Raw genomic sequence first — 144179 nt, 5'->3', positions numbered from 1 at the left:
TGAATAACGCGTCAACTGCTTGAATTGACTGGTGTGAATGACTTAGCTCATGTAAACCTTACTATTCTTGAATTGAATGTGACGCTAATAATTTTAGCCAGTTACTACTTTTTAACAAGGATTTACTAATGTAATAGTAAATGTATCAGATTAAATTCCTACGTAAGTAAAAGTATAAAGTATCCGTAGCCGTAAAATGTGCGTTATAAGTCAAAAGTAAAAGTATTTATTGAAGAGTTTAATGTACAGGATTTTTTTAATCCTTTGACTCAAACCAGGTCTAACCACTAACTGCGGTCTAAACCAGGACTATACGGTTATCACAGAATCCTGTTCAAAAAGTCCTAATGTCAAAAAAGATAAATTACTGACATTTACAATGCACATTATCCTTTATTATTAACCCTCAGGGGTCTGAGGATTTTTGGGGCCCTGGAGAAGTTTTGACATGCCCTGACATTTGTGCTTTTTTCAGTTGTTCATAAACATATTAATGGAAAAAGTGTCATTACACTGTATTCAGCACAAACTAGGCTACAATAATATGTGAGGAACATGTATGTACATGTATGTGTTTTTGAAGGAATAACGTTTATGCGTGGTTATTGAAAAAACAAAAACTTAAGTCACTGAAATAAGGCCAAAAAAAGTATATTAAATCTGTGTTCATAAGACTTCTAGGTATTGGAGGTTGTAGACTAGAGTTTTTGCTTCAGAATGAAGTAAAAATTATCCTTCCTACTCCTTCATATAAAACAATAGAGAGATTTAAATTTTCTAAGACACTTTTGGTCAAGAAACACAGTATGCGAGGAGGCGGGAATCCTCATGTATAATGGGTGATTCTCACCTGAGAAGACAAAAGAATTGAATAATAATGACCTGAAATGACTTGCATATTAATGAGGCCTTTCAGTCAGGTAGGCTGTGAAAAAACCCTCTGTGATCATGCTAATAACAGGATTAAAGTCCACTCAGGACAAAAAAACATGATTTTTGTGATCTCATGCATGCACGTATTATTGCACATGATCTGATGAAAATTTTGTATAGGCCTATGTTAAATTACACTACCAGTCAAAAGATTGAACACATTATAATGCCATTATAATGTTTTTAAATAAGTCTCAAGTCTCTAACCAAATAATGGTTTTCTATTTTAATATACTTCAAATATAATGTATTTCTGTGATGCAAAGCGTCTGAACATTCCTACCTCTAGGGCATTTCATATAGGCTACTATATTTGTTATATTATAGAGCCTAAATGTTGATGTGCAGTTGACAAACTATACATCATTAAAAAGATCTAAGACTCAAGCTTCACATTTTGACTCTTAAAATCTTATATTGACCATAATTTCTTAATATGCTTAAAAGCATACACATTTGGAGAAATATTGATGGATTCTCATATGTTTATATCAATTTTCTATACAGAGATAATATTTATTATTCTATATTTATTGTCATTACTATGAGTGCTGGATACTGTGTTTTCATCATTCATACTTGCAGCCGGAGGGCGCTCTGCCCCTTTTGTCCACAAATGCCTCAGTAAAAGAAGAGGAATATCATGTGACAATCAAGGAACTAACAGAGGCAAGAGATCGCTAAATATGGCTATTCAAAACACTTTTGAAGACAATAAATACACGATTGAGATGATGAATGCATGTATTGCCTCTGAATTTGCGTCTGAATAGCGCTCGCTCCGTGGGCGTGGCCGCATTAGCGGATAATGAGCTGAATCACGGACTTCTGACATGGCTCTCTTTTCATACAGATTACATAAATACAGAAGGTTTGTTTTCGATTTGACTTACATGTTTTAAAACCTGACATCTTAACGTTTTTTTAGACATAAGTGCAATTTTTTTGTCATTAGTATTCACTAAGTTACAGTTCATTTTCTAAGAACTATCAGATTGGACTTCGTTCAGAGGGAGAGGAGAGATCACGCATCATGTTAGTTTTCTTTATTTTACAAAGAGCACAACATTTTGTTTTTACTCTGAGTGTACACAAATGAAAGAAGATATTCCACAGATTAAAATGGTGTATAACTCTTAATTGTATGTGCAACATTGACGGAGTATTTTGAGTCTCTTTCACACTGATAAGAAAAAACCACGGTGGTATCGCCGGCGATACCTTCAGACCTCAGAGTGTTAATAGTATGCGGTCCGATTTTTCCCGTTGCGTCTGTCGTTGCTTTGCAACCATGCAGCTTTACAGGGGGTATGGCTTATCTAAATGAGATGTAAATGAGCCCTTTTGTCACTCCCAGCAGGTGAGAACAGGCGAGAAGTGCAAAATCTTTAGGTCATTTTCTGCCCTTTGAGCTTTTTTGAGTGCCTACCTTCAAATGGCCACAACTTCTCCAAATATTATCAGATTTCCATGTGTTACACATCATTGGAAAGCTTGGAGACTATACTTTCAGAATCTGTGAATAACTCAAATGCCCCAGAACCGACTTGTGTCCCTACTTTCCGTGACTGGTCACATATGGGCTGGCCCGAGGGGCAGCACACATATGGAGTCCCTGGGATGGCTCCACCTGAGTGGGGGGAGACTCATCTGACAGGTGACAGCAGAGCTGGCTCTGCTAAGGGAAGACACGGGCTCATCGTAGGGAGTTAGGCCGTGGACAAAACACATATGGGACCGCTCACGTAGAGGGGTCACAACATATGGAACCCAGCCAATGTCAACATCAGAGATGGATGTTGGCCTGGCAACAGACACTCCGCAATGTCCGAGCCGTAGGGGGAGGAGGAAAGGACTCGACAAGGTTCGCCAGCGGGGAACACGACTGGAGTCAAAAGATGCACGTATCCGGCCCAGGGGGCTGGAATGGCATTGCAAGCCGACACTTAGAGCGGGTTCAACACGTCTACCGGCTAGTGGAAGCGAGTACACGGGAAGATACCGGCTCTACACGTAAGCTATAAAACCTAGCAAACGTGTTAGGTGTCGCCCAGCCCGCAGCTCTACAGATATCTGCTAGCGAGGCGCCTTGAGCCAACGCCCAGGAAGAGGCCACTGCTCTCGTGGGGTGAGCTCTCAACCCGAACGGGCACGGCACACCCTGGGAATCGTACGCCAGGGTAATGGCATCCACTATACAGTGGGCCATTCTCTGCTTAGAGACAGACTTCCCTTTCTGCTGGCCTCTGTAACAGATAAAGAGCTGATCTGAGGTCCTGAAGCTTCAAGTTCTATCCACGTAAACGCGCAGAGCACGAACTGGACAGAGCGAAGCTAGGGCTGGGTCTGCCTCCTCCGAAGGCAGCGCTTGCAGATTCACTACCTGATCTCTGAAGTGAGTGGTAGGAACCTTGGGCACATATCCGGGTCAGGGTCTCAGGATCACGTGAGAATCCCCAGGCCCGAATTCCAGGCACGATTCGTCAACCGTCATCAATTCGTCCCCTACCCTCTTGAGCGAAGCCAATGCAACCAGGAGGACGGTCTTCAGAGACAGTTCTTTTAACTCAACTGATTGCAAAGGCTCGAAGGGATGATGCCGAAGAGATGTAAGAACTAAAGTGAGATCCCAAGAGGGTATGGAGGAAGGGCGGGGAGGATTCAGTCTCCTCACCCCCCTCAGGAACCTGACGATCAGATCGTGCCTCCCCAGGGACTTACCATCAACTGCATCGTGATGTGCGGCAATGGCGGCAACATACACTTTAAGGGTGGAGGGAGACAGCCTTCGCTCCAACCCTTTCTGCAGGAAGGAGAGCACGGATCTGACCGAGCAAGATCAGGGGTCCTCTCGGTGAGAGGAGCACCACTCAACGAACAGGTTCCACTTCAACGCATAGAGGTTCCTAGTAGAAGGAGCTCTAGCGGAAGTGATAGTGTCTACGACCGCTTGCAGGAGATCACTTAGAACCTCCGCATCCCGTCCAGGGACCACACGTGGAGGTTCCACAGGTCGGGACGCGGGTGCCACAGGGTGCCCCCTCTCTGAGTCAGAAGATCCTTCCTCAGAGGAATGGGCCAAGGAGGGACTGTCGTGAGGAGCATAAGGTCCGAAAACCAGGTCCGGGTGGGCCAATACGGGGCCACCAACAGGACCTGCTCCTCGTCCTCCCTGACTTTGCACAGTAACTGTGCCAGATGGCTCACTGGGGGGAACGCATATTTGCGAAGGCCCCAGGGCCAGCTGTGTGCCAGAGCATCCGTGCCGAGGGTGCCCGCGGTCAGGGAATAAAACCACTGGCAATGGGCATTGTCCTGGGAGGCGAACAGATCTATCTGTGCCTCGCCGAAGGACTGCCATATCAGCTGGACCACCTGGGGATGGAGTCTCCATTCGCCCGCACGTGGAGGCTGCCATGAGAGCTCGTCGGCTGCATGGTTGAGCACACCTGGGACATGAATGGCACAAAGCGACCTCAGATGCTTCTGACTCCATAACAAGAGATGGCGGGCGAGTTGCGACAGGCAACGGGAGCGTAGACCACCCTGATGGTTGATGTACGCCACGGTTGCCATGCTGTCTGATCGGACTAGAACGTGCTTGCCTGACAACAGCTCCTTGAAGCGACCCAGCGCAAGACGAACTGCCAGCAACTCGAGGCAATTGATATGCCAATGCAGCTGTGGTCCCGTCCACAGACCCGAAGCTGCATGCCCGTTGTATGTGGCACCCCACCCCATGGCAGAGGCATCTGTGTGGACCACAGCATGCCTGGACACCTGTTCGAGGGGAACACCAGCCCGCATGAACGAGGGGTCTGACCATTGGGTGAGAGTGCGGCGGCAATTCGGTGTCACAGGAACACGGAAAGTGCCGCGCTGCCACGCCCATCTCGGGACCCGGCCATGAAGCCAGTGTTGAAGCGGCCTCATATGAAGCAAACCGAGCGGCGTAACTGCGGCTGCGGATGCCATATGCCCCAGGAGCCTCTGAAACTCTTTCAGTGGGACCGCTGTCCTGCGCTTGAGTGAACTCAGGCAGTTCAACACTGACTGGACGCGCTCCTCGATGAGGCACGCAGTCCGGGCGGCCGAGTCCAGTTCCATACCGAGATAAGAGATCCTCTGCCCGGGGGCGAGTTTGCTCTTGTCCCAGTTGACCCGAAGACCCACCCGGCTGAGGTGAGCCAACACCACGTCCCTGTGTTCGCACAACTGCTCCCGCGAGCTGGCAAGAATAAGCCAATCGTCGAGATAGTTGAGAATGCGAACGCCTTGTTCCTTGAGGGGAACAATGGCCGCCTCCGCAACCTTCGTAAAGACGCGGGGCGACAGGGCCAGCCCGAAGGGCAGGACTTTGTACTGATAAGCTCGACCCTCGAACGCAAACCGTAGAAAGGGTCTGTGACGAGCCAAAATCGAGACATGAAAGTACGCGTCCTTCAGGTCTATCGCTGCAAACCAATCCTGGGGACGGATGCATTCGAAAATGCGCTTCTGCGTAAGCATCTTGAACGGCAGCCTGTGAAGGGACCGATTCAGGACTCGCAGATCCAGGATTGGCCGTAACCCACCTCCTTTCTTCGGTACAATGAAGTAGGGGCTGTAAAACCCTGACTTCATATCGGCTGGAGGGACCGGCTCGATTTCATCCTTCGCCAGGAGGACAGCAATCTCCGCTCGGAGAACAGGAGCACTGTCCAGAGTCACCTGAGTGAAATGGACACCTCTGAACACCGGGGGACGCCGGGCGAACTGAATCGCATAGCCGAGTCTGATTGTGCGAATGAGCCAGCGGGACGGGCTGGGGAGAGCTAACCAAGCTTCCAGCAGGACCAAAGGCACCACAGACGCACCGGGAGTGGGGAAGCGAGGCAGAGTGCCGAACTCGACTCGGACGGCATAGCGGCCCGAAGTGGAGTCTGACTCTGCCGAGTGGCAGTGTGAATGGGAGACGGCACTGGTGCGGCCTCGACCAACACACTGCCACCCACTGGCGAGATGAGAGGGGGCTGCGGACGACGAAGCGGAGCCTCGGGTCCAGACAACCGCGCCCTCTTGTGACCTGGAGGAATTAGAAATGGCTCTTTCTGTGAAAAGGTGGGTACCGCTGGACTCCGGGGAGCCAGCGGCGGGACAGACAAAACAAATTTCTCCCGGCCCTCCTCCGGGAGTGGGGGGAGATGGTGGGATCCTCCCCCGAAGAGCTGAAACTTCCTCCTCCAGGCTGCCCGTCTCAGGATCGCGACTTCCTCGACCTCTTGCCACCTGGCTTGGCCTGAGCGGGCTGGGCGCTCCGTCCGCGACTGGCACCCTGCTGTTTGGCTGGTGGAGGCTGCTGCTTTGCCATCTTAGCAGGGGCGGAGGACAACGCGGGCGGGCGCCCTCGGCGACGAGCAGGCTGAGGTTGCGCCGCCGGCTGGGTGGAGGCAGCAGCTGGCCGGCGGGGCAAGACATGTTTAATGGCCTCAGCCTGCTTCTGGGCGGCGGAGAACTGTTGGGTGAAGCTCTCCACCGCGTCGCCGAAAAGGCCAGCCTGGGACACGGGGGAGTCCAGGAACCGATATTTATCGGTCTCCCTCATGTCAGCCAGGTTCAGCCATAAATGGTGCTGCTGGACCACAAGCGTGGCCATCGCTTGACCAACAGCACGCGCTGTCACCTTAGTCGCCCGGAGAGCGAGGTCGGTGGCAGAGCGCAGCTCCCCCAGCAGCTGTTGGTCAAGACCACCCTGGGGCATTTCCGATAACGCTTTTGCTTGATATACTTGCAAAAGGGCCATGGCATGCAGGGCGGAGGCGGCCTGCCCACAGGCTCTGTAAGCTTTCTCCGTGAGGTTAGAGGAGAATTTACAGGCCCGGGACAGAAGGCGTGGTTCACCGCGCCAGCCGGAGGCCGTAGGACACAATTGCATCGCTACAGACCTCTCGACTGGAGGGATCCCCGTATAGCCTTTAGCCTCTCCGCCGTCCAGGGTGGTGAAGGCGGACGAGGGACCAGGCCTAGAGCGAACACTATACAGCGTCCGCCAAGACTTAGTCACCTCATCGTGCACTTCCGTAAAGAAAGGCATCGGGGCGGGACGCTGAGGACCAGCGCGACCCGTCCTGAGGTACCAATCGTCGAGCCGAGAAGGACCGGGACACGGTGGAGGATTCCACGCGAGCCCGACCTTCTCGCCCGCCCGGGAAAGCACAGCCGTCAACTCAGGATCCGACTCAGCAAAGGCTGCAGCCCCGTGGGGCGGCAGCGCAGCCGAGTCATCCTCTCCCGAGAACTCCTGCTCACCTTCCGATGCCGTAATCGACATCTGATCCTCCGCAGATGCACCAAAGGACAGCACTGGACACTCTGACGAGGGCCCAGCACGGCACGGTGGTAACACCACAGGCTGCAGTGCTGAAGAGGCGGTCGGGGCCCGCGGAGCAGCGCTCGGCAGGGAAGCCCTTACCGTGATCCTTAAATCACCCTGCCTACACGTCGGCGAACCGTCATTCCGGCCGGAGCCAGAAAAACCGGCCGCACGGGGCATAGAGGAGGGGACCCCCGCTCCCTGAGAATCAAGGAACGAGAGTCTCGATCTTAGCACCGCGATAGTCACTCGTTTCAGCATTTCAGAATCAGTTCTTTCTTTTGGGAGACCAGAGGCCTCATTTATAAAATGTATGTATGCACAGATTTGATCTTAGAGTGTGTGTACGTTAAAATCCATGCCAACGTTCATATTTATTGTGGCGAGGGGGGCATGGTTCCTACAACATTGAACTTTGTTACAATTATGAAAACGGTCTTTGATGTGGAAAAGTGCTTAGCGCCAAAAAGTGCTTAGCGTCAGGGTCTAAGCAGACATACTCCCTTTTCCTTATGGCAGAGAGTCTGAGTATACTGAAGGTATCAAACCTGGTGCCAAACCTAGACACTTCAGAAAGTAGTAAACCACACTAAAAGGGAGGAATGACAGGAATTACACGTTTGGCTGACGCCAAGGCCAGGAGCAGGGGCTCAAAAGGCTTTTGAGACAAAGCCTTCAGAACCATGGAGAGGTCCCACTCTGGAACTGCCCTTCTAGTGACTAGAAAAGAACGGTCTATGAATAAGGGTGTGTTGCCTGAGAAAAGAAACTGAGCACTGATATATGATATGATATGATCGGCTTAATGAACAGATTCAAAAAGCCGATTCATAGGTTCCTGACGTCATCACTATGCATTTCTTTTCTAACAATTCAATGTCATGTTGTATCAATGAAACATTAAAATAAAGTCATTTGTGTCGACACATATTGAAACATTCAAATTAAAAGTTTGTGTGAACGCATATTGCTGATTACTGCCTTTCATTCACAGTTTCATTGGATCGCGGATCCTTTATGTCGGACACGACTGATCAATATTGATTAGCCTACAACTACAACACATATTTATACCAAACGCAGATATGTTGTACATGTCTAAAGTATATAAAAGAATAAACTCATTGATTTCACTTAACTTCACTTATAATCTGCATGTGTAATTTTGTATGTAAATTTATTTACATACATGATGTAAATTTATTTACATCTCTCGACAAAAGGTTTTTGCTGGTTTAATAAAATGTTATTTAATAACAGTAGTCATAATAAGCATATTTCCAGTACGTGCCTCAGTCTTGCATGGTATCGTCAACTCACTCATCAGAATCATTGGCAAACCTCGACAGCTGGTTGAACGGGCTCATTCGGTTCTTTTTGAGTCCTTAGTAATCCTCTGCAAACTTCGACAGCTGGTTGAACCGGCTCAATTGGTTCTTTTTGAGTCGGACGTGCTACTTCGGCTTATGCGTCTAGTGTCATCAACCCAGAACTAAAGTTCAATTCAGTTCAATTAGTGAGCCGGCTCGACCGGTTTCTTCCTATGAACCGGTTTCAACTGGCTCAAAAAGAACAATTCGTTCAAGAACCTAACTGAGTAGTGGCAATAATATTGTCAGGAAATGAACACGGAGAGAGGATCCAAGTGCAAGTAAAACAATATTTATTGACAGAATATGCTGTACAATAACTTCACTCCAAATGGGCAGTTGTTGCAGTGACTGAGGCGTGCTGAAGCAATGGCGTGCGGAGGCAGATGAACAGGGTGGCGCAGGGCTGCAGCGGGTATCAGAAACCAAGGATAATCCAACCCAGACGCGGGCACAAGACGACAGTTCATATAATCCAACCAGACGCGGGCACAAGGACGATAGTCCAGAAATCCAGGAAACGGGAAGTGAAACACGGAACACACGACACCGGGACAGCCTGCAACGAACTGACAAAGACACCATGTAGACACGCACATTAAATAGCAAACACTGAACAAGACACCGCTGGCAGCACATCACAATCAGACAGGTGGGTGACGCCCACACAATCACTCACTCACAGGCAATACACACCACAACCACACGAGGGCAAGTAAGTGAACCCATGAACCGTGACAGTACCCCCTCTCCTACGAGCGCCTCCTGGCGCTCCCAGGAGAGCCTACCTGTCGATTGTAATCATCAATAAGAGAGTGGTCCAGGATGTCCCTGGCAGGAACCCAACTCCTCTCCTCCGGACCGTAACCTTCCCAGTCCACCAAGTACTGGAATCCGCGTCCCCTCCGCCTAGCGTCCAAGATATGACGGACCGAATAAGTAGGTTCCCCATCTACGAGTCGTGGCGGGGGGAGGAACCGGAACCGGCGGATTAATGTTAGAATGAAAAACAGGTTTAATTTTAGACACGTGAAAAACGGGATGAATTCTGCGGTACGCTGGTGGCAATTTGAGGCGGACAGTCACTGGGCTAAGAATTTTGGTGACTGTAAACAGGCCAATAAATTTGGGTGCTAACTTGTTACTCACGGAGCGGAGCGGAATGTTCTTGGATGAAAGCCACACTTTTTGACCAACGACGTATACGGGAGGCTTCAGCCGGTGGCGGTTGGCCTGGGCCTTGGTGCGCGCTCCCACCTGAAGAAGAGTCTCTCGGGCTCTTCTCCACGTGTGACGACACCTCTGGACGAAGGCGTGAGCGGAGGGGACCGCGACTTCGGATTCCAGACTGGGAAAGGCTGGTGGCTGGTAACCTAGACTACACTGAAAAGGCGACAGGCCCGTAGCCGACACTGGTAACAAGTTGTGCACGTACTCCACCCAAGGAAGCTGCTGACTCCAGGAGGAAGGATTCTGAGCAACCCGGACATCGCAACATTCTCTCCAAATCCTGGTTGGCTCTCTCAGCTTGCCCATTCGTCTGGGGATGGAACCCAGATGACAAACTAACAGTCGCCCCCAGTAAACGACAAAACTCCTTCCAGAATTTGGAGGTAAATTGGGATCCCCTGTGAGAAACCACGTCTACCGGGAGGCCATGGATACGGAAGACGTGATTAATGACAGTAACCGCTGTCTCCTTGGCAGTGGGTAATTTGGGCAAGGGGATGAAATGTGCCGCCTTCGAGAACCGGTCCACTACGGTCAAAATCACCGTATTGCCCTGTGAAGGAGGGAGGCCTGTGACAAAATCTAGCGCTATGTGGGACCAGGGTCTCGAAGGGACAGACAGCGGTTGAAGGAGTCCATCAGGGGAACGATTGGAAGTCTTACCACGAGCGCAGACAGAGCAAGCCAAAACAAAATTGTGAACGTCGCGAGCCATGCAGGGCCACCAGAATCGTTGTTTAACCAAAAAATTGGTACGACTAACCCCTGGATGACAAGCCAGATTGGAATCGTGGGCCCATCGGATAACGTCTGAACGTAACCCCTCTGGCACAAATAACCGACTCGGTGGGCACCCGGGCGGAGGCGTTACCCCTTCTAAGGCCGCGCGGACCTTCGACTCGACCTCCCATGTGAGTGAAGAGACAATGAGTCTCTCAGGTAGAATACACTCGGGAGTGGACGGGCGCTCGGAACGATCAAAAACACGAGATAAAGCATCGGGCTTGATGTTTTTGGACCCGGGACGGTAAGATAAAGAAAACTCAAAACGACCGAAAAACAGAGCCCACCGAGCCTGCCTAGAGTTAAGTCGTTTAGCGGATCTGATATATTCAAGGTTCTTATGATCAGTCCAGACGATGAAAGGTACCCCCGAACCCTCCAACCTGTGACGCCACTCTTCCAAAGCTAATTTGACCGCCAGCAGCTCCGTGTTACCAATGCCGTAATTGTGTTCGGCAGCGGTTAAACGATGTGAAAAAAACGCGCAAGGATGCATCTTATCGTCCGCTGCGGAGCGCTGGGATAGAACTGCACCTACCCCCACCTCTGACGCATCAACCTCCACCACAAACTGACGTGAAGGATCAGGGGCGACAAGAATGGGAGCCGAAACGAAGCGGCTTTTGAGGTTGGAGAATGCAGCCTCAGCTGCATCCGACCACCTGAACGCCGTTGCGGGGGAGGTCAAGGCAGTCAGAGGAGCGGCTAGTTGGCTGAAATTGCGAATAAAACGCCGGTAAAAATTGGCGAATCCCAAAAACCTCTGCAGGGCCTTGCGGGAATCTGGAATTGGCCAATCCACCACAGCCTTAACCTTGTCAGGATCCATGCGCACCCCCTCAGACGATACAATGTACCCCAAAAATGGAACTGACTGTGCATGAAAAACGCACTTCTCCGCCTTGACAAAAAGCCCATTCTCTAACAGCCTCTGGAGCACTCGTCTGACGTGTTGCACATGTTCCTGGAGAGAAGAAGAGAATATCAGTATGTCATCCAGGTAAACATATATGAACTGATCGACCATGTCTCTCAACACGTCATTGACGAGTGCTTGGAAGACGGCGGGCGAGTTGGAAAGGCCGAAGGGCATAACCAAGTATTCAAAGTGCGCTCTAGGGGTGTTAAAAGCCGTCTTCCACTCATCCCCCTCCCTAATGCGAACCAAATGATAAGCGTTGCGCAGGTCCAATTTCGTGAATAGAGATGCGCCCTGCAGCCGTTCAAAGGCAGAAGACATCAACGGCAAAAGATAAGTATTCTTTACCGTGATGTTGTTCAGTCCTCTGTAATCAATGCACGGCCGCAGGGACCCATCCTTCTTACCCACGAAAAAAAAACCTGCCCCCGCGGGAGACGAGGAAGGGCGGATGATCCCAGCTGCCAGAGAATCAGAAATATATTTCTCCATGACCTCCCTTTCTGGATTAGAAAGTGAATATAACTTGCCTTTAGGCGGAGAAGACCCTGGAACTAAGTCTATGGCACAGTCATAGGGACGATGCGGAGGGAGAGAAGCAGCCCGGGACTTACTGAACACTTCCTTCAGGTCGTGGTACTCCTGGGGCACGTTTGACAGGTTCACCGACTCCTCCTGCAACACAGAACGAGATACAGAAGAACAAGCAGACAACAAACAAGACGCATGACAGTGCTGACTCCACTCCGCCACGGATCCCTGGCCCCACTCGATCCTGGGCTTGTGTTCCATCAGCCATGGGTGCCCCAGGACGATGGGATGATGAACAGATCTGGAGAGGTAAAATGACAGCAGTTCATTATGATTACCGGAAATTATGACGGTTATGGACTCCGTGGCGTGTGTGATGGTGGGTAATTTCTGTCCGTTGAGAGCGAAAACAGATATGGCACGATCCAGAGGACGAATAGGAATATGCAATCGTGTTGCCAGATCCCAGTCCATAAGGCTTCCCTCAGCGCCCGAGTCGACCAGAGCCTGGCAGATGTGATGTCCCGATACCCACTGCAGTCTCACCGGGAGGAGCGTCGCAGACGAGGATTTATCCAAGGCTAGACCGCCCGACAGTAACCTCGGTCCTATAGCCAAACTTCTGTCCTACTGGGCAGTCCTTAAGAAAATGTCCAGCTCCACCACAGTACAAACAAAGTCCTTTTCTCCTCCGGTGTGTCCTCTCCTCCCGGGAGAGCCGAGCTCTCCCCACCTGCATGGGCTCAGGATCGAACGGGGGACCGACCGTGTTCTCTCCGCTGATCGCCACAGCAACCAGTTCCTCGAGACGCGCTACAGGCTTCCTGTGTTCAGCGTGTTCGTGCAAACGGCCATCCACTCGCAGCGCGAGCTCAATCAGTCCGTTAAGAGTGGTGGGTAGATCCAGTGAATAAATTTCTTGTTGAACACGGTCGGCCAGCCCATGCAGGAACACATCCCACTGCGCCTCCTCGTTCCATTTACACTCCGCTGCCAGGGTGCGGAACTCAATGACGTAGTCGGAAACAGGTCGAACTCCCTGCCGCAGGTCCGCGACCTTGCGAGCAGCCTCCCGTCCCGCCACCGAACGGTCGAACACTCGCCTCATCTCCTGCGACAGGGACTGGAATGAGGAGCAGCATGGATGGTTGTTTTCCCACACCGCCGTTGCCTCTAACGCCGCTCGTCCAGTCAATAACGTCACAACCAAAGCTACTTTAGACTCCTCAGAAGAGAACGTGTTAGGTTGCAGAGAGAAATAAATAGAGCATTTAGACAAAAAAGCTCTACAAGCATCAGGTTCTCCACCATACCTCTCAGGTGCAGGAATACGAGGTTCTTGTTGCGTGCTGGCGGATGAGTGGGGAACGGACGGTGGGGCTGGCGCAGTGGGAGATGAAAGATGTAATACCTGGGTCGAGAGCTCAGCCACCTGCGCCACCAACGCTTGCACGGCACAAGCAGTGGCCATCACCTGCTCGTCCTGCTGATCCATCCGTTGAGCGCTCTCACTCCAAAACTCCTGAAGATTCGACGAACTTGCTGGATCCATTCTTGGTCAGTTCGTTCTGTCAGGAAATGAACACGGAGAGAGGATCCAAGTGCAAGTAAAACAATATTTATTGACAGAATACGCTGTACAATAACTTCACTCCAAATGGGCAGTCGTTGCAGTGACTGAGGCGTGCTGAAGCAATGGCGTGCGGAGGCAGATGAACAGGGTGGCGCAGGGCTGCAGCGGGTATCAGAAACCAGATAATCCAAAATGCGGGCCAAGGTTCATATAATCCAACCAGACGCGGGCACAAGACGAATCCAACCAGGAAACGGGAAGTGAATAGACGCAATGTGGTTAAGGCCCTCACACCCCGTCAAGTAAATTTCCCCATTCGCTTGGGACAAGAGGTCTGTTCATAATGGGAGGGACCAGAGCTGGGCATCCAGAGGGATAATCTCTGTGACCATGGTGTTTTGGGCCAAAATCAAAACGCGGCTCTTTTCTCTCAAACCCACTTTATGAACTCCCCTCATTCTCAGAAGGCCCAGAGGCAAAAGGCATAGTTTTAATAGTTTAAAAGTTTCTTCATCAGCAACCAATCAGTTACAGAAATCTTGAGACAGATCATAAAACTTTCCCTCCGAAAGCCTAAAGGGTTCACCCAAAAATGAAATTTCTGTCATTAATAACTCACCCTCATGTCGTTCCACACATGTAAGACCTTAGTTAATCTTTGGAACACAAATTGGTTCAACCTTAATGTTATGAAGCAACGAGAATACTTTTTTGTGCTTTATTCAACCATTTCTCCTCTTCCCTGTCAGTCTGTTACGCAGTTGGCGCAATGAACACATTGCAGAGCTTCCGTGTTTAAGTCAGAATGCCGGTTCAGTATTGGCTGAGGCTGAGTTCATGTAAGCACCATGACGCATGCGTGTGATGCTGACGCAGGAGCCGGCCAATAATGAGTCGGCGTTCGGACGTAAACACAAAAGCAATGCACTGTCTATATAACATAAACAGCATTGGAGACTGACAGGGGAGAAAAGAAATTGTATAAAGTCGTTATTTTTGTTTTGTTTTTGCGCACAAAAAGTATTCTTGTCGCTTCATAAAATTCAGGTTGAACCACTGCTGTCACATCGACTGTTTTAAAGGTGCCCTAGAACGTTCTTTCACAAGATGTAATATAAGTCTAAGGTGTCCCCTGAATGTGTCTGTGAAGTTTCAGCTCAAAATACCCCATAGATTTTTTTTTAATTAATTTTTATTTATTTTGCATCATTAACTACCAATTCAGCGCGCAGCCCCTTTAAATCTTGCGCTCCCTACCCCCGAGCTCTCGACTATAATACAGTGCATAAACAAAGTTCACACAGCTAATATAACCCTCAAATGGATCTTTACAAAATGTTCGTCATGCATGCTTCGGATCATGTGAGTATAGTATTTATTTGGATGTTTACATTTGATTCTGAATGAGTTTCATAGTGCTCTGTGGCTAATGGGCTAATGCTACACTGTTGGAGAGATTTATAAGGAATGAAGTTGCGTTTATGAATTATACAGAATGCAAGTGTTTAAAAATGAAAATAGCGACGGCTCTCTTGTCTCCATGAATACAGTAATAAACGATGGTAACTTTAACCACATTTAACAGTACATTAGCAACATGCTAACGAAACATTTAAAAAAACAATTTACAAACATCACTAAAAATATCATGTTATCATGGATCATATCAGTTATTATTGCTACATCTGCCATTTTTCACTGTTGTCCTTGCTTGCTTACCTAGTCTGATGATTCAGCTGTGCAGCTCCAGACGTTAATACTAGCGTCTCTAATGCCTTGAACATGGGCTGGCATATGCAAATATTGAGGGCGTACATATTAATGATCCCGACTGTTGAATAACAGTCGGTGTTATGTTGAGATTTGCCTGTTCTTCTGATGTCTTTTAAACAAATGAGATTTACATAAGAAGGAGGAAACAATAGTGTTTGAGACTCACTGTATGTCATTTCCATGTACTGAACTCGTTATTCAACTATGTCAAGGTAAATTCAATTTTCCATTCGATGGCACCTTTAACGACGTCTTTAGGATTTCATCAAAAATATCTTAATTTGTGTTTGGAAGATGAACAAAGGTCTTACAGGTGTGGAACGACATGAGGGTGAGTAATTAATGACAGAATTTTCATTTTTGGGTGAACCCTTTAAGTATGATCGCTGACCCCTAGGAGGAGAGGCATTCATCAGAGGTTAAAAAGCCCCCACATAGATCCCACTCTCTCTTCTTGCTTCTTCTGCTGCTTTTTCTGGGTGCGTGTGGGACCCCACTGGGGCCCATGGGTGCCAGCAGGCCTTGACCACAGCCTACTAAGTCTTCACTCTCCGCCTGGGAGAGAGAACTCTCCCAACAGTCAGACTGTAATTTCTTCATTCCAGCTTGGAAGACAATTGCAACTTTACCATCACTGAATAGGCAACCATCAGCTCTTCCCTGCATCCTCTGCTTGCCTTTCTGCATGGCCTCTCCAGCAGGCATAGCCTGTTAACAGAGTGCAAAAATAACACACAAAATACTTTGTACTCTTTCCCATCATTCAGTCGTTCTGACTGGCACATTTTATTTAAACAAATTATGTTTTATTAACAAAGTTTGGGAGGAGCAAGTTCAGATAATTAACCTAATTAGCACAGATGGAGAGCATTCAGTTAATCAACTCAACCAATGTCAAGAGGTATAAATAGAGGGATATGCACGTGACGTCACCGTCGACCGTTATGACTGCGGTCACACCCGCTAAAGCCGAGTTCAGACTGCACGATTTTCAAAGTAGTCGGGTCACTGTTCTTTTCACACTGCATGACTTTCTTGGCCAGCATTCAGTTGCTGCTGTGTTCATACTGCACGATGGATCGGCGATAGAAGTTTTCACACTGCATGACTTTACAATAGGAAGAATCGCCGACAACTCTGTCTGGCACGTAAACTACGTTTCACAACCAAACACACGCGAGATGTGACAAGGAAACAACGCGATATCACGCGTGCAAGACCGGAGTTATTATTATTATTATTAAAAACGGTAGCCCGCAAGAAGCTTGCAATACGAATTGCCTGTGCGCTGATTTGCAGCGAAAACAAGAAAAAGAAAAGAAGAATATGGAGGAGGAAATGGTTGGGGAGACTGTGGATTGTGTGTTCTGCAAAGAGAGTTGGAGGTAAATAAATAACTTTTCAATGTGCTGCTGTTGCGGATGGTCAAGCAAATGTTTGTGCTTTGTTTCTGTTTGATAGAATTGTAATGTTTATCTGAAACGAAGCCATGCTTGCTGATACTGTGGTCTATAACTCCTCCCGAACTCCCCGCTGCTCTGTATCTTGCTCTCTCATTGGCTGTCGGTCATCGCCGATGTAGTTTTCAGTCAGAACACTTTTCACACTGCAAGATTTTGAATCGCCGACAAGGTCCAGATATTTAGCATGCCAAATATCTCACGGGCGTCGGCGACTCGTCTGTGATTCTCTCAGATCACGTCTTTGCTCGTTCACACTGCGTGATTGTCACTCGCGTGAACGAGCACCGATTTCCCTGTGATTTCGGGCATTTGTCGGCGATTTCTCAAAACCTGTCGCCGAGTCAAAATTGGGGCTAAAATCGTGCAGTCTGAACTCGGCTTAAATGGCAACAGACTGAGCGGCAGTATTGGTTTTCAGCGTGAATGTCGCGAAAAACATACAAAACACATCCAAAATGGGAAAGAGCTTTGTGATTGACTGTACAAATAGCTTTGACACAAAACCTGAGGTATATATTTAAAAACTGCAGAAAGCTACAGAAAAAAGAAGCAAATGGATCACTGCAATTCACAGAAATAGCTGGACTCCAGGCAGAAAAACATGGATTTGCAGTTATCATTTTGTGTCAAATTGACACAAAATGTGACAAGCTCAATTAAATATTTTCCATCTTATACAGTGGGTACGGAAAGTATTCAGACCCCCTTAAATTTTTCACTCTATGTTATATTGCAGCCATTTGCTAAAATCATTTAAGTTCATTTTTTTCCTCATTAATGTACACACAGCACCCCATATTGACAGAAAAACACAGAATTGTTGACATTTTTGCAGATTTATTAAAAAAGAAAAACTGAAATATCACATGGTCCTAAGTATTCAGACCCTTTGCTCAGTATTTAGTAGAAGCACCCTTTTGATCTAATACAGCCATGAGTCTTTTTGGGAAAGATGTTTTTCACACTTGGATTTGGGGATCCTCTGCCATTCCTCCTTGCAGATCCTCTCCAGTTCTGTCAGGTTGGATGGTAAACGTTGGTGGACAGCCATTTTTAGGTCTCTCCAGAGATGCTCAGTTGGGTTTAAGTCAGGGCTCTGGCTGGGCCATTCAAGAACAGTCACGGAGTTGTTGTGAAGCCACACCTTCGTTATTTTAGCTGTGTGCTTAGAGTCATTGTCTTGTTGGAAGGTAAACCTTCGGCCCAGTCTGAGGTCCTGAGCACTCTGGAGAAGGTTTTCGTCCAGGATATCCCTGTACTTGGCCGCATTCATCTTTCCCTCAATTGCAACAAGTCGTCCTGTCCCTGCAGCTGAAAAACACCCCCACAGCATGATGCTGCCACCATCATGCTTCACTGTTGGGACTGTATTGGACAGGTGATGAGCAGGGCCTGGTTTTCTCCACACATACTGCTTAGAATTAAGGCCAAAAAGTTCATCAGACCAGAGAATCTCATCAGACCAGAGAATCTTATTTCTCACCATGTTGGAGTCCTTCAGGTGTTTTTTAGCAAACTCCATGCGGGCTTTCATGTGTCTTGCACTGAGGATAGGCTTCCGTCGGGCCACTCTGCCATAAAGCCCCGACTGGTGGAAGGCTGCAGTGATGGTTGACTTTCTACAACTTTCTCCCATCTCCCAACCACATCTCTGGAGCTCAGCCACAGTGATCTTTGGGTTCTTCTTTACCTCCTCTCACCAAGGCTCTTCTCCCCCGATAGCTCAGTTTGGCCGGACGGCCAGCTCTAGGAAGGGTTCTGGTCATCCCAAACGTCTTCCATTTAAGGATTATGGAGGCCACTCTGCTCTTAGGAACCTTAAGTGCAGCAGAAATTTTTTTGTAACCTTGGCCAGATCTGTGCCTTGCCACAATTCTGTCTCTGAGCTCTTCAGGCAGTTCCTTTGACCTCATGATTCTCATTTGCTCTGACATGCACTGTGAGCTGTAAGGTTTTATATAGACAGGCGTGTGGCTTTCCTAATCAAGTCCAATCAGTATAATCAAACACAGCTGGACTCAAATGAAGGTGTAGAACCATCTCAAGGATGATCAGAAGAAATGGACAGTTAAATATGTGAGTGTCACAGCAAAGGGTCTGAATACTTAGGACCATGTGATATTTCAGTTTTTCTTTTTTAATAAATCTGCAAAAATGTCAACAATTCTGTGTTTTTCTGTCAATATGGGGTGCTGTGTGTACATTAATGAGGAAAAAAAACGTAAATGATTTTAGCAAATGGCTGCAATATAACAAAGAGTGAAAAATTTAAGGAGGTCTGAATACTTTCCGTACCCACTGTATTCTGCATAATTGGGTGTTTTTCAATAAACAACACTGACAAAAACTATACTATAAAACTATATATGTTTTAGGGCTGGACAATATGACGATATAACATTGATATAAGTGATTACGTGGATTTAAACCTACCTATATTGTAGTTATATAAAATATTCACAGGCAGATTTGCTTTATGTATTTCCCCGCCGTCAAAATCAGGCACATATAAATGTCAGGAAACACGACTCCTGGCTGCATGTCAATATCCATGGATTAGGTTTATTTGACAAGTTGTAAGAAACACTTTCGAGCCCAACCTTTAGTGTAATTCGTTAGTTTTACTCGCGTTTTCGCAGTTTCCCCTATTAAATCCAGTCATGCAGCAGGTTCTTTTGCCACTCAGTCCGACTGAGGGAGCATGCTTTCGGCGGGAAAGTGACATTGATGCATACCCTCTATTCAGCAGACTTGCCTCTGTTCATCTGAGAGTTTATCAGCATACCTCCTCCACCCCATCTCCTCACTTCTAGTTCCATCTACTTTTACCACACCGGGGGGAGTACTCTGGGTTCGGGCCGAGCTCGGAGTCCTCCCCCTGGACAGCACGCCAAATACGCATTACCTTACTCTATCTAATTATATGTATATGTGAAGTCATGAAATGATGTTTTATTAACAAAATTCGGGAGGAGCAGGTGCAGATAATTAGACTAATAAGCACAAGCGGAAGGCATTCAACTAATCAACCAACAACAAGTGGTATACACTCAACTAAAGGATTATTAGGAACACCTGTTCAATTTCTCATTAATGCAATTATCTAATCAACCAATCACATGGCAGTTGCTTCAATGCATTTAGGGGTGTGGTCCTGGTCAAGACAATCTCCTGAACTCCAAACTGAATGTCAGAATGGGAAAGAAAGGTGATTTAAGCAATTTTGAGTGTGGCATGGTTGTTGGTGCCAGACGGGCCGGTCTGAGTATTTCACAATCTGCTCAGTTACTGGGATTTTCACGCACAACCATTTCTAGGGTTTACAAAGAATGGTGTGAAAAGGGAAAAACATCCAGTATGCGGCAGTCCTGTGGGCGAAAATGCCTTGTTGATGCTAGAGGTCAGAGGAGAATGGGCCGACTGATTCAAGCTGACAGAAGAGCAACTTTGACTGAAATAACCACTGGTTACAACCGAGGTATGCAGCAAAGCATTTGTGAAGCCACAACACGCACAACCTTGAGGCGGATGGGCTACAACAGCAGAAGACCCCACCGGGTACCACTCATCTCCACTACAAATAGGAAAAAGAGGCTACAATTTGCACAAGCTCACCAAAATTGGACAGTTGAAGACTGGAAAAATGTTGCCTGGTCTGATGAGTCTCGATTTCTGTTGAGACATTCAGATGGTAGAGTCAGAATTTGGCGTAAAACAGAATGAGAACATGGATCCATCATGCCTTGTTACCACTGTGCAGGCTGGTGGTGGTGGTGTAATGGTGTGGGGGATGTTTTCTTGGCACACTTTAGGCCCCTTAGTGCCAATTGGGCATCGTTTAAATGCCACGGCCTACCTGAGCATTGTTTCTGACCATGTCCATCCCTTTGTGACCACCATGTACCCATCCTCTGATGGCTACTTCCAGCAGGATAATGCACCATGTCACAAAGCTCGCATCATTTCAAATTGGTTTCTTGAACATGACAATGAGTTCACTGTACTAAAATGGCCCCCACAGTCACCAGATCTCAACCCAATAGAGCATTTTGGGATGTGGTGGAACGGGAGCTTCGTGCCCTGGATGTGCATCCCACAAATCTCCATCAACTGCAAGATGCTATCCTATCAATATGGGCCAGCATTTCTAAAGAATGCTTTCAGCACCTTGTTGAATCAATGCCACGTAGAATTAAAAAAGGGGGAAAGGGGGTCAAACACAGTATTAGTATGGTGTTCCTAATAATCCTTTAGGTGAGTGTACATACTGCAGACTTACCTCTGTTCGTTGACAGTTTATCAGCATGCCTCCACCACCCCATCTCCTCACTTCTAGTTCTATCTCTCATTACCACACCGGGGGGAGTACTCTGGGATTGGGCCAAAATTCAGAGCGCGGAGCCCTCTCCCCGGACAGTACGCCAAATACGCATAACTTTACACTATTTAATTATATAGATATGTGAACTTGTGAAATGGGGTGATGTAGAGGGGCGATTTGCTGTGCTGACAGTTTGCTGCAAGGATTGGGTCTGGAAATAACGGGTTAGATGGCTGTGAAAGGGGATCCTGGCACTGCGCTAATTTACGGGGAAGACATTAAATGACTCATCCTCTTTCTTCTTGTCATCACAGCGCTGCTGCATCAGGGTGACTGCAGGACCAAAGAGGGCTTGACCAGCCTCCACTGGTGCTCCCGCAATGTGCTGCTTCTCGCTATCGGGGAGACCTGATAGGTTGAGCCACAGCGCATGCTCTCTGAAAGAGCCATAGAGTGCCCACTGGCTTGGCGGGCATTGCAGAAAACGAGATTGTTGACTGTGACAATCTCCTTCCAGAGTGAGGGTGGGGCAAATCCTTTCTCCAGATGTTGACCAATGTCAAGGAGAAGCTCAGCCTGGTAATCCAAGAGCAGGGAGGGAACGTTCAGACCTCAGAAGTTCACGTGGCCAGGCAGGCACTCAACAGGCTATCGCTGGAGGAAGCCGCAGATTTGAAGAGTGCCATGGCAGAATGGGCAGTAAATTCCAAATGGCTGGCAGCCGTGCGACAGAGGGAACAAGCGAGAAAAAAGGCAGACAGCCTAGTGTAAAGTGCAAGCGTGGATGGCTTGCAGGATGACACAGCTGTAAAGGCCCATTCACACCAAGAATGAAAACTATAAAGATAACAATAAAGATATAGTTCTAAAAATCATTCTAAATATAAAAGAATAGCACCGTTCACACCACAACAATAATGATATATAAATAGAGAAACAATATTGTTGGAAACACTTTCAGAATGATTTTTTGCAGCTGCTGAATGATAAAACACAGATAGCCAATCAGAATTCATTCTAATTTAAGGGCTTGCACATTTAAAATGGCAGATGACATTGCGGAGAAGTTAATTGCCACTGTCCAGAAAAAGCCACCACTGTTTGACAATTCAAACTCTCTTTTCAAGGATACTTTAAAATAAACGGATATATGGAAAACAATCGATTATAACCTCAGAATAAATGGTGAGAAGTATTAACAATAACAACATTATGCCAGGCTAGCAAACAGTGTAAAATAAAATTACCTCAGGTATCCAGCGCTAGTTTTGACAACATTGTCTAGCTTCCTTCAGTAGCGTAACCAGGAATCAAAATGTAGGTGGGCCCAAAGAAAATCAGGTGGGCCAAGCCTAAAGTGCATCTGCTTGAATACACCATCGTTTAATCAAAGCATAAGCCTGTATGTCAACATAAGCAGTGTTAAGAACTTAACGATAAGAACAATATTAGCACGCAGCCACACCACACACAACACATCTGACAGATGCAACACACCATCAGCAAATCAGCAGGACAGTAGTAGATAGTACAGTGACTGGACAGTATGTAAAAACAATGCTTGGTCATAGTCTGGCTCAGCAGCCACATAAACCACTTGAAATAAACAACAGTGACTAGGCAACCACATAGGAAAATGTAGATTGGCTTACTTTTGATGATTAGCCTAGAACAGGAGATGACGGGCTTAGAGTTGAACACTGCAATGATTTCATTTTAGTCCAACGATTCAGTCAGTTCTTTCTCAAAGGAGCGCAAGGTCAAAGAGTTCAGTCTGTGTGTCAACATTGTTGCTCTGATACCAGTTTTTATCTGATTTATGGTTGAAAACAATCGTTCAACAGTACAGCTTGTTATGTGTATTGTGACGAAGGCTGGTAGGAGATGGTTCATTCTTGGAAAAATGTTGCATGGGCATGCATCAAGGACCTCCACAAGTGATGGAAATGACCTGATATTTGATACCTTTCTTTCCAGCTGCTGAACAAACACCTCATGTTCAGAATCCTCAACAGCAATGTTAAAGTGTGCACCAGTAGGCTGTAAGTCTTTTCGCCGAAGGTGTTCGACTGAGGCAAGCAAGCACCTGCAGCTCTCATTAACCCGTACGTGTCAGCCTTAAAAAAATAGGTGTTCAGTTCCATGATCTGCTTGTCTAGTATATCATTCCACAATTGTTTGTGGTAGACTCGATCAGCGTTTCACCCAACTTAGCTGGCAACTTCCTCTTTCGGGCCCAGTGACATCCCAATTCACAATCGCATGCTTTTCACTATATCATCCGTCTGTGCCATTATTTTATCAATGTAATTTTCTTCATTCCTGAATGTAGTGTAGCTTTCCTTAAGCCCTTTGATTAGGTCGATGCAATCTGTTACTGATATACTGGCAGACTACAAACCCTTAGTGGCATCGTTGAACGTTACAAGTTGAAACAGAATTTTTTTTGTTTGCATTTGTTGCAGTAGTGACTCGGCCTCAAGTTTTGTCTGGCCTGAGCTTTCAGAAAATTCAGCAAGAGTCTCCAATACTGGACCCAAAAGTGTCAGCACTTTACTCACTACACTTGACCATGAGCTCCATCGGACATCAGAGGGTCTCTCTCGCTCCAAAATCGTTTTCCTTTGCTGCAGCTGTTGTTGGATTTCCATAAATCTAGCATGCCTATGTGACCCCTTCATGAAACTATGCAAGTTGTTAATGACATTAAAAAAATTTGATACGCTAGGGGACACCTTTGATGCTGTGCACAGGACAAGGTTAAGGCAGTGGGAGTTACAATGCACATATACTGCATTAGGATATAACCGTTACTTTGATCCCACAAAAGTATTAATTATATGTCTGTTTTAAAGGGAGGGAACTACTAACTAGACTCTGATAAATGTACAACAGGAAATCAATAACTTATGTTGTTAACTTAACAAAAAGCCTTGACAAAAACCTGTGATCAATAAACAATAAATGTTTCTCATTCATTTACATCCTTTTATCTTTCACACTTTTATACCCAATACAAAAAACGTCTAGGTTACTATTGTAACCCCTGTTCCCTGAAGGAGGGAACGGAGACGTTACGTCGATATTGACGTAATGGGGTCTTGCTTGGGAGCCCAATCACCTCCAAGGGTACAAAACGAGCCACTGGGAATTGGCCAGTGAGATTTACATGCCGGACCACACCCCCGGCATCTGGGTATAAATAGGACCGGCCTACTCACTTTCATTCATATTTTGCTGAGGAGCCGAGCCAGGGCACCTGGCCATTCAGCGGTGACTCAAGGCTATGGCAAGGGGACGTAACGTCTCCGTTCCCTCCTTCAGGGAACGGGGGTTACAATAGTAACCTAGACGCTCCCATTCAGTCAGTCATGTTCGACGTTACGTCGATACTGACATAATGGGGTCTCCAGTGGAAAGGGCCATAGCAACGGAACCACGTTACGAGTGTTAGGGAGGCAGATGCTGGCAAGCCGTGGCATGCCCAATGCAAGTGCGGCCCATACTCGTAACCCTCCAGTGCCCAGAGTAAGCCCAGGATGTCTTCCATACCAGTGGGATCGCACTTGGAACACGATCTGCTTGCTGTCGCTTCTCTATCATCATCGTGTTATACCCGCCAATAGCAAGCAAGGTGGATAAGCCAGTCTGTGATTGGTTCCCGCAAAAGTGTAATAGAAGCAGTAGAAATTAATGAACGGGTTTCCAGACTGAGTTGCCGGGCGAAATCAAATCGCCGGCAGATCAGGCTAGGTTTACCCAGTCTATGTGAGCTTAATAAACAGACTGTTATCATTCATTGGTGTGGAAGCAAATATAGTTATCATTATAGTTATCTTAATAGTTATCGTTCTTGGTGTGAATGGGCCTTAACAAAGAGCGAGAGAATCACATTCAGCTGAGGCAGATCTGAGTTATATGTCCTCCTGAAGATGAAATGTGAACGTCTGAAAAAAAAAGATGTAAGAAAATCAATCCAAAGGCAAGAGAAGCGAATGTCAACTGACGAAAGGTAGATTGTTCAGGTGCTTTATACACTCTGGTAAGGGACGGCCCTTTCCTGTCATTGAGCATGTACTCCTGTCTGTCAAGCCAGACTTGGTGAAATTGGATGCTTCTGCAGAGGTCAGATACAGATGTCCATCCCATTGATCTTGAACACAAGATGATGAAAGAGAACACCCTGGAAAGTCCATATAAATATTATATAAGAAAAAAAGAGAATATGGGTTTCATGATTTGAAAGTGTAGATTGCGAAGAAATTGTCTGTGGAATGTGCAGAGAAAATTGTATTAACTGAAAAGTGAATTTTTGAAAGTCGAGCTTTATGACCAATCATATGCATTTCTGTTGAGTGCATGAATGCAGTAGCCAAACAAAGGCACTTAGATTAGTCACCAATGATAAACAAATCCACAGAAAAAGCCTGATTTTGTTCAGAGCACTGAGTTCTACAAATTCTCTCATTATAAACAACAACGTAAATTTCTGACTCTGGTTTAGTCCAAGGCCTCAATATCTTCCAGCTTAGAAGTGCCAAGAAACCCCTCTAAAACTCGCCAATATAGACAATTGTGACCAGGTTGGGAGACCAGCAAACAATCTTTGACTGTTGAAAGCAATTAAAGGGGTGGTTGATTATGATTTCACTTTTTTAACTGTAGTTAGTGTGTAATGTTGCTGTTTGAGCATAAACAACATCTGCAAAGTTAGAATGCTCAAAGTTCAAAGCAAAGTGAGATATTTTCTTTTAAAGAATTCTCTGTTTAAGGACTGCAACAAACGGCTGGTAGGGACTACAACAAGCTTCTTCCCGGGTTGGTGGCATCACAAACCCTAAAATTTACATAAACCCTGCCCCCAAGAAGACGCAAAAAAAGGGGGTGAGGTCATGTTATTGCAATACAGTATAGACAGGTTTCTTGTATAGTATACAAACAATACTGGATGCTGTGCATTCAGGGGCAAAACCGCTAACAGGTGTTATGCCGAGTTCTGCATGCACCTAATGGGAGGTAACAGTCATTTATGCTGAGAAAAGAGGTGGATGCCAATCTCTACAGGTAGCCTACAACATCTGTTCTGCTGAATTATTTATCACCATTAATGAATCCCACAAAGAATATTATATAGTTTTTAAACAGTACTTGGAGGTACATGCAATTCTTGGCATGTAACGTTATGCAGAACTCGGCATAACACCTGTAGAAGATTGTAACATTAATCAACCATTGTAATTAATGTAGATTTTGCATTGTTTGTAAATTCTTGTTGACTCAATAATAAACTGCCATTTCAGAGTTGGATTTGTTTGTTTGTGTTTCATTTGCATATTAATATAAGACCTTAGCTAACAACAGTTGACTAGTAGCCTAAGTTATAACGTTAGTCATCAGGGGCACGTTCAAGCTCAAACCGGTGTGCAGCGTTTTGCTACGGTTTCCGTGTTGAACGACATGTTTCCTGGAAACGGTGTGCAACAGTGTGCAACAGGTTTGAGATACGTTTTCTCTTGTTTGGTGGGTGTGTCAAAAATGTTAGCCCAATCAGCATCAACATACATATAAACCATGCGGTATTAAAGAAACAGCTCGTAAATGTAATTAACATCAAAATAAATTCACAAGAGCAAGTATATTGTTTGCACATGTTTATTTACATTAATGGCAAAATAACTTAATAAGAGCACAAGTATAGAATGTGTGCTAGACACTGATTAATGTAACATAAAAATACTATGCTGGTTATCTTCAGGTTATTTTTTTGACTCTGCCTCTGTGGTTGTCCCGGTTAAGATGGCGGAACCTGCATTACGAGACTAACGAGAAAAAAATTGACAACATGTTCAACATTGACAGGGCTGTGTGTTTGTCATTTTTGGCACACAAAAAGTATTCTTGTCACTTTATAATATTAAGGTTGAACCACTGAATTCACATGAACTATTTTAAATATGTTTAAAGGGTCCGAATCATGATTCGGATCGTGTGTCAAACTGCCAAACGGCTGAAATCATGTGACTTTGGCGCTCCGAACAACAGATTCGACACGCTGATTCATTTATGCTCCGATGCTTCCTGAAGCAGTGTTTTGAAATCGGCCATCACTATAAGTCGTTATTTAGTTTTTTTTTGGGCGCACCAAAAATATTCTCGTCTTTTAATATTAATATTGAACCACTATACTCACATGAACTGATTTAAATATGTTTTAGTACATTAATGGATCTTGAGAGAGGAAATGTCATTGCTCCCTATGAAGGCCTCACGGTGCCATCGTATTTCAACTAAAATATCTTAATTTGTGTTCCGAAGATTAACAGAGGTCTTACGGTTGTGGAACGGCATGAGGGTAAGTAATAAATGACAGAATTTTCATTTTTGGGTGAACTAACCCTTTAAGTATCTTTCTGGGCATTGAAAAAGGGAGTGTTATTGCTGGATTTGCAGGCCTTACTGAGCCATCGGGATTTTATCAAAAATATCTTAATTTGTGTTCTGAAGATAAACAAAGGTCTTACGGGTGTGGAACGACATGAGGGTGAGTAATTAACAACATAATTTTCATTTTTGGGTGAACTAACCCTTTAATCGAAGCTGCTATGTGCTAACATGAGCTCCTGAAACTCCGCCCTCTTCTTGAGAGCAGCAGCTCATTTGCATTTAAAGGGACACACACAAAAACGGAGCGTTTCCACTCACCCTCAAAAAGTGACAAATTTAACACGATATAAAAAATGATCTGTAGGGTATTTTGAGCTAAAACTTCACATATACACTCTGGGGACATTAGATACTTCTTGTAAAAGTGGCATTATATGACCCCTTTAAGGCATTATTGCCTACATAAAAAGAAAACTGTGATTATGCTGATAATCATAGTACATTGTAAAGTATACTGAGTATACGTTGTGTCTGTTCAACTCTAAAAGCATGAATGCGCTACTGCTATCATACACATACACTTCCAGTTCATCTTCATCCATGATCTTCTTCCTCAACATCCCATATGACTACCTATGCAAGTAATAATTTTTAAATGAAAACATTTTATCTGACTATTTATCTTATCCTTGATTTTGAGAAAGAATTATTCCATACAGCCTATTTTCCAGTCATCATTTAGGAGTAAAAAATAGTCCAAATTTGGACTTCTCATAATATTCCAAATTATTAATAACAACAATCACACACATGATCAATTAAACATTTTTAATTAAAATTATTTGTTAAAAATAACAAAACTATGAAGCTTGTTTCCGCCACACAATATGAATGAATGAATGAATGAATGAATGAATGAATGAATGAATGAATTAGGTATTTGTGGCTTTTTATCTTACAATTCTGACTTTCTTCTCAGAACTGAAGATAAACAAATTAAAGATATACCTGTCACTTCAGAAGAAAAAAAAGTCAGAATTGTGAGATATAAAGTTAAACCTAGAAATGTGAAAATATAAAGTCATTACCTTTTATTTTTTACTCAGTGACAAAAAAGAAAAAATATTGTTGTTAAGCGACAAATGTAACTTACCCATTTTTAGTGAAGAGAACAGAAATGATTTATGCCTCTGTCTTTATCTCTGGTAAACACTCGTGCTGTTGTAATGTGTACTAGGCGGAAGGGAAAATAGTTCCTATCCTGTCAAACTATTCGTCGACATAGTACATTTTTTTTTATTTCGCCACTTGTGATATGCACCCATTTCATGATAAACAATTATTAAAATTACTAGAAATATCTAGTATCGATATCATTAAATGAGGATATATCCTCGAGTATTTACGTCAGTTTCAGTATTGCTATTTGAAGATCGATCCATCCGCCCATCCCTACTGAATTCGACACGCAGCTAACTTGCTCAAACGCGCCAGCTGCACTCTTCATGAACGTGAGCCTGTCTTAAACTTAAAAACAGTCTGCAAATTCTTTGGTAAGGATCAAACAAGACTTTGCTCTGTAAAAGCCTCGATAGTCAGCGTGGTTACTCAAAATGAAGGTTGTACTTCATTCTGACGCTGACTCGCGCCCTCAAAGTTGCTCAAACAGTGATGAGGACGGAACAAACAAGTTCTGCGACAATCAATATATCGTTGTCAAGCTCGAAGATGAAGATCCAGAAACTGAGATGGATCTAAGTATATTCGCTCCTGTCGAGTCCTCCGAGTGTGAGGAAGATGATGATGATGAACTCTCAGACTCATCCGCAGTTTCTACCTGGAGCAGAAACATCCGAGGGCGAGGTTTGGGTTTTTTGACCTAACGTTACATCTGATTATTTAAAATATTATACATCTCTGCCTGCCTGCCTGCCTTCCCCTCAAACCTAAAGACATTATAATACAAGGTTTTAAAGTAAGGAATTGCTTTATAGTAGTATATCTTCATTTTTTCCGAGCCATTTTCCAATAGTGTTCTGGTGCTTTTAGACCGCAGTAAAGATAGTTTGCGGTTCGATATTCAGATTTCTTTTGGCTATAAATACGCAGCGCGCTGTCATAGACATGCAAATAATACCGAATATCATTCTCCGTGATTTGTGAATTAAGGTGACGCTGTCCTTTGGGCCGAAATCAGTTTTTTTTTTCGTAGCGACTCTTAATTTTATAATGGATATAGCTCCAAATGTTGGACACTTAGAGGAATGAAACCGGTGTCATCTTCACCAGCTTGATCTGTGAATTTTTTCACAGCAAAGCTCTTGTCCGTAAACCCCTTGGTAAGTCCGCCAGTAAGGAATGTAAAAGAAAGGCGTTCTTCATGTTTAACATCTATTACCAATAAACACACAGACTGCTGGAATAAAAGAACATTGTTTTAGGTCGAGCTCGATTTGTGAAAACTTTCACAATAGCATTTTATCTCATGGCCATGTTTCTCTTTGCTCTGCCCCCCATTTTTTTTGTATAATATGGTGTATAATATATATAAAATTAATGACCTTATATATAAAAATATGTATGTATTTATAAGCCTTATAAATACATATATATATATATATATATATATAAACGTCACTAATATCACTATTTTGATCTGTGAAAACTTTCACAGTTCAGTACGGGTCAGCTAACAGTTCCCTGGGTCACCAACTTTAATCTGTGAAAACTTTCACAGGTCAGTTTTGGTAAGCTGACCCTTCCCTGGGTCAGTAATATCACTATTCTGATCTGTGAAAACGTTCACAGTTCGGTATGGGTCAGCTGACCCTTCCCTGGGTCACTAACTTTGCTATTCTGATCTGTGAAAACTTTCACAGTTAGGTACGGGTAAGCTGACTGTTCCCATGGTCAGTAACATCACTATTCTGATCTGTGAAAACTTTCACATTTACTAACGGGTCAGCTGACTGTTCCCATGGTCAGTAACATCACTATTCTGATCTGTGAAAACTTTCACTGTTGAGTTTTGGTCAGCTGACCCTTCCCTGGGTCACTAATATCGCTATTTTGATCTGTGAAAACTTTCACAGTTCAGTATGGATCAGCTGACCCTTCCCTGGGTCACTAACATGACTCTGGGATGGATTACCTCACCCGTACTGAACTGTGAAAGTTTTCACAGATCAGAATAGTGATGTACATGACCCAGGGAAGGGTCAGCTGACCCGTACTGAACTGTGAAAGTTTTCACAGACCAAAATAGTGATATTAGTGACGTTTTATATATATAAACACACATATATATATATATATATATATATATATATATATATATATATATATATATATATATATATATATAATATATATAAGGTCATTTTACAGCAAAGCAAAGAGAAACACGGCCACGAGATAAAATGCTATTGTGAAAGTTTTCACAAATCGAGCTCGACCTAAAACAGTGTTCTTTTATTCCAGCAGTCTGTGTGTTTATTGGTAATAGATGTTAAACATGAAGAACGCCTTTCTTTCACATTCCTTACTGGCGGACTTACCAAGGGGTTTACGGACAAGAGCTTTGCTGTGAAAAAATTCACAGATCAAGCTGGTGAAGATGACACCGGTTTCATTCCTATAAGTGTCCAACATTTGGAGCTATATCCATTATAAAATTAAGAGTCGCTTCGAAAAAAAAAAAAACTGATTTCGGCCCAAAGGACAGCGTCACCTTAATTCACAAATCACGGTGAATGATATTCGGTATTACTTGCATGTCTATGACAGCGCGCTGCGTATTTATAGCCAAAAGAAATCTGAATATCGAACCGCAAACTATCTTTACTGCGGTTGATTTTAGTACCTTTACGTTAAATGTGTTCTCCTCAAATTCACACAGGTTTAGTTCATCACATTAACTATGTCAAACAATAATGTTTAAAAAACACAAATAGTCCAGGTGATATGTGAAAATAATGTTCACTTTTTTTTATAAAAGCGTTAACCCTCTACTGCAGACATGTTGATGGCACATGAAAAAAAATATTCCACATCATTTTTTGGTTCATTTGGGAACATTTTATTGATTAAAAAAAAAAAAAAAAAATTGCCCCCACCCTCCCCCAACCCCAAAATATTTTTCCGTTGCCTCAGGGCAACGTTGTGCGACAATGGAACAGTCATAGAGAAAATTATCATCAAAATCAAAACATTTTTTAAAAAAAATTCAAGAAATCATAAAAAAGGGAAAATCACTTGAAAGACATTGATATCTTGAATTTGATACATGCATAGGTCTGTATCATGTAGTGTGCTATGCCATATAATGTACTTCATGTAATAAGATTTCACTCCGTACGAAACTCCAAAAAGCAGTTCTTCTCTGCTGTGACATACTGGTGTATGTTACAATTTTTGCACATCACTTTGGGTGTTCCTGCACACCCAGGTACCCTGCATCTTCCCTTCTTATAATACATTGTGGCCAATGAGAGGTACTGTCTAAAACCTCCTCGAAAAGAAAAACTGAATTTCTGAACATGCAAAATAAAAAAAACTTCATAAAACCTGACAAAAGGCTTCTCTACACCTTCATACACACACACACACACACACATATTTTTAATGTACAGTTCATGTCGTTTTAAATAAGATTACTAAAGCAAATAATATTGCCTTCTTCTCACACCATGTGCTCCTGTGACCATGTGTCAGAACAGGACGTCCCACCTTTAAATGGTGCTTGATATTGACTCCAACACCTTACTGAACTGTTCTTTGGTACTTTCTCGACCTTTCTAATTGGTTGTTATCATTTAAAGAAAAATTTACTAAACATAGGGCTAAAGAAAACTTTCCATTGCCTGAGGACAACGCTGTGCTGTAGAGGGTTAATTTTGGTACACTTGTCCAGTTTGGGGCCCTGAACATTTTGAGAAATGGAGCCATCGCAAAAACGCCTCGTATTTGCCATGGCAACCATTTTACTTTCTAGCATTACCAAATTATGTATTTTGTATCATATATCCTCAATCAAACATAACCCAGAAAAGGTAATGTCTACTCCTATGTTTTGATGGTCAAGGATTACAATGATACCATAAAACATCATAAACTGTTCAGGTGAATAGTTAATAGTGATGTAAGTGACGTGAGAAGGAAATAACAGTATCTGAGAACCGTTTTATGCAGTCTATGCTGAGAACCTAGGCTAGACTTTATAATATCATGTCTGTTGCATGCATGTTGTGTAGAGTTTCAAAAGCTTAATTCTTTTGTTCAGTAACCCTGACAATACAGTGACTTTAAAGAGTAGAATATTCAGTATGACCTTAGCAACATAGCTTAAAAAGATAAGAACTTTAAGCTCACTGAACTTTTTTCTGTAACATTAAATGTGGGCGTTATAAGCTAATTAATAAATGTTATTAGGTATTATTTGTTAATACACAAAAAACAATACATTTATCTCTTATTTGACATATCAATGTACTTGCCAAAGAAATGGCTGAAAATTGCAGAAATGTGTTGATTTCTGAAGGGGCCCCAAACACAAGTCTTTGGGTGTCTTTGTGTGAGGTCCTCTGAGACAGCATGCACATGATTGGGTGAAGTAACTTTTGCTAAAATAATGAGCAGCATAAAATATGATTTGCTCCCTTTAAGTTTGACTTCAAAGTTGAAAGTGGACTTAAAGGGTATATGGGCTTAATGGGTACACTTACCCTATATCAGGGATGGGCAACTCCGGTCCTGGAGGGCCAGTGTCCTGCAGAGTTTATCTCCATCCCTGATAAAAACTCACTTGCCTATAACTTTCTACTAATCCTAAAGACCTTGATTAGCTGGTTCAGGTGTGTTTGATTAGGGTTGGAGCTAAACTCTGCTGGGCAGTGGCCCTCCAGGACTGAAGTTGTCCATCCCTGCCCTATATCATTGTAATCCTTGACCATCAAAATATAGGGGTAGACATCACCTTTTCTCAGTTATTGTGTTTGATTCAGGAGATATGATACAAAAGACATGATTTGGTTATGGCAGAAAGATGGCTCCATTTCATAATTCATCAACTTGAGTTCATTAGCAATCGCTTGGCATAAATCCGCAATTTTCATTGATTGAGAATCACTTTGAAGCAGTCTGAAGCGCTGTTGCACGTTCTACAGGCTCGTACAACAGTGCTTCAGACTGCTTCAAAGTGATTCTCAATCAATGAAAATCGCGGATTGTGCGGATTGTGCGCCTTGTGACATTGCAACATGCAGCGCTCTTTGTGAAAACAGTTATGACGCACACATAACGAGCAGGTAGGAAACGCGTATTTTCCACTAGTTAATAGATCGCGGATGGTTTCATTATCTTGGGCGTATACAAAAGTATACAAGGATAAAAATAATAAAAGCATAAATGTCTCCAAATATACTTGGGCGGCTGTTAATAAACCTGGGCGGCCCTCCCAAGTAAAGTCTATGTGTGGGAAGCACTGATACATTTATTCAGTGACAGGGAAGTATTTAAAAATGTATTTTACTAATGTTTAATTAGAGCCCTGGTAGGATGGGTAGGTGTTAGTGGCTGGGGGTCCAGTCCGGTAGTTTTAAGCCTCAAGTCGGCTTGACTCTGGAGTTGTAGCTGGAGTCGAGCAGGAAGTTTGACCGGGTGTATCCCGGGAGCCAAGCCAATGGGAGCCAATGGGAGCCATTTCTGAAAATGTTCAGGGCCCCAAACTGTACAAATGTGCCAAATTTCATGCTTTTGTAAAAAAGTGAACATATCACCTGGACTAAAAGTGTCACACTTCCTATTCAATTCTATATTGTTTTATCACTTAGAACCCAACACATTTCTTTTAAATGTTTTCCTCAAACTCAAAGTATGTTTGTTTTAAATAAATGGCGTTTGGTTTCATATTTTCGGATCTAATGCAGTAACATTAAGTGTCTGTATGGACAAATTTGGGTCAGTTATATATTTTTCTTATAATTTCTGTCTCAGAAAACCAGGAGGATTCTGCAGCCCCTGATAAACAGTCTTCCAGGAGGAGTTTAAAAGGACACCATAAGAGCCGACAAACCTTTCTGGCTGAGCAGAGACAAAAACAGAGTCTTGACTGTAGTGTTGCAGACAGGGTATTGTGCCAGATACTCATATCATTACATTCTTAGGAATAGTTCACCCAAAAATTTGTCATCATTTATGGGTCATTCGGATCCTACGGAGACACTGTAATGGGAAAGAAATAGGAGATTGGAGGAAAATTATATTTCAATGCTTTTGCATTCTCTTCCAAAAGTATTGAGTTCTCCCAAGTAAATTTGTATTCACTTGCAAAAGTACTGAAATATAGTTTTTCCTCAGGGGAACACGAAATTGTTGCTAATGAACAAAATCATGGGTTCGATTCCCAGGGAATGCAAGAACTAGTGAAATGTAAATAGCTTTTGATAAAAGCATCTGACAAATGCAGAAATGTAAATTTACTCGAACTTATGCAGTTTCAAACCCATATCTGCTGTAGCTTAAATCAAATGGTGCCTTAGTACACCAGAGGTGATATCAAAATGATTGGTTTTTGCATGTAATAGTCACTGTTTTATTGTTTTGAATTGACCGTGGGTATGAATTAGATTTGAGAGAGAAAAATGTCAGTCTGTTCCCCAAATAAAGGTATTGTATGACTTCAGAAGTGGTGGAATATAGCACATAGGCTACTTATATTCTATTTTTATAATGCTTTTGTCTGTTTTTTTGTTTTGTTTTTTTTTTTGTGTGTGTGCTTGGCTGTAAAAGTCATCCTTTAACTTAGAGTATCAGATAAACAATGTTGTTCATGGCACTAATGATCATTCTCTTTTCAAAGAACATGAATGCTGGACTCCCTTCTGAGGAGCACACATTCCACCAAGCTGTGCCTCCGTCTGATTCAGCCAGAGGTCCTGTAGAGATGTCTGGACTGAACATGGCAGTCAGCCCTTTAGCTGCCATGGAGCCTCCAGTATTTCCAAATGCGCCAGTACAGGTTTATTGAGACTCATAAAAAGTGTTGATGTTGACACTAGTTAATTCAGTTTATACATGAACCCATTCAATGTATAAATTACCCAATTCACCAATACACTGTTACACAGGTAAAGGTCAGATTCCTTTTTCATTGATGTCCTAATTATTTTCTAAACTAGAGCAAATCTGTTGTCGGTGAGGATCAGCAGAATATACTGCTTGAGGTCCTGAACTACTGTAGGGTAAGAACTTCTGTTTTCAACTTTAAAACACATTCAGATGTCTGATCAGACTCAAGGTCTTGTTAAAAAAAACAGTTAAATGCATCTCATCTGTTTGTTTTTTCAGTTCCTCCATGCAGCAGTGCAGAGGCTTGAACAGAAGATTGACATACAGATGTCAAATGAGGTGCTGTATACCCTTTACCCTTAGTGATCCAGGGCTTATGTTTATGCATCAGTTATGTTTGTGCATGCATGTTAGACCAGAGTTTGAAGACCTCTGTGTTACGCCGGGTTCACACCGCAAGCGGCAGCAGAGCGGAAGCAGCGCGTTAGCAGCGCGTGACCGTGAACTGCAGCTGCAGAGACGCGCGAGTATTCACACTGGAAGCGTTTGTACAGCATCACAGCAGCGGCTCGAAGCTACATATAAAGTGAGCATTTCAGCTAGAAATTTGTTTTTATAATTGGTCATTGTTAAACTTGGCCGGGTTCACACCAGCACACATCAGCAGAGCGTTAGCAGTGCATATTTTTTTCGGCCCCCATGTTAACAGATGAGAGCATTCACACCGCACGCAGAGGCTGCGCGGCTGCACGGCAGCGCGTAGCAGGAGCAGAGCAGAAGCAGCAGTGCCGCGATCGTTTCGCGGCTGGGTCTATTTTTGCTGTGCTGCTGACGCTCAATTAAAGTGAAAGTACACCTTTGATGGACAAAATAAATATGATTTCACACAAAAAGTGCTCAAAATGTACAGAATAAGTATATCTAGTGTGTTTTAACAAGAATTGAAGTATGTCAGGAAAGAAAATTAATATTAAAAAATATTTATAGAAGATTTACTCATTTAAACTTGTTTTTAATTATTCAGTTTGGGTTAAAGTATGGTATATTATAAAAGACTAAACTAGCCAGAAAATATGATATATAAACATTATTTTAGTTATTACACAGACAGCAATCTTGCATACCCAAATGTTACGGATAAGGGTAACACCTGTTCCTGAAACGGAAGCTGGTCGCCCTTTAGGTGGCGTTCTAGGTTCTGTTGTGTCTGTGTTTGTTTTTGTGTTTTGCAGAGTCAAGCGACAGGTGTAACAGCCAGGTTGCCTATAATGAGTGGACTGATAAAAGGATCTGTCTTTCCAGAGAGCGTTGGATCTGTGCTTGGGTTCCTGATTTCATTTGGGCTTGATCTCTCTCCAGCACCAGTTTTTTGTTATTGTTATTTTTGTTTGTTAGTTTATTATGTGTTTCTTCTTTAAATAAATATATTTTTGAGTCAACTTGAGTTGAGCGTGGCCTCCCCGTTTTGTTACGCTGCCATGAGCCAGGTAGTATGTAACATGTGGGGGCTCGTCTCGGAGTAACTGAAAGAAATAATCAGTATTTTTGATCGGTCTTGATTTTGAGCAGATTTCAAAGCCGTGGGGAGAGCCGTGGTTCTTTCTTTTTCTTTTCTGGTGTTGGAGATAAGAGATCAAGTAAGTAAATTTATTATTATTGAATATTTGGTCTGGGGTAAGTTAGGCATTGTGTTGCTTGTGCTTGATTAATTGAAATGTGAATAGTAGGTTCACTTTGTAAGAGCTAAGTTAGCCCCGTGTTAGTTAAAGAGTGATTAGTGCTGTTTTTTATTTTAATTTTTTATTTTAGTTTTTTGTGTTGGATGTGTCGGACACGGGTAGACTGCTTGTGGTGGCAGTTGAGCTCCATGTGGGCACATTGAAGAGGTTAGGGTTTGAGTTTTAGTTAATTTTACGGGGGAACTTTTGAAATCAAAGTAAGCCTACTTTTTTCTAATAATAATAATAATAAAATGCTTTATCTTGTACTTTGCAACCTCTGCCATTATCCCATGAACTAAAAATAAAATGAAGAAAATAGGGTGATTTGATTGTTTTCATTAATTTCTAACTCTTTTTGTTGAAATCGAAAATATTTTATAATGGATAAGTTGGAGAGTTTTTTAGCGGCGCCTACGGAGGAAAAACTTGAAGGTCTCACAAAAGATCAATTGCGTAAAGCTAGTGTGCAATTTAATATTGAATTGGCTTTACCTAAAACTGCTAACCTACAACAAATTCGTAAAGCTGTTAAAGAAAAATTAGTGGAAAGGTTAGTCTTAACTTTAGATACGCAATCTGATGTGGACAATTTATCCCCAAAGGGTGTTTCGACTCTGCATTTAGCTGAATTGAAGAGTGATGTGGAGAATTATGTTTTAACATTTCGAGCAACAAAAAGAATTGTTAGAATTTAAAAGTAAGGAACGCGCATTAGATCGTCAATTGGAATGGGAAAGGGAAAAGTGTAGGGAGCGAGAGCATGAACGAGAATTTGAAAAGTTTAAAGCTCGACATAGGTTGGAGGAGTTGAAATTGGAGCTAGAAAGGGAACGGCTTAGATTAATTTCTGAGGGTAGAATGCCTAATGTTGATTTGGAAAGTTTAACAAATGATCAACCGGATGTAAAAAAATAATTTTCCAATATCATAAACATGGTTAAAATTTTGCCCAAATTCAATGAGAAAGATCCAGATGTATTTTTCTCACTGTTTGAAAATGTTGCTGAAGATAGAGGGTGGGATTATATAGAGCGCACCTTTCTTCTACAGGGTGTTTTAGTGGGCAAGGCACAAGAGGCTTATATTGCCTTATCAAAATCTCAATGAAAAATATATGATGTTGTAAAAGAAGCTGTACTCAAAGCGTATGAACTTGTTCCAGAAGCGTATAGACGGCGTTTTAGAGGTTGGAAGAAGGGAGACAGGCAAACTCATGTAGAAGTTGCGAGGGAGTTAACGGGTCATTTCAGTCGCTGGTGTGTCTCTGCAGGAGTGGACACTTTTGAAAGTTTGAGCGATTTAATGGTGTTAGAACAATTTAAAAACATAGTCCCTGATCGGGTAGCTACTTATATAAATGAGCATAAAGTAGCTGCTGAAGCTGCCGTTTTTGCAGACGAGTTTGTTCTAACACATCGTTCTAACTCTGTTCCAAATCATGATGGTAATCGCAGAGAGTTTCGAAGTACTGATGTATTTCGTTCTGTTAGTTTGAAAGTCGATCAAAATAAAAAAAAATAGATCAGAATTCTACGTGTAATTATTGTCTTGAAAAGAGACATTGGAAGAGGGAGTGCCCTGTATTACGAGGCAAGTATAATAAATCCATTCCGAAGCCTGTGGCTTTAGCCTCTGGACAGTTATGCTGTGACTTGAATACATGTATCTACAGAAGTTAACAAAAAGGATTTTGATCTGACGTCTGATTTTGGACCTTTTATCACAAATGGTTTTGTTTCTTTAACAAATTATTTCGTTAAAGTACCTGTGAGAGTGTTGCGTGATACAGATTAATTGGAATCCTTTATATTGGGGTCTACTTTACCCTTTTCTTCCAAGTCTAATACGGGTAGCACAGTGTTAATTCAAGGAATTGGATTACAGACATTCTCTGCGCCTTTGCACAAAATCCAGTTATATTCAGATCTTGTGCAAGGTGAGGTTGTTATTTGCCGGTGGAGGGAGTGGATATCATCTCGGGTAACAATTTGGCTGGGGGACAGGTGCAGCATGGTGTCCCTCCACCTCCTGTTGTCAGGATGATCCCTTCTCTCCAAGTTAAAGATGATGAAAGTGCTCGAGATTTTCCTAGTGTGTTTTCAGCATGTGCTGTGACAAGGGCAAAAGCTCTCACCTTGGAAAACTCTGTTGCGCACGAAAATTCTTTGTCTGTACGGGTGGATTTACCTGTTCTTCCTCCATCTATTTCTGCTAATGATTTAATTTAGGCTCAGCAGCATGATTCTACTTTAGTGCATTTATTTGCTGATGCAAAGAGTGCTGAAGAAATGCAAAGTATTGCTAATGGTTACTTTATACAGGATGGGATGTTGGTTCGTAAATGGACCTCGTGTAATGATAAAGGGGTGGGTAAATCGTTGTTTCAAATTCTAATACCCTCTAGTTTACGTGATGTGATATTACAAATGGCTCATGGTGATATTGCAGGACATTTTGGAGTGAGAAAGACGTATGATAGAGTGCTGCGTCACTTTTTCTGGCCGCATCTCAAGAAAGATATTGCAAAGTTTATTAAGACCTGTCATGTTTGTCAAGTAACAGGTAAACCAAACCATAGTATTCCACCTGCTCCTCTATGTCCCATTCCTGTGGTAAGTAACCCCTTTGAGCATATCATTATTGATTGTGTGGGGCCATTGAATCCATCTAAATCTGGCTCGAAATATTTGTTAACGGTGATGTGTCAAGCTACGCATTACCCAGCTGCGTATCCGTTGAGATCTATTCATACAAAGTCTATTGTAAAAGCTTTGACACAGTTCATTTCGATCTTTGGCATCCCAAAGATACTTCAGACTGATAGAGGGACTCATTTTTCGTCTCGCATGTTTGCAGAAGTGTTGCAACAGTTGCGCATTAAACCTCATAAAAGTACTGCACGACATCCACAGAGTCAAGGAGCCCTCGAACGTTTCCATCAGACCCTAAAACAGTTACTAAAACGTGCTTATTGTATCGAACTTAATAAGGATTGGGAGGAAGGTCTTCCTTGGCTGTTGTTGGCAGCCAGGGAGGAAACTTTAACGCAGGAAAGTTTGGGCTTTAGTCCTAATGAGTTGGTTTCCGGGCATTCGGTGAGGGGGGCCTTTATCAACGTTGTTTGATGAACCAACGAAACCCGCATCGCACTATGTTAATGGAATTCCTCGTCGACTTTTGCTGGCTTGTAAACTAGCCTGTGAAAATTTGACTAAAACTCAGAACAAAATGAAAAGCTGGTTTGATGGCAAGGCAGTAAGTAGAGAATTTAGTCCTGGTGATCAGGTGTTGGCTTTACTTTCTGTTCCGGCTTCTCCTTTTCTAGCCAAGTATAGTGGTCTTTATGTCGTTGTGCGGAAAGTATCTGATTTAAATTGTCATCTCTACTCCTAATCGTAAGAAAGCAACCCAACTGTGTCACATAAATTTGCTTAAGCCTTATTACCATCGTACTTCGGTGCCAGAAACTGTTTCTGATACCAAAGTGAAAGCTGCAGTGTTGAGTGTAACTGACAATTCATTTTTGATTTCGTCTATGGGAGCCGCCGTTGTCAAAGGGCAGAGTTGACAGCACTTTTGCGTGAATTTTTGTCACTTTTTTCAGATGTTCCATCTCGTACTGACTTAATACAGCATGATATAGATGTGGGAGATTCCCCACCTATTTGCCAGTCATTTTATCGAGTGTCTCCTGAAAAACAGTGTCTTTTGGAACAAGAAGTGAAGTATTTGTTAGATAACGGTCTGGCTGAACCGCCTTGTTCTAGTTGGTCCTCTCCTTGTTTATTGGTCAAAAAAACCTGATAACACATTACGCTTTTGTACTGATTACAGAAAACTGAATAGTCTTACTAAACCGGACTCTTTCCCTTTACCTCGTATAGAGGATTGCATAGACTGTGTCGGTTCTGCTAAATTTGTTACAAAAATCGATCTTCTTAAGGGATACTATCAAGTTCCGTTAACGTCCCATGCACGTGAGATGTCAGCATTCATTACTCCATCAGGATTATATTCTTATACAGTCATGAGTTTCGGATTACGAAACGCTCCAGCCACCTTCCAGCGCCTGGTGAATCGGGTGGTAGCAGGACTGGAGGGATGCGCGGTCTCTCGATGATGTAATTGTTTACAGTGACACTTGGAAGGAGCATTCTATGCCGGTTACGTGCTCTACTTTCACGGTTGGTGGATGCCAATCTTACAGTGAATCTGGCCAAGTGTGAATTTGCCAGAGGCACTGTAATTTTTTGGGGGAAAGTGATTGGGTCAAGTGTGCCCAGTGCGAGCTAAGGTTGAAGCCTTTGATAAATTCCCGCGGGCCCACCACAAAAAAAGAATTAATGCGTTTTTTGGGCATGGTAGGTTATTACCGCAACTTTTGCTCTAATTTTTCAACCGTGGTGGCACCACTGACTAATCTTCTGAAGGCCAAAGTAAAGTTTGAATGGTCCTTATAATTCTCAAGATACGTTTGAAAACGCCAAGTTACTGTTGAATACAGCGCCTGTTTTGACTGCACCGCGGTGGGATCGGCCGTTTCAGTTGTATGTAGATGCCAGCCAGGTAGGTGCTGGAACAGTGCTTTTGCAAAAAGATGACGCTGGAATTGACAGACCTGTAAGTTTCTATTCAAAGAAGTATAATTACCATCAAGTAAATTATTCGACTATTGAAAAAGAAAGCACTTTCGTTGATATGGGCCTTGCAGCATTTTGATGTGTATGTGGGTGGGGGCACTGCAAAAAATGCTGTTCTTACTTAGAATTTTTGTCTTGTTTTTAGTCAAAATATCTTAAAGTTCTTAAATCAAGAAGCATTTTCTTGACAAGTACAAATTATTTTCTTGTTTTCAGGAAAAATAAATCAAAATTAAGCATGTTTTTCCTTAAAACAAGCAAAATAATCTGCCAGTGGGGTAAGCAAAATAATCTTAGTCCAAACTGAAAACAAGATTATATATCTTATTCTTGGTTTGAAATAAGATTATTTTGCTTACCCCATTGGCAGATTATTTTGCTTGTTTTAAGGAAAAACTTACTTAATTTTGATTTATTTTTCCTGAAAACAAGAAAATAATTTTTACTTGTCAAGAAAATGCTTCTTGATTTAAGAACTTTAAGATATTTTGACTAGAAACAAGACAAGAACTCTAAGTAAGAACAGCATTTTTTGCAGTGGGGACAGTGCCCATTGTGGTATTTTTGGATCATAATCCCCTTACATTTTTGCACTCCTTGCGTTCTCCGAATCAGCACCTAATCCACTGGGCGTTGTTTCTGCAGCCTTATTGCCTGGATATCAGACATGTTCGCGGAGTTAATAACATTGTGGCGGATGCATTGTCTCGTTCATTTAGGGAAATGTAAGTTGTCTGTCTGCTGTTTCTCTTTTCTCTTTTCCAGATGTCCCGGTCTCGTTTGGTCAACGTGCTTGAAATGTTGAGAAGAGGGCCGTGTGGTTTGGGGAAATTGGGGGTAATATTTTAACGAGTGGTTAAAAAAAATAAAAGTTGATTGTATGGTTGGATTTATCTTTTGGATTTATTGGTTATTTTGGAGAATTAGTTTTTGGTTATTGAATATTTTGGATTTGGTTAATTTCATTTATATTTGGATAATTTATATTTGGTATTTGGAGAGAATAATTTTGGGGTTTGGATCAGAGACTTTTAGTCTCTGTCTTGAGGGGGGAGGTGTTACAGATAAGGGTAACACCTGTTCCCGAAACGGAAGCTGGTCGCCTTTAGGTAGCGTTCTAGGTTCTGTTGTGTCTATGTTTGTTTTTGTGTTTTGCAGGGTGGAGTCAAGCGACAGGTGTAACAGGTTGCCTATAATGAGTGGACTGATAAAAGGATCTGTCTTTCCAGAGAGCGTTGGATCTGTGCTTGGGTTCCTGATTTGGTTTGGGCTTGATCTCTCTCCAGCACCAGTTTTTTTGTGTTATTGTTATTTTTGTTTGTTAGTTTATTATGTGTTTCTTCTTTAAATAAATATATTTTTGAGTCATCTTGAGTTGAGCATGGCCTCCCCGTTTTGTTACGCTGCCATGAGCCAGGTAGTATGTAACACAAATCAAACCTGAGTTTGCTGCCTTTTTTCGTTGAGTTTGCTGTGTTGTAAACATGTTTATGCATCAGATGATGTAAAACACAAAGCTTACCTCATTTGTGTGCAGCAATGGATGACACAAAGCTTTTTTAAATTTATTTTTATTTATTTTACGTTTATATGTGATTGTTGTACACCTTGCATGTTAACAAACTTTCAAGACTATCAAGTTTAACAATGACCAACTTATAAAAACAAATTTATAGCTGTCTTTGTAAAGAAATGGCCCACTTTATATGTAGCTTTGAGCCGCTGCTGTGATGCTGTACAAACACTTTTCTGCAGCTGCAGCTGCTGAGGACGCTTCTCTGCAGCTGCAGTTCACGCTCACGCGACGCTCATGCGCCGCTGACGCTTGCGTTGTGAACCCGGCCTTAGAGGGTTTTACAGCTGCTATTGCATAGTATGAACCCTTATAAAAGTTTTTAATTACTTCAAAAGATATTTGTTGTAAATTTGTATTGTGAAGAAATCTTAATTTTTTTTTTTTTTTTTTTTTTGAAAATTGATAATCCTATTCTCTTTTCTTAAAGCCATCCTATGAAAGGAGCTCAGCGAGGCTGAAGAATGCTTCAAAGGTTTGTCTGTAAAACATTTATCGCTATGTATTTTTATTGATGTGTCACTCTTATGCACACAACTGTTGAGTTGATTTCATTTGGTCTCACCCAAATCAATTCTGCAAAAACAAATCTGAGTTCATCAAAAGCAGGGGTGTCCAGTCCTGCACACATGCCTGAACGTTTCTAGTGGTCTTGAACACCTTGATTAGCTGTTTCAGGTGTGTTTCATACATGAAAATCCCTCACTTTTTGGCGAAATTCGCCGTTTTGAAACCAAAATAGGTGACCTACGTGAATAGGAGGGAGGAGGGAGGGGGGAGGGGGGGGGGTATTCTTATTCAGTGAACTGCGAACAGGTGTGCGTGCCAGAAGGGAGCGCAAGTGCATGGAAATATTAATGCGAAGGGCCTTGCATCACCAGTGCAGACCACCATCAGAAGCTGAAAGCATGCCTGGCCTTGGCGATTTACCTGACTGAATTTGGTGAGTGATGGTTTTAATAATTTTAATATTTTCTGGTATATTTAAGTTAAGGTTCCCAGCAGCTCTGTTAACATAGAATTAGCTAACGTTAGCTACAGCTTGATGAATTGAGTCATTGAACACAGCAGGAGAGAACGCAACGTTAGCCAGCTAGCTAAAGCTCCAGTGGAAAATTATTAGCTAACGCTACTTTTTTTTTTTTTTTTTTTTTGTGATTATAATTTTTTATTTGAGATAAGAACAAAATACAAAACAAGGATAGCAGCAAAAATACTGATAAAATAAAAGGACATAAATACAGTAAACAATGCTTTAGGGTAATGTACAACAAACGTACAAATAAACCATGGCAGCAAACAATTTTTTTTAAGGCTTGGGCTGTTTTACTCCAATAGGTAACCGTATGTATTCTAGCCCCATTAATCCTTGCAGTGCTGCATTCTAAGCAAACAATATTATGAAAAGAAAGCAGCCAGAATCTTTTAAGGTCCATGTCAGGTGTAAACCATTGCTGTAAAATTGTTTTTTTAGCAGCAGTGAAGCCAGACATTAACAGTCTACTCTGAACTAATGTAAACTTATAAGAAGAATCATCATTTAACAACATAAGACAGGGATCAAGGTCAAACTGCAACTTTGTGATGTTTTTTAGCACCTGAACTACATGTTTCCAGAAATTGGATATGACCAAACAGTCCCAAAACATGTGCAAAAAGGTACCTTCAGAATTGTTATTACACAGACTACAATTAGGATTGGATGAGAGTTTCATCAAGTATCGCTTATATGGGGTACAATACATTTTGTGTACAGTTCTGAAATGAATAAGAATGTGCGAGGGGTTTTTGGAGGTAAGGCAGAGATTTAACCAGACTATTCCAATCAGGACTGTAACCCAACCAGGAGAGTTCTCTCTCCTATACAGCTAGTATCCCAAGAGTTTGTATGAACATTCAAGCAGTTGCTTGTAGATCAAGGACACTGTGCCCTGAAAGTTTCCGGTGTGTTTTATCCATTTTAACAATGGGTGATCATCTAAGATAGAGTTCCAAGGCACACCATACGCTTTCATTACAGACCTTAACTTCAAATACATAAAAAAGGAGGTGCCTGGCAAGGAGTAGTCTGATTGAATGTCCTGAAATGTGCGCAGTCCGTTGCCGTTGAATATATCACCCAATGTGAGTACCCCTTTTAAGGACCAGGGAGGGTAACTGAAAGGTTGACCACCAGATAATAGACGGGTATTGTTCCAGAGAGGAGACTGACGTGAAATTTTTTTTGAGTGACCTGTAATCTTTTCTGCATTAAACCAGGCTTTTAAAGTAGTAGAAATAATATTTCCGAATTTGAAATAATATTTCCGAAATAATATTTCCGAATTAGAAATAATATTTCCGAAATGGAGACTTCTTGAGTCTATACCAGTAAAAGGCAGATCTTGAAGCCTATGAGGGAGAACACAGTCAGCTTCAATACTCCTCCAAGGTACTTTGGAGTGAGTGTCCACCCAGACACGCATGACCCTAATTTGGAAGGCAAGGTGGTAAAGCATTAAGTTAGGAAGAGCAAGACTGCCGTTCGATTTTGCACGCTGCAATACTGAAAAACTGACTCTAGGACGCTTACCACCCCAGATAAATTTGGAGATTAATGAATTCATTTCTTTGATGAATTTAGGGGGAGGAAATCACGGGAGCATGGAAAAAAAAAAAGTTTACTCTAGGTAAAATATTCATTTTAACCGTACTAATTCTAGCTTGCATTGACATTTTTAAGTTATCCCACCTTTGTATATCCCGCTTAATTTTCTGACCGATTTCATAAAAATTCGTCTGAGCAGTCCTAGACAGAGAATCAACAATTTTGATACCAAGATAAGTACATGAATTAGCAAAGGTAAGACCATTCGGAAGAGAAATTGCTTTAGTAATACTATTAAGTGCCATTAAAAATGACTTAGCCCAATTTATTTTATATCCAGACATAGTGCTGAAGGTATTAAATAATTCGCAAAACCTCTGGTAGGGAAGTATTTAAATCTGAAAGATAAAGCATAATATCATCAGCATACAATGAGATGTGATGATGGGAGTTATTAATAGTTATAGGTAAAATTGTTTGACTTTGTCTAAGGGCTTGTGCGAGAGGCTCTAGTGAGAGTGCAAATAAAAGTGGTGATAAGGGACAACCTTGCCGGCAACCCCTTTGAAGTGGAAAAGGTTGCGATTGACAGGAAAATGTCATTACAGAAGCAGTAGGACATTTATATAACAGCTGTATAATATTTAAGAATTTAGGGCCGAATCTGAATCGCTCCAGAACAGCCCATAAATAGTCCCATTCAAGTCTGTCAAACGCCTTGAGAGCATCCAAAGAGAAAATGGCAGAGGTAACATTGCTAGTTCGAGCATGGTCGATAATGTGTAACAGTCGGCGCATATTATCGGACGCTAGACGGCCCTTCAAAAAGCCAGTCTGGTCATAATGGATCAGATTATCAATGTATGGTTCCAATCGTTCTATCCCTACTCAATAACGGACTGCTCCGTTTCCATATCAGCGCAGCGGTCCAGTTGAGGAGGCAGTCCCACAGGCGAAATGATGTTGTGCCCAGGCCGTGAAGACAGAAGATACTGCTCGGCCTCCAATGGCGAACGGAAGAGGTTTTGTCTCCCTGCATGAGTAACCTTGAGTGTGGCAGGGAAGAGGAGAAACGACTGTATTCCGAGAGTATCCATCTTCTTCCGCACTTCAGTGAAAGCCTTCCTTTTCTTAGTAGTGTCTACGCTGTAATCTGGGAAGAAATGAAGAATTTCGCTGCCATATTTGACCGGGTATACGGCCCTCGCCCCTTTAAGGATAGCTTGTCTATCAGTGTAGTCCAGCAGTTTGAATATAACCGTGCGGGGGCAGTTAGACAGCTTGTCTGAATAGATGCAATGTGCAAGTTCGATTCTGATCTCTCTGTTCACGATGGAGGGTATCCATTTGGGCAGATTCGCCTTTAAAAAGGCGATACAATCATCTCCCTCAGCACCTTCTCTGAGGCCGACTAACCGCACATTGGATCTCCTGCTGCGATCTTCCATGTAAGCAATCTTTCATGTAAGCAATCTTTAATGTGAGATCGTCGAGTTTGGATTTCAGATCGCTGATTTGATCCCTGTTCTTACGAACGGCAGCTTGGGTGGAATCGCATCTGGATTGAAGCAGACATACCGATTTTTCCACTTGCTCGACTTGTCTGGTTACGGCGGTAACTTTGTTGGTGTTTCAATTTTATGCTTCAAATCTGAAATCTGAGGCGTCAATACTTCATCTATGGCAGATTTTGACAGCAGCAGTAACAATTCTGTCCAAATCAATCTGTTGCTCACTCAAGGCTTGTTTCACTCCGGCCAAAATGGCGCCATCCAACTCAGCTCGGGAAATGATGGAGGACTCCTTAAATCTCTTCTTAATTGGAGAGTTTGCATCATCCCGGGTAAGAGCAAGTGTGGTCTGGGTTGACATTTTCGATGATTTCACGTAATTTAACATTTAATTGTCCATCAAGACCTGAAAATATGCGAGTGGTGTGGAGAGCGTCTTTTCAAAGCTGCACCGCCATCAACGCATCACGTGACTCCCCTAACGCTACCGTTTTTGAGGAGGTAGATTTTGAGGTGAGGGGATTGACAAGGCAGAAGGTAAAGTGGTCCACCGTTCTATCAATAAGCAGACCTGCCAACCTGTGTGCAATTTGCGTAGCGGATACGCATTTTGAAGTACGTTGGTACGATTTGTCACTCTAAACTATGCAAAAACCTGGTGACGCCTTTGTGCACGCGCAGTCCTCAAATCAAGCAACAGCAAAAGAAGAAGAGTTCGACCAATCATAGCGCTAGGCTCTTTCCCCAAGTAGCAAGTGGGAATGATTGACAGATGCGTAAAGCCAATCATTAAAAAGAGACTGAAAATCGACACCAATAAAGATTCCCGCTCGATCCCCCTTCATAATACTTAGTAAGGAGGCCATAATAATTTTTGACTCATGGCTGAAGTTAAGTTTCTCCAGCTCTCCCCAGGTTGGCAAAAAAAGTATCTCAAAATGCATCAGATTGATGCTTTAAAATATGGAATATTTAAATTTTTATTACGGGGGAGCATGCCCCCGGACCCCCCTAGAGGGGTAATATCCTTCTCACCTTTTTCACCCCTGAGCCGTTTTCATGCCTGGTGTTTAATTAGGGTTGGAGCTAAACTCTGCAGGACAGTGGCCCTCCAGGAGCAGGACAATTGGGTACCCCGATCAAGAGCTTGAAAACTATATCATAATTTAGTGATTAACAGAGAACAAATAAAGTAGTTGTGATTAGTTCTAGAACTGACTGGTGATTTCATTTGCTGACTAAGGTACGCTTACATGACAATGATGTACTAAAAATGGAAAAGTTTTTCCTTTGCATTTTTTTTTGTACAAACGACAACGTTGTCAATACGATCCCCTTTCACACGAATCTGTGAAAATGACTAAAAACACTGGATTATTCATTTCAGGCCAGTAGTTGATGTCACATTGTAAAGGAAAAACAATGCGCCTATAGACTGAACATGTAATTCGCATTCACGTATGCCATCACCTTTTTCAGAAACACCTTTTTCGGTTTTGTAGTTCACATAGAGATTATAACGGTAACTTTGAAATCCATTTTCAAAAGTTTGCATTTTCAGGCCCCTAAAATGCCGTTGTCGTGTAAATCAATGGACAAAACGGGGTGGGAAAAAAAGTTTTCAGAAAACTGTTGTGTAAATGGAACCTAAAACTAGGAGACAAAATAGATAAAAGACTTCCTTCTAGTTCATTAAAGGGTTAGTTCACCCAAAAATGAAAATTATGTCATTAATGACTCACCCTCATGTCGTTCCACACCCGTAAGACCTCCATTCATCTTCGGAATACAGTTTAAGATATTTTAGATTTAGTCCGACAGCTTTCTGTCCCTCCATTGAAAGTGTAGGTACGGTGCACTGTCCATGTCCAGAAAGGTAATAAAAACATCACCAAAGTAGTCAATGTGACATCAGTGGGTTAGTTAGAAGTTTTTGAAGCATCTAAAATACATTTTGGTCCAAAAATAACAAAAACTACGACTTTATTCAGCATTGTCTTCTCTTCTGGGTCTGTGTATATCCACAGTGACGCTGCTTCTTCTTCTACGGCGGCATCCAGCTTATAGGTGCATTACCGCCCCCTTCTGCTCCGGACTGTGATGCGATCAGGACATCCGCGACATGCACACCTACGCACCATTTTAAAAAATATAGCAATACCAAAATACAAACAATGTAGAATAGCTTGAATACAGCGTGTGTCTCCCTCAGACTGTAAACGAAGCTCGGGCACACTACATAACATGTCATCAGCGTCACTGTCCGGAGCAGAAGGGGGCGGTAATGCACCAATAAGCTGGATGCCAACCGCCGTAGAAGAAGCACTGTGGATGTACACAGACTCAAAAGAGAAGACAATGCTGAATAAAGTCATAGTTTTTGTTATTTTTGGACCAAAATGTATTTTAGATGCTTCAAAAACTAACTAACCCACTGATGTCAAATGGACTACTTTGATGATGTTTTTATTACCTTCCTGGACATGGACAGTGCACCGTACCTACACTTTCAATGGAGGGACAGAAAGCTCTCGGACTAAATCTAAAATATCTTAAACTGTGTTCCGAAGATGAACGGAGGTCTTACGGGTTTGGAACGACATGAGGGTGAGTCATTAATGACATCATTTTCATTTTTGGGTGAACTAACCCTTTAAGCATAAGACGTAAGTCAGTGCACCTTTGGAGTGCAGTACTTTGGAGTAATAATACAATAATATGCCTAAAAGGAATTTTCTTTTTTAACTATTACACACTTTTTATTTTCCTTCAGTAGGCAAAACAAAACACTTCATTTTACAGAGGTATTATATCAAGCCGCATGTGTCCGTCACAATTATGCATTGATTACTGGAACATATCCAATAAATACTAATAATAAAAAGTTAAAACCACCAGTCTCACCATCAGGTTTTTACACAATATCCTCTATAAATGGCATGTATCAGGGGTCTGTCCAGGGCTCATATTGGCAAAATTCAGCAGAGTCCATCAGACAAAGTCTGAATAACCTGCTGGGTTATTTAAAAGGACTTTATTAACCTATTGTTGGGATACTCACCAAGAATGTTTTGTCATTTATTTAAGCTGATAATGTGTCCTACATCTCTCAGAGACGGGCATCTCTACCTGTTGAAGAAAGGCAGCTGTCCTGCTCTTTGGCCCAGCGTCTTGGTCCACCAGTCCAGAGAAACCCACAGTGGATTCCTCCATGGAAGCGAGGGCTGGACAGGGCAGATTTTCAGCAAGCTGACAACAGCAGCCTTCAGTGGGGCAAACCTCCTGGTGCAGGACGAGGGAGAGGCAGGGGCAGGGGCAGAGGGCGTGGACGTCGGGGGCACGATAAGGGATCCCAGCGCCAGTCTCAAACTCCTGATCCTGCTTTGCTCATGTCAGGGCCATTTGGAGATGAGACAACAGATGATCCACAGCCATCCCAGATAATGAAGAAAGCTTCTTTGTGCAACACAAGCTCAAAGCATCAGCAGAAAAGAAAGAAAGGCATGGTTCAGGTGGATGGGGAGAAAGTTGAATCTGAGAAGATGCCCAACAATGAAGAGGCCACATTTAAAGTTCAGGAGGACAACAAAGGTAGGATATGGACTTGACTAGACGTGATGATATACGGTAATACGATATATCACGATAATGAACTTGCATGGTATTGTTATTGTGGGCACTTTAATAAAATATTTATTACGAATTATTCACATTTTTAGGATGCATTTTAAAAATACTTTTCCATCTGCATATACCTGTCATAGTTTCCTTACAAAGATTTGGTAAATAATTGATGTATAGGGAAAGGGCCTAAAATTGACCCTTGAGGGAGACCCATCTCATTATTTTGTAAATTTATTTTAATACACTGATCTCGAGATTCTAAATATGATCTAAACCAATTGATTGCCTGCTTTTAGAAACTGAACACATTTAATTTATGCAGGAAAATTTCATGATTCACTGTATCAAATGCCTTTTTGAGGTCCCTTAATAAATTCTGTTAGATAGCAGTTTGCCATTTCGTTGAATACTTAGGCCTAAAACCAAACTGTCTAGAGTGAAGTAGATAATTTTTTTTCTAGATAGTTCAGCTACCAACATATCCAGAATTTTAGAAATTACAAAGGAACATTAGAAATTGGTCATTAATAAACTTATAGACTTAATATTCTTTTTTTAACTTATTTAATCTTAAACTGATGATGAAAAATACTTCTAAAGCATTTATTAATCTTAGTTAATGTTAGTTTCCACATTTAATAATACATTACAATCAAACCTGTGCTAACATGAACTAACTTTGATTAGTTTTTAACTAACACTATCAAATAATATCTTCTGTAACAAATGTAGCTATTACTCATTGTTAATGTTAATGCATTAACTAACATTAACTAATGAGACCTTATTGTAAAGTTTTATCTATTGTTCTAATTCTTTTGCACTTTAATCAGTTTGAAACATTTGTTTATACATTTTTTTTTTTTTTTTGTATTTTTATTGTATTTAAGTGTTAAGGGGCTGTATTCACAAAACATCTTAAGGCTAAAAGTAGCTCCTAACTTGCCGATTTAGGAGAAACTCTTAAAAATAATGGGCGTGTCAGTCCTAATTTTAGGAGTCCTAAATTTTTGCTCTAAGAGTATTTCACAAAGCATTTTAGTGCTAAAACTAGCTCCTAAGCCTGTAAAACGTTAGGAGTAGTCATCAAGAGGACTCCTAAGTCACTAAGACTAAATCACAAACAATCCTAATCTACCCAAAGACACTGTACACCATTGAGGCAATAGCGATAGAGCCTTGGGTGCTGAACCTTTTCTTCATAAATGCAATATATTTTGATTTATAGATTTGAATCTACGATGAGACAAAAAAAAAAAAAAAATCTTTAACAAATAAATAATATTGTCTGATTACCTGTGGCAAAGGTTTCACACTTACAAATGAACAGATAAAAAAAAAAAATATATATATATATATATATATATATATACACAGGGGTGGAAATGGGGGGTAACGCGGGGGGGACGGCGTCCCCGGAGTGAATTTCAAGGGGGGACGGCGTTCCAGTTCAAATTTGGTTTCATTTTTTTTTATAGAAATGAAGGAATTTCTGTATTTACACTCAATAGCCTACGAAAACGAAACCGATTCAGCGCAAAAACATAGCACCATAAAATATTGCATACTTACTCAGTGCTCGAAGTGGGCCGGTACGCACCGGTACTTTAATCTGACGCTTTGTCTTGCATACCGGCACTTCTCCCATGTTGCCCGTATACTCGATCTAACCACCACACCGAAACATAGAATCAGGCTGTTAATTAATTTTATAAATCGCGTGTTCGGAGCTTTTATAAGCATGAGTGGCGCACCGCACGCGAATCACCGCAGGCGCGTTCACCAGCGCGCTCCAAAAGTGTGATAAGATTTGCGCGAGCCGTTCCTATGATAAAATAGAACGTTCTCAATAGAATTCAAATGGGTTTCATTTGAATTCTATTCAGAATGTAGTAAAACGTTATGGAGAAAGTCATCATGATCTAAAAACAGCCAGTAAAAAGACTGATGAAAAGAGGGGAAAACATGATGATGATCCTGCAAGCTTTTTAAACTTCTCATGACCACCTTTCCTAGAATTTATCACGTTCTATTGTATTTATTGTGGTACATTTTAACTAACTTGTTCAAGAATTTATAATATATAATCTATTAAGGCAATAGATTTAAAAAAGAGAGAAAAAAAGTTAACATTGCCCTAAGCATGCAATGAGGAGCCATCAATGGTCTAGCTTTAATTATATCCTTAACATTGTACATTGTAACAAATGCTATGCTTAAACAATTACAAGAACTACTTTTTCATAAGGCCAAGCAAGCTAGAATCATGGATCTTCTTGAATTATTGATTAAACATTAGTTTTCCTCATGTGTAAAATGTGTTCTGCTAATATGACAGATATGCTTATTAGGAAAAACCTGGCTGTACTCCAAAAATCAACAAGTTCGGTATAAGAACATTTTAAATAGTTTAAGCACTTTGTAAACAATTGTTACCTATAGGCTGCTACTTTATTGCAGTTGTGTTATCAACCAACTTTGCATGTGTGGACCATTTTGCAAAAATAAAGCAACAAACAAATAAATAAACCTCACGAGGGTGCAAACCCAAACTCCTCCCAACCAAGGAAGACAACCAGTCCCCCATCCCAAACGGAAGTGAACAAAATAGAGTAAATTACCCTTTGAAAGTAACTTGATACTTCAAATAAAGATTGCATCAATTACATCGTTACACCAGTAGGTGGCGACAAATGATTGTTAAAAATGTATTTGTCATTGATTCATTCATTACAAAGAATTGTTCAAAAATGTTGATTCATCTATGAAACAAGTGACATCTTTATAATTGAGTCATTGAATCATTTATTCAAACCGATTTTTATAAAATAATAATTCATTCAAAATAATTAATGTTTTTTGTAAATAGACTGCAGTAACTAACATGTCAGAATCAGTAAATTACATTTTTTTTTTTTTTTTTTTTTTTTTTTTTTTTAGTTGTCTATTCAGAATCATGGGAGAATTGTGAACACTATTTGAAAAAAAATGTGATTCTCAATTTCCAGAATCTTGTAGCTTATTGAGTAAAAATCAGCAGTTGAAATTATTTCAGCGAATATTAGAATAAAACTGCATGTTCAGGTAGCAATGTTTTTTTTATTATTTAAAAAAAACTCTATTGTCTATGGTAACATCCTCAAACCAAAAAAGTTTTATAAAATGATAAACATCACATTTCAACCCTTTTTATTGTTTAAGAAAAGGGATGATTGAATATTAAATTTAAAAAAAATTTTCTTTTTAGAATGCACATCAGCTTCCTTTTGCATTAAAACTGGATTCCCCTTTAAATGTGTAATTGTTGATTTTCAAAGTATACTAAACTGAGTGGTAGCCATCCAAAACATTCAGTTTTCTTTAACCTGAGGACAAATGTATTTAAAATGTTTGTGGCAAAGATTCTGTTGAATGAACATGTTTGTGCCACACCACACAATTCATAAATTACATAATTGTTTCACACTTACAAATGATTGAACAGATGAAAAAAAAAAATAATAATAATAATATATATATATATATATATATATATATATATATATATATATATATATATATATATATATATATATATATATATATATATATATAAGCGTATTTGGTGTGCTGTCCAAGGAGATGGAGGGCTCTGAGCTTGGAATTTAGCCCAAACCCAAAGTTCTCCCCGTATCCCCAGCCGAGAGTGAGGAGCGGGGGGACAATTAACAGAAAACTGTCGAATTAACGAGTCGGCTCTCATCTGTGTATATATTCCTCCTCTCGAGCTGAGTAGAAAGATTGTTCGAATGCGTTTCTCCCAAACTTTGTTTATAAAACGTAATTTGTCGCTTGAATTCTGCATTCTCTTGAGATGCAGACATCCAAGGGTGTGATTCTTCCGGAAAAATCCGGAAATCCGGCTTTTCCGACCTGAAAATGATGCTCTCGTAAATCATGGGTCAGGGTTGCGGCGGTTGCGATGGGTCGAGTATTGGTAAACATAATGACCGCTCACCGCTGTCAACGTTTTTTGTGCCTCTGATTCATGTCGTCATGTCACTCCGCAAGTTGTCCAATCATTTGTCACGATTGAAGTTCAAAGTGTACGCGCACTGTTATGAATTCGCACACACCCAACCGCGCCCAACCATCTACTCACGTGAACAGCTTCAGTGAACACGGATGATTCAGATAAGCAAATCCATATTGTCTTTCATTTTTATATGCAGGTCTAGTAAAATTTAACCAATCTATTGATCATTTTTGTCATGATTCCATAACATTAATGTTAAACGATTCTGGGCTAATTTAGCAAAGTAACGGCAAGGCTGCCAACTCTCACGCATTCAGCGTGAGACTCACGCAATTGACCCAATTCTCACGCTCTCACGCCACACCCCCATATTCTCACGCAGACTCGTGCAGCAGTGAGGAAAAAAATCGCGCCGCATGATCTCGCAAAGCAACGCGCAGAGAGACCAGACAGACAGTGTACAGACTACTGAGTTTTTGTGACAATTGTGAGGGAAATACACAATTTATTCCCATAAACTGTGTAGTCAGCCGTTCTCCCTCCCATCTGCACCGTGTGAATTGTGAACGCAGGCAGGTCAGTGAGTTACAGGGCGCTCCATGTCTCCGTCCAGTTTAGGCTAGTAACTAATAGGCCTATGATGTTATGTAGTTTATAGGGGTGTGACGAGCGAGACTAAATTGTGACGAGATTTCTCGTCGAGGCGAAAAGTAGTCTGTGATGTTGCCATGACAGAGTGTTAAGATGATTAGGAAAGAATATGCCACCTCTACGTTTACATTATGCTTCCACTGTCGTTTTGCTTTGTATTTAAATAAAAAAACATTTAATTCAGTTGGATAACGGTTGCCGCCGCTCCATATTTACAGAGTACGCGCGATCACGAAAGTGAAAGTAAACGCGAGCGCGCATTCAAACGAGATTTCAATACCCCGCATTTTGAAAGCTGCTCCCTGATGAATACAGATATCTCTCAATATGAAAGCTATTTTAGGTTGGGCAGTGTAGTTGTAACCATGTTTTAGCTCTGTATCAAAGAAAAAATTGGTCCTATTTGCACTTTGAATATTGAGAGAGTGCGATTATGGTTGCATTTATTGTAAATTGTTGCCATCAAAATGAATAACAGTTTTCTCTTAATCTTATTAAGCACAAACAATAAGGTTTCATTTGTTAACATTAGTTAGTGCACTGTGAACTGTCATGAACTAACAATGGATGACTATTTTTATTAACTAACATTAACATGTTAGATTAATAAATACTGTAGCAAAGATATTGCTCATTGTTAGTTGATGTTGGTAAATACATTGTTAATAAATGAGACCTTATTGTAAAGTGTTACCATTTTTATTTATACTGTTTTTATTTCTATGATCAGTTTGTGGAAAGGAGTTCAGTTAGGAGGTCAAAAGTTGTAGAAGTTCATAAATCATGTACAGTAAATCTGAAGAGACTGAAATCATACAGAAGAAAAGTCAGTCAGTTGAGTTAGTGGCAAAACCTTTTACAGTGCTTGAGTATTGTTGTCTTTTACTGCATATGATAATTCATACTCAGAAAGTAGAACTGAAATGACATTCATTACAAGATGATTAGTTAAAACATTTCAAATACACCTGCAGACTATTTTTTCTAGTCATGTATTTCACCATCTTGTCTCGTCACACCCCTAATAGTTTATATAGAATTAAGTTAGCATTAGCAGAGTTGTCTGTTTTGCAGCACTGAGCAGTTATTTTACATAACTTTATCATAAAAAAGTACAAAAGCAAGCCACGCCCCTCCATAAGCCCCTCCCCATAACAAAGCCCCGCCCCCATGGTAAGTGCACCGTATAGTTTCCTGCTTTTTTGTCCTTTGCCAATCACACCTATGAATTAACCGTATATACTAGTTTAATTAGTGACAGTTAGCCTACATTTTAAAACCTTTATGGCAACATTTTATTTTGACTTTGGCAACATTTTTATTAAAAAATATTTATTTGAATAGGGCAACATTTTGTATTTTAAAACCATTATTTTAATATGGAAACATGACACCTCATTCTACAATATTTCTATGATTAAATCGCTGACTCCTCCCCCATCAGCCAATCACTGTGTGTATACTCCATAGCAAAGAGGTCAACCCCGCCCTTACTCTTAGCTTAAGACTTCAGTCTATTCCTTAGTAAAAGTTTGTCTCAGCATCTTTGTGAATAGGTTTTAAGAGAAAACTCTTAGCTAAGAACTTTTACTGCTGTTTAGGAGAACTCTTAGTGGCAAGTTCTTTTTGTTATGAAAAAAAAAATTACCATTTTGTGATAATACATATACCGTAATAGAAGCTTTAGCAATTATCGCTGCATGAAAATTTGATACCGTCACGTGTTTAGACTTGACAGTATGATGTAATTACTTGGTGGGCAGTGTGTCATGCTAGGGTATTAAGGTCAGTAACAAATAAGATTGTCTGATATGATGAAAGGGAATGTTTTTTTAAAAATTAAATTTTATGGCCAAGTTCTTAGAAATGTCATCTTAGAAGTCATGTTGGCTTATGCTTAAAAAAAAAAAAAGAAAAGAAAAAAGATTCCATTTTCAACAAAAGTTTTGATTTACCTTTAATGATATAGCTATTCTTCACTGATAATTCACAGTTAAACGTAAGTAGTGACAACTTTTCTTCCGTATTGTGATACGTCTAATTGTAATGGATTATCGGGGGAAAAAATGAAGGACGGGGACTTGGTTCGATTCTTCAATTGTTGAGATAAGGGCGTGGCTCTCAAAAGTGGAGGTTCAAAGAACGTGTGCTTGCAGGGAGAAGTCTTCATGGAAGATTAAGGTATAACATTTTGATTAAACATCTGAATTCAAAATGATGTAATTTCTATTCTATGTCTCAATTGTATCAATTATCTATGGCATCACAAGTTAAGAGGGCTTTCACACTGGGCACGTTGCTTCTGTCTGAATGCCAGAGTGATTGTTCCCGGTGCACCCTCAGGGTTGGTCACACTGCGTTTCACACTCACTTGATTCTGTCGAATCCTGACGCATTTGCGTTCATCTTACATCACAAACGTGCATGCCGCATGATAGAACAGAGAACAAGGGTCAATATTCTGTTGTTAATTTGTTGGTATGTGCAGCAGAGTGAACGACACTTGCCTTTACTGTATGTGTCGCATGAAGGCAGCTTTCTGCTGCGTGCAAATGGACTCTTTTGAGGAGACTGATTGGGAGCCATTCATTTGCCGCTCTGATTACACTCACTTTGCATGATTACACTGCATGCTCACTCTCACTCATATTCAAGGTAAATCAACACCACTGTAGTGATAATTAATCATAACTAGTTATAAATAAAGTAAATAAGTTAATAATAAAATTAACTTAATGTAATAAAATTAATATTACAATCAATTAACCTGTTTGGCCAATGAACACTCAGTGTTGTTTATTAATTCTAAGAAATGTTTCTTTCCAGGTTATGGGACATTCACAACATTCTTATTGTACAGTACTACTCGGAGCATGTAGTCAAGATCTGATAATTTAAGAGCCAATTTATTCACAGACGGGGAGTCAGAACCAAATATGTATTGTGCACAAGTTTTATTAACTAAATCACGAATACATAACTAACAAACACAAACATACATACACGCAAGTCACACATAAATGGGTAAAATGATGAGTAAACCGGAAGTGGGAAACAGTAGGAGCTATGAAGGAACCAAAAACCAGGAAAGAATCATCAGTATTCATCATAAAAACCCCTTTGTTAATAAAGGAGATTCACAATTTTAACTAACCAGCAGCATATTAGTATATCGTACGATACTTGCATTAGGCTCTTTTTTGATAAGCGTCTGGGTATATTGTTGCCGTTGGAGTTAATGAGAATTCAGTCCGTGGTACTGAAGTTGCAATCGATGTCTTCTGTGTTGAATGAAGAAGCGATAACAAACTTGCATGGTTAGTTTGAATCTTGTAGTAAGAAAGAGTTCTTTCACTCTTCTAGATGAGCACATGGCTGGGGTTGAAGGTTTAGGATTACAGGCCTTGCAGGCCCATAGGCCTTCCCCTAAAGAGGCCTGAAGCACAAGGGGTCTCTTCAGTCCGTCCCAAAGAAGCAAGAGAGAGAGGCGGAGTTGTGCGTCTTCTCTTAATGGTCTGGGAGGAACCACACCTTTTTGGGTGGAACTGACCAATGAGCAAAGTGGAACTTCTGTAGCGGGAACTTCCTTGGTGGGGGAGTTCATGAGTCACTGGCTGAGTTGTTGAAGAATAAACTAGAATAAACTAGACTCTTGTAATATTGATTTGTTGCATGGGTAGCGACATATCATATACACAAGCACTTGAATCTTCTCGATACGAACCCATAGACACTAAACATGGCATAATTGAAATTACATTAAATGTATCATAAAACATATGAATACAATACTGAGTACAATACTGAGTACAATACAACAAACAGTAATAATGGATACCATTTTATATGGATATGCTTGTTCCTTTATAGCACTGCCAGTCTATAAATTAATGCAGGAAAGTCTGTTTTTGAGGGTTTCCTATGTGTTGGGTTCGGTCCCCTATTGCACTCCCGTGTCCACATGGTAGCTTTCACCAATTTCATGCGAACCATGCCATTTTAAACGTTTTTAACTCTGAAAGTTGAGTGATTTAACACCATTCGCTACAAACTTGCTTTCTGCTCACTGATCTCTATATTTAGATATAGATATGATATCTGTATTATAGATCAATGTGTCAAATTCACACTCCTCTTCCAACGTCATCACTAGAAAAAGGGTTTTCAAACTTTTTGGGGCCAGGGATCCCTTATAGGGTAGAAATAATATATGGGTGGAAGTAATGAACACAATATACTTGTTTAATTGCCGCAAATGGTCCCCATCTGTAAATATGCACTTCATAATAATACAGTATGCACTTCAATAATACAGCATTTTCTAGAAAACAGGTTGTACCAGAGTAGTCGCACCAGGTCAAAAATAAGTTGCTGAAAGAGAAAAACAAAGATAAATTGCATCAGTGTATCAGTCACATTTTATTATTACATCCAAAAATACTTGTAGCACAGACATGAAAAAATGTCTTAAAAATCTTTGTGTCTACTTTTTGCTTTATTTGATGTTAAATACATTATATAAGTCATTTTAGAATATGAGTCGCAGCACATTTTATTATAATCTGGAACATATGGTAGGCCTGTAGCAAATTATTTCACAGGACACCTGGCTGTCAGTCACAAACCCCCAGGGTTCCACAGCTGGTCTAGAAGTTTCCCACTTGTAAATATCACTTCGCTTCGATCATTCACATGTTCAGCATTTTTAATTACGATATTTCCAACTTGACTTGAAGGGCACATGCCATGTTGTATAAAAATATAAGAAAGAAGTCAACAAAACTCTTCTTGCATGTTACACTACACACTAACTTAAAATGTACGCCAAACTACTGCTTTGACTCATATCTTTGACTTTAATATCAAAAACAAAACAAAAAATGGAAACTATTTAAAATTTAACTTTGGTTTAATATTTTTAGTTTAAATACCAGTGGTATAAGAAATTTATTAGTGAAGTGGTCTTTTTTTTCCTCAGTTATGATCGGGAGCCCCTTGCGAAAAGTGTGGATCCCATTGTCTGTGTACAAGGAGGTGTTTAAGGAGGTGGAGCCCCAGAAGGCTGTAGAGCCTGTGCTTCATGCGCTCTTCCCCATCAGCACACTGTCATGCAGTGCGATCACAGGCAACCCCGAAAAGGGCATCCAGCAACTCGACCCAAACAAAATAGAAGCCCTTCGAGGTAAATACAGTCTCTTCAAGATTTTTTTTTTTTTCTCCATGAAATGGTCAGTAATATTTGATGCTTAACCAGAAATCATTGTTCGTCAACTTCACAAGGTCAAATTAAATATTAATCTATAGATTTATTTTTTTTTATAAATGGGCAATGTCATGTTGTGTGCAAAAAGTATTTAGTCAGTGCTCCCAAAAGATTTTAATTTGTTGAAAAATTGCACACGGCATGCCACTTACCTTTGTTAAAGGATTAGTTCACTTTCAAATGAAAATTACCCCAAACTTTATTCACCCTGAAGCCATCCTAGGTATATATGACTTTCTTCTTTTTGATGAACACAATCAGAGAAATATTAATAAATATCCTGACGTATCCAAGCTTTATATTGGCAGTAAGCGTAAAACAAGTATGAGCTGAAGAAATCTTCTCCATCCACATCCATCCATCATAAACATATTCCACATGGCTCCGGGGAGGTTAATAAAGGCCTTCTGAAGCGAAACGATGCGTTTGTGTAAAAAAAAAATAAAAAAAATCCATATTTAACAAGTTATGAAGTAAAATATCTAGCTTCCGCCGGACCATCTACCATATTCAAATTACGAAGAAAGTGTAAACTGGCATCGCGTCAGATAAGCTTTTTCATAAGTTGAATAGGGAAGGCATAGGACGTAGCCTAAGCTTTTTGAACTGTGAGAGTTTTGGAAGGCGGCCTGGCGGAAGCTAGATATTTTACTTCATAACTTGTTAGATATGGATTTTTTTTTACACAAACGCATCGATGGATGGAGACACTTTCTTCAGCTCATAATCGTTGGTATCGCTGACTGCCATTATAAAGCTCGGATGAGTCAGGATATTCATTAATATTTCTCCGATTGTGTTCATCAGAATGAAGAAAGTCATATACACCTAGGATGGCTTGATGGTGAGTAAAGCTTTAAGGTAATTTTCATTTGAAAGTTAACTAATCCTTTAAGTATATGCTTTTTCATTTGAAATTATAATTTTGACTTTTTATGCATAAACGTTTAAGGAAGAATTTGTGAATCAAGGTTTTTTTCCCAGGAAAGTTTAGTCCTAAACTTAAATGTGTGTCATTTGTGCACCATTAGCATTATTAATGGAATTTAAAAAATATTGATGGTTTTCAAACAGGGACACTTTTATTTTTATACTTTTGTGTGTATGTTTAGAGTTTCTGGCTGAGATGTACCCCCAGTTTGACGTTGGCGTGAGGGGTGTGTCATGGGCACAGTGTCTTGGAGTGATCAACAACATCACCAAAAACCTCAAGAAAAGAGCTGAAAAAATGTCACATCTGCCAAAGGAGGTGCGTTTTTCCATCATGCCAGCTAGTTCTCAGCTAGGACTTATTTTACCTAATATAATATACTCTTTTATTCAGCAGTTTAAGGGGCAAAACCCACTTTGATTAACAGTGCTACTGTGCTTTATTTCAGGTTGATGAGACAAAAAAATGATCCTTCATACTCCTGAGGGTCTGTTTTGTTTTGTTTTTAATCCAGACACACACATACTTCATTTCAATTAATCATCTGAGCTCCAGATACATTGTTCAGAACTGAAGTGCAACAGCTGTTTTTTTTCCCCTCTTTTCTATAGCTGCTATGTTTCAATGGCAACAAAAGTTCTGGGTACATAATATATTATTTCTTTTGTTCTTAATAAATCAATATATTAACATTTTTTTGGTTTGTTTGTTTATACAACTGTATACATTTTTTTTTTTTTTTTATATATATTACCAAATAAAGTTTGTTTTTTTTTTTTTTTGTTTTTTTTTTTGCAGATTTCCTGTTGAAAATTATATTATTAAAATAAAAAACACAAATGAATTTAAATACTAGTCACACATTCTAGAAAAACCACCAGTAACAGCTACTAGCATGTCTTGACACAAGTCACACTTTACAAACACCTCAATGTGATTGAGCAGTTTTTTATCGGCAGATGCTCAGCGTTAGCGTATCCCTCTCTTTATGCCCATCTTGCGTTCATATCGAAACTTGCGGATGGTGCTGTTTATAGCGCCCACGCAAACCTTCCAGTCGCTTCCATCTTCCTCCAGCTTCATCCAGGGAAAACGCTCCAAGAGGTGCTCTGAAGAAGAGAAAAGTGAAAGAAGCTGTGACTGCGGTTGTGAACCGAGAACTAGTCCTCATTCAAAACTGCATCTTTTCCACCGTTGGGTGCTTGTACCAGAGCTGATGCCCAAACTACATTGCCGCTAATCAAATATCTCACCTCGCAGTGCAGAGATCTTGTTGTGGTCGAGAGCCTGAATGCCGCGCCGCACCCCACCATAAACGTTACTGCGTACCAGCACATCCTCTGGGAAGATGAATTTAATGAGATACCGTGCAATAAGCTCAGGACGTGTTCGCAGATGTGCTGCAGATAAAGCAAACCCAGGAACCTTCACATCCCGATGAGGGGGGCCGAGATACACTGATAACACACAAATATAAGGAATAAGACCGAGTAGCTACATTTACATGAACTCTTTTTGTCTGAACATACTGTTTACATGAACGCTAAATAAAGTGATCAGATTGATGTTATATATCAACCAAATATATATTAATCAAGCAGTAAAAAAATGGCCCTTCCCGTGCCCAAAACAGGGTGTCTACGGATGAGAGTCTGAAGCAAGGACCAGTGGGATGACATTGTCCTGCAGAACATCACAGATGGTGAGTGGAAGGAGAATTATAGAATGACATGACAGTAATTTATGACACTAAATTCAGCAACAGCAGCTTGTTCAGTGCATCATACGTCAGTGTGCCATTTCTATGTTATACAGATTCGGTTTTCAATCCAATTAAGTGCTTACATGTCCTATTGTAGGGGTAATAGAAAAAGTTTAAACCACCCTTTAGAATCTGAATGAAATTGTATCTGGCCAATTCATTCTGATTGATGTGGTTACATGCAGGGCTGGAAATGGAGGGAGCATGGGGGGGACAGAGTCCGGCGGGTGAATTTCTAGAGTAGGGCATTCCAGTTCAAATTGGTTCTATATATATATATATATATATATATATATATATATATATATATATATATATATATATATATATATAATTTTTTTTTTTTTTTCACTCAATAGCCAACAATTCAATGATTCAGCTCAAAAATAGCAGAATAAAAAAAAAGCAGTATTCTATGGTTGAATGTTGACTTGTGTGATTGGTCATAATATCTGCAGGTTGCTGCCAGTCGACATGGTTCTCTATCAGTGCATGTCCTCACAGAACCGATCATCAGAGAAAACCACTTGAGGTAAATTAACTGGAATGAACCAAGATTTTGGCCAAAAATCTGAACAGAAACCATTACTTTTAATAGATGTGATAACAGAAAATTCGATATGGATAAAGCTGCGTATCTGAAATTATCCAGGTTTAATTGGATTTAATGTAATGTCTAGCCTGAAAAGACCCTGTGTTTCTGTTAATGAGACATATATTGTAAAGCTGCTTAATCGTTAAAAGATTGCGATCTGGATTCAAACACTCACGTGACAAAGATTCGCTCATGCCTATTCAACCTTTGGCAAGTATGATTACAGCAAATTATCGCAGAAGTACTGGGATAAAAGTTTATAGTTCAGATAAACACTAGCTGCGTTTACATGGACCCTAATAATCCGATTGTAATCGGACTAGTAGCACAATCTGAATGAATTTGCCAAATCAGATTAAAATTTCTTTCGGATTTTAAGAGGTGGACATGTAAACACTTGATCGGATTGAAAACCGAAACTGGAAAGTTCTGCGCACGTGCAATAGCATAGATATTGCATAATGATGTATGACGTGTGGAACAAGCTGCTGTTGTTGAAGTGTCAAATCACTGTTGTGTCATTTTGAAATTCTCTTTCTTCTCATCGTCTATGAAGTGGAGCAGGACAACGTTCCATCAGTCCTTGTTTTGGACTCTCATAAACAACGCCTTGTTTTGTGCATGGAAAGGGGCACTTTTACTGCTTGATAAATATAAGCAACATGGCTAAATTAGGACCCGAAATAGATAAATTAAATCTGCTTTTCTTTAAGAAGCAATGTAGGAGAATTAATATGCAAAAAAAGAGGGAAACTCTGTATATTCGTGTAGTTGTGCGCATGTCAAAAATTATAATCTTGACTTAAATGCGCACATCAACCCGATCAATTTATTTAGCGGTCATGTAAACACTATGTTCGGATTCATCAATCGGAATTAATTAATTAATTTGGATTTAAACAAAAGGTGTCTATACAAACGTAGCTACTGATGTCTATGGCAGCGATCAAAATTAGAGTAAATCACCTTTTTGAAAGTAACTTGATGCTTCAAATAAAGATTGATTGCATCGTTACACCAGTATGTGGTGACAAGTGACTGTTAAAAAATGTATTTGTCATTGAATCATTCATTCATGATATTCGTTTAAAAACGCTGATTCATCCAGTAATGAAACAAGTACTGAGTGAGTCATTGAATCATTCATTCAGACTGATTATTTTTTTTAAATAGTTTATTCAATTATCTATTTACAGATTGCAGCAATTAAAAATGTCAGAACCTATAGTAAATCGCATGCTTTTAGTTGTCTATACAGAATCAATGTATTTTGAGTAAAAAAAAAAAGTACAAATATTAAAATTCACACGTAAAACTGACATTATTACATTCTTCTTTGCATTTTTAACTAGATATTTTCTTGCAGAGTTTCACACAGCTCATTTTATGGTAGAACAGGGGTGTCCAACCCTGCTTCTGGAAGGCTACCATCCTGCAGAGTTTAGCTCCAACCCTGATCAAACACACCTAAAATATCTTACCAAAGTCTTCAGGATTGCTTAGAAAATTATATATTATATCATAAATTACCCTGCAGGACAGTGGGCCTCAAGGGCTAGAGTTAGACACCCCTGTTCTACCATAAAATGAGCTGTGTGAAACTCTGCAAGAAAATATCTAGTTAAAAATGCAAAGATGTAGTCAAAAAAATATAATAATACCAGTTTTACATATGAATATTTACATTTGCACAATTTTTAAACTCAAAATAAATAGATTGAGAAGAGGGACTGTATAAAGGAGGCCCAGAGGCCAGGGAGGCCTATAAGGGTCTTCCCTAAGGGCCCGGGTCCTGGAATGAGATTTCTGAATGATAATGATAACAGAATTTGGATGAAAAATTATTTCTCATGCCTCCTACAAGAGACTAGAGTATGTATCCTGTGGTACACGTTACCTGTTTAAGGGTTCAAAAAAGTGTCAGTCGAGCAAGATTCAAATTTGTGATCTCTTGACCCCAAAGCACAGCCATAATAGGAACTACATTTCATGATATTGTGATGTTTTAGTCTGTACTGACCGCTGTTAGTTTCCCAGTCAGAAGGCATGTCGTATTCTTCTGTGATGTGGCTCATCAGCACTTCCTGCTGTTTCTGCTCAGTGTCGCTGTCAGACAGTTCAACATCAATCTCTGCAGCCGCTTCACACATAACTGCTGTAGGTGCAGATTCTGATGTCACTGATGTTCGGTTCTCAGGTTTTACGCTTTCTTCAATCTTTAGCTGTGAAAGAAACATCAACTTACAAACAAAAATACTACTCCAAGAAAAATCTTGTGATGTATGCTAGACAACAAATAACATTAACTACCTTTTTTTCACCATTTCTTAATCACCTTTTAGCTTTTTTTTTTTTTTGCAGTTCATTTAATTAATCCTGTAGTGCGGCAAATTAATTTTTAAAAGTACTTCCAATTAATGAGGTAATTTAAAACCAATATTTTTAAAACTGTAATTTTACAATAAAATTACGTAAACTCCCTTATGTGCAATGTAAATGTTTGTACTCAGTTTTAGTTATTTCAGTGTTGATTATAAAATAAGTTTGATTAAAGGTGCCCTTGATTCAAAAATTGAATTTACCTTGGCATAGTTAAACAAGAGTTCAGTACATGGAAAAGACATACAGTGAGTCTTAAACTCCATTGTTTCCTCCTCCTTATATAAATCTCATTTGTTTAAAAGACCTCAGAAGAACAGGCGAATCTCAACATAACACCGACTGTTACGTAACAGTCGGGGTTTACGCCCCAATATTTGCATATGCCAGCCCATGTTCCCAACATTATTAAAGGCATTAAACAAGGGCAGCCAGTATTAACGTCTGGATGTACACAGCCGAATCAACAGACTAGGTAAGCAAGCAATAACAACAGCGAAAAATGGCATATGGAGCAATAATAACTGACATGATTCATAACATGATATTTTTAGTGATATTTGTAAATTGTCTTTCTACATGTTTCGTTAGCAGGTTGCTAATGTACTGTTAAATGTGGTTAAAGTTACCATCGTTTATTACTGTATTCACGGAGACAAGAGCCGTCGCTATTTTCATTTTTAAACACTTTAATAGATAGTCTGTATAATTCATAAACACAACTTCATTCTCTATAAATCTCTCCAACAGTGTGTAATGTTAGCCGTTAGCCACGGAGCACTATCAAACTCATTCATAACCAAATGTAAACATTCAAATAAACACTGTACTTACGCGATTAGACATGCTGCATGACGAACACTTTGTAAAGATCCATTTTAAGGGTTATATTAGCTGTTGGAACTTTTTTTTATGTTGTTTAAGGCAAGCGCGAGCTCCGTGGGCGGAGAGCACGAGCAATTAAAGGGCCAGCAGCCCTGAATCGGCTCATTTATAATGATGCCCCAAAATAGGCAGTTAAAAAAATGAATTAAAAAACAATCTATGGGGTATTTTGAGCTGAAACTTAACAGACACATTCAGGGGACACCTTAGACTTATATTACATCTTTAAAAAAAGGTTCTAGGGCACCTTTAATTAATTGATTATTAATTTATTATTTGTTTTCGGCCAAGTTCATCCAGAATTTTCAGTTTTGGCCCAGAATTTTAATTTCGGTGCAACCCTAGTTGTCATGCAGTGTAGTCTTTAATGTTACGCAGTGTCTGTTTTTGCTGATGTTAGAGAAGAGTTTCTCACCTTTCGTGTCTTGTCCATGAACCGATAGTAGCGGGCCATTGAGTTAATTACAGACAGACAAATCTTCCAGTCTTTGCCTTTCTCTCGAAGATCAAATTTTGGGTATTTCTTTACTGCCCACTCTGTGGAAATACACACCGTTGTTAAAACTAGTGAATTTCAAGCTGCTAGATATTGATATATGAAGCTAAGCAAGTGATGTATAGCCTTAATCAAAATCTCTACATTGTGGATCAAGTCTGGAGAAAAACAAAATATCACTGCCACAACAACAACATATAAATGCCTCAGGAAAGTGTTCTTAGAAAAGTCAGTTCTAGGTGTATATGACCAGGGTTGGGCAAAAATACATCAAAATGTATTTTAAAATCAAATACCTTAATTTTAAGTGTATCAGAATAAACTACAAAATACAGCAGCCACACCATGTATCAAAAATTTCTTTGCAAACCTTCCATAAACTGGCCTATTAGATCTATCCCTTCACCATTACACTGGCTCAGTTTATTAAGTAAACAATGTTTGATAGCTTTTCTCTGCCTGAGTCATGCAATAATTCTGACATATGCAAACCAGTTAGAGGCACAATATGTACAGCAGATTTTTGTATTTACAACATGACAATGTGTAGCTGCCAAGCTGGACTACTGCGTCTTCTGAAGCAGCGGCAGAAATATAGGAGGCTGGTATGAAAGGCTTTATTCCGCACTTCGTTACATTGTCATTTTCTGCTTGTTTCTGAAGCGACTTTCCGCACGTTTACTATAACGTCTGATGTTTACGTGGTGTGAGAAAGTCACAAAAACCAGGCAAAATCCAATCAGCAGTTAAAAAAATAATAATAATATATGGCATATGGTATTCATACGAATACCATTTTTATTTTAAATTTTTTATTTTTTTGCCATTCACGCTTGCTCAATCTGATTGGATTTTAATCTGATATGCACAAATATTCTGGGATTTGGACTGACAGTGTGAATGTAGCCTAATTCATATGAATTGAGCAGTTTAGTCCAAAATTTCTGAAGAGGCTCAATCACTTTATATGATGAACTGATACAGAAGCTCAACTGAACCTGCTTGACACGTGAGAACAAACCTCTTCCAGAAGCTCAAACGTGCTGCTCAACATGAGAATGAACCTCATTGCTTCTTGCGGAAGCTGAAACATGCTGCGTAACATGAGAATGAACCTCACTGGTTCTTGCAGAAGCTCAAGCTACATAACACACGAGAATGAATCTCATTGGTTCTTGTGGAAGCTCAAACATGCTGCGTAACACGAGAATGAACCTTAGTGGTTTGTGCTTGAAGCTCAAACATGCTGCGTAACATGAGAATGAACTTCATTGGGTCTCGCACATCAAACAAACACACTTGAGCTTCTGTTTTCTACAACTGATATGTGAGTTGATGAATGTTTACATGTGAATATAAGCCCAAATTCAATCTGTTCATCATAACAAGTGATCGTGTCTCTTCAGAAAATTTGGACTAAACCACACAATTCATATGGATTAATTTTACAATCTCTTTATGAACTTTTTGAAGCATCAAAGTGGCAGCTGTGTAGCTGTCAATGGAGGGACAGAAATCTCTCAGATTTCATCAAAAAGATCTTCATTTGTGTTCCAAAGATGAACGCAAGTCTTACAGGTTTGGAATGACATGAGTGTGAGTAATTAATGACAGAATTTTCATCTTTAAAGTGTGTAAAATTTAAGTCCATGATTTAAATGCAATTTTAAAAAAGACCACACAAAGACAGTGTTACCAACTTGAACTTAGTGACTTTGTCTCTAGATTTAAAGCTGCAGTAGGCAGCTCCCTGTACAGAACCTCCTGGTCTTCGACGATCTCAAGCGGGCCATCTTACAGCACATCGCCAGTGCTTCCGCTCATTGGGGCTGGGGGAGTCCAGCCGGCCATTCCTGATGGCCCAACAGCTCTGGGACTCCGACAGAAGCGACGTGGAGCAAGTCATCGATCGGGTGGTACTGGAACAGTTTACCACTCGGCTTCCGAAGAAAACGGCCGAGTGAGTCCAGTGCCACCGGCCCACGTTGCTGGATTCGGCCATCCATCTGGCAGAGGACCATATGGTGGCGTGCCCAGGGGTCGGTGAACTTTTACCATCAATCTCTCTCTCCTTCTGTTCCCCTCTCTCTCTCTAGACCTGTCCCTCTCCCCAGGTCTCATCATAGATTTCTGGATCTAGAGCCCTGCCCAGGGACTGTCTGCTGTCAGGCTGGACCCCGCTCCTGTTTCTCCCCTCTCTCCGCACCAACAATTTAACCCACTCTCTGCCACGAGAGCGGCGGGTAGGTCTGGGCCGGTCTGTTGCCGTTGCAGGGACCCGGAGCATTTCGTGGACAGGTCTCCTGTCATTGAGGTGGGGACAATATCTGGGTCCCGGACGACCCGCAGACTGCCCCTGGTCAAGCTGGCCGGTACCAAATACCTGTGAGTATCAAGGGGGGTACCTATCAGGCTTTGGTGGACTCAGGTTGTAACCAAACCTCCGTTCATCAAAGCCTGATTGCGTCCGGGGCATTGGATACAAGCTGCATGGTTAGGGTGCGGTGTGTGCACGGGGATGTGGTGGAATATCCTATGGTGCCAGTTATTATTCAATTCAGGGGTCAAAAGCATAGTGTTGAGGTGGCAGTTAACCCGCACCTCCGGCATCCGTTAATTAAAAATGCCTCTTGGGGAAAAAATGCACCGGAGAGGAACGCGAGTGTGCAGGCGGGAGAGACTGAACCGGGACCACTGGGTACTGCCTCAGGGGAACAGAGCGAAATTGAGAGACTTATTCTCTCGGAGTGCGATGATTTTCCCCTGGAGCAGTCTCAGGATGAGACGCTGAAACGTGCATTTGAACAGGTCACTACCATCGACGGTCAGCCTCTCCATCCTGGACAACCACTTACTTATCCATATTTTGCAATTATAAAAAAAAAAAAATAGGTTGTATCGAGTGACCCAAGACGCTCAGACAAAAGAAGATACAACCCAGTTGTTAGTTCCTAGGAGCCGCAGGAAAATGCTTTTTCAAGCGGCTCATTCTAATCCAATGGCTGGTCATTTAGGACAGGTGACGACACTAAATCGCCTCATGACCCGATTTTTTTGGCCGGGCATTCACGAGAATGTGCGCAGGTGGTGCGCGGCTTGTCGTGAATGTCAGTTGGTAAACCCATCGGCCACCCCAAAAGCGCCTTTGCGCCCCCTCCCATTAATGCAGGTCCCCTTCGAGAGAATTGGCATGGACCTCATCGGGCCATTAGAGCGATCAGCACGAGGACATCGTTTTGCATTAGTCATTGTGGATTATGCAACAAAATATTCCGAAGCAGTGGCTCTCCGCAACATTTCCGCTAAGAGTGTTGCTGACGCACTGTTTTCTTTAATCTCCCGAGTGGGGATTCCCAAGGAAATCCTCACTGATCAGGGCACGGCGTTTATGTCACGGACGTTACGCAAACTTTATGAATTATTGGGCATTAAATCGATTCGTACCAGCATCTTTCACCCACAAACGGACGGCTGGTCAAACGTTTTAATCGCACGCTTAAAACAATGATTCGTAAATTCGTACAGGAAGACGCCAAAAATTGGGATAAATGGTTGGAACCTCTGTTGTTCACTGCCTCCACGGGGTTTTCCCCCTTCAAGCTTCTCTATGGTCATCAGCCTAGAAGGGTGTTAGATGTCATAAGAGAGGCTTGGGAGGACGGACCGTCTCAATCAAAAAATGAAATTCAGTATGTGCTGGACCTGAGAACAAAACTCCACACTTAGGGGTGGCTTTCTGTGGAGAATTTGTTACAGGCCCAGGACAAACAGAGCCGGCTGTATAACAGAGGGACCAATTTGCGTAAATTTACACCGGGAGATAAAGTGCTTGTATTGCTCCCAACGTCAAGTTCAAAATTACTTGCAAAGTGGCAAGGACCATTTGAGGTCACACGGCAAGTTGGAGAGCTCGATTATGAGGTAATACACTTAGATAGGAGGGGAGCACGTCAAATTTACCACCTCAATCTCCTTAAAAAAATGGAATGAGGGAGAATCAGTGATGCTGGCGATGGTGATTAGCGGAGAGGATGATCTTGGGCCAGAGGCGAATATAAAAAAAGAATCTCTCGTACTGGCCCCAGGGGGAGATCATCTCTCGCCCTCCCAGCTCATTGATTTAACCAAATTACAGAGTTTGCTGATGTGTTTTCTCCCCTACCTGGTCGTACAAATCACATTCAGCACCATATCGAGACGTGGTGGTTCGCAGCCGGCCATATCGCTTACCTGAACACAAGAAAAAAGTAGTTGAGGAAGAATTAGGAGCGATGCTTGAAATGGGGGTAATAGAAGAATCCAGCAGTAACTGGGCGAGCCCGATAGTTTTGGTTCCCAAAACGGACGGCTCAGTTCGGTTCTGTGTGGATTACCGCAAGGTGAATGCTGTGTCGAAATTCGACGCGTATCCAATGCCACGAGTGGACGAATTGCTTGACCGGCTCGGTATGGCTCGCTTTTATTCGACATTGGACTTAACAAAGGGATATTGGCAGATCCCTTTGTCACCATTATCCAAAGAAAAGACAGCTTTCACGACACCGTTTGGATTACACCAATTTGTTACTCTTCCGTTCGGGCTGTTCGGGGCACCGGCCACCTTTCAGCGTCTCATGGATAAAATTTTGCGGCCCCATGGTGCATATGCTGCTGCTTATCTGGATGATATTATTATCTTCAGTAATGACTGGCAGCGGCATATGCAGCATTTGAGGGCCGTCCTGAGATCCCTGAGGGGGGCCGGGCTCACGGCCAACCCAAAGAAGTGTGCGATTGGGCGTGTGGAAGTAAGGTATCTGGGCTTCCACTTGGGACATGGACAGGTGCGTCCCCAAATTGATAAGACAGCAGCGATTGCGACCTGTCCGCGCCCTAAGACCAAAAAGGAGGTTGGACACTTCCTCGGGCTGGCGGGATATTATAGAAGGTTTGAGTCGGGCGGTGGGGGTATGTGGCAGGGAGGGCGTGGTTCAGTGAAGTCTGCAGCAGGAGAGAGAGTCGGGAGACGCTTTGTGAGTGAGTGGGTTAATTGTAAATCACGAACACCTGTTTCTAATTCCAGTAATTGGCATGGAGACAGGATAAAACACCAGGAGAAGCAGGAGTGTGAGAGAGAGAGAGGGACTGCTGACTGAGAGACACTGGGACTGAGCTGGAGAGCACTACTGGAGTGAAGCCCGTCTGTGGATGTGGACTGTTTATTGTGCTTGCACAGACTTTTGTTTGGACATCTTGTTATTGAAATAAAAACTCAGTCAGCAGTCAAAGTCGACCCTGTCCTCTTCCTTCCCTACGAACTTGAACTTATTACACTGTCATTATGTCCTGACAGTAGAATATGAGACAGATAATCTGTGAAAAAAATCAAGCTCCTCTGGCTCCTCCCAGTGGTCCTATTGCCATTTGCAGAAATACACCGCTCCCGGTAAGAAACAACCAATCAGAGCCAGGAGGAGTGTCTTAGCAATGTCAATCAAGCTCGCGTGAGCGCTGATCACACTCCTCTCATGCACAGCACCAGCGCATACAGACGTTCAAATTACTGGTGTGCCGCAGCTTTGCTTATGGCGGAAAAACAATCCAAACTGCCAATTCCTTGAGTGGCACCTGCTCATAAAATAAAGACGGGTAAGCGTAAAAAGACAGATGACGATGATAAAAAAGCCAAAAAGAAAGATTTAGATAGAGCCCGAAATAAAACGAGGGTAAATATCGGAGCGGCTTTTCCAAGGTGGAGGGAACTACGTGTCCTGAAAGGATTAAAAACCGATGCAGAGACATTTCTGCTTGACAAATAAGTATCCCTGCTTGATTTGTTTCATTTTTTAAGAACTACACAACTAAGATAATTTCAAAACAGGCCTGCCCGTCCCCTGCCTGATGCTCCGCGCATACCACGGCTTCCACTTCTCCCCGCCCGTTGACTCCTCGAAGTCGCTGTGGGTGTGAATTCCTCGTCGGAGCCCATTGACTCGGTGTCAAAACTCTAGCCGCATAACATACAGATAAAATGTCACGCACTGTGCAAAGCAACTATTGAAACCTACTAATTCACTGGCTTGTCATGTTGCTAAAATAATGTACTAGCAAACCTTATTTAGCATTACATATCGATAATATAATTACTTTATATTACTTATAGAAATAGTGCAACGTCATATAGTTACATTACATGTATTGCAAAATATGTAATGTTTTGACGACCAAGTTTGTAGTCAAAGTATGGGCAGGCCATAGTCAATGTAAATCATATTGTTGATGTTTCGTCTGTACCAGTGAATGTGCCATAACGGTTTATCCGCCTTACTAGCCTGTGCGTTCACGGCAGGCTCCCGTTGTGATGGGGGAGGAGCTGTGGAGGGAGGGCTGTAGCGCAGCATAGAGCAAGGGGGAGTGACCTGTGAGTTGTGCTTGTTCAAATTTTCAGGCTAAGTCAACGTTTTCTAAAAACTCCCTAAAGCAGCTTAGCAGGATTAGTTCACTTTCAAATAAAATGTTCCTGATAATTTACTTACCCACATGTCATCCAAGATGTTCATGTCTTTCTTTCTTCAGTCAAAAATAAATTACGGTTTTTGATTAAAAGATTTCAGGATTATTCTCCATATAGTGGACTTCAATGGCCTCCAAACGGTCAACGGTCCAAAGGTCAAAAATACAGTTTCAGTGCAGCTTCAAAGGGCTTTAAACAATACCAGACGAGGAATAAGGGTCTTATCTAGCGAAACGATCTGTCATTTTCAAAAAAAAAAAAAAAAAAAAAATGTAAATGTATATGCTTTATATAAATATCTTTGTCATTTAGGAAGTGGTTCCGCCAAAACCGCACTTTTGTATTCTTCGAAAAGCTTATGCTGTTTGTCCTACGCCTTCCCTATTTTACTTACAGAACGAGCGCAGCGCCAGTTTCGTTTTTTCTGTAAGTAGAATAGGTGTGTACAGTGTGTGAGCACAGATTAGGAGAGAAAACAGATGTAAATATCCTACGACTGGTGCATAATGTCATCTAGCAACATTTCGCAACTTTTTGAGAAGGCTTTGGATACTTTCCATTGAAAATAGTTGGCAACACTTCACAGAGAAGGCCATTCATGAAATATAGATCCAGCTCACCTCTGATGGCATTGATCTTGTTTGCGTCGAGTCTCTTTAGGCGTCTGGTTGGGTTTCCAGTAGTGCTGCTTTGAGAAAGTTCCTCTGCTGTGAAAATGTTTCGTGTGAGGTACCGCACTGCCGCACCAGGTTCGTGCCATTTTACCAGCCCTCTGTAGGATAAAGTTTGACAAGAACACCTTCCTATCAGAGCTACCCAGACAACCTACAGGAGTAGAAACAGACATAAATGGCAGCATTAAATCATTACGATGAAATTCAATTTAGTGAGGTTCAAATCCCATTAAAAATTAAAATGGGGTAAGAAAATACACTTTATTTTCACTTAAGGTGTGCCCCTATTATGCTATTTTAAAGGTTCCTAATTTTGTTTTGTCTCCCACAATAGGTTTACATGCATCCATTCCAAGGTCAAAAACACTGTTATTTTCTCATAATATACATTGCAGCATCACCTCTTTTCTCACAGTGTCTAAGGCTGTGTTCACACAGGTTTGGTTTGATTAAAACTAACTCTGGTGTGATTGCTCTGTTAGTGCAGTTCATTTGAATAAGTGTGAACGCTGCCATCCAAACCCTGGTGTGCACTAAACAAGTACACAGAGACCCCTGAAAAGATGGGTTTGAGTGTGTGTTGGAGGGATTCCTGCTGCTGTTTTGACTTCTTTACACATTTTATAAGCTCCACATGAGTTGTGAGCTCCATCATATAGCATCATATGCACTCTAGGGCTGGGACAATACTATCGATGTTTCGCGATTCGTGGATTGTTCTGATATTTTCCAAATGCATCGCAAATCGATTCTGAGTTTAGTTTTTAACAGCAGATAGTGATCTAGGCTATTTTTTAACAGCATGCTCAAATGCTAACAAAGAAGAGTGCTTATGCTTTCAGCTGAGTCTGACAATGTATTTGCACCTCAGAATGCTTTTATGACACAAGATTAATGTAAACAGCCCACTGCAAACACCCTTTTCGACTTTATGAATGATTATTTTATAGAAGGTTCAAGTGGTGTGTGTAAAAGAATTGGAAGGAAGAAGAGTATGGCTGTTTCTAAAGCACACAGTGCCATCTGCTGTTGAAAACAATCGTTTTGAGAGAGAATCGTGATACTTAGGGAAAATATCAGAATCAATCCAGAATCATTTCTCAATTCACGATGCACTGATGTATTATCCCAGCCCTAATGCACACGCATACAACAAGCACATTTAACACAGCATTGTTTTGGATGTTCAGCAAGTTCTGTCACAAAATATACATCATAAAAGAAGGGGGTTTGTTTCGATAAAGGATTCAGTCTCTCTAAACACCTTTCAAGAGCTGAATCTGCTCTGATTTGTCAGAGGGCCCAGTCTGTTGTGATTGGTCTACCACTTACAGCGTGCCTGGGAAACCAAATGGCCATTACCATATCTGATATTCAACTCCAGATCTTCCTCCGCACTTGTTACACATTGATCTGAACAGTAATGATGGTGTCAGTTTTACCATATCAACTCGAGCAAGAATTCATCCTTTGGAAGTGCAGCAAAGTAGATCTGAAAACAGCACCTTCTTGACATGTCAACAACACAAACCAAACTCTCAGATACAATTACAGTGTTTGAGGGTCAAAGGAGACATTGTTCGCTAGCAGCCAATGAAGACAGGCTGGCATTATGCACATTTCTTATGTAGGTTCAAGCAGGAAGTAAGATAGGAATTACTGACGACTCGTTTCAGGCAGTTCAGAATCGGTTATTTAGTTTAGGAGTCAATAACTCAATTTATCACGTACTTTGTTCTTTGAAATTTTGCAACCTTTTACAATCACAAACAGCTATATTACACACTACATGAAAGGTAACATCTGAAAAAGCACAATAGGGGCACATTAAATATATTTTCTGAAAGCAAGTCGTACCATGTTACAAAACAGTGCTTTCCAAGAAAATTTCTTATTTTAAGAATGTTTAGATATTTTTCTGGAACTCTTACTCGTCTTAGAAAGGTCTGTAGTTGAAGCTGGGTCGCTTCTCTCTGAGCTGATGCCAGCTGAACTCTTCACTCGCTCCAGATGTTGCTGCATTAGACTCATTTTATTCATGCTGAGAGGTTCTTGTGTTGTGTGAGGTGGTGCTGTGGCTGTGGCCCTGGCCTGGTTCTGGATAACAAGTCGTGGAGGGCTGGACACCTCTGGGCCAGGAGAGAGGGCAGGAGGTTTCCAACTTTCCACAGATGGAATGGGAGATGTAGAAGAAATATGAATGAGATGGGGCATCGACGCTTCAGAATTGATCATGGCTTCAGACTTGGCCTGGCAGCTGTCTCTGTAGCCAGATGACAAATGTGTCCTCTAATATGAGAGAGGGATAAAGTTAATTTACAGTCAAGACTGCATATGGGTGTTTCTTCAACTGCAGGCACTTTTATGTCTCCAGAGTTTTTCATTTAAACTAACAGATTTATTTATTTATTTTTGACAAAGACAAATGTGAAAATACAGAGCTGTTGATTGTTGTCTGCATGTATATTTAACTAATGTTAATTATTATTATATACTATTATATATACATTTAAGCAAAAGTGTGCTCTACAAAGTGATCTTGGGTTGATAATATCTGTGTAGGAGAACCTAACATTAAATTTCATTCAGTAACATGTATGACATGCAATAATTCATCTAAAACTAAACAAAATGTTTCTATTTTTTGTATAATTAAACAGTTTAACAGTTTATTTTTTAATCACCTCATATTAATTGGGAGTACTTTTGAAAATTCATGACACACTGAGGGATTATTTAAAGCTGCAGTCCGCAACTTTTTTTGGTTAAAAATTATCCAAAATCAACTTTTGAACAAGTACATAACGAGCCAGTGTTCAAAACTATCTAATTATCTTGTCTCGATTCACAACAGTAAGCTTGTAATAATGTTTTATAATAAGAGCGACATGCCGGATTTCCGCGGGAAATTCAAGCATGCAGCAGTTCCTCTGTGCGTCATTACGTCACGTCCGTAAACAAACGAAGGAGTCCCGTCGAGAGGCTAGTCAGTTATATCATGTGAGAAAGCTGCCGGTAGCGGCACATTTATAGCCTTTTCTCACAGCAACTGAAATAATTAAACTTATCATTTTGATGGTGGATTGTAATCCAGAAAGGTCCAAATGATAATCATCAGTGACAGCTGGAGATTCAGCCGTAGACAAAAAGCAAAAGACTTCAGACTGTGGAGTGGATACAGAAATTGAAATCTACAGGTAACGCTAATACACACTAAATACACAGTCACGCAGTGCTGATGTTGTTAACAATAACAATTTGAGAACAATATAACAGTAATAATAATTTGCACGGTTTGGTGTGATCAGAGCTAAGCGATCGTTAGATTTAATCAACATTGGCAGCACGATTTATTGTAGGCCAAAAGCTTTTTTCCTCAGTTTGTCAAAACAAAAGTGGCAGACATGTTACTTACTTGTTCAGATGATATTTTCCAGTGAAAATTCTTATATTGGTCATACTTTCAAGACGTAGAATCTGTGATTCTGAAGTTCAGTATCCACACCGGTGCGGTGACTGACAGCAAACATTAGATTCATCCGCGCTGACGAGCTGTGCCGAGGCACAACGCACGTACAGATAACTGTTCCGCATATGACTGCAATCGCATGTTTCAAACAAAGATGGCGACAAAGAGGAAAAACTGCAGACAGCAGCTTTAAATGAACTGAAATAAACAAAAACTTTAAAGGTGATTAAGAAATTGAAAAATTGAAAAATTAAAATGTAGTTAATAGCCTGTTATTAGGATTTATGAAGTGGTGTTTGCTAGGCAAAGGGTTAGTTTTATGCAAGTTAGTGCTGTTTGTGGATTTCAAGCAACATCACAACTTTAATACACATTAATAAAGTATTCAACTGATCGTGGATGATTTTATAATATTAGTTTCTCTGTTTTGAGTAAAATCAGGTGTTGCTTGTATAACATTTGTTATGAATAATCATATTTTGGTTTGCATCCATATAGAAAACGATCAAATTAGATTAACTAATATATATATATATATATATATATATATATATATATATAAAATCATTCAATTAAAAAATAAATAGGTATTACCATGTTTATTTAACATATAAAATATATATACAAAAATGTTTACTAAATATAACTAATGTCATTTGTGATATACACTGCCCAGCCAAAAAAAGTCACTGTTTGGATTTAAATAGGTAGATACATCGGAGTCTATGACTGGATCATTATTGCAGTGATTATTATGTTTTTAGCATGTTATGTGTTTGGCAACAGTTCTTCTAACCCTAATTGATGTAGTGTGTAGCTTATCATTTCTTAAACAACCATGAAGGAAGATGTATCATGGCCATATTCCAGGAAGACGAAGCCAAGACTCATCAGGCTCAAATGGTGAAAGAATGGTTGGGAGGGAGCATGAAGAATCATTTTCACACATGAATTGGCACCTCTGAGCCCCGACCTTAAATTCATTGAAAGTCTCTGGGATGTGCTGGAGTAGAATTTATAGAATGCTTGACTCTTGCATTGTTAATACAAGATCTTGACCAAAAAGTGATGCCCCTCTTGATGAAAATAACATCACACCATTTATTTCCATCAAGAGGTGCATCAATTTTTGGTCCCAAATACTTTCAATGAATTTAAGATTCAGAGGTGCCAATTCATGTGTGAAAATCATTCTTCATGCTCCCTTCCCAACTATTCTTTCACAATTTGAGCTTGATGAATCTTGACATTGTCATCCTGGAATATGTCCTGATACGTCTTCCTACATGGTTGTACAAAAAAAATTAAAAGCTACACACTCCATCATTTAGGGTTAGAAGAACTGTTCCCAAACATAACATGCTAGAAACATAATGACTGGATCATTATTGCTTTGATTATTACGTTTTTGCCTATTTAAATCCAAACAACTTTCTTTTCTTTTTTTTTGGTCAGGCAGTGTATGAGTAAAGTGTTACTTTTACCTGAGAGAGGACAGCTGGATTCTGGATGCTTGCTACTTTTGCCTGGAGCATCTCAAACTTCTCATCGAGTTTCAGAATGGCTCCATATGTAACCTGCACAAAGACACCTAAATGTCCTGCTGACTTTTAAACGATAACTCAATGTTTAACAATAACAATCTTTGTTAAAAAAAAAAAAAGTTGCAGAATTGACCCTTCGCTCGCTCAGACTCACTATAGAACATCGCATAGGAGCAAATGGGAGATTTCTGTTGATGAGCAATTTCAGTAAAATGTGTTCATAAAAACTACTGAAACTACTGATTGTATATGATTGTGATGTGTGACAGCATTAATTGTGATACTGCAAAAGCATTTTATGTGGAGAAAAAAAAAAAAGCACGTCACTTCATACATTCTAATGTCGATACAGCATGTGCAATCGGCGAAAACAAGCACCAACCGATGGCAACAGACTCAGACAGGGATAACGCACTGATCTGACAAAAACTGACAAAGTGTCTGTTGCCATCTGTAGGCATGGTGTGAATTGGCCTTACAACAAACAACAGAAATTATTGGTCAGTAATGTTTTAAGGGCGGGGCTTAGTGACAAATCAACTACAACATCAGTACCTGACAGTATGCAAGAATCTCTCCCAGAGTTCTTTGCAAATCAGCTCCGTATATCTCAGTTGAAATGACACTCTCTGCCTTCATGTACAACAACAATAAAAGAAAGGCTTTAGAAAGAGTTAGGTAAGTAAGTTAAGAAAAGTTAGGTAAAAAATTGCAACAACAAGAAATCATGGCAACTTATTGTAGCCCATATTCATTATAGGAATGAAGTATGTCTGTGAAGAGCCATCACCTCATGTGAATCACATGGTATTTCATGTGTGATTTCATTAATGAGAACTTCTTCATCCGCCTCAGACATCTAGCAAAAAATAAGACAGTATAGGACCGTTTCATTTCTGCATTTGCTTTGTCAAATTACCAATAGAACTGAATCACATATTACACATTCTTGCCTCTTACTAGAGTTAAAAAAGCTAGAGCTAACAAAAAAAAAAAAAAAACTTGTAAAAAAAAAAAAATAAATAAAATAAAAATCAGGGCAGCATTTTGTGAAAAAAATTAAATACATACATGTCGGACTGACTGCCACAGATGGTTTACTTACCATCCTGAGCAGCCCTGTTGTATTCCTCTCCAATAAGTATGAAAATGTACAGTGTGATACTCTACCATACTGTCACTGAGGGGACTGGGGCCTCTGGATCTCATCACTGCTGTGCTGTCATTGTCCACACACTCTAGACTGTCCTCTTCTGCCTTCAAACCGCACAAAACACTTCTCCCCCTGTTAACTGGAGGCAGAAAACATGGATATGTGTGGATTACTTTACTGTGCCAAAGTTGACTTATAAATACTTGTATAGTATTTCAGTTGTGGCATAGTTGTGCTAATTACAAACAAATGACATCTGAATCAGAGGTTTGACTTCTTTTGACTGGGTGTCAGCTGAACATACACTGCCGTTCAAAGGTTTGGAGTCATAATAATTTGAGCAAATCAGCATTAGAATGATCATGTGAGGATCAAGTGACACTGAAGACTGAACATTCAGCTTTGCACAAATGACATTTTAAGATATATTACAATAGAAAACTGATATTTTAAATTGTAATAATATTTCACAATATTAATGTTCTTACTGTATTTTTGATTAAATAAATGCAGCCTTGGTGAGCAGAAAATACTTATTTCAAATCTTCCCATGTTCCATGGGAAAAAGTTATTTAAAGTGACTTAACCTTCTGTACAAAATTATGTTATGAATTAATATTATGAATGAAGCTCCTGAATAGTGTTACAACAATACTAGCTCTACTAACAAAAACTTAAAAAGTTAATATGGTTTCTGGATATTTACTGTACCATGGTTGTACCTTATTATGTTGTATACCTTCTAGTATATGGAACATAAATACAGTAACATTAGTGTCTTTTTGTTTATAAAATATACAGGAGTACTATGGTAACACCATCCAATACTAATTACCATGTACCATGGTATTAATATGGCAATTATTCAAGTATATTATGTCATAGTATATCAAATTATCTTGGTACCATCATCTGATGCTATGTACTATGGCAGCATCACAGAACGCCAGTTAATACAATAGAAAAGAAAAACTGGTTTTAAACATACATGTGGACATAATAGTACCATAGTTGAAATATCTTTTAGTACCATGTTAATGCCATTTCTAAGTGGTATTTGGTGTTAAGGACAGACAATACAAATCATTCCAAACGTTAAAACAGCTGACATTCGTTACTTCCGTTCGCCTTTAGTCGTTCACTACGAAGTAAACGAGGAACGGTGCACAGCAAAAATGAAGCTAACGTTACTTGTTTTTCGAGCCAGCAAAACATGATAAAGCGATAAACATTACCACACTGTTTTATCCATTGTTTGAGCCCGTCACATTTAAAGCGTTAAATGTATATTGTTAATAAGGAGATGCACTTGTACCGTGTACAGACATGCTCGGTCCGCCGTTGTCACTCGCGTAGTATTTATCGTACAGGTTTATTGTAATTTATCACCTATTACTTAAGTTTGTTGTTGATATTGTAACGGTTTACTTAGGTTAGGCTGTTGTTATTGTACGGGATTTTTAGATTACATTCAAACCACGCCCGTTCTGCAATGTCATTCTTCTCTGCGCATGTCTGAACGCAGCGTGGCGTTCACTTTACAAAGCGTTCCCTACGCCCCTCCTGAGAAACAGCTAGAAGTAGCGGGTGTGATGGCTATGGGCGGCGCTTTGGTGCCCTGCCGTTTTCAGAGACAAATTCACTGTGCATTTAAATGGCTGTTAAACTTTCTCGGTGTCATTGTTCAGGTAACGTTACAAACGATGGTTCTAAACAGGTGTCTAAAACGGCACGTAAACGCGCTTAGAGCGCCGTTGTCATGTGGTATCTGTTACTTTTCTCAGCGCTAGGCAGGATGGAGCAATCACAGTTGACGATGATGGCTAGATATAGAATTTTCTAAATCATTTTACATATAATTTATAAGGCGGATTTTCAGTTTTATGTCAGGAATAAAAAAATGTATGTAAATTACAATTCGTTTATGTCTAAAATATCCAGCCAAAAAAAAAAAAAAAGTTTTCTGAGCCACGGAGCTCCTCCTGGCTACAGCTTTTTTTTAATCTAATCATAGTTTATGTTTTGATTTAGTAGGGGCCAAACACAAAAGGTTTTCTTTTTCCTTTTCTTCTGCCATGGGAGTCTATAGTTGCGCCCGAAATGACGCACTATGCACTATGTACTCATATGTTTTTGGTGTTGTTGTTGTCTTTATGCAATCAAACAAACAGTGTTTGAGAGCAAAAATAACTATATTGTAATTAAAAAAATAAAAGATTGCAAATAAAAAGTTGCCTTAAAACTGTTTTAATTGCAAAAATAAAGTAATTGATAGTAAAAAAACTCTTTGCAATGCGATTAAATCTATGTTTTTCTTTGTGCAGTTTTCATCACGCGTGCACAAATTTGCTTTCTGTTCTGTTCATTGTTTGCAACAATTATTTACAATATTTTACTTTATTTTTTTCAATTAAAACTTTTTATTTGCAATCTTTTATTTTTATTTACAATATAATTATTTTTGCTTTCAAACACAGTATGTTTGATTAAATAAAAAAGACACAAAAGTAACTCCATGTAGTGTGTGAATTTTATAAGGTTATTTTGTCATTCATCATCAGAGTCTGACAGTCCCTTCCCCTCCGCTATGTAATTAATGCTGCAACAGTTGATTGCATGAAGTGTCCACCTTGTTTTTTGTTTTTTTGTTATTTAAAGTGCACTTCTTCTTTTTGGTATTTCAAGTGTGAACACACTATACTTTAAAACATCATATAGCATGCGAATGAGACACACTTATATGGCAGCCCAGAGCATCTCTGGAGAGACCTAAAAATGGCTGTCCACCAACGTTTACCATCCAACCTGACAGAACTGAAGAGGATCTGCAAGGAGGAATGGCAGAGGATCCCCAAATCCAGGTGTGAAAAACTTGTTGAATTATGAATTATGAATAACATTATTGGTGCTTCTTCTCTTCAGTTCACTCCACTCATTTTCTTTAGGGTTCAGGTCAGGGGACTGGGATGGTCATGGCAGAAGCTTCATTTTGTGCTCAGTGACACATTTTTGCTTTTGCTTTGATTTTGATGTTTGATTTTAGATCATTGTCCCAATGGAAGATCCAACCACAGCCCATTATTAGATTTCTAGCAGAAGCGGTCAGGTTTTGATTTTTTTATCTGTTGGTATTTGCTAGAATCCTTGATACCATGTATCTGAACAAGATGTCCAGGACCTCCAGCAGAAAAATAGGCCCAAAAGATTAAAGATCCAGCAGTATATTTAACTGTGGGCATGGAGTACATTTTATCCCTGTGTGCACCAAACCCATCTGGTGGGTTTGCTGCCAAAAAGCTCTTTTTTTAGTTTTATCTGACCATAGAAGCCGGTCCTGTTTGAAGTTCCAGTCATGTCTGACAGCTGAATATTGCTGGAGATTGTTTCTGGATGAGAGCAGAGGATTTTTCTTGAAACCCTCCTGAACAATTTGTGGGGATGTAGGTGCTGTTAGACATTTTTTTTAGGCTTTCTGAGACTCAAGACTCAACTAATCTCTGCAATTCTCCAGCTGTGATCCTTGGAGAGTCTTTGGCCTCTCAAACTTTCCTCTTCACCGCGCATTCGGGCGATTTAGACACACGTCCTCTTCCAGGCAGATTTGTAACATCTTTAGTTGATTGGAACTTCTTAATTATTGCCCTGATGGAAAATGGGGATTTTCAGTGCTTTAGCTTTTTTCTTATGGCCACTTTCTATTTTGTGAAGCTCAACAATCTTTTGCTGCACATCAGAACTATATTCTTTGGTTTTACTCATTGTGATGAATGATTAAGGGAATTCGGCCTTTGTGTTTACACATATTTGTACACTCCAATTTCATGCTCCTAGTCACCCTGATGTGCTAAAAAGTGTAAATATGAATGGGAATATACTTCAGAGATATTTTACTCGTAAAAAATTCTATGGGTGCCAATAATTGTGGCCAATGTGTTTTGGAGAAAAATAGGGCTGTGACGGTGGCAAATTTTTACTACCGTGGTGGTAAATCACCAACAACCACCGGTGGGGGGTGGGGGGGGGGGGGGGTATAAATATATACACCATAATTTTATATATAAAAATCATTATACAAGAGTCTATTTTTTTCCTTTTTATATACTGATTTCTTCTTATATACTGATTTCTTAGCATTTATCTCTCTTTAGTACTTTATATGATTCGTGTCTCTATATGTGTCAACAGATAGACAGTGGACACAGAGGTAAGTGTACATGACAGCAGGTTTATTTGTAATGATGAAGACAGCACAGGCAAGAGGACAGTCCAGGTAAGCGGGCAGGGAGTGGGAAAGTCTTGAGTGGCTTATCTGAGTCTGATCGTGCCTTTGTTTCTCCCAGGGGATCCGGAGGGAGCTGTGAAGCGTGGAGTCTGTGGTGAACAGCAGTATTGCAGAACTGCTTATTTGCATTATGGTCCTACACATTTTCTTCCGCAACAGCCCTTTGACCTGAAAGAAGAGAGATAATCATGAGTCTTTGCATACAAGAACCAGTAGAATAGAACCATATAGAATCTATAAGCGAGAGCGAAGAGGATTCACTTCCTGCAAAGACATCTCGCCAAGTTCCTGCTGACATTTGGATAACATATTATAATAAAATTTAACCAGATAGCTCAGCTGCTGAGTTCATACCTGATGTATGAGACAGAGAATTTTGTCCTTTTGGCTCCGCCCACACTCAGACTGGATGGGACCATTGATGTGCTACCAGCAGAAGATGGTGGTGGAGCGCAGTCCCCTGTAGAGAGCACGTCACAGCGGGGTTTGGGAGGGTACATGTTCGGTAGCAGGAATGTGACGCTGTCTATTAGGTGCTGTGTAAGATAATTACACAGCTCCTGTTCTACTAGCTTGATGCGGCTGTCAGGAACACTGCAAACACAGGAAATGAGGTAACACTTTAAAACAAAGTGAACTAACAATAAAAATACTTTCAAATCATTTATTAATCTTAGTTAATGTTAATTTCAATGTACTAAATTATTATTAAAATCCCACTTGTCTTATATTTAGTGTCTTTAACTAGCCTGACTTCGTCATACTCATATTCTAGGCAGAATGTGAGTCTGATACTGCTCCATTGCACTTGAATTATGGGGCGTGTCTTAACCGAACCAGTAAAAAAAAAAAAACTCTGCACTCAATTGGATAGACCTACAACCAATCAGAGCAACGCAGTAAGTGAGGTATGTTGAACTTGTACTTAAACTTTTGCCGAATCCCGTTGGAAGGACGGCAAACACATCTTTCCCATCGACAAATGCCTTGATTGCGGTTCTTTGTTAGTCTTTTAAAATTAATGCGCTGTCGATTTCTTTTATTACAGACGTGATAGCGGAATCTAAACATCTTACTTCTCCAGCTACAGTCATCGTTGGTGAAAACCAATTCAACCCAAGCGCTCTTTGATGACGTGGGTGGTTACGTAACCGCAGATAGCCTGTCCATCATCGATTAAAGCCCGCCCTGGCAATTTGATTGGCTCGGCCTTCTGGGAGCCGAGCATAATTACTCCACAATGGATCGAGTCCAGACCGAACTTCCCGTCCAAAAAATGTTGTGGGCGGGGTTCGGGCTGGTACCCAGGCTAGTCTTTAACTACTGTGTAGTAACATATAAATCAATCATTTGATACAATGCACTTATTGTGTACATAAATGTTTTATGTTGTACTAATATTTAAAAACTACCTGCATGTAATTATATCTGTAATTAATTTATGTAAATACATCTATAGTTACACTGTCGACCCATCTTTTACACGTTAACCCACCCTTAAACCTACCCATACCACCAAAAACGTCCCTAACCTCACCCGTATCCACCTTAAGGCCGTGTGTCCACCAGAGCGTTTTTAGCCAGCTGAAAACGCTAGGCGCTCTGCTTAAAACGCCCGTCTGTGAGCGCTTGAGAGCGCTTCTGCAGCGCAGCGTTTTTTTCCGTTGAGACGCTTTGTTGCTATGATACGGAATATCCGCGGCACTGTTACTTATAACTGATTTTGCAGGTAATTTGTTTCAGACTTAAAATGTAAACACAATGTGAAATTACTTTGCTATGTATTTTCGGAGAGCAGCAATATTAATTCCTCATCCATTTTGTTCCGTTCTCTGTTTGTTTTTTGTTGTTGTACAGCAAGAATGTTGTGACGGTTGGCCGGTGTAGTATTTGTCCCGCCCCTCCTCCACTCTGATTGGACGGCTGGCTAAAAAGTGACAGTGATGAGCGCAGCGTTTTACTCAAAGTTGAACATTCTTCAACTCGAGGCGACCAGTAAAAAACGCCCAGCTCTCAGCGCTTGAGCGTGAAAAAGACGCTCAGCGCCTCTTTGCGCTCCTGGCGTTTATAAAACGCGGCGCTCCCATTGAAAACAATTGAAAAAGTACGCTAGCAGCTGGAAAAAACGCTCTGGTGGACACGGGGCCTAATAGTAACAACTTAATTTGAAACATCTCGCGGCATCTCGCGCAGTGCCGGCCCGAGCCTCTTGGGGGCCCTAAGCAGCACTTGATTTGGGGGCCCCCCTCCCACCACGTGAAGTCACCTGTGGTTGAAGATTATTGACAGAAATGTCACACTATAATGTTACATTATAAATGAATACAGTGAGGTTATGTATTAATACAAAATAAATAATAAAAAAATCGATACTTAAAATACTTTATTCTTAAACTTCTGTATACAAACTGTCACAAAACATGAAATAAATAATTAGCAAATGCAAATGTGCATTAAATGTGCAATCTTTTAAATAAAACCAAAATAGACAAACATCTATGCAGGAAGTAATGCAGGACTAATGAGTAGATCTACATTAACACTTCAGCTACTACTATAGAATCAAGTTTAACTAATCAGTAAGTAATATCAAATTTAGAAGATAGTTCCTTATTAACTAATCAGTAATTACCTAATGATATTACCATCATTAATAACTATTAACTAATGGACAAATTGTAAAGAACATTAGCATGTGTCTGAGATGTAATCAGTCATAATTTTTACTTTGAATATAATCATAAAATGCATCATTAATTACTCAAGTGTTAGCTAGTCACTATGCAGGAACTACTACTGATCACGAACCATTATTTTAAACTGAAAAACATGTTTTTCACTTTAAAATAATGGTCCTGATCACTAGTAGTTCTTGAAGAAAATGACTAGGTACTTGATTAATTAGCGATGCATTTTATGACGATGTTGAGATTAACTACTAGTGGTCTGCACCATTATTTTAAAGTGAAAAACATGTTTTTCACTTTAAAATAATGGTCCTGATCACTAGTAGTTCCTGCATAGTGACTAGGTAACACTTGAGTAATTAATGATGCATTTTATGACCACACTGAGAGTAAAAAAAGACAATTGCTCACATCTCAAACACTTTAATGTTGTGATTAGTAATTAATTAGTAATTCTTTATAATTTCTCATAGTTACCTATTAGTTATTATTGATGCCAATGTCATTCTCTAATTATTGATTAGCTAATAAGGAACTTTGTCCTAAATTTGATATTACTTACTGATTAGTTAAGCTTGTTTCTATATTAGTTAATAGTAGTAGCTCAAGTGTTAATGTAGATCTACTCATTAGTCCTGCACTACTTCCTGCATAGTTACTTATTATTGACAGACCATTATTCTAAAGTGTTACCGAGGATAGCACTGCTACATCACTCGCCACCATATTAATAAATAAATAATAAAGAAATAAAGAAATATGGCATCCCTTTCAACTTAAACTGATATCTATAATCAATACGTGAAATACACCTAGATAAATGTATATTAATAATGCGATTTAACGTTAGCTCTGGTGATGGCTTATATAAGATCATGAGTCATGACTAGCTGCTACCTCAAGTGACATGAGCACAATTTGTGCTGCTGCACAAAACATTCTGTAAATAATTATGCAAACATACCTTTATCTTGCTCTTTTTTCTCCTCCTCTGTCTTTTTCTTCTTTCTTTTTTCGGCACCAGAGGGATACATCCTTTTTTGTGACATGGCTTATCATTATAACATTTATTACAGTGACGTGCACTTGCGCGCCGGCGCAAATTGTCAATGTACGCGAGGTGTCTATGCGCAATTGCGCATGACTCAAACGCTAGCAGACACAGCAGCAGTTGTCGGCAAATCAGAATTTTCTTGTCTCGAATTATTTATTTATTCATTCGTATTCATTCATTCATTCATTTATATCACTTGTTTAAGTTATTTAATTGTAAAAAAAAAAAAAAAACACGAATGGGGGGCCCCCTATTGGCCAGGGGGCCCCAAGCAGCCGCTTAGTTCGCTTATGCCTCGGGCCGGCCCTGATCTCGCGTATATCTAATACAAAAGAAACACCTCTAGTTGATTATCAATTTGTGTTAATAATAGGCGATCTGGCGCTGGGATGTGTTGTTTTTGAAATCATGTTGAGTGCTCGTTGTTGCTGTTATCAGAGGCGCAACAGTGTTCTCTTGGCGCTCGTGCACACTGCGCAGTGTTCACACGGACGAGCGCTTCAATCTATCGCTTAACTGTTGCAGAGACTCTCTATTCGTTACGTTGAATCACAAAACAAAATACAAATAAACGTGTCCCTGATCTTGATATACAATCACTGACGAACATCTTTGGTTTTAATGAGAGAAAAAAAAAATCATACGTGGTTGGATTCGAACACAGAATCTCTTGCATGCTAAACGAAAATATTGCCTCCAGTCCATCAGAACTATCTTTTTCCAACAGCGGATCCACGTATTTATTAACATACATACTTTCGAGACATTTGTATTATAGCAGATGTAAGGAAGAAACTATCATATTAATTTTAATATCATATTATTATTATTGTAATAATACAATTACAATACCCCCCCACATACACATTCCTGTCCCACCCACTTTTTAAAACAAAGTTACGCCACTGATAGTAGCACAATATATTTCATATTTCAATATATCAACACAATAATTATTATATATTTATATGTTTTTTGATGCAAGTACATAGTAGTTAAAGACACAGACACCTAATATAGTGTGACTGTGACCGTTAATACTATTTAATGGACTAGCATTACCAAAGATTAATAAATACTGTAACAAATGTATTGCCCATTTTAAGTTGTAAGTTAATACTAGTTAATTCATTAACTAATGTTAACTAAGGAGACTACTTATTGTAAAGTGTTACCGAAAATAAAGATGTTCATGGTGGGTTTTCATAAGGGCTGTTTATGTCAACAAACAGCAGCATAGGCCTATATCTATATTTTAAAAGGCCAATTTTGGCTCGACTCACAACAATTTTTTAGAAAAAAAATCTTATTTTCTTCCTCATTTAATTGACAAGTGCAAAACAGCATAATATACACATATAAACACTCACTGAAAAATGCAGGGTCCAAAAACTTCTGACAAGTCCTCCGATGACATGTGGTTGACATGATATTGGGCATTGACACGGGACAGGAAGTGGATGAGCAGGGACAGGATGTTGAAGGTTTCAGGTGCATAACTGCCCAGGACTTTCTTTGCATGTTCGAGGTTTAAAACCTTCCCCTTAGTTTCTGCAGGTTAATCAGAGAATCAAAACAGATTTGGTCAGATTTGCATGTGTTGCAGAAATCTTCGTGAGATAATAAGAATATTCTTGAGTGTGAACGTACTTGTATAGACTCTCAAGAGCCGTTTGGCGTCCCTGTCTGGGATGAGTCCATGTGGCAGTTCTCTCAGGAAGAGAATCACCAGAGAGGCCACGGCATGGACATCATCGCTGCAAAAAGTCTGAACCTCACCACGATCCAGACTTTCCCTCAACGCATCGCGCTGTGCCTCTGATCCACTGGCATGGAACAATTCACTCTGATGGAGACCTCAAATAGAAATTATACACATAATCTCAACATACATTTGACATATAAGTAACTAATCTGAGAGGAGCACTTTCAAAAGCACACCTCTTACCATATTGTTCCAAAAACTCCAGCATCTGTATGAGCACCACAGGAACTCCCTGCCGCATCTGTCCCGTGTCCCTCAGTTTTTGAAGGGAGACACCAAATACAGGCTTTGGCTTAGGTGCTGCAACATGGTAATCTGCTGGATCTGAATCATCAATATTAGGCTGCAAAGAAATGAGAGCAGCTGACAGCAAAAACAGAAGGTCCGGTATTGATACAAAGCAAAAAGATGAAACTTACAAAACTTCATCATTGTAGATGACAAAAAACTACATCATTGTAGTATTTGTTTTCAGAAAATAAGTCTGAGTTTAAAATGTCTGTACAGGATAATATTCATACATGTATTACAGTAATGAGTAAATGTATCTAAAAAAATAATAATAATGGTCCTAAAAATAAATTTTCTTTTTTTAAGGTGAAATATGACCTAGATATTTCTTTGTGAGTTCCAACCAATTATGAAGATTGAGTAGTTAAGAATACTTGGTGATTTAGGTCAGGTATAGGCTACTTACCCGGCAGCACAATGGCATTACTTTGCACATTATTATTCCCATAGTATGTTTGTTGTTAACAAGAGACCAAGACTGTTTGTCAGTGCTCGAAATATACTAGCCAAAAAACAACTGGAATAAAATTGACTGTGTAAATGTACAGGTACTGTTCATTGTGACATCATGGAATGTACAGGTGTTCAGTCATAACAGAATAATGGAATGTGAATCCAGAGGTGCATCTCAATTTGTGTACTTATGCACTATTCTATGATGTTTTTAAGTATAAATAATGCAAGTACATTTTAAATACTCAGTTGATGCACTAAATTAACGGAAAAAAACAAAGTGTGGAATGTTGGACACTTCATGCACTCAACTTTCGCAGCTTTAATTACATAGCGGAGGTGGAGGGGGTATCAGACTCTGTTGTTAAATGACAAAATAACCTTATACAATTCAAGCACTACGTGAATTTGTAGGCCTACATAGTGCATAGTGTATAAGTGAATAGTGTACAGTGCGTCATATGGAACGCAACTCAAGTGTTGCCATGCATTGAATATATACCACATGAATATATGTGAGAGAACAACCAATGTTTGGGATCTATTATCATGTTTGACTTTGTTTTAATGTGTGTGAAAAAAATTAAAAATTATGTATGAATACAAGTGAATTTTCATGTTATATAATACATGAATGTTACATTATATGGTACATAATTCATATGTGAGAAAAAGTATGTGAACCACTTGCAGAATCTGTGAAAATGTTAATAATTTTAACAAAATAAGGGAGATAATACAAAATGCATGTTATTTTTTATTTAGTACTGTCCTGAGTAAGATATTTTACATAAAAGATGTTTATGTTACAACAGAGACACGGAGGCAGACGTAAAAGCAATACAGGTAGGTTTATTGATGAAACAGCAGAGCAAATCGTATATGGAGAGATGATAAAGCAGTTCTTGAATGATGAAGGGAATGTGATACTGTCCTTATGGTGTTTTTCGGATGCGGATGCAGATTGGCGTTGGAGGATGATGGCGGAGACACTCACACACACAGGCAGGTAGGCACACGAGGAGAACAGGAGATGGAGGAGACGACTGGAGCAGGTAAGTATGGCGTTTGGAGTCCTTAAGGTAAGCATACAGAGGATTGTATTGCAAACGAGACCGGACAAAGACTGTGTGTGAGTGTGGGTGCTTTATGGTGCTGATGATTGCAGTGATGATCAGTACTCGGGTGATTGAGTGCGCTGTGGTTGGTGGATGGTGGAACCTGATGTGTCTGTGACAGTTTACATATAATCCACAAGACAAAAAAATAACTGAACTTATTAAAATAACCCCATTCATAAGTATGTGAACCATGGATTCTTAATACTGTGTGTGGTTTCCTGGATGATCTGTTTTTTGAGATTAACTGTTTTTTGTTGTTGTTGTTGTTGTTGTTGTTTGTTTTGTGATAGTTGTTCATAAGTCTCTTGTTTGTCCTGAGCAGTTAAACTGAGCTCTCAAACATTCACTGATGCTCCAGAAAAATATGCATTAATAGATGGGGGGGGTGAAAACATTTGGAATTTGAAGATCAAGGTAAATTGTATTTCATTTGTCTTCCGGGAAACATGCAGGTATCTTCTGTTGCTTCCAAAGGGCAGTACTAAATGAAAAAAAAAATGATATTCAAGTGAAATAAGAAAATTTGGACCTCTTCATCCTGTTCAAAAGTTTTCACCGCCAAGGCTCTTAATGAATCATGTTTCCTTCTGGAGCATCAGTGAATGTTTGAACCTTTTTTAATAGTTGAGTTTGAGTCCCTCAATTGTCTTCAGTGTGAAAAGACGGATCTCAAAATCATACAGTCACTGCTGGAAAGGGTTCAAATATGCAAAAGATGGTGGAAAACCGAAGAATGTTTGGGACCTGGAGATTTTTTCTGAAGAACAGAGCTCAGTTTAACTGCTCAGAATAAACAAGGGACTCATGAACAACTATCACACAACAAAAAAAACAGTCGTAGATCATCCAGGTAACCACACACAGTATTAAGAATCAATGGTTCACAAACTTTTGAACTGGGTCATTTTAATAAATTCAGATATTTTTTTGTCTTATGGATTATATGTAAACATCTTTTATGTAAAATATCTTACTCGGGACAGTACTAAACAAAAAATAACATGCATTTTGTATGATCCCTCTTATTTTGTTAAAATTTTCACAGATTCTGCAAGTGGTTCACATACTTTTTCTTGCAACTGTATATATATATTTATATTATGTATATATATATATATATATATATATATATATATATAATACATGAGTTCCATTGTATTAATCTTAGTGATAACAAACAAGTCTAAAATGTCTACACACCTCTGTGCACACTTATGCAGTTAGTTATTCCAAATGTTTTATATTCATTTTTTTTTTATTCATATTTGTGAATGGTGCTGTATATTAGTGCAATGAAACCCATGTTCCTTACAATGAATATAAAAAGTCTACATACCCAGTTGGAAATGTTAAAAGGGTGTGTAGACTTTTTATATCCATTGTAAGAAACATAGTGGGTGGAATTGGTTTAGTTGCACTAATATACAACACTGTTCACAAATATTGGCACCTTTGGTAAATATCAAAACGGGCTGTGGTGGGGGCAAAAATCTGCCATTTATCCTTTTAGTTTTCACTGAAAATATTCACAAAGATCTGAAAGTAAGGCTTCAAGAAAAAAGCAAAATGAAAACTACTTTGGCTCCAAAACATGGCAGAAGTTCGAGTCCCCTGTATATTTCAAGAATTGATCAAGCATTTGTCAATTCTAAACAATAAAATCAAAATTGGTTAAGTATGTTCCCATTCATCTTGTATATTTTTGGTATTTTTTAAAGAGAAGGGAATTAGACCAGGAAAGGACCTTGAGAAGGGTCTCGGGTTCCCCAAAGTGCAAACGCACCGTATGTCCGAGCACTTGCCTACACAGCAATGGCTTAAGGATTAGGAACACTTAAGCAGCAAGCCATGACTTGTTTCATAAAAATCCTGTTTCACTGGGGTTAAAATATGAAGTTTAACACGGACCATATTCCTACATTTCTAGCATACAGTAATGCAACAAAAGGTTGTTCAGCATCAAAATCAGGAAATGGCTATAAGAAAATAGGAAATAACAGTTGTTTATTGACACCATGAACAAAGAGAAGAATGGTTTGAGTGGCCAGATTATCTGTAAGGTTTCAAACGTTAGTTGGGTCTTGCGGGTCAGAAATTCTCCAAAACGTCTCAGTTACGTATGTAACCCTCGTTCCCTGAAGGAGGGAACAGAGACGTACGTCAGTAGTGACCGACGAATTGGGATATCGCTAGAGAGCCCTATCAGCTTCTAGTGAACTAAAACAAGCCAATGGAATTGGCGTGCAATATTTGCATAATGTGCACCGCCTCTGACAGGTGTATATAAATAGGAAGCAGATTCAATTGCAATCTGTTTTTCGCTGAGGGGACAACTGGTGTCCGCACAACAGCGAGGGTACAGAAACTGTGGCGACGGGACATACGTCTCCATTCCCTCCTTCAGGGAACGAGGGTTGCATACGTAACCAAAACGTTCCCTTTCAGTCGGTCACGTTCGACGTACGTCAGTAGTGACCGATGAATTGGGATCCCAAATAAAGCGCCACAGTTACGAAACCCCTTCCAGTACGCCAAGAGAGTCTACTGCTGTTCCGACATACCCACTAAGTAAACTAGACTACACTGGGGAAGCGAACCCATAGGGGACGCTGCGGAGGCCACTACCTACCCAATGGGGGAGGAGTTTACGTGGAGAATAAACATATGGACTGGCCCGTGGGGCAGTACGCATATGGAGTCCCTGGGATGTCTCCACCTGGGTAGGGGGAGACTCATCTGACAGGTGACAGCAGAGCTGGCTCTGCTAAGGGAAAGACACGGACTCACCGTAGGGAGTTTTAGACCGTCAACAATTACACATATGGTATCGCTCACGTAGAGGGATCGCAACATATGGAACCCAGCCAACAGACAACGTCAGTGACGTGTGTTGGCCTGGCATCAGACACTCCGCAATGTCCGAGCCGAAGGGGGAGGCGGAGGAACTCGACAGGGTTCGCCAAGCGGGGAACGCGACTGGAGTCAAAGATGCACGTATCCGGCCCAGGGGGCGGGAATGGCATTGCAAGCCGACACTTAGAGCGGGCTCAACGCGTCTACCGGCTAGTGGAAGAAACTACACAGGAAGTTACCGGCTCTACACGTAGGCTATAGAATCTAGCGAACATGTTAGGTGTCGCCCAGCCCGCAGCTCTACAGATATCTGTTGTAATGACTGAGACAAATCAGACACAATTATTTGTTAGTTCACCAATAGTTTTAAGCTCACTCTGGGATTTGACTGTCCCCATCCCCCCGAGAAGTTTTCAGTTACAAGTTTATTGCACCGAGGAATGTGCTGTCACATTGAGAGCAGAGAAGAGACACAGGAAATCTGCATCTTCCCTGCATTTTCCACACAGAACAAAGACTTTACTGCATTAATCCTATAAATGAACAGGCATATTCCCAGGAAATGGTATCTATTATTACTGTGTTGTATTGCAGTCATTGTATTTACATGTTTTATAATTTTTAAGTTTTATGACATTTAAGGTAACTTCAATCATGCAATGTTTAGTGTCTATACGTTCGTAGCAGGAAGATTTAAATGTTTGTGTATGTGATATGTCCATACCTGTGCAACACATCAGTATTAAAATAATCTTTAATAGTTCTTATTCAAGAACTCAGCTTGTTAATCTTTCTGGGTTGTAAAAGCCCTGACAGGAGGGGTGTTGTCACCCGGAATTACAACATCTTCATTGGTCCGGTCAACAACTGAGAGGTGTGACTTTGACCAGAGGTTAAAAGCCAGCGAAAAATGCCACTCCCTCTCTTTTCCTTGCGTTTGGACAACTAAACAGAACCCTCCTTGCCGCAGGCCTAGGCCTAGGCCGCCCTCTGCCTACAACCCAGCCATGTGCTCAACATAGAAAACATAGAAAAGACTGGCAACAACTTCGGACTGAATCCTCAAGATCTCTCCTCAGATGGCAGAGCCGATGCTCCTCAGCCTAAAGGCATCTTGCAAGTATCGTACATTTTAACACTAAACAGCGATTTAGTATTCATTTGTAAGACTTACCTTTGCTATTGCAGAAGAAACTGATGATTCCTTTCCAGATTGTCTTTGACTTTTCCTATAGCTCTAGTAACAGTACCTCTTCCGGTTCAACTCTATCATTACTCATTCTAACCTACGTATGTGTGTGACCCTTTGTGTATGTTATGTTATGTGTTTGTTAGTTTAGTTATGTGTTTGTGAGTTAGTTAATAAAAATTGTGCACAATACAGCAGACTCCGTCTGCTAATAAATTGCCTCTTAAGTGATTTAGATCCCGATTTAGATATGGTACAATAAGAATGTTATTTTTCCATAACCTGGAAATTAACACTTCTTAGAATTAATAAACAATCAACACTGAGTGTTCACTGGACAAACAGGTTAATTGATTGTAATATTAATCTTAATGTAGCTACATCCAGTTAATCCGATTAACGGATTTACATATTCATAATTAATCATAATTAATAATCATGAGTTCAATGAGTTATTAATAATTATTAATATTTCCCCTTTGAGTTAATTTCGCTACACTGTCAGTGAGGCGCCATAAGCCAGTGCACAGGAAGAGGCCACTCCTCTGGTGGAGTGGGCTCTCAACCCAAGCGGACAAGGCACACCCTGGGATTCGTACGCCAGGGCGATGGCATCCACTATCCCATGGGCCATCACATAAGAGTATTGTTGTGTTCCTGTTGTAATGCCACAGGCAATTTATACCTGACAAAGCAAAACAGATGTGCATCAAATAATTCCCTATGAGTCTGATGTATATCCCAACTACAAAATGAACAAAGCACTTCACAACATGCTACCTGAGGTATGTCATATACACACAATTGTAAAAAAAAAAATTGCTGTAAAAAAATGGCCAACTTTTGACAGTAACATACTGTTTTTTCAATTAAATATATATATATAAATTTTTTTGTCTTTCTTTTTTTCGAGAAAGTAGCCTATTGCAATATACTGGGAATTAACAGCATTCAAAGTTGACACTCAGAGGCTGTGTTCCAAATCACACCATATACCCTCATTCACTGTTCCCTACATTAGTTCACTAATATAGTCCACTTGAAAGAGTGAATGAAAACAAATGAGTGAATTCAGACACTAATGAACACTTGCTATTAACAAGCAGAATCAATGAAAGAAAGAGAAACAAAAACAAAAAAAGATATATATAACAGTTTGTTTGTAAGTGAAGAAGGAGGTGGGAACCAGCGAACGTTCACGAACTTCAATAAAAAATAAACAAACAAACAGACAAACAAACAAGGAGATGGAAGCACAAGGAGCAACAGAGACAAGAGAGGGAAGAGAGGAAAAAAAATAAAAAAAATCTTGGTTCGGTTCCCGGACACACCTCCGCTCAGCCAGCTGAGAGGCTTTTCCTCGCGATGCCATGCAATGGTACTGGACGCTCGGTGGACCGCTTGATCCTCCTCTGCCCCCTGGCGGCTGGCAATGGCTCCTCCGGCTGAGGGCAGCCGACAGCGAGTCCCCCATTCCCTGCTCCTCCCCTTCATGGCAGACGGCAGTGACTCCTCCACTCCCTCTTGGACGGCAGCCACCCCACCTCGACCCAGGAGCATGGCAGCAAGCTCTCCATCCCACCTGCGGTATGCTCACTCCAACACCACCGCCTCGGGCAGCCACTCGCGGTCTTCATTCTTCTGCGTTGCCCAGCCTCCTCAGCACCAGGATCCCCCTCAGCAGCGAGGGCTCTCCGACAGCATGTCTCTCCTTCCTCCCGGGTTTCGGCATCAATGTAACACAGTTTGTTCATAAGGGAAGAAGGAGGCGGGAACCGGCGAACATTCACAATCTTTAATATATAAATAAACAAATACAAAACGAAAGTAAAATGCCAGCAGTCCCTCATGGCCGACTGCCAGCCACACAGACATAATAACACATAACGTAAAATCCAGGCCTGGTCCTCTCTTGTCTTTCACTGTCTTCGCTCCTCCTTTTATGCCTCTGGAGCTCCTCAGTTAGAGATACGTGACCGGTGCCAAGCGCAGATGATGCTCTTTAGCAATCACGCCACCGGCCTCACGCCGTTGCCTCATGGCTCTCGCCCCGCCCTGCTTGTCACAATGAAACCAACTAAAGTTAAAAGAAGATAATAAATCTCTCAAGATCTGATTAAACAACTCCACAAACAGCATGTTTGCTTTAGTTGGGCTCTTGACCCTTGACTTTCAAACGCTAGTTTATCTTTTTTCTGTGGTAACTGTGTCTTAAAAATACACTTGTTAAGGTAAAAAAAAGAAAAGAAAAAAAAGAAAAAGAAAATGTGATCAGATGATGTTGGCTGTTTATTAATGGTCACAATCATCACCTAATTGCCTGGTTCACTGATCTCCCTCAGAGTATAATCTATAATTATATGGGTGGTGATTTATATTTTTGGTTATGGTACAACCAGAAAATATGTACAATGTGACAACCAGAAAATATGAAGGATTTTAAAAACAGTTTGTGCTCAAAAGATTTTCAAGATTTATGTCATTCAGACACAGACATCGAGAATTGGTGAATGAATCTCATCAATGGTGGCATTGACATCAAAAGCTTCATGCTGCAATGCATGCTGGGTACCAGCATAGTACAAGACTCATCCATGACTCCCAGCATGCATTGCAGCATGAATAGATTATGTAGTTGAATTGTCCAGTTATTTTCTCTAATTCTTACTATTTACTTTTCATTTTTGCTGTTGTTTTTGTGCTGACTTTTAGTAATGTGATTTGTGATGTTGATCTGTTTATCTTTTTTGTTGATTGTCACCGTTGTTGAGATTCATACGCTGATTGTTACGCTTGATGTCAAGGGTCAAGTCAAGGGTCAAGAGCCCAACTAAAGCAAAACAATGATCTCCATCATGGTAACGTCAAATATAAAAATTAAAACAACATCTAAACATCTGTTAATTCTCAATAAGAACTTCTGTAGACGGATGACAGAAATAAAGTCAATCTGGTTATAAGTGAAGCTGGTAATGCTGTTTAACCAGATCTTGAGAGATTTAATGTCTTTTTTTTTTTATCTTGTGTTGATTTCATCTAAGGCTGTGGCTGAAGGCAACTGTAGTTCTTGTGTTTCCGCTAATCTCATCTCTCTTTTTTTCTGTTTATGTTGTTTCTCTTACCTTCAGTGATTCTGCTTGTTAACAGCAGGTGTTTATCACTAATGATCAATCATCACTTAATTAATCACTGAATTCTCTCAGTAATTTCAACACTGCTTCACTGTTACTCTAACACTTTGTAGTGTGCACACATATAAGTGTTGATTTTGCTGTGGGGTTTAACCCTTAAATGCATGACTGTTTCGCCAATCATTCTTACATATTCAGGTTTTTATCGACCAGGATCTATATCTAACATGGAAGGATCTCTACCTGTCGCAATAATATAAAACTCCTCTGATATTAGAGTAGCAATTATAGAAGAATAAAATAAATCATATTTTGTTACCTTTTGGAGCTTGAAAGGGCTTCGTTTGAGCAAATGTTTTATGCCATCATCACTGTCCTGGTCAGAGCTCATTTCCCAGTAAATGCAGCAAATAATAGGCTAGTTTTATGTTTGAGGTCGCAAATATGAGCCCATTTGCGATCTCAAACATATTCTCAGAACTATATAATTTTCAACATCTTCAAAATCAATATTTCGATCGCTAACAGCTTCACCAGATCCATCCAGTAACTGTTACAGTCATATTTGATTGCGTTCAGTACTTGCTCTGCAGTAAATCGCTGAGCCATTTCATGTTTTTCTTATTACTTTGTTTTCTGTCTGAATAAGTCGTCACTTCAGCATTGTGTATCAGACATTTCCACCTTTGTGGAATAAAGGTGAATTGCACTTATTCTGTCATCTAAGATTGTATTATTGTTGTGCAGAAAAAATATACGTACACTGAAACACACCTCGGGTCGTTAATGACCCTATACAATTTTTACAAAAAATGAATTCAAAAATAGGCATTCTTTTATAATTTTATGATTTTTTTTCTTGGTATATTCTTTATAATGAATTGATTGAGGAATAACAAGAAGGTTGATGTCTAACTTTAAAAAATGAATGAGGATGGTAAATTTCGATCTTCTTCTGTTCCGCTGACCTGTGGTATTCCTCAAGGCTCCACACTAGATCCTATGTTATACTCTCTATACATGCTCCCTCTTGGTACCATCTTTGAAAAGTTTGGCTTAAATTATCTAGAACAGGTGGCCGCTTGCCTTTTGGATGTTAAAGCATGGGTCACCTTTCTGATCTGCTGACAGTCCATCAACCTCTTAGTGGCTCCTAGCTCTAGGCTCAAGACTAGGGGAGATCAAGCATTTTCTATAGCTGCTCCAAGACTCTGGAACAGTCTGCCTATGGAAATTAGAACTGCTCCTACTCTGTCCATTTTTAAATCTAGGTTAAAAACTTTTTTATTTGATCTGTCTTATAATATATGACTGTTGATGTTTTGTAGTTTTTATTTGTGACTTTGTTGTTTTATTTTTTGTACAGCACATTGGTTAACGGTAGTGTATAATTGTGCTTTATAAATAAATTGAAATTGAAAAATTGAAACTAAATAACTAATAATTTTTACAATGAAATGAATCAATACTGAACTTACTTAAGGTAGACAATGACACCATTTCCTTCAAGAGCTGCTGTACAGCCAAAATTATGTTCCCTCTATCACTGTAAAGCTGCTCTGACACAATCTGCATTGTAAAAAGCGCTATATAAATAAAGGTGACTTGACTTGACTTCAATCTTGTGTGTTACGCAGCATGTTTGAGCTTCTGCAAGAACAAATAAGGTTTGTTCTCACTCGTCAAAGCAAGTATGGTTGAGCTTCTGTTTATGTTCACTGATCAATGTATATAGCCACGTTCACACAGCAGCAGAATACAGTTGTCAGTCCTGTATTTGAGTCTTTAATACGGTTACGTTCACAGTACGGTTATTTACGGGAGTGACAGCCGCATTCTATAACCAAACTCACACCCATAAATTCAAGACTTCACACATTCTCAGAATTCCGCGCTGTGTGAACGGAACCGGACTGGACAACTAGTTGTCTGTCACATCATACAGTGCGAGAGAACCACAGGTGTTTTGTGTGTGGTTTCACTTTCGATACCTTACAGCGACAGAGATGAGTTGTGCGTCATCTTAAAGTGTTCGATCCAGTCACTGTTCTCCACCGGAGCAGCTCATGTCAGTTTTGTGTTTCTTTTTGAAATTCAAATGCCATTACTTGAAAGGTACAGGCAGGTGAGTTTGATCAAGGTTGTTGCTAAACTCTGCAGGAAATTGGATCTCAAGGGCCAGAGTTGAGACCCCCTGATATAAAGCAATTGAGTCTCTTCATTAAAAATATCTTCATTTGTGTTCCAAAGATGAATGAAAGTATTAGGGGTTTGGAATGATATGAAGGTGAGCAAATAATTACATAATTTTTGGGTGAACTAAGGCTTTAATGTTTAGCATAGACCACACAGACACATTCACTATTTTTGTCTTCATATATAGCTTACTTTAAATAAGCTTTATATATTTTAAATCAGAAGACATAATCACCAGATTAATCACTTATATCAAAATAATCATTATTTGCATCTCTAGTTAGGACTCAATGTCAATCCTGGTTCTCTTGGTTTGCAAGATGGGTTTAATTTAACTTAAAAGGTCATGAAACATAAAAAAAAAATGATGAGCTTTTAACAGAGTTATGGGCATTGATCATTACAGAAGATAATGTTACCATCTGTTAGATTAATTGTATGAGAAAACTAGTTAATTTGAATCTTTTATGCGCTATTTTCAACTTCCGGGTTTATATTCATCTTCATGTTACGTCGGCGCTCGGTCAAACATGAGCGTTTGTTTTTGCTTTGTAAGAGTTTCTGCATCACGTAAGTTCTCTTCAATAGATCTTAAGTCTTCGACACAAACGTGATTAATCCACATTATGAGTGTTACCAGTCTTTGCAGTCCTTTAACCAATCACACGGCTTATAAAAATGCTGCAAAATAAGTTACAAAAGTTACTAAAGATGCAACAGCGCATTCATATATATATTTTCGATGCAAATACAAATGCGAACGCCTGTGCATTTTTTGTGCATTAAATTATAGCTGTCACAGGGTACGTATGAATTTGTGTCATTTATGGTGAGCTTACAAAACCATGTATAATACATGTATATTATGTTGCGTGTAATTTTAAAGAATAATAAGTTTTAATGATTTTAACTGAGAGCAAAATAAAATTCTCTGAATTAAAGCCGTTGCTGTGTTGTCTCCTTTGCTCTTTTGTAACTGGGGTACAAACTACATATTTTGCTACTTTCAACTCAATGATCTCTGGCCTATCGGGGCTCCAGTTTCACTGGAGCTGTGTTCAGCTCCTCCAGCGTCCACACAGAGCAGAGCAGAGGATAAAATCTGTAGTTCACAGTCCTCTTTCTGTATTCAGGTGATCAGCTCTTTGCAGTTCCTGTGTCACTCCTACTCACCCTATACAAATAATCAAAACTGTTTATCTAGACTAATCCTAACAATACAATCAAAGCCATGACTGCTGTGATTCAGATAAGTGAAATGTCACTGGCCACCTGTTCAGCATACGTAACCAGGGATGGCGCTCAATGTCGTCTAAACTGGGACGATCTGCTGCTGCGGCACTCCCTGACATCAACATAGTGTTGGCCCTGATCTGGCCCACATCTGGCCCGGGTGTAATCCACATGTACCAGATGTGGGCCGGTTCTGGGCCACACTATGTTTCTGTCTGGGCTGAGACACCAGCTAACCAACTAATGGCACTCTGTTACACACAACACAGTCTTCAGGAACACAAAAGAACAAACTTCTCCTGGGTTTTTACCTCTGAATGTTTGCTATCTCTGCCTGTAGATAGCTTTCTTGGGAAGTGCAGTCTGCTTTTGGAGGAGACCCTTAGTGCGGCTCTGAAGAGAAAACACAGGATGTTGTAGAGTGTCATCCCCAGTGACCAAACAGTAGCCGGTCCTGCATGATAGCAGTACTGATCAAACCACTAAGGAGGGGTGTATTCGTGAGTGCCTGAGAGACCCATGAAGACCAGAAACATCCACTGAAAAGGTTCTAGTTCAAAATAATTATTTTGTTTGATCATCAAAAGTTCACAAACATCTTTCTGTAATGCAAACCAACCTGCAAAAGATGTGTAGGCTGAGTCCTTCAGTTCAGCAGCTTGATGTCATGGGAAGCTGTGGAAATCAGCAGATTCTCAGGACTCCACGGGACTCCACGGCTCTCGCAATGTTTCAGCGCGGTGATCAGCTGCACCAGCACTTTCTTGGCCAAACTCTCATCCAGACAGCAGTTCTCTTCACAGAAACTTGAATCTTGTCAAGGAACTGGACGTTCCAGGATCATGTAGTAGCAAATGGCACGCTCAAACCACTCCACGAGCTGCAGGACGTTGGGGCAGGCAGGAGCTGAATTGACCCGGGTCATCAATGAGACCTCCAACGGCAGCAGACCCTGACCTTCCTGCAGAGACAAATGCTCCATTATATACAGGGCAAAACCAAAGGGATGAAACAGAACAACAGATTCTCGCTGGAACTAACAACTTCCAGCCTCTCTTGGGTCATGTCTTTAGAGATGTACTTGATGGCAACCTGTGGACAAATAAACCACAGTAAATCACAACCTGCCTGATTGTGAAACATGACATTTACTGATATCAACATTTCTAAAGGCTGTCTAAGTATAAAAGAGGGAAGAAAATGTCTTGCTGAAGAATGTTTTTAATGCGTTTGGCAGGTCTCTTATATGAAGTGGAAGGACGTCCATCATCTGGTCTCTCCTGGCTGCTGCTCTGCCACTTCCTATTCCTTTGATCCTGATCTGTGGACACAGAAACAGCCAAGTCAGAAGGCAGAGGAACTAAATATCCAGGTAGTGTCATGGCAGATTTGATGTTTCTTTGTCCCTTCAGATCTGGTCTTCGAAGAAAAACTTCGCAGAGTCTAAGTTTTCAGGTCTCAGAAAAACTCACAGAGTCAAAGTTCCAGATCTCAGAAGTATTTAACTTTATTGTCAAGCAACAAAGTGAGATGCCAGCTCCGCATCTGAGGCTCCCTTATCCGGGGCACAGTTTTATACATTTTTCTTATCTCTTAAAAACACAACAAATTAATATCATTGGCTTTTTCTTATCTCTTAAAATACACCAAAGTAATATCATTGGCTGGTAATATTCACCCTAACAGTTATTTTCCATGATATCATCTACGTGGGCTCTTCTCCCACACCTCCTTCCCATGTACTCCCCGAACTTTCTGTCATAGTTCATTGCAGGTGTTTCTTATGTAAGAGAATTTTCTTAGTAAGGGTGACCAGCTTCCAGCTACTGTACATCTTTTGACTTCACTTCTCATGGCCTTCTGCCAATTTGATGGTCAACCCTTTTCCCATTGGCCAAATGAAACATTGTATCAAAACAGTCAACACACCCCAGAGGCAAGAAGCCTTCACGTGACACCCTTAAAAATAGTCTTGTTCATTTCACAGCCACCTGTTGTCTGGTGGAAAATTACCAACAAAATATGCTCAAGTAAACTTGTTTGACCCTTACAGTTACAAAGGCCAAGAGGGCCTCAAAACACTTCTAGCTTTTATAGTAAGCAAACAAATTCTACATTTGTTTTCTACTGGATGGATAAAATACTCCATCAGTAGCTCCTGGCTCAATGTCTGGGTCGGGTTTAACAGTGGATCCTGATCGTGATCATCAGAGCCGTTTCTCCCAAACTCCTGACCAGCCATCTGAGTGGAAGCAGCTTTGGATCTGGAGCAGCCTGAGGCTGGAATATTTAGATCAAATAAAGTTTTTTTAATAATATCAATAATCGAGGACAGAGGTCACATCAAATTATGTTACATTATTTTTTTTTTCAACTTTGTTTTCAAAGACAAATCATTTATTAACTGAGCCATAAATTCTTTAATAAAAGCTTATTCTGACCTCTCGAGAGCATTTGGCAGGTCTCTTACATATAGTGGACGGATGTCCATCATCTGGTCTTTCCTGGCTGCCGCTCTGCCACTTTCTCTTCCTTAGATCCTGATCTGAAACAGCCAAGTCAGAAGGCAGAGGAGCTAAATATCCCTTGGAAATCCAGCATTACAATTGCAAAGTTCCTGGGAATATCCCAGAAAATGTTGTTGTGATTTCAAAAGGAATTAATTTATCTAACCCTCCATGCTTAAGAACTTGTGAATTAATAAAGTTACGACACCACCAATATGCTCTGACGTCACATACAGTTGCCTGGTGTGCAAAGTTCCTGGGATCATATTTCTGTATCAACACATCAGAAAATGTTGTAATGCTGTATATTGTAAGGGAATTCATTTATCTAACCCTCCATGTTCTCGTTTTTTTGAGAACTTGTAAATTAATAAAGTTATGACACCGCCAATATGATCTGATTGCACATACAGTTGCCTGGTGTGCTAAATTTCTGGGATCATATTTCAATATCGACACATCAGAAAATGTTTTAATGCTGGATTTCATTTGTGAATAATTTTATCTAACCCTCCACGTTCTCAATTTTTTTAAGAACTTGTGAACTAATAAAGTTATGACACCACCAATATGCTCTGACGTCACATACAGTTGCCTGGTGTGCGAAGTTCTTGGGATCATATTTCTATATCAACACATCAGAAAATGTTGTAATGCTGCATATTGTAAGGGAATTAGTTTATATAACCCTCCACGTTCTTGTTTTTTTTGACAACTTGTGAATTAATAAAGTTATGACACCAATATGCTCTGACGTCACATACAGTTGCCTGGTGTGCGAAGTTCCTGGGATCATATTTCTATATTAACACATCAGAAAATGTTGTAGTGCTGCATATTGTAAGGGAATTAATTTATCAAACCCTTCACATTCTCGTTGTTTTGAGAACTTGTGAATTAAGAAGAGCCCACCCACCTGCCTGAACGACTACAGGCCAGTGGCACTCACTCCAATCATCATGAAGTGTTTCGAGAGAGTGGTGCTGGCTCATATTCAGAGCAGCATACCAGACACTCTTGACCCCTTGCAGTATGCCTACCGGTCCAACAGGTCCACTTCAGATGCCATTGCTGCTGCCATTCACTATTCCCTCTCTCACCTGGAAAATAAAGACTCATACCTTAGGATACTCTTCATCGACTACAGCTCCGCCTTCAACACGGTCATCCCCCATAAACTCATCCACAAACTGTCCACACTTGGTCTGCACCCCATCCTTTGTGACTGGCTCCTAGATTTCCTGACTGGCAGGCCTCAGTCTGTCAGGATTGGCAATAGGACTTCAGCCAGTATCATCACAAACATTGGCACTCCACAGGGTTGTGTACTCAGTCCCATCCTCTACACCCTGTTCACCTATGACTGTGTCGCCTCCCACAAGGACAACATTATCCTGAAGTTCGCGGACGACACCGCAGTGATAGGATGTATCACTGGTGGGGACGAGGCAGCCTACAGGAGGGAGGTGGCGAGGCTGGTGTCATGGTGTGGTGACAATAACCTCACCCTCAATACAGACAAGACGAAGGAGATGATAGTGGACATGAGAAAGGAGAGGAGAACGCATCAGCCACTGTTCATCCGGGAGCTTGAAGTGGAGAGGGTGAGCAACTTTAAATACCTGGGTGTCCATATCAGTGAGGACCTTAGTTGGACACCTCACATCACACAGCTGGTCAAAAAGGCCCAACAGCGGCTGTATTTTCTGAGGAGGCTGAGGAAGTTTGGCATGTCGCCTAAGATCCTCAGCAACTTCTACAGCTGCGTCATCGAGAATGTCCTGACCAATTGCATCACTGTGTGGTATGGCAACACTACTGTCATGGACCGTAAACGCCCGCAGAGAGTGGTTAAGACTGCGCAGAAGATCACTAGGACTCCACTGCCCTCTCTGCAGAGCATCTACCACCACAGAGTCCACAGGAGAGCTGCTTCCATCCTCAAAGACCCCTCCCACCCTCAGCACGGATTGTTCACACTTCTACCCTCAGGACGGAGGTACAGAAGTGTGAAATGCAGGACTTCAAGACTGAAGAACTCTTTCTTTCCCTCTGCCATCAGACTCCTAAACAGCTGATAAGAGTTTGTAATCATGGACACAACTGTTTACATTGATTCATAGAACTGCACTACCTCACTTTTTACTGTTTTTATTCAGGATTGCACTACCTCACTTTATGTTTTTATTCAGAATTGCACTACCTTTATTTTTTATTGCTCTTATTTTTTTTTTATTCTTTTTATTTATTTTTTCTTACTATACGGCTTTATTGTGGACGGTAAAGTAAGAATTTCATTGTGCAGGGAAACAAGCTTTCTGTCTGTGCATATGACAATAAACACTTTGAACTTGAACTTGAACTTGAACTTGAACTTTGAACTTTGAACTTAATAAAGTTATGACACAAATATGCTCTAACGTCATATACAGTTGCCTGGTGTGCGAAGTTCCTGGGATCATATTTCTATATCAACACATCAGAAAATGTTGTAATGCTGTATATTGTAAGGGAATTAAATTATCTAACCCTCCACATTCTCGTTTTTTTGAGAACTTGTAAATTAATAAAGTTATGACATCGCCAATATGCTCTGATTGCATATACAGTTGCCTGGTGTGCAAAGTTTCTGGGATCATATTTCAATATCGACACATCAGAAAATGTTGTAATGCTGGATTTTGTTTGAGAATAATTTTATCCGACCCTCCACATTCTCATTTTTTTTAAGAACTTGTGAATTAAGGGTTTAGTTCACCCAAAAATGAAAATTCTGTCATATATTACTCACCCTCATGCCGTTCCACACCCGTAAGACCTTCGTTAATCTTCGGAACAGAAATTAAGATATTTTAGTTGAAATCTGATGGCTCAGTGAGGCCTCCATAGCCAGCAATGACATTTCCTCTCTCAAGGTACTAAAAACACATCTAAATCAGTTCATGTGAGTACAGTGGTTCAATATTAATATTATAAAGCGACAAGAATATTTTTGGTGTGCCAAAAAAAACAAAATAACGACTTATTTAGTGTTGGCCGATTTCAAAACACTGCTTCAGGAAGCTTCAGAGCATTATGAATCAGCGTATCGAATCATGATTCGGATTGTGTCAAACAGCCAAACTGCTGAAATCACGTGACTTTGGCGCTCCGAACAGCTGATTCGACACGCTAATTCATAATGCTCCGAAGCTTCCTGAAGGGATTGTTTCCCCCCTCTCCCCCTGGTGGGCGTGGTTTTCAGATTATGACGTGTGTCGCTCTGTCTCTATAAGGCATGGAGCTGAAATACAAAAAAAAGGTTGAATTTGTCACATGCGCTATGAAACATGCAAAATCATTTTTAATGAGAATTTATATTTACTGTTTAATAAAAACTGCCACTGGGCCACAGGATCATATTTCAAGTGTAATGACTCCTTTAAAAACACAGCCAATAACATTAAAGGGGAGGGGTTTAACAGCCTTCCAACATTTTTAAGGTGGAACGGAGAGTTTGGCGAATAAGGAGCTGGCGAAAAAGGAGCTGGAGTCCCCAGGTCAAACAAACAAGAGAACCTGACGTCCCATATACATTAAATTACATGTTAGTAAACTCTCCTATCCCATACATTTACATCACTTATGTTTTATTAATGGAAAGCAGACTATCATGAATTTGGTTCCAGTGCAGAATAGTTGAATTAATTTATTTTTAAGAAAAGACATTTAGAAAAAAAAGTTTCTTTCAAATGCAAGGAATCAAATATATGTTTCTTCACATTAATTTAGTCAGTCATTGTAACACCATACCATAACATACAAATAAACAAATGAAAAATTAAAGCACTTACCTCCTCTTTCACCCACGTGAGCCATTGACACCCTCCTCCAAATTCCAATAAGAAAATACAAAATAAGTAAATAAAACTCTCCTCAGAAAAAATAGATAAAATAAATTAAATAATAAAATAAATTAAATAAAACAAAACTCCCAAAATAAGAAAAGAACAATAAAATAAAAGAATAAACTCAATTTAAAGAAAATATCCTCCAATCTCCTTCTAGAATAAAAGTCTCCTCTCAGAAATCTTCCGAACAGCCTCAAAATCACAAGATGTGCACAGAAAATACTCTGCAAAAGTCTCTGAAGTAGCCTCGTCTCTCAACCAAGATATCGATGGGTTTGAGTGTTGATATATGCAGTCAGAATTCATAACACGCTTCGCTATAGCAACCATTATTCGAATCATTCATATGCAAGCACGAACAACTGCTGTCACGTGTGTGAATACATTAGCACGAGCGCAAGTATAGACATAGTTTTTATGTCTATGAAACTTTTGTATGCCTGTCTGTTAATGAATACTTTGTGGACACAAAAACACATTTCACAGTAGCATTTGTCATGAAATTACCACACATGCGACATGGTTTTAAAGCTATTGTTATCCAATTTGTTGGCCTTAAAACGTCTTAAAAATGCACATATGTACACCAGAGAAATCAAAATTTTCTCGGGGGAGCATGCCCCCGTACCCCCCTAGCAAACAATATTTTCTGACCTCGGTAATTATGAAACCCTGCGTATGGTCCTGCTTATCTAATGAAACCTAAGGTAAACGCATTTCTACAAATGTGCACACTTTTGGACTAAAAGTTTGTATGTATGCAAATAAATGGGACCAAACGCGACTGAATGTAAAGGTTTGTGTCTCATTATTCTATTAATTATATATATATGTATATGTAACCCCTCACCCAGGTCCTACTCGCCCCGCTCTGCGCGGGCCTCGAACCCTGGTCTCCGGCGTGGGAGTCAGGTGCTCTAACAAGGAGGGTAAAGGCTGCAACCCCTGATGAGGAGTGAGGTTTACTCACACAGAAACTACTAGCTGGCCTCCGTTATATATATATATATACATATATATATATATATATATCCACCCCAAGATTTGCTGTGGCCTCGTCTGGCCACCCCTATTAAAGTTTTCTGGGGGCGCCACTGCAAGTGGCTAAATGGGACTACAGAAGCTTTCAGGGACATTAAACAGCATCAGCCAAACAGGTAAACTCAGTCAGCTTTTACAGCCTCGTTGTGCTTATAATCACGCTCTTACAAACTATTGTAACTGAAACTTGAGAGGAAAATGCTTTTTAGATAAAAACTGAATTGTCGGAAGCTTAATGGTGGTGACGTTGAAGTCATGTGACCATAGTGCAGTTTGTTTATACAATAGACATAGCTTTTGACTTTTGGTGATTGTATTTAGGCTTCAGAATTCATAAAAGATTAATTCATTTGTGAAAAATATATTGATGGACAAAATGGGTAAGTATCATAAACTTTTGTTGATCACAGAGCTTATTGTTTGCAATAATCCGAAATCTATATGGAAAAATCCTACATATGGGTTTGCCTACAAATTTACCTCATCCCTACACAACTCTATTATGGGTGCAGTTTCTGTCAAGATGTAAGCATACAATACAGAACAAAATCTAAGCAAATGATACAAGTATTGTGCAAATTTCAGCAGTTTAGTAAACAGTGACGTTTAGCAAGCTAGCTGAGTGATAGAAATGGCAGGGATTGTTACACAAAATGTATAACATATTTTAGTGAATTCCTCTTTCAACTCACTTGATAGAAGCAGCATAGATGTGACATAACATGACCCTAAAAACAACAGTTCTAGTATGAACAAAATTATAAAGTGATACCAACAAGGGTGTGGTATCTGTTTATAATTTTGTTCAGTTATAAGTCATTTATAAGTTATTAGTTAATGACGAACTAGTCATTTACAAAACATGACTATACATTCATAAATTATTAAGTAATATCACTAACATTTTACGAATGTTTTGTTAATTCAGTTTTAAATCATTTATAAATTATAATGATTATTAGATAAAAAGTGGTACACTAACGATTTACAAATGTGTTTCTTAAAAAATTAGTAAATCATGAAATAATCAAACAGATCATTAGTAGACGGTTAATTTGTTTGAGATTGCGTACAATTTACGTCGATGACGATAATAAGCCTTGGACATTTTGACTCGATATGGATTAAACTAACAGCCTATCACATAGCAGAAATAAACAACAGCCAGTCAGTTAATGTCGCTGATAAGTGTTTTCTGCATGTCTTTGTGTGAATGAATGGCGCTGTTTCGCCTGATACACAAACTCACACACTAGTGACGCTCTTGGTGTTTTCAGAATCTATCATCTCACTGTATGAGGACAGGAACAGATTAACCTCATCTCACTTAAGAAGCTTTTCACCATTTCATTTGAGAAAATCTTCCATCAAATACACACTGAAAATGAAACTAAAACTTAAAGATCTTCACAACAAACCATCAAAATTAAAGTTCAGTTTAAAGGATTAGTTCACTTTAAAATGAAAATTACACCAAGCTTTACTCACCCTCAAGCCATCCTAGGTGTATATGACTTTCTTCCTGTTTTAAGCTTTATAATGGCAGTGAACAGGTCCAACGGGTCCTTTCTTGAAGCTCAAGAAAGTGCATCCATCCAAAGCAAAACGTATTCCCCACGGCTCCGGGGGGTAATAAAGGCCTTCTGAAGTGAAGCGTTTGTACATGAAAAATATCCACATTTAAAAAGTTATAAAGTAAAATATGTAGCTTCCACCAGACCACCTTCCACCTCCACAAATATGTGGAAAGCATTTCCTTCCCCATTAATGGTAAATGAATATCATGATAAATATCAATATCATATGATATGGAAAAAAATATTGTGATAATATTTTTGGCCATATCACTCAGCCCTATTTGATATGTTATTAATCACTTATAAATCACTGAAATATTTAAAAATTGTTTTAGTATCATTATCTCAATAAACAGTTGATAATTATAAACAAATGATGAACAAACCTTTAGTAAATTATATGTTAATACTATAAATAAAAATGTGAAAAGCTTTTTATTTTTTAATGTGCGTGAATAAATCCAACCTGTGACCGATTTAAGTTTCACTTCCATGATCCGTGACCGGCAGATGAGCATCTTTACGGCAGGGATTAAATCTTCAACAGTGTCTGGGATAAAGTGTACAATTGTATGCACTTTGAAATGGTAAAAGATGAACGTATGATGCAAGTTGTGCCAACAGCTCATGTCCTAGAACTCAACAACGACAAACACTGCGGCGCGCTTCTGCCAGCCAACGAGCTGACTTTAGCGCGCTATTTGAAAAGACTCACACGGACACAGGCAGATCGCGTGAAAGACTGGATTTTTGTCTCTCAATCAGGTAGGGTAGCTACAAGTGATTTCAAACTATTTCCGCCGGGTGTAATTTGATTTTTGGATGCTGTGAATGTTTAGCTAAAAAGACTGCCACTCCATTTTAGCATTTATTTGTCACGGGAAATAAGGATAGATACAAGCGCAAGTCAGAAAATCTCATTTATTGAGCTTAACACCAGCGTCAGGTAAACACACACATAAACCAGCAGGAGAGCGGTGACACAGGGACTTCGATGAGCCGTGGTGAGATGGTGGTGATCGTGCTGAAGTCCTGGTGAAAGATGATTGTGTAGAAGTCCGGGAGTGGTGAAGTGAAGAATCCAACGTAGAACAATGAACCGGAATGAGGACACGACGAAAACCAACTCCAAGGGAAGCACACACGAGGGACAGAGGGAACAGTACAGGAAACACCAAACAACGATCTGACAAACACAAGACAAAAGACAAGGCATTAAATAGGCTGGCCAGATTGAAAACAGCTGCCACTGATCAAACAATCAGCGGCGACGCCCACATGAAACAATTAACGTGACAGCACAACATAAACACAGACGACAGCATGAGACCACAGATCTTCAACCGTGACATTATTGTCTCTGCAGTTAAAAAGACAAGTTGACAATTCTAGCTTTACTTTCGTTATTTTAATAATTTCTTTAATTTAAATTTATTTATTGATCACTCTGGGTTATCTAATTTAATTATTTCTGGCTTGTATTTTGAATATATGTTCCCCTGCACTTCAGGCATTTTGCAGTTTGACTTGATCATATTTCATTTTTTTAAGTAGGCTATTTTCATTTATTAGAACAGTATATTCTGTTCTAATTCAATTCTGTAATTTAATGTTTGATAAAAAAAGTATAATTTTTTTAATCAAATTATTATTATTATTATTATTATTATTTTTTGGTGCATCAGTGTTGCGCTGTAGATTAGTTAAAGCTTGCTCGCACAGGCAATTTAGCCGATGTAATTTGATTTGCCGATATATGAAATGTATATCTATCTGCAGTGTGGCCTTTCTGCAGTTATAATATATATTGATCCAAAATGTTTTTATTCATTTTCTTCTATATCTTTGAGAGTGTTCTGTACATCATGGCTGTGAATGTTTATCCAGATTGCCTTTCATTTGTTTAAAAAAGATAAAATCATTGTCAGTTTCGTCTATCACTTGACAGGCAGTTTGGTCGGTTTATTATAAAAGTTAAAATAAAAGTTGTCTTAAGCCGCGGGTAGACTATAGCCAGGCCTTACTTCATTTTCCGTGTCCCGCTCGTGCACAGTTCAGCACGCGAACCTTTCAAAGTCCGTGCGCACTCTCTAGCGGACTGCTGTTTTTCTACCCCACCCCCCCCTCTTTTATGATTCGACTATCAGTCGAATATAGGCAGTCTGATTTGAATCGGATTCGACTATGTAAATCCGTAGTCGAGGACACCCCTAGTAAATAATGAGTATATAATTTGATGTATTGTGAAGTTGTAAGCTGTTTGTGTTCAAAAGCATGACTACAGTCAGGGGATTCTAGTCGGTTATGTTAAATCCTTCCAACACAGACTTATGTTCTGTGTGATCTATTGATAATATGAATTGGTTTTACCTTCCACTGAAGCTCACACCAGGTGCACAATGGTCAAAGACTCCATGTTTGTTAGAGAAAACAGCTGTCTAAACCCTCACTAGTCAGCACTTACATTGCAGTACAAACTATAAAGTGTTCAACACCTGTCATAGATGATGTGTGAAAGTATGAATAAATCATTTACAAAGATTTCTGCATCCCCTAATCTAACTATTCATCACTTGTAAATGTGTTGTTTGTACATCTTTCTTACCTCTTATAAATGATGTGCGTATGTCATTTACAAGTGCATTCATGCACCCTCATAATGCGATTACAATGAGATTTTGGCAATATTGCGATTAAACTTTACCTCATGAAAATGCAATAATAGTTTACTGCGATTATGGATACTACGATTACGCGTTTAATCACATTAGTCTGCATCCACTAATCTAAAGTGTAAACTATTTATCACACGTAAACATTTTTCATATAATATATACAGTAGATCTTCCTGTTATGTGTGTAACGTAATCTCATGAGCGTATTAGTATGTGTTGGTCTAACATATACGTACGTTTGCATAAACACTAATGTAGCCTATATACAGCGTACTTTTAAATCACAATTTTATGTATGATCAACTTTAGAAATGTACAAATGTTTATTTTTTTTAAAAATTAAATAAATAAATTTTTAAATTAAAAAGTTTACATTTTTTAAAAATTAAATAAATAAAAAATTAATAAAATTAATAGGATGGTTTTATTCTATTTAATCAATAAGATTAAATATGTTCAGTGTTAACACATTTACATTACATTTTTTATTTTTGTGAAGTGGCTGAAAAGTGGTTATACATTTAGATAAAGGGGTGGTTTTATGGCCCCCAGGATACTTTGTTAGTATGTATACATGTCTGAAAATGCAATATAGCCTATCAAAAGAAAGAACAGATCCTCTGCTTAAAAAAAAAAAATGTATTCTAACTTCATGCATTTTTATCAACATTTAAATGTGGGTAAGTTTCATAAAAAATTTGAGCAAAAAGCTGAGAAAATCGCGTTTTTGATTGTGTTATTTTACATATCTATCTGCTTACATATGCTATCACTTGTTTCTGATTCTTCTTCACCCGTGTTTTGATAAGGAGATTCAGTACTCTATCAGAAGATACATAATAGCGTATAAATTCTACAGCATTTATTAATCATTGTTAATGTTAATTTCAACATTTACTAATACATTATTAAAATCAAGAGTTGTATTTGATAACATTAGTTAATGCACTGCGAAGCAACAAGAACAATCTATGAACAGCTGTATTTATATTATGAGGTTAACAAAGATTAACAAATACAGTAACAAATGTATTGCTCATGGTTAGTTCATGTTAGTTAATATATTAACTAATGTTAAGAAATGAACTATTGTAAAGTGTTACGACAAATTCAACACAAATAAGATGCTTGAACACACATGTAAGATCCAGACAGGTGAACTATAATATTTTTGTAAGTTGGATTCATAAAGAATTCACTTGTTTCTGAAAGAATGATTCAGTGATAGATGCATTTTTAATAATTTGTTGCCAGTGTAAGACTGTATGGACCAAGAGATGGCTACTCTCTGAGAAAACAAAAGAAATTAACATTTGAACTCTCTCTTGTAAAATTAGCATCCCCATCTGAATCACAATCACACTGAGTCGATCACACCTCAGTATTGTCTTAATCTACTTTTCCTTTCCTTCACCACCTCTTCCCCATTCTCTTCTCTCCACGTTGAGATCATCTGAAATTCACCCAAAAATCTATATGGTTTAATGTGAACAATTATCATACAACACTATATGTTTGGTATCATTTGAAATGGTCCCATCCCCACAGAAGTAAACCAAAAGGTAATAAAGGTTTTAAGAGTTTAGAGGTAAGGTGTAAAACTACCCAAGTCTGGGACCTTGACTAATGCAAATTCCCATTTTTAACTCATGTCTCCTTTGGAGGAGGTTTCTGTCTTGGTCTGGTATTTAAAGAAATGCTGCAAAAGGCTTAAGGCATGATTCTGTAGCCAGAACGGCCCGTAATGCTGTGGGTTCTTCAGACACTCAGCATTATATATCTTTTTGATGTCAGGTGTACATCTTTTAGTCTATATTTCTGATCATTTGAAGTTTTGTATCAATTGTTTTTGAATTGATTATATAATTGGCATGACACATTTACCTGACTAATAAATTGTTACATCTGAATTTATTCTAAGTTACTCCTAATATAACACCACAAATCTAATGGACTAAAACTCAGATTAGGTGGGGCATTGAGGCATGCATACGAAAATAGCGTAGCAGTATGACATAGGACAGATTAATTTTGTTGAATAAAGTCATTACTTTTGTTTTGTTTTTGAGCACAAAAAGTATTCTCGTCACTTAATATTAAGGTTGAACCACTGTAGTCACGTTGTCTATTTTATTGATGTCTTTAATACCTTTCTGGACCTCAAAAGGTGCAAATGTCGTTGCTGCTTATGTGTGGATCAGATACCCTCAGATTTCATCAAAAAATATCTTAATTTGTGTTCTGAAGACAAACGAAGGTTTGGGACGACATGAGGGTGAGTACTTAATGACAGAAATTTCATTTTTGGGTGAACTAACCCTTTAATTGTGTACAAATAGCATACTTTTAGAAATAATCAAGTGTGGTGCAGAATCTAAAGGTATCAGTCAATCGCCTCTGTTTAATGACCAAGACTGACGAGTCAAAGTGTTATAGGAGTCCAGATGAACAGGTGTAATTTCAATAAAGAGTTAAATAGAATAATTAAATGTGTAGCTAAACCCGCTTATTGGAAACCGTCGTTGGGCCAATTGGGTGGGCCTTACAAAGTGTTGACCATCCTCCGTGATCTTGCGAGCAACATCTTTTCAGCAAAATATTGGGATTTGCAACTAGCAAGAGGGTTGATCTTCTTCTTTTCTTCAACTGCTGTGGTAAGTAGGTTCTTATTTGTTTTTTAGAAGTGTTTAGAGAAAAATAGATGTATCCCATATAGACACATTGCATCAGCCCTGAGCTAAAAACCTTTTCATATTCAAATATATTAACATAATCTGTGCTCTTAAAAAACAAAACAAAAAAACAATTGAGCAGGGATTTGCATCTGTCACGGGTGTTTTGGTTTTGTGTTCATGTTTTTGATTTCATGTCTTTTATTTTGTAGTTTGTTTCATGTTGCTTGTTTGTGTCATGTTTCCCTTGCTCCTCATGTTTTCCCTTAGTCTATGTGTCATGTTCTCATTGGTTGTTTATGGTCATGTGGTTTGCAGTTCTGTTATTGGTTCTCTTGTTCCTTGTGTCACTTCCCCATTGGTTGTCCTAGTCATGTGTTCAATCAGTTCTTGTATTTATAGCCATGGGTGCTTCTCAATATCCCTCCTCGTCTCCTGCTCCTCCGTCTCATCCTTGACCCGGAAACCGTCGAGCTCAGCCATTTATGGACATCTCATTCTCTAATTGCACCGCGAGGAGGTGAGGATCGAGGAGTGAGGAGGCTTCCCGAGGAGTCATGAGCGAGGATACACAGTGCATCTGCGGAAGACTTTTATCGAGAAACGTGACGCACGTTTAAATTCTCCTCCCCCTTCATTCTGTCACAATAATATAAATGTTCTTTACTTACAGTGGGGCATCTTCTTTATTAATATTTATTACAATTTTTTTAAATAACCAAACTTTATTAACATATGGATAGGTCCCTGAAGTGCAGCTGTGACCTTTGAAGTGACGCTAAAGGGATGATATATCATTTCACTTGTTCATTCCTACGTCTTCGCATCGTTCTTGCGTCCTTCCTTCGCATCCTGAAGAGGTGGAGCTAAGACACGAGGAAAGGAAGCAAGGAAAGGAAACGAGGATGCACAAATAAGAATTGAGAAGCACCCACTGTCTTCCCCATGTTCCTTTGTCATGTATTATCAATGTAACCTGCTGGTGGCGAGTCATTTAGTCGAGTCATTTAGTCAAGTCTGTCAGTCTTTCAAGTCTGTTTAAGTCTGTTTAAAGGTGCCATTGAACATTTTTTTACAAGATGTAATATAAGTCGAAGGTGTCCCCTGAATGTGTCTGTGAAGTTTCAGCTCAAAATACCCCATAGATTTTTTTAAATTAATTTTTTTAATTTTTTTTACTGCCTATTTTGGGGCATAATTAGAAATGTGCCGATTCATGCTGCGGCCCCTTTAAATGCTTGCGCTCTCTGCCTTAAACAGTGCATAAACAAAGTTTACACAGCTAATATAACCCTCAAAATGGATCTTTACAAAGTGTTTGTCATGCATACTGCATGCATGCGTCGGATTATGTGATTATTGTATTTATTTGAATGTTTAAATTTGATTCTGAATGAGTTTGAGGTTTTGCTCCGTGGCTAAAGCTAACATTACACACTGTTGGAGAGATTTATAAAGAATGAAGTTGTGTTTGTGCATTATACAGACCGCAAGTGTTAAAAAATGAAAATAGCGACGGCTCTTGTCTCTGTGAATACAGTAAGAAACAATGGTAACTTTAACCACATTTAACAGTACATTAGCAACATGCTAACAAAACATTTAGAAAGACAATTTACAAATATCACTAAAAATATCATGTTATCATGGATCATGTCAGTTATTATTGCTCCATCTGCCATTTTTCGCTGTTGTCCTTGCTTGCTTACCTAGTCTGATGATTCAGCTGTGCACATCCAGATGTTAATACTGGCTGCCCTTGTGTAATGCCTCGATCATGGGCTGGCATATGCAAATATTGGGGGCATACACCCCGACTGTTACGTAACAGTCAGTGTTATGTTGAGATTTCGCCTGTTCTTCGGAGGTCTTTTAAACAAATGAGATTTATATAAGAAGGAGGAAACAATGGTGTTTGAGACTCAATGTATGTCATTTCCATGTACTGAACTCTTGATATTTAACTATGCCAATATAAATTCAATTTTTAATTCTAGGGCACCTTTAAGTCTGTTTAAGTCTAAGTCTGTTTAAGTCAAGTCAAGCCACGTCTGTGTTTCTGTTCCTGTTCCTGTTTTGGATTATTTTTAAACTGCACTTGGGTTCTACTACACTCGCCTCCAGTGGACTCTCTGTTACAGAATCCATGACAGACTATGAACCCAGCAGCTTCTCGCCTCTTGAACCTTCGCCAGGGCCATCGCACCCTTGAGGATTATGTTTATGACTTTTTGTGTTTATAGGATCATGTACCCTGGGACGAGACTTATTTAAAATGGTGCTTTTAAAGCGGATTGGATGATGAATTCGCTGAACTCATGCCCTCGGTTGAGCACCCCTCTACACTATGCCAGCAAATGGACTTTATTTTGTTTTTAAGTGGATCAAGAAACGCCCATTAATTTAAAATTTCCCCAACAGAACTGGAGTCTCTAATGCTCATGACACAGCAGACTGTGAAGGCTCAACTGCAAGAGACATACTCAGACTGCACTGAAACAAAAGCAGTAATTCAGATCTGACCAATGAAACTGAGTTTCACATGACATCTGGAATTAAAATTGCAATAGACATGATAGTGGTGAATTAAAAGAATTCCATATGTCTGAACAAGAAACCTTTGAAAACTCAAAAATTAACTCTACATTTGTTTCTATCTCTGGAATCACCGCCTGGTAAAGATCTAGACTATCCAGGCTGAACAATACACATCATAGAAGACAAAGATGGCTTAGATTCTAAAAGTGTTTCTCCACTAAAGATCTATTGTCCATCTACACACTTACATATTCACATAGCTTCACACACATAGGAAAGTAGAGTTAATCCCATGATGACAGTCAACAAAGACACACATAGCATACACTATTTATAATTCTCTGCCAACTAATGGGAAAACACTGTAATATACATATGCATGGCTACAGTCACAAATAAATGATGCAAATTCTAAAGCAGAGGCAGATCTGCTATTAAAATTCAAAATGTTTAAACTTTCTGATTGCTATTGGAGTGGTTGGCAAACCAGAGGGCCCCTGGTTTCCCAGCATATCATTAATAACAGAAACATTATCAAAGCAGATAGGTCTGAAGTGCAGGCACTTCAATCATTCAACTACAACATTTACAATTAGACCATACAATCGACTGTGACTTAGCCAGCATAACACACCACAAATCTGCATCAGGTTATTAACGGACTAAAGTCCAGTTTTGAGTGGAGCACTGGGGCACACCAAATGTGATTTTAGAGCTCCGACTAACGTTTGGCATTAGTTCAAGTGTAGACTGTAAAGGCTAAAAAGGGAATTTCCGTTTAGTACAACAAAATATTGGCCGATCAAAATATTGATAGACCAGCCTTATCTCTGTTTAATGTAATGTTACTTTAGCTAAGTGTATGTGGGAAACCATGACATGACCAAACCAAAGCTACTATCAGAGAAGTAATATTGATTGGCTTATCTGTAGTAGTGGTCATGACCTCTGAGATAGTGTTACTTTAATTCAAGTGTATACAGATCTATGGGGACTAAACAAAATACTTTTAGATAGAGCAAGCATTAAAGCGGCCTTCTAAACAGTATAGTCAGTTACCTCTGTCTAATGACCAAGACTGACGAGTTTGTGATTGTGGGCCTGCATAATGAACAGCCAATATGAGGACCCTGTGCGACTCTGAGAACCAAATGAACGAGTACAATAAAAGTAAAAAGTTAAATAGAATAATCAAATGTCTAGATGAATTATCATATAAATGGTCAATAATCAATTGGCATTCTAACCTAAATTCAAGGTCATAATAAAATGGAGTCAGATAATAGGTTGTTTGCACATGATGTCATGGGGTGGCATGAAATGCAGATGGAGGGCAGGAAGTGATTTTTTACATAAGGAAGCACTATGAAATGCCTATGTTTTGCCACACTAGAGGTTGTAGCCTTTAGCCTCCTCGTTCGAGCATCCGACTCCCACACCGGAGACCCAGGTTCAAGGCTCGCACGGAGCGGGGCTAGTAGGACCTGGGTAGAGGGGTTACATTGGTGCCGTGACACGGATTGTTGTGTTTTTTACTTCCTTCGATTAATAATCAACTAGGTAATAACACATTCCCCAATAAAAGCTGATCAATAAACAGCCCTTACCTGCAGAATGTCCGGGTTAGATGATGAAACCAGCTGATCAGTAATGCCTAAGGAAGGTCCAGCCCCACTCAGTTGGGATTCGAAATTGGAGCTCGTAAGGAATTAATATATATATTTGTATATATATCTTATATACGATATATATTTATATTCAGGTTTCAGTTAATAGGTTTATATAAAAATAATTCACTCTGAGACTTGCTTAAAAGAGTTTACAAATTACCAATTATACTGGTATCTTTTAATGACAAAGTTCAGAATAAAAAATCTTCATACAAAACAGAGGAGTGGCGTTTTCACCAATCGGCAAACTTCTGATACAGGTTTCACACTTTATAATCATCAGAAAGAGGAGGACCTTAATCGTCTCCTTATTTGGTAAAAGAAAAGAAAACATACATTGTAAAAGGAAAAGAGAAAACAAAAACTAGGCTATAGTATAGATACACACCTACGCCCCACACTTTCCTGTTAACCTTTAAAATCCTATACTAAGCATAAGTGAGAAGGTATAGATAACACCTTTCTTATGCATTCAACCGTTAGCGGTTTTCTCACCTTCTCAATCTTCAAAGCATGGAATACATATTGGCTGCAACAGGCGCAACGCATAGCATAGCAAAAGCGAGGAACCTTTATTCTACTAAACTAATAACCTTTTTCAACATAAGCATGGCCCCAATTTCCAAAACCACAATAGGAAAACATTTGTTCATTCAGTCAGACACAGGAGAATTTGCAGGCGCCTTGCTCGTCAAAAGCGTTGCAAGTCCTCCTGTGATGCAAGTTAGATCAGCATGAAAGTTATTCAAGGCAAAAAAATTTTAATCAACAAAATCAATTTCACATTAATTCTCTGTTGTTGTCTAAGTAACTTAATTATCTCCTTGGCTGTAGGACTGATACGATGTTGTCCAAGGATAGCAGCTCTTCGCTTGCGTCGCCTTTTTCTCCATCTTCCGGAAGAGCTTGGCTTGTTGTCGTTGGATTCCTTGTTGAACCAAAGCATTCATATCAATTCTAAGTTCAGTTGGTCTACATAAGGTTCTGTCAGCAGAACACACTTTACTAGGATTTGGGCTATCAGGATTTTGATCCTGATAGGCCGAATACGAAACACCCTCTCTTGTTCTGCGAACAGACCTAGTAAAAGATACATCAATAGGTATTCTATTTACATGACAGGCTATAGTAATTATACCTCTTCTATCACTCCTATATTTCCATTCAATAAAAATATCAAAAACATTACGATTTTTCCTCAGCAAGGTGACTTCATTATAGTTTCTCATTGCCCAATAATCCGTATCCGAATTTCTAGCAATATCATGCTAAAGGCAATTATCAACGTCATCTTTCCTCAAACAGTTGTCCAGGATCCCAAGCGAGAACCAGACCCGTTCGATGGTCCCTGGAGAGGCGGCTGCCACTGTTAGGAACTGTCCTAGGGTCATTCCAGACAACTGGAGGTTCCGCTGGATCACTACTGAAGCCACCTGTACAACAAAGATGAGGACGATAATATTGCAAGGCCAAAGAGACCAGTTGGTTCAATTACTTTTGTCTCAACCAATTCACTACCATTCCAGACATCATAAATTCGTTCTATCAAAAGTTCAATCACTTGTAGGACACAGCGAATCCTTTTGCTACCAGGTTGCTGTCTAACATCGGTTCGTCCTACCACACATAGTTTTATAAACCATGGAATTACATATACCCCATCTCTTATTTCTAATCTTCTTTGGGTAAACCCAGAGGATCTTAATTCCTCTAAGTGATCTAAGTCATGTCTACAGCTCATTAGCAATGCATAATTCCATAGACTTGTATCTTGATTAAACAAATTTTTGACTGTAATTTGGTGATTATTCATACAGTCTTTGCACCTTCTTTGTCCATCAGTTAATTCAAAATAAACCTTTTTCACAGATCCCTCACACCCAAAACACAGGTATTTAGATCTGTATCTTTTATGAGTATATTCATCAATCACTAACACCTTATCAATTTCATCAATACTGTCTTCACTCTCACAATTTCTCCCCGAAGTACAAGATTGGTAATTGTGGTCAGTTTCCAGTTCGGCAATCTTGGTTAACAGCACCTGAAATTTAGGCAGATATTGCATCAGAAGTCACTATGACTAGATCGTTCCAACACTCTCTGCAACACTTCATTGTTTTCTTCACTTTATCCCATCTGTTCATTAAAATTATTATTCCCATTAACAGTATATTTTCATGATCTAATATCATTCCCAGGGAAAGAAACACTCAAGCTTAATTCCCCAATTACTAACCATAAGATAGAATTTCTGCCATGCTTATACAATAGTAAACACAGTAGATACATCGTATTAATGAATATTATTGTCATTTCACACTACTTCATCAATTCTTGTTTCTTAAGTATGGTCAATACTTGATCAGTACTGAATTTAAATACACTAGTAATGAACAGGGCTATAATTCCTCTGATTTTTAATATATTAGACCAACCCTCAGAACAAATCATTAAATCACAAACAAAAATGATCTTACTTAAATTTCCTGTTCTACCAAATTGTATTACGCCTACTGCGCTGTGCCACCAGAGATTTGTATTACATCCATTAAGAAGCATCCAGATAAAATAGATTAAAGAAATACTGACCTGAGGGAAACTACCAGATGTTCCTGGAACATTCTGGAGATCGTCCGCAGTCACATTACTTGAGTTAAAATTCCCGTTGGATGCAATTCTAACTTTTGTCAATTTGGATCTCTGTTGGTCTTTGATCAAGAACAATTAAAAGTCAGCTTTAGCTGAGAGTCAAAAAGTTTCTCAATTTAGAAGCCCCACCAAGATGTTCTCCTAAGAGTAAAAGTCGGTTTGTGGGTGACGAAAATTTAGGCAATTGACATATATCTTTTCTGTTACTCCTCCCATTCTCTTTCAACTTATAGATGAGGTGGAGGTTTTTTTTTTTTTTTTTTTTTTTTTTTACAACAGAGGCATTTTAGATATGCTTCCTTTTCTTACAATTCGCCTCTGCCCACGACTTTAGAAATCTAACAGTTTCTCAAGGACCTCAAGCTCATTGGTTGGTTTGCTTGACTTTGAGCACCACCTGTGACCTAGAGAATTGCACACACACCTCACCACAATGAAGAGAAGTGCAGTTCCTGTCACTGCTAGGCCTCCGTAGAGAGCATACCAGTACCAGCCTATGTTCACAAAGAAGACTATTACTCCACTAAAAACACCATTCGTAACAAAGTCCACTACCGTGGTCGCAGCTTTCTTTATCCCGTTAATTCCTTCTTTAAGGAAAATTCCGGGCTCCTGCCACCAATACGGGCCTCCGGTATAAATACCCGATATTTCCCGACTTCTATTACATGTAATATTCTTCATCCAACCTAGACCTAAATAATAATTTTGGTCTCTGGCCTCGCACCACTTTTTTTTCCAATTTTTTCTCTTGATCAAGTCACTCAGATCATCTATGGCAAGTGCATCTAGATTAGAAAACACTGTTTTATGTTTTCCATGAGTAAGATTATTAGCTATTTTCGCTAATTCGGGCCGGTGCATGAAAAATTTCCCAATCTTTGTGTCTAACAACATCTCTTATAACTCCTTCAGCACTGTAAGTCATTTCGAACCTATTTGTGACTTTATTCTGATTAAAAGTCCATGGTAACGGCAAAAGGCCATATGTCCAAAAACATAGTATTGCCAACATTTGACTTACGGTTATAGCATCCTGTCTCTCCGCGCATCTCTTTATAAGTTCATCGCACTCTTTTCCAGACAGGCCGTAAATGGCTTCATTATGATAAATCAGGCTCAATTTTTAAACTTTATAAAATTTATATCTTTCATATTTTTCTGGCCTACTCTTTGTAAATATAATCTCCTTTTTATACTAATTGTTTCATTTGTCTGTTTACCAGTTTCAGGATCGATGCCGTTAACAATATCACTACAGTCCATCTTAGTTTCATTTTTGTCACAAAGACTTGAATAAGAAAATTTATTATAATCGTTTTTAACATACTGGTACTTCTGTCCATGTTTCTTTTCCCCAATCGCTTCTCTAACGCATTTATCCATCTCTTTTGTTCTATCTTCGTAGTGTTTAATAATTTCGTGTTTGGTTTTTAATGTCTTATTCATTTCCATCATAACTAAATAGACATCGACTGGCCTTACCCTGTCATCTATTTCCCAGGTCTCCTTTTCTTTATTATAGCTATTTAGCTCGGGGTAAATTCATTTTAGCTGTCCATAACCAGGGCAAGGTGTCGTTTAGCACCGAACCTATTGAGGTAGCATAGTTGTTTTCTTTCTCGATATATTCTCGTCTCCCATAACTTATATAACAATCTTTAACGGTGATCAGTAAGACAAATTCACCCTCAGGATTTAAGATCTTACTGGCTTTAATCCAATAATTTACATTTTTACTTAAATCATCTTCCCGTCGTCTTATATTCATTAACCGATTCCTTTTAGTTCTCATGACCAGCTCTTTACAAATACATTGGTTTATGTTCCACGGGTCAAAATCATTCCATATTCTAAATATCCAGCAACAAATATTTAATTCCTCATCACTGCTAATTCTAGTAGTAGATCCGATAAAATAGTTGACAGTTTCATTTCCTTCTAACTGTTCAATAAAACTATTTGTTTCAAATATGTTAATTTCCTTGTCATACCAGTGTTTTATTTTCACTGTACTTTTAATTTTCGTTTTCGGCAGCTTGACCATATAATATAGTTTGCTGTTGTTCTCAGTTCTGTTATTATCTAACCACCTCCAGAAACCTATAGTTTGATTTTCAATTTTGGTTTTATCTTTGTCACTAGTCACATGTACGGTTAAATCATATCCAGATATATTTGTCCGTTCAATTTGTACTTGGGCTATTATTATCCGTCCTGTAATTAATTCTAGTTCTATTAAATGGCTTAATCATAATAATCCTACGAAAAATAATCCAATTTATACCAAATACCATAAAGCAATACTTATCCATCTCCAGCAACGCCCCTGTCTTCTTAGTCTTCGGATACAATGTTTGGCCGCGTCAAGCTCTCCCGTTAGACTCTCCACGGCCTTTTTCATCCTGTTGGGCTGGTTAGTTAGTTCTTAGGCCCCTCAACGAGCCTGTGGCTCTGTTTAAAAATAGAGCCTTGCTTCATCATGACAATGTCAGGGGCTATTTTATGTAATTCAACTTCTAGCCCTCCAATCCAATCAAAATCTGGGTGTGCATACACCAACACATACATTTTTAGATGCATTACAATTTTGAATTTTTCCTGTGGTTCTTCGGTCACCTGTCCATCACTGTACGGTATGCCGACAGTGTAAACACTTTCACCAAGACCCCACACTTTGTGTTCTTCTATATCTTTAACTGGAGCAACTTCCAACTCCTCAAATTTCTCCTTCCTTTTGGCTGTGTGCTTTTTTATTTGGTGACATTGGATCTAATCTGACTTCCATCTAAAATCTTTATTGTAGTCTGGACTATCAGTCCAGCCTCCTTCCTGCGCTACTCCTATGGCTAGCGAGCCCCAAGCTTCTTACTTGCCACAGCAGACCCCTTCTCACATAGGTCCACACTAATTTTCCTCGGGACCCCGTCCTCATGTTTACCTCTGGAAAACATTTCTTTAGGGGTTCCATCCACAGAGTGAGATTCCATCTCATGGATTCACTCTCAGCTAAGGTTAGATCATTATCCCGATCTTTCCTTAAAATTTCCTTGACCGATTCCTCACGTTCTCTTTGGATTCGTTAGACTCCGTGAGACTCTTTAGACTCTCTTGTGTCATTAGGAAAAATTGGGTGTCTTGTCTGTAAGAACGCCCTTTTCTCAGATTCTCTCATCCCTATGTAAGGATGTCGAGAGAATCTGGTCACTATTCCTTCTCGGAAAAGTCCTAGGGGTTTTATGACCCTCAAGGATTCCCACACGGACCTGGAAGATTCTAGCTTCCTGTCCCTTGCCACACATCCACTACACAGCCTTAGTCTAGTACCATCCCAGGTACAAGCACACTTTTCCCCAATATTTCCAGAGACTCTGTACGAATCAGTTCTTATTTTGGGGTGCGTGGTGCGACAACCAGAACAAAGGAGCGCACCTCCTATTTCAATATGGGACTGATTCTGCACCATCCACTCCTTACCCATTTCCTTTTTCTCTACGGGGGAAATGTTAGGCAAGGCACATGGACGTCACAGATCACACATAGGTATGGATGAACTATCGTTTCTATGGGTGAGACTGGTTCTCCTGACACACCCTCAACCCTCTCTAGCTCTGGTCCTACCCACAACATTGCTCTTGATCCATGCTTTCCATGTTCAACCCTTATTAGCCCTCTAGCATTACTGATTTGGATTATTTCATCCATCTTTTCAGTATTTTTTGACTATGTCCTTATTCGATTGCCGACCGTTATTTTGTAATTCTACCATGTTCTGTCCAGTGATCACTTTAACTGTATCCACTGTCCCTAAACCTTCAGTAAGTCGGCCTACTTTCTTTCGTCTTGTTAAAATTACAGTGTCTCCTGGTCGGAATTTCGAATTCTCCTTTACTTCCTTGTTTTTCGATTCCTTCCTAAGGAAGTACCCCATTCTCCTAAATCCTTATTTTTACTAAACCATTCCTTCACTTCGCGAATTGCACGTTCTGCAATAGAGTTGGTTTCCAGATGGTAGGCTATGGATCTAACTAGAATTATTTTATTTTCCTTACAAAAGTCCTCAATTAGTCTCCCGCTAATATTCCGTGCTCCGTCCGCTCTAATGCTCTCCATTTTCCCCTCGTATCTGAGCCATTCCTTTAAACACTTAATTACATTTTCTTCAGTTGCTGTACGCATGGGCCATATCATCTTTTGTTTAGTACAGTTATCAATAGCTAAAAGAAAATAACAATTTCCTAGCTTAGTCTTTGGATACAGAGGACCAGCGAAGTCTAAGCTCACCTGCTGCGCTCTGTATTCATGTGGTAACTCACTGTCTGGGTCTTGCGGTCATGAACTTCAATAGCTAAAAGAAAATAACAATTTCCTAGCTTAGTCTTTGGATACAGAGGACCAGCGAAGTCTAAGCTCACCTGCTGCGCTCTGTATTCATGTGGTAACTCACTGTCTGGGTCTTGCGGTCATGAACTTCCTGTATACTCTGCACTCTTGTTTGACTTCTCTATACCTCATCCTCCAATTAGGGATGCTTAAGTTTCTCAACCTAAGTTCCAATTGAATCATGTTATAACTTGGATGATTTAATTCATCGTGAAGTTTTTCAAACAATTCTGTTATACCTTGTAATTGGACTCTCCCTATAAGGCGGTCTACCTCTCTGTTTCCTACAGCTGATTCAGTTTCTTGGGAGGTGTGGCTTACCTAGTGGTAACAATGACACGTCACTTCCTGTAGCAATTCAGCTATTCTCTGCCACTGTTCTCTGTGAGCCATGGGCTTGTTTTTAGCAGTGTGGAAGCCTTTAGCTTGCCATGTCGCTAGCCCCTCCTTGATACCTCCTACCACAATACTCTGAATCACATGTCAAAACCACTTCCTTATGACCTAATTCCACAGCTTTCTCTAGAGCTTTTACTACAGCCATAACTTCTGCTAACTGTGCTGTCCCCTCAATTTCCTGACTCTGAGAAGTGATCAGCTGTCCATCCTTTTTGACTAAATAACCCCGCTTGACCTTTCCTGCTCTTTCAGTTTCGTCCGTAAAATACTTTGGCAGGTGTTGATGTTTATCATGGTATTTAATCATTTTTTCTTTACGTTTCATTTTAATCATACACCACTCTAGTTTGTTGTCCCCTAGGACCAGGTTCCACTGATCCCATCGGTGGGCATGGATTACTGCCATATTCATGACTAAATTTTTCTTTAACCTCGCAAGCTCACCAGCCATCGATGATATGATTATTGGCTGCTCTTTTGCAACTGCCTTCAACTGCAATAATCTTTTTGTTACTGCAGCTAAAACTCGCTCGGGACCATTCAGGTCATACTTAGTCATAGAGGGCTCTTGCATATGAGTTAAAAAGGCGATAGGCACTTTTCCATCCCTATTAAAAAGTGTTAGGGTCACCTCATCTCCATCCTCATGTACGTTAACTTCTAGCGGTACCTTTTCATCCCGCCGTTCGAGCTCTCCACTTTCTAAAGCCATTCTGATCAATTTCAGTCTAGCTGTCTCCATTGCTTCTGTCCACTGCCACTTTCCCTCTCTAGTTCCCTGATATAATACTTTAGCTTCCCTTGAATACTTCGGAATCAGCTCTCTGATAAAATTCAGGGTTCCCAGCAGGGATTGTAACTGCTTTCTAGATTTAGGAGGGCCTGACCTCTCCATTTCTTCTAGTTTTTGTCTCGTATTGGTTGTTAGGGCTTTTGTGTCCTTTCCTAGTTTAAATCCTAAGAAATCTACTTCACTTTTCCCTATCTCCATTTTCTTAAGACTAGGTTTCAAACCTGCTTTGGTTATTCTGTCTAGCGTCTGATTTAGTACTTGTCATGTGCTCTTCTTCTGTTTCGGTGGCTATCAAAATATCATCAATGTAAACTGTGATTGGTAACCCAGCTAGGGTTTCAATCATCATGCTCTGAAAAACATTTGGTGAATTTTTGTAACCCTGTGGTAATCTCGTATACACGTATTGATCACCTTGATACGTAAAAGCTGTCTTTCCCTGGCTCTCTTTGGCTAATGGAATGCTCCAGAAACCATTTGCGAGATCAATCTTGGAAAGATATTTCTTTTCTTTTCCGACGTCAGCTCTCGCTTCACTGCGGTTAATCAGATACCTGGATATCTGGTACAGTTACTTTGTTCAATGCTTTATAGTTGGTCACTAAACGAAAATCTCCCATCGGCTTGGCCACGGCTTGTATCGGGCATTTAGTGACTGCTGATTCATTTTTATCCAATTTTCTAATAATCCCCTGTTCAGTCAATTCTCTGATAGTTGTGCCTATCTCTTTCTCTGCTTTACTATTAATTTTATACTGCCGCTGTGTAATTACATGTTCAAATTTTGATTGGACTCTTCCGCAATCATTTTTACTTCTCGAATAGCTGTCCATATATTTCCTTAGCATTATTTCCAGCTCCCCCTTTTTACTCAATTCGGACTCATTTACAATTCTTTTTATTTCACTGTCTCTGTCGACTACTCCTAATTTTCCTATGGTTAATAAATCTCTGGGGCTGAGTAGATTTTCATTTCCTATGACTACTTTAATTTTCTCTTTTTCCCATACATCTTTCTTTCTGACATTTCCATCAAAATCCTGCACTTTAATCTCACCTATCAATTCGCCGTGTTTTTCCGAATGTTTTATAACCGAAACGTTGGCACCTGTGTCAACGCGAAATGTGGTTTCGTCATAAGTTTTATACAATTTCTTATCTTTCTCAATGGTGTTTAAAGGGGAGTCGAATTTACCTATTCGTCTACTTCCTCTGCTTTCTTCCTTTTACGTTTGACTTTTTTAGGTTTCACTTCTTCAACTTCTACTCGTGTCTCTACTACTTTATTCATGCCAATTTTTGCACTGGGTTTATTTTTCCCTCTTTCTGCTACTGCCTGAGCTCTCTCATCCTGACTCATTTTGGCCCATTTTTCTGGACTTATATATGTACTCTTCTCTTTATTTTCAGTTTTATTCATTCTTGGCCTGGACTGTTCTCTATACCTGTTATTCTCATGAGTTTGGTTTCTAGGACTCACTCTTCTCCCTCGGTCTACCCCTGGTTTCCCCTTGTGGTTTACTCTGCACTCGGGGTGCGACGAGGGCTTACTCTCAGTCTCATGGCGGTTATATGGCTTCCTGTCATGGCCTGATCTTCTATTTTGGTCTTTTGACTTTGTTGGCTTATTTTGGGCCTTTTCCCTGTCTGCCTGAATTAATTCTGTCTTCCGATCATATCTGATCAGGGCTCGTTCTAATTCTTCGGGAAGCGTTTCGGGACCATACAAAAGAAATTCTCTAGCTCCTACTAAAGCTCCTCTCTTAACACCACAAAAGATCAATTGCAGAATGCCTTCGACCCCCCTCTCTGCGACTTCCTGACAAGCTGATAAAGAACCTACAGCAAGCCATTTCTCTTCGAACTGCTTCTGTTCAACTTCCTCTTTATCAGTGGGAATTAAGCCTTCAAGGGTTTGGGCCAACTTTCTCCCCCCGTGAATTCCAAATTCAGCAAGAATGTGAGAGTCTATAGATTCACCCGAAATTCTCATCTGTTCTCCATAACGAACTAACTCTCTGAGTTTTCCCTTTACAGTGGTATTTTTTAGCTTGGCCTTCTTAAGCATTTTCATTTCTTGATCTCGTTGCATTAACTCTTCTAGAGTTGCTTTAGGTCTAACTATACTGGCCTCAACTGCTAGTTGGGGGCATCTCTGGTTATTATTTATCATTTTGGGCTTCTGACCTGGTGTTCTTAGGTGCAGGGCCTCTAAGTGTTGATTCAGCTCACTGACTCCAGCTGGAGGGTCTACATCAGAGTCAGGTTGATCATCTGATTCAACCGTTCTCTCCCTAAATCTCAGCCTTCTCGGAGTTGCGGGCCTTCTAACGGGGGGTCGGAACATTTTCCCTGCTCCTTGCTACCCGTTCTTCCTCCTCTGACTCCTCTGACTCTCTCTAACACTTGACGGGTGCTCCATTAAATCTTCGTCCTCAGTTAGGAACTTGGGTGTGCTCTTCGATACCAATCTTTCATTTGAAAGTCATGTTTCTAGTATCTGTAAAACCGCCTTCTTCCATCTAAAAAATATATCTAAATTACGACATATGCTCTCAATGACAAATGCGGAACAGTTGATTCATGCATTCATGACCTCAAGACTAGATTACTGTAACGCTCTACTGGGTGGTTGTTCTGCTCGGCTTTTAAACAGACTACAGTTGGTCCAAAATGCGGCAGCTAGAGTTCTTACTAGAACCAGAAAGTATGACCATATTAGCCCAGTTCTGTCAACATTACATTGGCTCCCTATTAAACATCGTATAGATTTTAAAATCTTGCTACTTACTTATAAAGCACTAAATGGTTTAGCTCCCCAGTACCTAAGTGAGCTCTTAATGCATTATAGTCCTTCACGTTTATTGCGATCTCAGAATTCAGGCCAGTTGATAATACCCAGAATATCAAAATCAACTGAAGGCGGCAGATCCTTTTCCTATTTACCACCTAAACTCTGGAACAATCTTCCTAGCATTGTTCGGGAAGCAGACACACTCTGTCAGTTTAAATCTAGACTAAAAACACATCTCTTTGCTCTTGCATACACATAACACATTATCAATACATTAACATTTTTCAAATCCGTTAAAGGATTGTTACGCTGCAATAATTAGGTCGGCCGGAACCGAGAACATTTCCTATAACACTAGATATACCTGTACATCAGAATAAGAATGGCATCTACGCTAATATCTGTCTCTCTGCTTATCCCGAGGTTTTCCGGGTGCTGGATCCAGGCCGTATCCAGATCAGATGGAGAACCTGTGTCTGGACCTGACTACAACGCAGCCCAGGAGACAATGGGCCTACAGATCCAGTTCTGGCTGCATAGATTTTTAAATCCCTGTATCCGCTTACAAATATATATATATAATCTATTTTTAATCTCTATAATAAAAATGTATAATTCAGATTTTGATCTCCATATCCATTTACATATATTATATATATCTTCCAAGGGGTTTTTTCCCTCCTAGGACTTTTTCCCACGCTGGGTTTTCTCCTAGGGGGTTTTTTCCACCCCTGGGAGTCAGCCGACATTGGCTTAATGTAGCACCATCTTGTATATGTTACATATTACCACGCTTGTTTGTACAGCTTATTTTTAACCACTTCCCTTTTTTTCTGTGCGTCTAATATGTAAAGCTGCTTTGAAACAATTACCAATTGTAAAAGCGCTATATAAATAAATTTGACTTGACTTGACTTGACTTGACTCTTCCTCATCCTCACTATCTGAGTCACTATTTACATCGTCACTTTCAGCTGCCGTGTCTGAATAATACTCATCATATCGCTCATTACCGACTGCGTTTCTAATAATTTTTTCAAGGGCTTCTCTATTAGTCAGATCTTTCTGTGCTAATATTGCCCTTTTTGCCCTTCGCGTCAACGTGGTATCTGCAAGTATTTCTACAGCATCTCCACCATTGAGCAGACTCCAAACCTGGCCACAGGTTATTCCTGGAGCATACTGTTTATCCCACAAATCTTCCTTAACTAAAAGAGTATCCTTTTTTCTACTTTTGGCACAAGTGGGCCTTGTAGCAAGTTAGCTCAAAATAAATATGAATAATTAATCATAACTAGTTATAATTAATTATTAATATTTTAATCAGTTAATAAAATTAACTTAATGTAATAAAATTAATATTACAATCAATTAACCTGTTGTTCAATGAACACACAGTGTTAATTGTTTATTAATTCTAAGAAATGTTCATTTCCAGGTTATGGGAAATAACAATCTTATTCTACTAAAAGCCTGTAGTCAGGACCGACATGAATAGGGACTCCCGTATATGAGCGCAAAACACAGACAACCTTACGTGTGACATGAACAAGACTTTATTAACTAGACTAAACACTTAAACTACTCTAACATTCACACACATACATGCATACAGTTTACCAAGAGAGAGAGGGCTAAAGCAGAGTACAGGAAGCAAGAGGTTACAGCATTGTTGGACATTTCAGCAGACCAACAGCCTTGAGCAAACCATCAGTGTAGTTTTAACAGGCCCATCTTTAAAAGGGGTAAGGATACTCAATGTATCCGATAATGAGACTAAGTTTGATACTTGCATGTCTCTCCAAGTTGAATTAAAACTGTCCTGATGCAATTTGTGGAGGTTTCCGTTGAATCTTTGCTGATATTGTCTTGATGAAAGAGAACCAGTTGGATTCAGAGGATCTTTGGTGAATGGAAGGTCTAGGCCGAGGCCTGGCACAAGCTTGGGGTTCCTTAGAAGCTTCTAGCTTCTTACAGCATCATCTTGACGTCAGCACTTGTCAGTAAAAGAAAAGAAGAGGAGGACGAGCAGGAAGAGAGGGGGTTCCTTGTGATCAGTGAATATAAGGGGTGAAGATGTCACACCCTCTTGAGGTGTCTGAGCCAATAAGGAGTTCCCCTTTCAGAGGAAGTTTTACGAGTCTTTGTTCTGTAGCAAGATATTAGCATAAGACACTGGATTGGATGAATGAGAGCATAACCTTCTAGCTTCCTATAATTCTAACATGTCACAGAGTTAGTAACATGTAACATAAATTACCAAATAGGAAATTAAAGTTGGAGTCCGTAGATACCAAACATGCTGCCAATGTGATCTCAGTTAACTATACATTTGCAACTATGGAACATTAATACCAAAATAGTTCAAAAGAGAGAATTAATACATAGAATAAAGCCTATAAAAGGAAAGTCATGAGATGGGAAAATTGGATACATGTTTATACATTTCCCAAGTGGTTATATAGAGAATACATAGGATTAAGAGAGTTTATTTGTCCTTCTCAGGAAGAATGAGTCACTAGTCTCTCCAGAATTCTTCTGGATCATAAAAGTACCATATAACTGTAACAGGACACCTAGGTTGGCCTGTGTGCTAGCAACATTGGGATGCTGGTTACAGTTTTAGGGGGATGAGTTCAGAGAACTTTGATAGTGAGAGTGAGTTTATGGGTAATTCATTAAATACAATGAATAATTGTGTGGCTGATTGGTCCAGACGTTACAGCCTATAGGACCCCTGTCCTATTCTAAATGTCTCATAACTCTCTCCCAGCCTTAACTTTGGAAAGGGATTTTCTACCTGTTCTTTTTCCCTCTGGAAGTTTTTACTCGTCTTAATATTGGCCATTGCGGGTCTGGCACATATTCTGGGGCGTCTGCTCTAAGCTTGGATGTTTTTGCTCTTGGCCTAACCTCCTGTTCTGACCCTCTCTCGCCAGTTTTTATATTTTTATTCACTGCTTTTGTTATGTTTTTCAGTACTGCGGGATTCGGGTGGCAGATCATCCACATCTTAGGCCAATCAGTCTGATGTGTCTTTCTTAATAATTCTGATACTAGGGAGGTCCCTGTTTTGATTTCATCAAATCCAAATTCCTCGCCTAATATTATTGGCATGGCCACGGAGCGATATTTATTTTCTCTAGCCACGGCGCAGATTTTATCTAGGATAATATCCATAATCATGACTGCTCATAACTGTTCTTCTAGCTCTATGCCATTGCCTTTTCCCTGTCCGACCGCATGCAGCACAGGCTTTCCATTAGGTCCACCTTGCTTCTGTAAAATTACATCTCCTGTAAATAGAGGATTTGGCCTGCTCTGTAATAGCTTATCTGACTCTTCCTGAAACACACGTCCTGCTCTTCCTTTTAAGGCGGCAGAGACTCCAGTGTCATGTTTGAGAAGTTTATTAGTCGGATTAACAATCAGGTCACATTCTTCCTCTTGTTCTAAATGGCCTTCTCTAAGAATAATTAAATTCGTCCCTTTTCCGAAGTATATTCTTAGTGGCTCTTCCTCATCTGATGAGGATTCGGTAACACTTTAGAATAACTCACGCTTTGAAGCATTAGTTAAGCATTAGTAAATAGTTAATTCATCATTTATAAAAAAAATAATAGACATTAGTAAGCCATTTATAATACAGCTATAAATGCTTTGTTCTTGATTTATAATCATATCTATAATGAGTTTAATAATTGTATTTTCATACTTTATTAAAGATCAATTTATCATTTCTAAATTATGTATTACATTATTCACAAACCAGTAATTTAGGAGTTGTCAGTGGTTCATAAGATCATTTAGGAAGTGTAAGTAAATGATTAATAAAATATTTAAATGTACATTTATGCATCTTATTATTTAGACATAAAGTATTAGTTACTCAGTGTGTTAATAAATGCTTTCTTAACATATTCCTAGTGTCAAAACTACCTCAGTACTAACTTTAAAACATTAGAGAACAGCAGTACAGAAGATCACTGAACCTTTAAATCTCATTTATAAAAGCTTTACATAAGCATAAATAGTCCTCACTTTAGATGAGCTCACAAAAATAGTTAACTGACTACTTCTAAATGTTTTATAATGACCTTAATTAAGCATGAATTGCAGTAGGAATATGTGTTAATAAAACATTTACTAACACACTAAGTAACTATTACTATGTGTCTAAATAATAAGATGTATAAATGAATGTTTAAATAGTTTATTAATCATTTACTTACATTTACTAAATGAACTACTGACAACTCCTAAATAACTGGTTTGTAAATAATGTAATACTTAATTTAGAAATGATAAATTGATTATTAATAAAGTATGAAAATACAATTATTAAACACATTATAGATATGCTTATAAATCAAGAATAAAGCAATTATAGATGTATTTATAAACTACTTACTAATGTCTATTAATGCTTTATAAGTCATGAAATAACTATTAACTAATGCTTAACTAATGCTTCATAGTGTGCAGTTATTATAAAGTGTTACCGAGGATTCTTCACTCGGACTTTCAGGGTTTTCGATCGGAGCGCTAGGCTGCCTCTGCCTCGCTGCTGGTGTTTGCGTCTCCGTATAGCTTTGTTTTCTCTTACTTTTATTGAATCTCTTACTTTTATTCATTGTTATTTATATTATTATTATTGCCTACCACATTAATCTGACGTCGCTAGCCTGTAATCTTTGAATCTAAATCGCTGTTACAACGCGTTTGCATCTCGCTTGTTAACTTGTCATCAGTCTCGCACGCTCCTTTTCAATGCGTTCATCAAACAGCTGTGGTAACTCGGATCAGTCTACAAACATGGTGACTCATGTCATCCTTTCCCACTGTTATCTCGTGTTCAGTTTGTCACATGTTCAGTGTAGCTCTCTCTGTCAGCGACGAGGGATTTACATGTCATAAATGTAAGGAAATAGTCAGGCTGACAGAGAGAATCTCAGAATTAGAGACACGCATCCAAACTTTCATCGAGGATAGTAAGAATGCAGGGGCTTCAGATACTGCTTTGGATGCGACTAGCTTAGTGAACTCTGTACATTGTTCGGTTCCGGCTGTAAAGCCCGCGCAGCAGGGCACTTGGGTAACGGTGAGGCAGCCTAGCCGTGGAAAACACCACTCTTCCGTTCCAATAAGAACATCAAACAGGTTCTCCCCACTCAGTGACGCACCCACTGAGAATCCTGTTGAAAGTGCCCTAGTCATTGGCGATTCTATTACACGGAACGTGAAAATAGAGACACCAGCCACCATAGTCACATGTTTGCCAGGAGCCAGAGCACCTGACATCAAAGCAAATTTAAAAGTGCTGGCTAATGCTAATCGTAAATACTCTAAAATTATTATTCACGTCGGCACAAATGATGTTCGACTTCGCCAGTCGGAGATCACTAAAATTAACATTAAAGAGGTGTGTGAACTCGCAAATACAATGTCAGGAGAAGTAATTTGCTCTGGTCCCCTTCCTGTTCGTCGGAGTGATGAGATAGTTAGCAGATTATCATCACTCAATGGCTGGCTGTCTAAGTGGTGTCCGCAGAATAATATAGGTTTCATAGACAATTCGAAAAGTTTTTGGGGCAGACCTGACCTGTTGAAAAGAGATGGTATTCATCCGTCCCGGGATGGTGCTGCTCTTCTGTCTAGTAATATGGCACATAGTCTTAGAGCTGAAACATGACAAACTGGGGCCCAGGACAGGAAGCAGACAGACTGGCTAAACCGACCGTCTGCTAGCTGCCTCACGTTACAGAAGTCAGATAATTCCCAACACATAGAAACTCTTGCACCATAGATATGATCAAATAGAGACTGTGTCTGTACCCCAAATTAATAAAAACAAAAAACTTCCAAACCCATTTAATGGTAAAAATTTAATTGATGTTCAACAAATAAAAAATAGAGATAATAATGCTAAACAAATGATAAAGCTTAGGTTGTTAAATATTAGATCACTTTCTTCAAAAGCACTTATTGTAAACGATATTATCGCAGACAATAATCTAGATGTGCTGTGTTTGACAGAAACCTGGCTAAAACCGGACGATTACACTACTTTAAATGAGTCTAGTCCTCAAGGTAATGATTATCGACACAATCCTCGACAGAAAGGAAAAGGGGGAGGTGTTGCTGTAATTTATAGTAATATTTACAGTATCAGCCAGAAGTCTTTCAAATATAATTCCTTCGAAGTGATGGTGCTTTACGTAACATTATGTAAGTTGACATTTGTGTTGGCTACTCTATACAGGCCACCAGGGCACAATACAGACTTTATCAAAGAGATTGCAGATTTTCTATCAGAATTAGTACTAGCTGCAGATAAAGTCCTTGTTGTTGGTGATTTTAATATCCATGTAGATAATAAAAAAGACTCATTAGGATTGGCATTTACAGACATTCTAAACTCTATTGGTGTTAGACTACACGTGTCGGGACCCACTCATTGTCGTAATCATACTTTAGATTTAATATTGTCACATGGAATCGATATTGATGCCGTTGAAATTCTGCAGCAGAGTGACGACATCTCAGATCATTATCTAGTCTTGTGTATATTACATTTAGTGAAAGCGGCTAAACTGCCTCCCTGCCATAAATATGGTAGAACCATCACTTCTACCACTAAAGATTGCTTTATAAATAATCTTCCTGATCAGTTTCATCGCCTTAGCATACCAGACAGCTTAGAAGACCTCGATATTGCAACAGAAACTATTGACTCTCTCTTTTCCAGCACATTAGACTCAGTTGCTCCTTTGCGTTTAAAAAAGATTAAGGAAATTAATCCAACACCATGGTACAATGAGCACACTCGGGCCCTAAAAATATATTTATTTGATACAGTGGCTAAATTAATAAGAAATAAAGCTTCAACTTCTGATGTTTCCAAAGAGCACAGCAGTAATGACTTTATGAACTTCTTTACTTGCAAGATTGATAATATTAGACAAAAAATTATAACCATGCAACCGTCTACTACAGTCTTGTGTCAGACAGTGCATTGTAGTGTCCTTAAAGAAAAATTCGATTCATTTACTGCTTTAGGAGAGGAAGAATTGTCTAAACTTGTTAAATCATCAAAATCATCCACATGTATGTTAGATGCTATTCCGACTAAGCTATTGAAAGAGATGCTTCCAGAGGTCATAGATCCTCTTCTCAATATTGTTAATTCGTCTTTATCACTAGGATACGTACCAAAAACCTTTAAGCTGGCTGTTATTAAACCTCTTATTAAAAAACCACAACTTGATCTTAGAGAATTAGTCAATTACAGGCCGATCTCAAATCTCACTTTTCTGTCAAAAAAGGCAGTTTCATCACAACTATGTTCCTTTTTAGAAAGAAATAGTATCTGTGAGGATTTCCAGTCAGGATTTAGTCAAGTCAAGTCAAGTCACCCTTATTTATATAGCGCTTTTTACAATGCAGATTGTGTCAAAGCAGCTTTACATTGATAATTGGTATATAATTTTCCTTTTAAAGAATAGTGTCAATGCAGGCAGATCAAAAGCACTGTTGAATAAATGTCAAGAATACTGTTGAATATCAAATGTCAAGTCAAATTAAATTAAATTAGGGCTGCACGATTAATCGTATTTTAATCAACGATATCTGCTTCTCCCGATTGATTTTAAATAATCGTCACGATATTGGCCCACTCTATGAAAATGAACATAATTTGGAAATATTGGAAGTAATATTAGGAGTTTCGCTGTTTTATCTTTTGAAGTTCCTAAAGGTTTCACCAGTTTTCATAATGTTGATCAGCTAGAAATGATTGTTATTTGCTTTACAAATTTGCCGGGCAATTTGAATCTGGTTTGTCTTATTGCAAACGAATTTTGTTGCTTTAAAATCTAATGTGAATACATATTACAAAGCGCTCACCAAAACCATGTTTTGTATTGATTTACCATCTAACGAAGTTATCATAGTTGGTTAAATTAAGTCATTGTGCCACCTACAGGCCTTTTGGGTGAATTGTAGGTTGGTAAAGAACTTGCAAAATAGCCATAATTACATTACTCTTTTTGATAGAATAAACGTAATTAATAATCGTGATTATAATTTTGAGGAAACTGTGGCACTGGCTGTCGTGTCGATGAGGCCTTCACAATGGATGATCTAGTCGACTCGATCTCTGCTGATACTTCAGGGCTGCGTTGTGGTCGTATCAAGGCGCCGGTCCTCTGTCTCATCTGCTCTGTTAAGTCTTCATCGTCAGCTAGGAACCTGGGTGTGCTCTTTGATACCAATCTTTCATTTGAAGGTCATGTTACTAGCATCTGTAAAACTGCTTTCTTCCATCTTAAAAATATATCTAAACTACGACATATGCTCTCAATGAAAAATGCAGAACAGTTAGTTCATGCGTTTATGACCTCAAGGCTAGACTACTGTAACGCTCTACTGGGTGGTTGTTCTGCTCGCATGATAAACAAACTACAGCTCGTACAAAATGCAGCAGCTAGAGTTCTTACTAGAACTAGGAAGTATGACCATATTAGCCCAGTTCTGTCATCACTGCATTGGCTTCCTGTTAAACATCGTATAGATTTTAAAATCTTGCTAATTACTTACAAAGCACTAAATGGTTTAGCTCCCCAGTACCTAAGTGAGCTCTTAATGCATTATAGTCCTTCACGTTTATTGCGATCTCAGAATTCAGGCCAGCTGATAATACCTAGAATATCAAAATCAACCGCAGGTGGTAGATCCTTCTCCTATTTGGCACCTAAACTCTGGAACAATCTTCCTAGCATTGTTCGGGATGCAGACACACTCTGTCAGTTTAAATCTAGACTAAAAACGCATCTCTTTAACCTGGCATACACATAACACATTATCAATTTATATTTTCAAATCCATTAAAGGATTATTAGGCTGCATAAATTAGGTCAGCCGGAACCGGGAACACTTCCTATAACACCAGATGTACTCGTTACATCAGAAAAAGAATGGCATCTACGCTAATATTAGTCTTTCTGTTTATCCCAAGGTTTACCATAGTCAACCGGATCTGGGCCGTATCCAGCTGAGACCAAGGACCGGTGCCATGACACGACCACAACGCAGCCCTGAAGTATCAGCAGAGATCGAGTCGACTAGATCATCCATTGTGAAGACATCATCGACACGACAGCCAGTGCCACAGTTCCTCAACAGACTGCCCATACCGGCGTGATGAATATGATCCTCAACTGAACACGACCACAACGCAGCCCTGAAGTATCAGCAGAGATCGAGTCAACTGGATCATCCACTGTGAAGGCCTCATCGACACGACAGCCAGTAGCACAGTTCCTCAACAGACCGTCCATACCGGCGTGATGAATACGATCCTCAACTGGATGGAACTGAAATATATACTTTGATTGTTGCGATCATATCAGACTTATGATAGCAACCTGATTGTAACAAAGCACTGTTCGCCAGAGGAGAACTGGCCCCCCGACTAAGCCTGGTTTCTCCCAAGGTTTTTTTTTTCTCCATCTTAACAACTATCTGCCACTTGTTTGCCACCTGATGTCACCTGATGGAGTTTGGGTTCCTTGCCGCTGTCGTCTTTGGCTTGCTTAGTTGGGGACACTTGACATTTGATATTCAATAGTATTCTTGACATTTATTCAACAGTGCTTTGATCTGCCTGCATTGACACTATTATTTAAGAGCTGCTGTGCAGCCAATTTATGTACCAATTATCAATGTAAAGCTGCTCTGACACAATCTGCATTGTAAAAAGCGCTATATAAATAAAAGTGACTTGACTTGACTAGGATCAGGAGCGTCTTCGTTCTCATCTCAATGAGGCATGAAACTAAGGGCTTTTGAGCCCCTCTCTGACTCATCTTCTAAATCATTGGGAGTGAGGTCAGACCAACTCCTTGTTGAAACATTTCTCACCTGACTCCCATTCTCATCGAATAATCTGACTTTAGGGAATCCATCTTTACCTCCACGATTGGAGTAGATGAAGGGCGGAACCTCTGCTCCTTCCCGTTGTCTGATATTCACTATGGAAGCGGCCGTCCTGACCTCTTCCCAAAGGATTTGACCGTACCCACACCTACACTGCATGGAATTAACCCATTCTAGTTTTCCTCCTGTGTCCTCAGGGACTAGATCTATGGTTATCATTTGAGCAGACATAATACCCTTTCCTTATATCACAATCAAAAACCGTTTTTTTTGTCTTGACACAACTCACTCTCCTCGAGAGTCTCTGAGCTATTTGTCTCTCTTTTCTTACAGGTCTTCACTCGAGCCTGCGCTCAGAATAAAAAATCTTCATACAAAACAGAGGAGTGGCGTCTTCACCAATCGGCAAACTTCTGATACAGGTTTCACACTTTATAATCATCAGAAAGAGGAGGACCTTAATCGTCTCCTTATTTGGTAAAAGAAAAGAAAACATACATTGTAAAAGGAAAAGAGAAAACAAAAACTAGGCTATAGTATAGATACACACCTACGCCCCACAGTTTCCTGTTAACCTTTAAAATCCTATACTAAGCATAAGCGAGAAGGTATAGATAACACCTTTCTTATGCATTCAACCGTTAGTGGTTTTCACACCTTCTCAATCTTCAAAGCATGGAATACATATTGGCTGCAACAGGTGCAACGCATAGCATAGCAAAAGTGAGTAAC

At 39.9% G+C, this 144179-nt stretch overlaps 3 protein-coding genes and 1 pseudogene across 3 annotated transcripts; 1 reads left to right on the top strand and 3 right to left on the bottom strand.

The window, feature by feature from the left end:
• The first annotated feature begins 29056 nt into the window (after nucleotides 1-29056).
• On the top strand, nucleotides 29057-62911 carry si:zfos-905g2.1. The gene is made up of 10 exons (XM_048179529.1): nucleotides 29057-29495; nucleotides 34626-34759; nucleotides 35491-35649; nucleotides 35810-35872; nucleotides 35979-36038; nucleotides 44064-44108; nucleotides 50845-51322; nucleotides 61000-61203; nucleotides 62397-62533; nucleotides 62664-62911. The coding sequence occupies exons 1-10, from the start codon at nucleotides 29246-29248 to the stop codon at nucleotides 62682-62684; spliced, it is 1551 nt and encodes a 516-aa protein (XP_048035486.1). The 5' UTR covers nucleotides 29057-29245; the 3' UTR covers nucleotides 62685-62911.
• zgc:113423 (uncharacterized protein LOC569178 homolog) lies at nucleotides 62704-83396 on the bottom strand. The gene is given in 12 exon segments (XM_048179528.1): nucleotides 62704-63324; nucleotides 63469-63672; nucleotides 66593-66794; nucleotides 68252-68373; nucleotides 75446-75575; nucleotides 75577-75650; nucleotides 77431-77788; nucleotides 80453-80545; nucleotides 81068-81145; nucleotides 81303-81371; nucleotides 81683-81804; nucleotides 82981-83396. Coding segments are annotated over 12 exon segments (1605 nt in total). The 5' UTR covers nucleotides 82994-83396; the 3' UTR covers nucleotides 62704-63184.
• Nucleotides 83397-85870: 2474 nt separating this feature from the next.
• LOC125260987 (protein FAM13A-like) lies at nucleotides 85871-92306 on the bottom strand. The gene is made up of 6 exons (XM_048179525.1): nucleotides 92151-92306; nucleotides 91637-91796; nucleotides 91339-91545; nucleotides 91059-91239; nucleotides 86302-86541; nucleotides 85871-86115 (listed from the first exon to the last, which is right to left on the bottom strand). The coding sequence occupies exons 1-6, from the start codon at nucleotides 92190-92192 to the stop codon at nucleotides 86076-86078; spliced, it is 870 nt and encodes a 289-aa protein (XP_048035482.1). The 5' UTR covers nucleotides 92193-92306; the 3' UTR covers nucleotides 85871-86075.
• Nucleotides 92307-99322: 7016 nt separating this feature from the next.
• LOC125260995 lies at nucleotides 99323-105666 on the bottom strand (annotated as a pseudogene).
• Nucleotides 105667-144179: the final 38513 nt, after the last annotated feature.

The sequence above is a fragment of the Megalobrama amblycephala genome, unplaced genomic scaffold (genome assembly GCF_018812025.1).
Source record: "Megalobrama amblycephala isolate DHTTF-2021 unplaced genomic scaffold, ASM1881202v1 scaffold230, whole genome shotgun sequence".
In the NCBI taxonomy this organism is placed as follows: domain Eukaryota; kingdom Metazoa; phylum Chordata; class Actinopteri; order Cypriniformes; family Xenocyprididae; genus Megalobrama; species Megalobrama amblycephala.
Note: the sequence above shows the minus strand (reverse complement) of the source record. Positions and strands in the feature narration are given on the sequence as shown.

What these genes read in the sequence shown, in the direction of transcription:
- LOC125260987 (XM_048179525.1), bottom strand. Translation starts at nt 92,192, where the DNA reads ATGGGAATAATAATGTGCAAAGTAATGCCATTGTGCTGCCGG. An exon ending in GGAGTTTTTGGAACAATATG is followed by an intron (nt 91,546 to 91,636) that starts GTAAGAGGTGTG and finishes TTTCTATTTGAG; the next exon opens with GTCTCCATCAGAGTGAATTG. An exon ending in GCTCTTGAGAGTCTATACAA is followed by an intron (nt 91,240 to 91,338) that starts GTACGTTCACAC and finishes ATTAACCTGCAG; the next exon opens with AAACTAAGGGGAAGGTTTTA.
- si:zfos-905g2.1 (XM_048179529.1), top strand. Translation starts at nt 29,246, where the DNA reads ATGAAGGTTGTACTTCATTCTGACGCTGACTCGCGCCCTCAAAGTTGC. An exon ending in ACATACAGATGTCAAATGAG is followed by an intron (nt 36,039 to 44,063) that starts GTGCTGTATACC and finishes CTTTTCTTAAAG; the next exon opens with CCATCCTATGAAAGGAGCTC. An exon ending in GGCTGAAGAATGCTTCAAAG is followed by an intron (nt 44,109 to 50,844) that starts GTTTGTCTGTAA and finishes TACATCTCTCAG; the next exon opens with AGACGGGCATCTCTACCTGT.